Raw genomic sequence first — 135,951 nt, forward strand, 5'->3', positions numbered from 1 at the left:
GTGAAAGATGTGGCTCAGAGTCATGCTGGGCATGTTTTATGGGCAGGAACTGATAGAGAGGAAAGGCTAGGAATGGCTGGGAACCCCTGCCTCTAAGCTGCCACAGAACAAAAGCTTACGGTCTGTCTCCACATGCAAGACATTGTACCGGCTCTAGATTTGCTTCGATGCCCTGATATACTGATCTGGCGAGTGGGTGGCCAGAAGTCTCTAGAAAACTAGAATCTTGGTGCTCAGGAAGGTAGAGGGAAGGCTGTGCTCCTAGTGATGTTGGGGTTCCTTTGAACGTCAAGTATGTGAGGTGAAGTTTGGAGGATGAGTTAAACAGGGTTGTATTTTTAAGATGGTGAGGAGGACGTTCTAGATTGAGGGAAGAGCAAGAACATTAAAGACCCTTGGAGACAGCATGGCTTGTTCCACGTGACTAGAGTTACAAGGAATGAGACGAGAAGCAGATGGAAGCCAGAGCATGGAAGGGTGGGCGTGCCCCTCTAAGGAGCTGGGACCACGATCAGTGAGTGATGTGGACCCCATCGAAGGTTTTAAACAAGCAGTGACATGGCTTAACATGTGCTTTTCTCAAGATGCTGGGAGATGTCTGGGGAATGAACAACTCTTGAAGTGAGGAGACCACTTAGGAATCTGGGACATGAAGCCAAGAGAAACCCAGTGAGGTCTTGAGCGTGCATGGAAGGTGGGGAGAGAGGCACAGGGACTCAGGCCGGAAAGCTTGGGGGAGGGGATTAACAAGGACCAGGCAGGTTGTCAGGGCCCCATCAAAAGGAGATAAGAATTCAAGCAGCGGGCCCAGAGCTGGATCTTACAGACGGGTGAGTGTCTCTTGGCAGGGATTGGGAAGAAAGCAGACAGGATGGGGAGAGTCCAGCTCTGTCAACATGTGGATGGAGGCGGGGGCCTGCCCTGGACGTAATGGAATCCTAACTCAGGGCAGTGTGACATATTTCGGAAGCTGTCTTCTGATGGAGATGCGGTCAGGATGGACCCTGGAGGAGGTGAGTGGAATGAGAACTGCAAGGTGGAGGTCTTTTGATGTATTGCAAGACGGGGCTGGGAAAAGCAGTAACAGGGATAGTCTGAATACACCATAACCCACCTACCTGGCCACCTGCAGGGGTGTGCAATAGGCCAGGTCTCTAGAGCTAAGCAAACCTGAGTCCCAGTCTTTTCTCAGGCACTTCCGGGAAAATTGAGGAACTTATTTAACTTCTCGGCATGTCAGTATGTATGCCCACCTTAAAATAGAGCTCATAGTACCTACTTCACTTGGCTTTTGTGAGGAGTAAGTTAAATGAATACTAAATGTACAGTCATCAGCAGGGATAGGTTCAGTTATTCCACTGATTTTTCATTCACCACGTTCCTGGTACCATGCAAAGAACTAGGGATCCAGTTGAGAACTCGACAAAAGAAGGCTTTTGTTCTTCTGGAGCTTCGTTACCAAATGCCCAGTCACCAAATGTCAGTAGTGCTCGGTTTTCTTCTTTCTCTCCATGTCACTGCATATTCTGGAGCGAACGCCACCATGGGCAAAGTGCTTTCTCGCTCTCCTTGGAGTCAGTCCCTGATGCACCAGTTCCCACGTCTGGTTTCCACCAGCAGCGCCCAGGGAGTTTTCTGAGGGAGCAGATTCCCGGCCCCATCATTTGCACACTGGATCAGAGACTCCGGAGTCTCCGCATTCACGGGGCGCTGCCAGCTGACCTGGTGAGGACCTAGGCCTGGCGATCACAGCCCCAGTTACCAGGGCGAAGAGGACAACACTGGGCTTAGGCTGTGTACATTACAGCAGGACAGAAACCAAGCTGGGCCAATGTCAAGAATCGAAAAGAACGAGAAAAATCTGCTAACTGTGCTTTTGAGTGTACTTGTTTCCTTGAGGGGAATTTCATGGTTATTTAATTAAAGCATTCCACTTTGATCAAAGGTGTTACTTTGACTTCTCAAGTATGAAATACAAGACTTGTGAGAGTCAAACAACTTGTTAAATGCAAACAATTTACCAAGGGCCCTAAACAAGACAAAATATAATAAATAGTAAGTCTCAGAAATTAAGTGTAAACATCTGTGGAGAAACTAATTATTCCTCTTGTTATAAACATGAACTCACATTCAGTTTTGAGCCTATGATATTCTAACGATGTTCACCATCAACCACTTCTGACTACCATGAGAAGAACTGCAGGGGATTCTGGTCATTAACACACACCGGGATCCGCACTGTACTGTCATTGCTTGATTGGAGCGTCACATGCCTCGAGTCTTCACGCTGTGTAAAATGGAGAGAACCAAGAGCCGCCTTTATGCGAGGTAAAATGTTTTGCATTTACGACAGAACTGGAGGGCTAAGATAGCTTACTGAGACGCGTCACACGGCTTTTCCAACCCGAGAGAGGAGTTAAGGAGAGATACAGTGTGAGAGCCGTGCCAGCATCCTGCCCTGTAAGTGAACACCGGGGGTGATGGTCACAGCTGTGCCCGGACGGGCCCAGGAAGAGATGAGCACAAAGACTTTCGGATCCTGTTAGCGCCATACCTGTTCATTCATTTCCTTCCCTCAACCAGAGTTTAGTGAACACCTACTATGTGCCAGGCACTGCTCTGGGCACTTGGGAGTCATTAGTGACTAAAAGAGACCAAGATCCTTGTTCTTATGGAGCCTTCATTCTACCAGAGGGAGACGGACAATAAATCACGATACAGGTGAATTATAAGGAGATTATAAGTGACAAAGAAAAGTTGGAGGAGGGTGAATGGGGTTGGAAACGGCCGTGGTATTCAGAAAGGAGGGGAGGGCAGGCCTTGGGGAGAAGGTGACATGTGAGCAAAGACTTGCAGGAGGTGAAGGGGTCCACTCCATCTGGGAGAGGAGAGGCGGGGCACGAAGCGGGGCTGTGCCGAGGATCAGTGAGGCCCATGGGGCTGGAGCCAGGAGTGCGGCGGACAGAGTGAGACATGGAGCCAGAATTCCCAAGACCTTGTAGACTATTTAGAGACTTTACTTGGGTGAAGAGGCTGCTATGGCTGTGTCCAGAGCACAGCGTGGCATATCCAACTTGGTTTCGGATCCATCTGTGGCTGTAGTGGGGCATGGTGTCCTATGGCAGGAATCCAGAAAATGCGGAAATGCAGCGACGTTGGCCACTCAGACCCAGGTGGTAGCAGTGGAGACAGTGAGCTTCTGGATGAATCGCAGAGGCGGCTCCGACAGGATTTCCTGGTGAGCTGTATGTGGGCTGTGAGAAGAAGGAAAAGCAGAGCTGGATAATTGGAATGATTGAAAAAGAGAATCTACAATAAACTCACGATCCAGCATTGCCCTCAGTGCGGAGGGCCATGGGAGCTGGAGGGCACGCAGGCCGCACGCTCGGGCAGCCCTGGGTAGTTCGCGTGGGTGCCACGGGGCCTGGGGAGAACCTGGGCTTTGGCGTCAGACAGTGTTGGGTTTTAAGTGCATTTACTTGCTCTGTGATTTTGATGAAGTGGTTCGATTTCCCAGAACCTCAGTTTCTTTATCTATAATATGGGGCGATAATGTGATAGTATTTCTCCCATAAGGTTTGTGAAGATTAAATGAGCTAACGCATGTAAAATCCCGAGAAGCCAGCCCTAGAAATCGGTTGTCCCGTCCCCTCCTCTTGAGGGGCTGGATGAATAATCTGACCCTGAGTCGGTGGTGGGAATGAAGAGAGGGCAGAGTCCTCCACCTCCAGATGTCCCCCATCTCTCCCTGAGACAGCCGTGGGATCTGAGGACTCTGGCGGGAGGCCAAGTTTCTATCTGGCAGCTATGACCTTCTGTTGGTGGACCATGGCCAGATAAGTCCAATAAGTGATGGGAGAAAAAAAAGGAAAAGAAAAAGCAACGTGGAGGTCTGTCGCTGTAGCACAGCAGGACCTTGTCTGGGTGGGAGTAGGGAGACTGCAGGGGCAGATGTGGCCCTGCTGCTGGCCTCATGGCTTAAAAGGCAGGGAGCCCGTGCACCGAGCTTCTCGACCTGGTAAGACCCGTGAACGCTGAGAAGTCAGGGAAAGGCCAGAGATCTGCCCCGTCGTGCGTCGTCGAAACTCCGGGGCAGCCTTCGCCCTCAGTGTTTGCTGCTTTGGAACTAACAGGAGTGAAAGCAACTTGGAAAAACTTAGTCCGAGTTGTCGTCTTCACCAATCTTCAGACCTGGCCTAGCTCATCTCATCCCACTCTCATTCATTCCTGCTCCCCCTCTGCTTCAGTCAGCTCGGGCCGCCATGGCAGGATATCGGAGACGGGGATGCTTGAACGACAGAAGTGTACTGCCTCACCGTTCTGGAGGCTAGAGTCCGAGATCGAGATGTGACAGGATTGGCTTCCTCGAAGGCCTCTCTCCCTGACTTACGGATGGCCGCCGTCTTGTTACCTCTTCGCACGCCATCCTTCCGTGCACGCCCACCCCTGGTGTCTTTCCTCTTATGATAAGAACACCAGTCATACCGGATTGGGGCCACCATAATGGCCTCATGTTGATTTGATCACCTCCTTAAAGACCTTATCTGCAAATAGGGGTACAGTACTAGGGGTTGGGACTTCAACACATGAATTTCAGGACGGTGCAGTTCAGACATAACACTCTCTGGCTCCTGGAAATTTTGTTTATTTATTAATTTTTTTTGCCACGGCCTAGACTGGGCTCCAGGCTCTGTGAGTTCCCTGTTTCTGTCTTCATCATCCATTTCCTTGCTTATAACCTGGAATCTGGCTGCTCAGCCCTTCTGCATGTCATGGCGCGGTGGCCACTGTCCTGTGCCTAAAGCCTCGGGTTGTTTCCACAGACCTGAGGCCTTGGGCCGTGCCCTCCTTGGAGAACCTCTCCACCCTCTTTCCTCCAGGAATTCTGACCCAAATTCTGCCTGTCATGTGTCAATCATAAGTTTCAGTATCCACATTAAAATTTTACTTTATTGGCCTCCTACTAGCTTCTAGCCTTTGCACCAGCTGCTTCCACATACATTAACTACTGTAATTGATTCAATTATGATTTAATTTAAGAAGGCTGCTGGGATTCGGGCCTGCACATTTTAAAAATGCAAGCCATGATACAGTCTAAGACGTCTTCCATGGTTCTAATGAAATATACATTAGGAAACAAAACGCCGATATTTACATGTTTTTATTGTCAGTGTGATGGTTACGTTCGCCGGGTTTATGCAGTGGTTGGTTTATCTTTAGTAATCAGGACTGGCTGTAAGGATTCATGAGAAAATGAGGAAGACAGAAACGTCAGATGACCCCAAGGATGCAGAGCCCACAGGCGAACTGCAGGCACACGCGAGTTTCGCCCCCGTGGCAGCCGGGTTTATCACGCAGCCGCAGCAGCGGCCGCAGCGGGCTCTGTGCTCCGGCGTAGCACCTGTGTGCCGCGCAGTTCCGCTGGCCCTGCTTCTGCAGTCTCTGCAGCTGCCAGAGAAAGCCGAGCCTCCTTCTGTATATTCTGGGTTCCAGCTCCTCGAGAGAAGATGCGGTGGGCTCTGCATTAAGGTGGAATCATACCATGCTCTGAGGCGTCTCGGCAGCCAGCAGGATGACTGGCTTGTTGGTGTAACTGACCAGAATAAGCTTGTGGCACAGAGCTGTGGGCAGTGTCCTAGTGGACCTCAGAAGGTCATAGGCTCATTTCAGCATGAGCTCTTTATGTGAAATGCCTTAATTTCTTTATCTCCAAATAGAGGAGTGGGTGGCAATGTCTGACTTCGAGGAGCTACATAATGATGACGTGGAAGGACAGAAAAGCAGCAGGTGTTCTGTAACTGCGGAACAACCCAGGTAGTAGATACCTAGCCAATAGACCTAATCAGTTCAGCAGAAGACACCATTAGCACTTAGCTCCAAGGCTACCAGTGAGAAAACAAGCTGGTAGTTTTTATTGTATTGTGTCTGAACTGTTAATGTTCTTCCTGCTGGTGGAAGCCTGTGCCAGAGTTGTTCAGAAATTGCTTTGTCAAGCTTAGCTCTTTGGGAAATGGGGGAAGGGGGAGGGAACAGATCTGGGGACATTCTGTTCTACGAATAACCATAAAATCTTCCTTGAAAAGCCGTACAAAGTTGCAGCGGAGATAAGGTGGTTGGGAATTGGCTTTGGCTTGCTCAGGAGAAAAAAAAAAAAATGAAGAGAAGGAGGATTCCATCCTAGGAGGCTGAGTAGCAGAAACATCTCTTGAAGAAGGCAAGAGCTATTCCAAGAAGGTACCACCACCCCAGGGGACCCAATGGCCAGGCAGGTAAAAGCAGAGAGTGAGAGCCTGGATGCCCTGCTCAGTGATTCTTGCTGCCCAGGTGAGAGGAGAGGAAGGGGTTTGATGCAGAAATGCAGTTGGGGAACATTCTGCTCCAGATGGCCAAAGCCAAGGGCTTGATTGCTTCAAGAAGACCCAAAGCATGGAACCTGGGGGTCAAGGGCAGAATTCAGTCTCAAGGGGAGGAAACCGACCAGAACAATAAGAGGACTCAAGACTTAAGATATGCAGTCTTAGAAAAATGGGAATTGAGAAGAGATCAACGGCCTCCAAAGTGGTCCATCCCAGGACCTCTTGTCACTCTTGGGAACATGTCACTCTTGGGGGAGAGGGGAGAGGAGGTGGTTCAGAAGGGAGTTTGGCGTGGCTGCAATGAAGGGACTGGCAAGGGCCAGGGGTAGCTGTTTTAGTTGGTCCCTGGGACTTGGGATGAACATTAAAATTAAGTCACCCTTTAAATTTTGGTGACTCAAGGAAGTCAATGACAAGTTCAGGGTTTGGTCTTCTTCCCTGGAAAACAGAGTTAACAATAGAAAGCTCCTTGGGGGAGAAGATGGGGTGGAGGCAGGGAGAGAAAGCGTGTTATGAGAATGACTGGGTGTTTGCGAGCAGCTTGGAGACCCTTGGCCAGAAGGTACCCTGCACGTAGTATTTGGAGTAGAGCTCCTGGAAGCTGTAGAATATGATTGAAACTGTCAGTTCTTTTGATTGGCCCCAAATTGAGAAACAGATCCAAACTGAGCAGTGTAAAGTTATATGAAAGAAGCAGAGCCCTGGGAAATGTTTTCTTTTCTGTCCTTTGTCACTCACTTTTCAAACATCTGTACCTTTATCAATATGGACTTCTCCATGGGCCTGTCACATCTGGGAGAACAGGCTCCCTGACCAAGATAGTCAATTGAAAACCCAGCAGGGCGCTGGGTGCTATCTATCACTCGGGGCTTTCCAGGAAGAGCCTATTCAGAGGCTGGGCTCTTAACAGGCAAGAAACAGTGTTAATAAAAGTTATTTTTACGTGAAAGGGCACATAAAAAAAAAAAACAGTAAAGCCAACCACAGCTCTTTTTTTTTAAAGGTGATAAAACCAACAAAAAAATAAAGAAGTAGTTTATTGTGGTTCTAAAAGAAAGACAGGATTTTTTTTTTTTTTTTTTTTAAAGACAGCATTAATTAACCCACCACCACCAGCCTAAGCTCCGAACGGAATGTTAGCTGGGACTCTGGCGGGGCGCGGGTTAAGTCCTCTGGACTCTGGATAAGCTTTCATTAAAGCAGCAGTGTTTAAAACAGCGAATTTAAATTCATCCACCAGATAGAAGAGGGCACCAGAAGTGGAGAAGAAACCAAAATGCCGAGAGTGCTGTTAAGAAGCACTTCTTGAGAAGAAATGCAATTCTTTAAGCCCCGCTTAGGGACAAGATGGAATTAATATTAAAACGACCATAGTGGTATCACGATGACCTTGGTTCCTCCTGCCTCTGCCTTTCTCAGCTCCTCACAGCTAAATCCATGGGGGAAATCTACACCCCCAGGCTCGGGCTTATTTTACTTCCTGAGCGAGCACCGCAAAGGAGGCTGTCGCTCCTCACTGTCCAACAAGTGAAGTCCAGGAACCAGCTAGGACAGCTGCTCCTGATCCCCCCAGAGTGACATGTCTCCTAGATCCTGGCGTGGACCACTTTGGAGGCTCTCGATATCTTCTCTGTCTCTGTTCTTCTAGGACGACATACTGAAGGCCTTGATACCTTCCATCCTCTGGCCAGTTTCCTCCCCCAGGGACTGAATTCCGCCCTTCACCCCCAGGCTAGGTCCTATCAAATGATGCGGATAGATTTTGCGGAAGCAGGGCCACAGCCTCGCACTCGATGGACATCTGAATTTCTTGCTGCTGTGTCCAGCTCCTGTTCAGATGCCTGTGAGAGCCCAGAGTGCTGTGCCACCTTAAATGCTTGTTCTGTCGACTTAGCCACACCCTCGCTTATCCGGGTCTGGCTTCCTCCTGGGCCTCCTTGCCCTGGGTTGTTTATTAGAGTCTAGCATGCTTCCCATCTATTTGAACAGCACCCTAGAGTAAATCATTGAACCCCTCGGAAGATCTGGATGGAAGAGAACAAATGCTTTGCAAACACAATGGATTTAGGTAAGTTTAGGATTAGTTAAGTTCATTCAATGATTCATTCATTTATTCATTCATTCAGTGGAAAAAAAAAGTTATTGAGATTGCATTATGTACTAGGCCTTGTTCTAGGTGCTAGGAATGCAGCAGTGAGCACACAAATACTTGTCCTGAGCAAAGTTATGATCTAGTAGGGGAGATAGACAATAAACGAGATAAGTTAAAACATATATAAATGCCATGGAGAGAAATAAAGCAGGAAATACGACAGGCAAAATGGGGTAATTGTGATTTGATAGAGTTAGGGAAGACCTTACTGAGATGGTGAGATTGAGTAAAGACCTGAGGGATGTTAAGGAGCAAGCCAGGCCACGTGGGTGCCTGGAAGAGAGCATTCTAGATAAGGGAACAGCCAATGCAAAGGTGCTGAGCTAAGAGTATGACTTGTGGCCAGTGGGTTGGAACAGAGAAAATGAGACAGAGTGGGAAGGTCATTCAGAGCCTGCAGGTAGATGCTGGCCTGTCAAATGAGTGTCTTAGTCAGCTCAGGCTGCTATAACAGAATACCACAGACTGGGTGGCTATAAACAACAGACATTTAATTCTCACCGTTCTGGAGGCTGGAAGTCTTGAGATCAGGATGCCAGCCTGGTCAGATTTTGTTGAGAGCACTCTTCCTGGCTTACAGATGGCTGCCTTCTCGCTGTATCCTCACATGGCAGAGAGAGAAAGCTTTGGTGTCTCTTCTAATAAAGGCACCAATCTCATCACAGGGCTCTATCCTCATGACCTCATCTAGCCCTCATTACCTCATCGAGGCCCCACCTCCACATGCCACCACATTGGGGGGTAGGGCTTCCACATATGGATTTGGGGGAGGACGGAAGCATTCTGCCCATAACAAGGAGTTACTGCAGGGTTTCAAGCACTAAGAAAATTAATGCCAAAGTATGTCACCCACCCTTCAGTCAACATTTGACTGTCTCATTTTTTCCAAATCCCATCCTGGACACTTTCCACAGAAACTCTTCAGGGACTCAGAATGAGGCTTGCTTAAGAAAACTAGGGGATCCTCTGGATGCTGCTTTGGCAGTTCATGCAAATCTTTGTTTCCTCCATTCAGCAGAGATAGGTGCTTTTCAGCTTAAGAAGTTCAACGACTTCAGCTGTAAAGTTTTCCTTTGGTCGTACTTCTGCGATTTTTAAAAAAGTTAGCAGTAGTCCACATGAAAAGACGTCTGGTTATCCCTTTGACTATAGATTAGACCAAGAGGCTCCAGCCTCAGACAATGTTAATCTTAACCTAGGCTGGATTTATTAGGCTGCCTGGCATCTGAGATCGCAGATAAGCACATTTTCCACTCCAGCCTTTGCTGTATTAAGCCTCCCAGGGAAAATTTCTAAAGGTTCAGAAAAGAAACACTCTTAACTGTAAACCGCATAAGCCTTTCTTTTCAATCTTTTTTTTTTTTCCCCACCTTTTTTTTTTTTTTTTTTTTTGTAAAGTACAACCATGAAACCACCTTCAATGCCCAAGTGATTCATCTGGAAGCCTGATCAGCGAACTGAATTGCCTTGACTTTTTAAAAAAAGCAAGATGAACTCTTTGTCCAGAACGAGACACTGCACTGCGATGACTCAGTGGAATGCACAGAGAGGCCGTGGTCACGCGGCGACCCAGCTGTGCGGGGAGGTGGGCACTGTGGTGCAGGGAGGGGAGGCACACAGCTCGAGCTGCCACGGCCACAGCCCCAGGACCCCAGCTCCAGGATTTCTGTGATTCTGGACCAGTCAGTGGTGCCCACTTCCGGGTGGGGCTCGTCAGACCTGAGCTCGCTCCAGTTGATCTCTGCGTGGCCTGGATCCAGGCCCCAGCCCTGAGTCAGCTGCAGCATTGGCCTGGTCCCAAGGTCATCTCACCTGGGGCTCACGTTCATTCATTCAACAAATATTTGTTGTGCGTTTGTGTGACAGCATTGTTCCAGGCACTGGGGCTCCAGGAGGGAATTAACAAACAAAATCCCTGCATGCGTGGAGCTGATATTCTAGCAAGGTAACAGAAAGACCCAAGCTTTCGTCCTGGCCTGAAGTTCCAGGGTGGCTGTGGATCAGAGAGAAGAGCTGGTTCTCTTTCCAGATCTGCCTCCTGAGGACGAAGCTGGACAACACCAGGCTCTGGGGCCTGAGGATGGGGCCTGAGAACGGAGCCAGAACTCCTTATGTGGTCTCCAGATAGCTTTGCTTCCACGAGTCCTCTGGCCAGGGCTGCGTTTTTGAAGCAATCCTTCCTGGTTATAGCCAGTCCTCCATCCTGCAAAGCCGAAAATATTGTTTACTTGTGAATTCAGGATAAAAACAGCCCATATTGCTTTGATAGTTGCAGAATAAAAGACTGAGGTAGAGGAAGTTGCGGAATAAGTCTGGGGAGAGGAGGTTGAGGGAAGGCAGCAGCAGAAGGCTATGAAACACGGAGCCCAGAGATACCGGCTTTGGGTGAAAACACCCGTTGAGAATCTGCTTTCTTAGCTCCCGAGAGCTGCACCCAGCACTAACACAGCTCCCACAGTATATACACATTAAACAAAACTCGGAATGCGGAAGAAAATAAACTAGCTATTTTATTTGTGACATGGATTGTTTTATTTCCCCAAATCATGACTTGTTATTACCCCAAAGCTATTAGGAGAATAAAAGCAATGAAGCTCAAAGCCCAGCAACTGTTTCAAACCCATTAACTGGACTTGCTTTTGGCCACGCAGCTTCTTTCTGATTAAGACAGCGGGCATGTGCATGTGTGTCTGATGCCTCTGTGATTGTAAATACTTGTGAAAAAAGTGGGGGAGCTTGAAGGGCAGAATAGTATGTACAATTCTGCACTCAATTCCAACGTGTGGGCTTTTTTTTTTCCTGCACCACCAAGCAATTCTCTGACACCCACTGGGTGTCCTACAATCTACCTCAATTCTGACACTGTGCAGATAGTGGTAGATCCCACAGGTTAAGGGCTCCACAAGGCTGCCAGCATTTCAGAAGCCAGTCACAAGTCCAGGTTGTTCCCTGAGCTTCTGACCCGTGGCTGTAGATCAGAGGTTCCCACGACCCCTTTCTGGGGTTCAATGAATTTGTTAGGGTGGCTCACAGAATTCAGGGAAACGTTTTGCTTACTAGATTCCTGGTTTATTATAAAAGGCTGTAACTGAGGAACTTCCACATGGAGGAGGTGTGCACAGCAAGGTGTGCAGACAGGTGCGAGGCTTCCAAGCCCTCTCCAAGGGCGCCCTCTCCTCACATCTCCATGTGTTCAGCGACAGGGAGCTTCTCTGAACCCTGGCCTTCTCGGTTTTTATGCATACTTCATTACGAAGGCACGTCAATTACATCATTAGTCATTAGCCGGCAGTTCAACCTCCAGCGCCCATCTCCCTGGAGGTCAGAGGGGAGGGACTAACCGTTCCAGCCCTCCAATCATAAGGTTGCTTCCTCTGGTACCCAGCCCCATCCTTAGGTGCTTTCTAAAAGTCACTTATCAACATAAACCCAGATGTGGTTGAAAGGGGTTTGTTACGAATATCAAGGCGCCTTTATCGCTCTGAGCGCTTATGCAATTCCAAAGGTGTTTAGGAGCTCGGTGCCAGAAATAGCAAGAAGAGCAAATATATATTTCTTATTATAAGTCATGGCGTCACGGTGTGTTAGCCTCAGATCCGCATTGTCAGGGGGGGCGAGGGGGCATCTGTGGTGGGGAGCAGAAGGGAAGGCCAGGGATAGTGAGAGTTCCGCAGAGTATAACAGGGTTATGTTGGGAACCAAGGAGGATTTTCTCGTCACTTGAGAATTTCATCTCAAGCCTAAGAATGGGAATAAAGGTCTCTAAATCAGTGACAATCTGTGTTCAGGAAGGCACCTCCGATTGCGGCTGGTCACAGTCCACCCCTCAGGTGAGGGACGCGGAGGACTCGGGCAGGAGAGGGAAGTGCAGTGTTTGTGAGAGGAGAGGATGACTCCCTACATGTTCCCTCCTCAGGACTGGGCTGGCCACACCGTCCCTGCTCCACCGAGCTGTTTGCAAATTGCTGGGCCTCCAGAAAGGCAGAATTCCTGGCACTGCTGGGCGGGGGGAGGAGCCAGCCCCCCGGCCAGGAGGAGAGGGGAGCGGGGGCCTTCTGTGAGTTCAGCTCTGTTTGAGGGGAAAAATCCCGGTTCGTGATATTAATGGGAAGAAATAATAATACATTACTCTATATAATTTATTACTATATTGTTAATTGCTATATATAATTATATTGAATGTTACTAGATTATTATATAATATTATATATGAACATAATATGTAATATAGCACATTTATATATATATTATACATAGAATATGTAATATATTGCTATATATAATTTTATATTAACTAATATTTCAAACTTCTTATGATCAGATTTTCTTTACCTATGAGAAATTTTCTGCAATGAAGAGAATTTTTCTTGCAGAAACATAGCACCAGTGAAAAATCTAACAATTTTATTTAAAGCAAAGTTTGGCAAACCACAGCCTGTAGGCCAGATCTGTACGGCTGCCAGTTTTTCTAAGGCCGGTGAGCTAAGAATGGTTCTTGTTTTAGAATGGTTACATTTTACATGGTTATATAAGGGCCTATTTTTCCTCTCGGCCTGCAAAAGCTAAAATATTTACTATCTAGCCCTTTAAGAAAACTTTTGTTGACCCTTGACTTAAGACCTTTTGAGACTCATTTTCCAAATTCTGTTCTAGACTATGTAGCCAAAACTGAGACCAACCTCTGGCCAAACATATCCCAACAAGAACATAAAGGCCATTTAATAATGAGACAAGGCTGGTCACCACATGCAGCTTTCACTTGGTGGGCCAGCATTAGCATCACACACACACACACACACACACACACACACACACCCCTCCCATGCTGGAAATGGGGAAAATATTGCTCTCGGTTGGATTTTTCTATCCCTTTTGGTATACAAAGCCCTAAAACAACAAGATATAGCTGTCTCATTCCAGCTGCCAGACACATTAGGCCTAGCACACATAGCTCAGTATGTCACCGCTTCATGATTGTGGCCCTTAAATACAGAAAAGGTGACACATGCCAGCCCACTGCAGTAGGGTTCTGTGGCTTTGAAGAAACCTCTGCATTGTATGTGCATCTAAGTAATTGGAACTTGGACTCCTCACATCTTTTTTAGCAATGACATTGTAACAGCATAGACCCATCCATCATCATGTCATCCTTATGAAAATGGCTTCCAGTGGTCAACCTGTCGTAGTTAATTAGTCTTCCAATATATGAATTCTCAGAAGCAAAGAGACTTTGAGAGCCAGGTTTTCAGATATCTTTGGCAGTGAACTCTAGAGGTATGTGATCTTTTCTGCTTTTAGTTAGAGCCCTTTCATCTGAGAGGGAGTGTGTCCTTGTGGTTAAGAGGTATAGCTAGCCTGGCTCTGCCTTCTGTTCTCAGTTCTAGGGCTGACTCATAGCAACCACAAGGAAGCCAGTGACTCTCTGAGGCCTTAAATATGTGAAATCCAGGAAGCTGTAGAGAAGAATGTGGTCAGGTGATGGCTGTTCAAATGAAGATATCATTGAAGTTTTAGTGTGAAATGTAGTATATCAGTTAGATATTGCTCTGAGACACTAAAACTTAGTAGTTTAAAAAAGAAAAGCAACTATTTGTTTAGCTCGAGGTTCTGTAAGTCATCAATTTAGTCTGGGTTCAGGGAGTCCTTCTGGTATCCACAGTCAGTTGTGTGTTTGTATATTTGGTAGGTGGTTTTGGTGATCTCAGTTGGGCTCGCTCATATGTCTTAAGATTTGACTGGGACAATGGGGCTACTCACTTCTGGTCCATGTGGGTTTTTTATCTTCCAGCAGGCTGGCTCAGACTCGCCACATGGCAGGGACGTGGGTTTCTGAAGAGATAGTGGATGCGTGCAAGGCCAGGCTTGGAACTGGCAACCTGTCATTTCTATCGCATTCTAGTGGTCAAAGCAAGTCACGAGGCAAGTCAGGAGGACAGCCCAGATCCAAGGGATGGAGAAATTCTATCCGTTGATGGATAAAGCTTCAAAGTCATATCGCAGCGGCATGGATACAGCAAGGGGAAGAACTGTGGTCATTTTTTGCAATCTACTACTGAGAGCTAAGTTGCTAAGGAGCACGTGGAAGTTGTGCAGCAGCCGCTGCTCCCGGAGCCGGTGAGGTGGGAAGAGGCCATTACCCTGAGGTCCGGGTGCCAAGCCCATAAGCGAGGGACCGGGATTGTGATACTCTGGTTGTCCCTGGCCTCCTTCCTGACAGAGGAGAGTGAGGGAACCCCCAAGGGGGAAGTCAGACCTGCAGCAGATGGGAAATGGGTGAGCAGTGTCCATCTGGGTTTTGGGGGTCAATTTAGAAAAGAAAAGGAAGAGGGTATTTTCCCATGTATGTTGAAACCCGAGAGTGAGTACAGGCCCTGGCTTTGATAGCCTAGCAGAGAGGAAAGCTTCTGCACCTAGGGAAGAAAGGCCCTAACCAAGAGCCTGTGCATCAGTGCGGTTTGATGCTTAGAGCACAGCCGGTGAGGGCAGCCATAACCAATTGTGGTTTAAAACCTCACTCACTGACTTTGGGAAAATCACTTAACTTCTTTAAGGCTCAGTTTCCTCTCCTGTAAAATGAGGATAGTATGCGCCTCACAGGGTTGTAGGAGCAATTAAAGAGCTAACACATGTCAAATGCCTAAGGCGATCCCTGAGTAACGATTGCTCTCCAGCTGTGCTCTCTGTTACTATCCTAACCTTTATGGCTATTGATTCTTCATGGATGATCCGCAGGTCTTTCTATTTTTACAGCCCCGGCCACCTTGATGAGCTCCCCTTCTGGTATGTCAGTCCCACTGTTAACTCAAACTCAACGTGCATATAAAAGTGAAACAAATCTCTTCCCCCTTCAAACCATTCTCCCAACTTTGCATATCTCTTCATTCGGAGCCATCATTTATTTAGCCACTTGGATTAGTCACCGTGAGGTGATCTTTGATTCCTTTATTCCATTTAGACCTCTTACACAGTTATTCAACAACGCGAAAAGTCCCTCACCCTGTTCTTTTTAACTCCATTTCTTCTACTAACTGCAGAATCCAAGTTCTTCTCTTGCTGTTGGGCGTGCGTGATAGAATTCCTGCACATTTCCCTGTGTCCAGGCTCTCTATACATCATCCCGTTCTGCACAGTGCTGCAAAGTTGATCTTCCAAATGACAGACCCTTCCTCAAAACCATCAAAGGCGCTTCACTACTTACAGGGTGACATCCAGACGCTAAGCTTGGCATTCAAAGCCCTCTAAATCTGACCTAGTTCCCTTTACCAAACGTATCTTCCAAAACGCCTGGAAAATTCATCTTGCATTGTAGTTATTTGTATAGTTACCTCATATTCCCAATAAAAATATAAGTCTCTAGAGCAGGGTCAGTAAATCACTGCCCTCAGGTCAATTCCCTGTGGCCCATGACGTCTAAAATATTGGCTGTATGGCCCTTTACAGTTTGCTAGTCCGTGCTCTATAGGGTGAAGCATGTTTGTCCCACACAATTGTGTACTTTTCAATAAACATTAACTGAATGAATGTTCCACATACTGACCCCTAAGCACACCTATCCTTTCTTGTTCCTGTAAATTTTTTCCCTGTAATAGAGGGCCTTCCCCTCTCTTGTCTACCTGGATAAACCTTTCCAATGACTTCTGCTGAATGCTGAACTCCAGTAACACTAATCTGTCTCCTTGACACTTAATCTTCTGCTTCCAGTTGGTTCTTAGCATCAGAGAGGGTCATGAACCTGACCAATGCCCATTCCTTCCTCATGGCTCACTATCTTCTGCCCTTCAGAACTCAGCAGATGTTGCCTGGCCCGGGAACTTTCCTCTGACTCCTCCCTTCCTCTCTCCACCCAATTAAGTTAGAGGCCACGTTTTTGGTGGTCCCACAGCTCCCTGAACTATCCCATCACGGCACTTATCTTTGTGTGTTGTAATCATTGACCTACGTCTCGGATTCTCCAGCTGTACCGAGCGCTCCTTGAGGACAGGCTCGGCGTCTTATTCATTGACATATTCCCAGTTCCTGGAATGGTGCGTGGATCACGGAGACACCAATGAATGCTTTGGAACAAATGTTTGCTCAGTCAATGGTTGTCAGTTGATCACATGGCTGAACAGCATATCTGGCACTATTCCTTGTGCTCCCCTATTTACATACTTTAGTTCTCTCACTTCTCTATTGTATACAGTCATCTCTCTTAGGTGGATATCTATGGGTGGTTTGTATCTCTGGGTTTCAGTAAATATCAATTTTATGTGACTGAGGTTATCAGGCCAAAATTGGAGCACCTGGGAGACACCACGCTGGGAGAGCCCCAGGTCTCTGGTGGGAATGCCAAGCGCCTTTGTTTCAACTCACATACGTGGGCTCCTAAAACCGACAGCAGCTCTTCCTCTTTATGAATTAAGCATTCCGAAGGCAGCCTGACTGCTGAATAAAAAAGATCCACGACCGAATTCCAGCACACTCATAGCCAGCTTTGCGAATCCAGTCTGAGCTCTACGTTCACCTAGCGTAAAATAATACCAAATGCTTGAACTCGGAAACCATTTGCCAAATGTGAGGATAATATAACAAAGCATACGCAGTATCAGAAATGGAACAGGGCGCCCTGGAGATGGGGCAGCCCACCGAAATGAGAAGTGAAACCCTCGTCCCGCTCTTGCGTTTCCCCTGGAGCTGTGTGCTGCGGGGGGGCCCCTCTCCCTGCCCCTCCCAGTTAGTCCTCAGAGCATGTCACGCTGAAGTCCCACGTTGCTACACTGCCCACGATCCATTTTTTAAATGCAGATAAATTAAAGACAGGTTGTAAATGATCAGTCACAGCAGCCCAGCTCTTCCTGCAGTAAAACACACGCATAATGGCCAGGTTTCCATTATCTGCGTGCGCTGGGGGCTTCCACAGGAGCCCGCCCCGTGGAGTTAAAGTGGAAAGGAAGTGCGGAAGCTCACGTGACCACACGGAGAACCGACATTTGGCATTTTAAAAATGCCTTTTAAATGTCTAGATAGATGGTAGCCTTTTCAAAATCTGTGAGCTACGCCATGAATGCTGTTGCCTAAAAGCGACCAGCCCTGGAAAACCCCGGAACATGCCTGAGTGAGAAAGGCAGCAAAGCTGACAGCCTGAGAAGGAAAATGCCTCCACTTGCTGCAGGAAACGTCTGTTTCTGCGAGAGCCATGGGATGAGAAGAGCGAGCAGGATGTTTTGCTCGTTATTTTGATTTTATCAGCTACATACGAGACAATGCAGTTTGGCCACTTCGTGTGCAGGGTGAGATGATTCCTGCGTTGAGGACAGGGAAGAAGAGGCACGAGTTTCTTCAGAACAACATAAAAAGTCTCTCGCTGCCTCGATCGAGTGGTCAGGATTGCATGTTAAATGCGGTTATTGTCCTATAGAACCAGATGGTCCGAAGACAGTCCCCAAGTCTTTCCTCAACTGCCACACGCCCCTACAACCCTCCAGGGACCAAGCAAAGCAGGAGATCAGATGTCTTGTGTTGGTTGGAGCTTGAGCCCCTAACTCCAGAAGAGAGCAGTCCTGAGTCATGTGCTGGTTCGGCCAAAAGGAGTCTAAAAAGCTTGATTCTGCTTTTCCTTCCCGAAGTTCATCCCCAAGCCACACATGTTACCACTGTCTCGTGAGGAAAGGCCAGGCCAGAGGCCACAAGCCATTGACAGGAGCCAGAGAAAAAAGAGAATGTGCCCCCAATAACTTGAGTAAAGATGGCCTCTATGGTGGCGTCAAACTGGCAGCCATGAAGGTATTCTCAAGAGCTGTAGGCCTGCCTAACCCCACCAGCAGGGGAGAGCGAGAGCTAAGACAGGACAGCCCCTAGGGCCTCGCTGGCATCCTGGACCTTAGGCAGAGGGTAGAAGCCACACATAGTCCTTATTTGCACTTGGGGAAAAGAGCAGAGGGAGAGCCAGAGAAGTCCTTCGCTGCTGAAGGCCAGCGAGGACCATTCAGTAGACAAAAGGAAGCAAAGCAATAGCTAAGCAGAGTGTGAAGGGAGAAGAATCGATTTCTGGGGCGCCCCTGGCAGGCTGAGGTGCCGCCTTGCCCAGAGAAAGCCTGGAAGGTGATACCAGGTGGGTGAGGGCGGCTGCAGGGGACACTGAAGGACACCATAAGTCCCAGACTACTGGCCTTTTTCCGAACGGTCCTCCTCAGTAGTTAACTGGGACGTCCTTAGCTTCAGCAGCAGAGCTGGCTTCAGAAGAGGGGATCAGACTGAACGACTGATGCTGGGGAGAACAGGAAGCGGGCACCGTGGAATTTACCTGCGGACACCTCTGCCATCCTCTCTAAACCTCTGTCTCCTTGATCAATAGTGTTAGGAAATGTTCAATCATTGATTTTGAGAGCTTCTTGTCCTGCTGTCTTCAGAATGCTCTGGGCTCATCCTGCACATGCACGTGCCCTCCCTCCCTGCCTCCTTCCCTCCCTCCTTCCCTCCTTCCCTTCCTCCCTCCCTCCCTCCCTCCTTTTCTCTCTTCATTTCCCAGGCAGTGGTGCCTCCATGCTCCTCAGAACACAGTTCCCCAGGCTCCAAGCTGCCCCGGGAATCCTGTTTTGAGGCTTCCTGCTCATCCACTTCAACTGGCTGCTCTGCAAAAAGAGGAGAAAGGGACAGGTTGTACCGCTCATGCATGTCCAGTTGCAGAGCAGTTTCACTGGCCTGTGGCGTAGCACAGCTATTCCCAAGGTTGGTCGCGTGGCAGAGCAAAAGCGGGCGAGAGACCAAGGGGGAGCTTCCCCCCCCCCACTTCCATTCTCTTTTTCAGAGAAATGGCCATTTATGCACTAGAAAGAGCAGGTAAATTTCTAGGCTGTTTGCTTCTCTTAGTGAAATGATTTAAAGTCATGTGTAAATAGCACATAAATTTATTATGACTTGGGTCCAAACTGGGGATGTGTCTCTATATACACATATGCAATCACCTTTCAGCATCTAACCATGAAAAATGGTCCAACCTCGTAAAAAACAAAGCCACCTTCTTCCCAACTCCTGACAGCCAAAATGCCCTTAAAATAAATGGGAGAGTTTCACTCTACACACCTGAGTGGTGAAGTTTTTATGAATCAGGCAAATCTTGAGTCTCTCAGGTAACATCAGACCTGAGAGTAACGCTCACGCCCTGGTATTCTCGAGCCTGACTGCTTCTTGGTGATTTACCCAGGCGGCTCTCCAGGGACAAGGGTGTGGAACCTCTATTTATTCACTCCAGAGAAGCAAGCAAACAAAAAGTTAGTCCTGACACCAAGTTAATCAAAAACTGTTTAATAGATCACTTGAAAGACCTGAGGCAAGTGCTCAAAGCCATAAGCAGGTGGCATCAGTCATTTTCGGCCTTGTTAGAGGACACAGAGCTCGGGCTGCGGGAGACTGTTTCCTGCATAATTAATCTGCATGTTGTCACCCTGGTGTTCCTTCATTGCGGGGCATGGAATCTCATCTGTAAGGCCAGTTGTTAGAAAGGGCGAAAGAAGACTCCCTTCCTTCTTTATTTATAAGGGGAGAGCAGAGCAGAGCGAGCCCTTGTGGTGATATTTCAGGGCAAAGCAAATCAAATTCTCCTCTAGGCCTTTAGTATTTGCAAGAAACCAAATGGCTAATGCTGGAGGGTCTGTTACTTTCATATTCATGTGGGAAAGTGTGTGTGTGTGTGTGTGTGTGTGTGTGTGTGTGTGTGTGTGTTGTGGCAACATCTTATTGGGCGGAGCTTCCAGGTCATGAAGCTACTCTCTAAGTGTGAAATGAGATGTTGGGAAGCATTGGTTCATTCGGCCAAGCAGGTAGTGCTTCGCTAATCCACACAGTGCCTCGTGAGAATTAGAAAAAGGTGCCCTTGCTCAAGACGTCTTACTATCGTCTGCTGGGAACTGTCATAGAGCACTGGGTATGTTACAATAAGACGCTTTACTGCCGCCTGCCAGAAAATGGTCATAATAAAAATGCAAATCTACACTTTCTTTGGCGCGAAGGCCGCCTCTTAGGACGTGTTGTTCTTAGGTGTCACATGATGTGAGCAGGTGAGCAGGGGAACGTGCCGGCACCACCATCGAAGCCACGTTTAGCGAGCCACCGAGGAAAGCTGCCTGGCGAGGCAGAATAAGTGATCAGACAGAACCACCTTACGGCGCACACGGAGATAATTCCCAAGTGGTTTAAATGGGTGAATTTAAAAAAGAGCAATGCAAAATTGATTAATTATTCACATAGAAAGGGATTTTAAGCATAAATAGTTTTTAAAATTAAGAGAAATAAATAGTTTTGACTCAAAAGTTTAAAACTTCAGTAAGTATATATATATATAAAAAAAATAACACCGTGAATCAAATTTAAAACAGGCAACAGAAAAAAAATGTTAATCTAATGTTACCTGAGAGACTCAAAGGATTAATATTCTTAATAAGCTGATGTACTTTGATTAGGAAAACATAAGATCTCAAAACAACAAGAAAATTTTGAGAATTGTTTATTTACTGAAGAGGCAATAAAATAATAAAATGTTTAGCTTTATTAGCCATCAATGAAGTAAAAATTAAATATCTATTAAATATTCCTTTTCATTTATCAAATTAAAAATTTTTTAACTGTTCAACTCATTACCTTTTGATTTCTAGGCCTCTTCCAACAATTTCACGTATATTTATCCCCCTAGATGTGGGCAATATGTTTCAGGATATTCTAAGTCGGTTTTTATAGGTGCTCCTTATCAAGTTAAGAAAAGTATTTTCCATTTGTATCTGGTGAACAGTTTTTGCTACAAATGACACTTTAATTTTATACTTTTAAAAACATTAGAAGATTTATTAGATGACTTGTCCTTCATCTCAAGTTCTAGTCAGCATTATTCTATGGGTCTTACCCAACAGAGAGAGAAGAGAATGTGGAAATCACGGGTAAATGTATTAAAAGGAAGAAAGCAACTGTCATCATTCACAAATAATATGCTTTTGGATCTAGAAAATCCACGAAAATCTTCACTTGAGCTAAAATAATTAGTAGAGATTTCAGCAAATATGCTAAATACGACCACCATACAAATTCAAAGTAAAGTGTCATCTTTAATACTGCCTGTGTCCAAAGGGACATATCCATGTCACACTGTTAGAGTGGACCTAGAAATAAAATGTGGTAGATATAATATTTACTAGTATTTACATGTTAACATGGACATCTTCTTAAACCAAAGCCCTTCTGGGAAAGAAAAAAAAATTAAGGCGTATATAATTTCTAAAGGCTGACTGGGAACATTCCAAAGTGTCAGAGTGGCTGACTTTGGAGAGGAGAATTTTTTTGCATGGCGTTTAATTTTCATCTCTGTAATTATCTGCTTTACAAAATGTCTACAACAAGCAGTACTATTTTATAATCTGGAGGGGGGAATATTTTGTTTTTAAATAAAGAAAAGGCACTGGACAAAAACCCACGCGGCACCTACACTTCCCCTTGCCACCTCCCTGAGGAGGCGTCGGACCAGCCAGAGAGGTCTCGCCGGTTCACACTGCTTCCGGCCTCATTTGTTCTATCTTACTTTAATCTTTATTTGAAAATAATTTTTTTCTTCATCCCTTGGCAGTATATGCTTTAATTTCTCCTACTCTGCTTTATAAAACTGCATCATCCAATCACGTGATATCCTTTGGCGCCAAAAAGCCTAGATTATAATAATACCTTTACCTAAAAACAGTATGTCACACTTCCACAGCCCTTGCTGAATAGCACGGCAGAAAAGTTGCGAGCAGCCCTGCCTTTAACACACAGCGTAGGCAATAGCCGGGGTAGGAAGGTGTCACAGTGCCTAAAATTCTACCACTAACACCTTTAGGTTTTCATTGCCCTATTTGGGGTCCTTTTTAAAAATTTAATCCTGCTGGAAGGGACATTAAATAGTTCTCTTGTTTAAAATCTCCCTCATAAGAGGGAGTAGAGGAGGTAGACAAAAACAAAGCAAAAAAAACACCCCCTCCCCCAGAAAAAAAAGTTTTTTCGGAATTTGGACTAGGACCACCGGAGAGTGAGCTCCTACCCTCTGTGGCAAGAGAGAATCTTGAGAAGATCGGGAAGGAGACTGGCTCGCTCGCTCAAGATGACCTGTCATGATATGCTCATGCACTTTCTCCTAAGAAGGTCCGTCTCAGATTATTCTGCCAGGATCTGCCCTGTAGAAACTATAATGACCCAATTTTTCAGAATTCGGACAAATCCTCTCAGTCTCACATCATGTACGTGGCCCATAAAAGTGAGAAAACCCCTCAGAGAAAACCCTCTTTTGCTAGGTAGAAGTTGTTAGGTTAGGGAAGCTTCCTGTGTACCCCTCACCTCAGAGCAAGGGGCCCACACCGAGGGGAGCTGGAGGACCAGTCCAGCACCCTCTGCCCAACCGACACCCCTGGAGGAGTCTGGGCTGTGCTCAGGGCAGCTGATTGACATGTTTTCAGCTCTCACTTCTCACTTAAACCCTCTGCAGCCTCATCCAACTTGGTTACTTACCTCCTTGACCTGTTCAGGTTGGTATTTAGTTTTCTTCACTTAGGAATTCCAATTAACAGGCATAGAGAAGTCTGAGAAACTCAGAAATCTGAGTAAAACCTGGGCATCTTAAGTGATTTGATTTTTTTTTTAAGCTCCACAGGAAGTTTAAAACAATTGGAGACTTAGTCACATAGCCATTCAATCAGCAAACGGCAATGGAGCATCTTCCCACGTGAGGCCCCTGCCCAGGCTTTGGGAGTTGGGGGTGGATACAGCATTTTCCTATTAAAAGACCTTAAATGGCTAGAAGGCAGAGATGACAGTAGGCAAATAACCATGAACCAAAGCAGCAAAGTTACCACGAGAGAGTCCCAAAGTAACTTTGTGCCCAAGCTCTAGGATTAGGCATTTGAGTTGGAATCCCAGATCCAACACTTCCTACCTGCGTGACTTTGGGCAGTAATTCAACAGCCCACATTTACTGGGCATGTTTTACATGCCAGACATTGTACAACACACTCTAATGTGTTATTTCACTTAACCTTATTTATAATAACCAATCTTATTAATAGAAAGGCTGTTGCCTTTTTATAAAATTGGAAACAGATTAGAAACACACTCTGAGGTGGAGTTTGGGGTGCAAGGTGTTAATTAGGGATCAGCACCTGTGAAAGGAGAGGGAAGAAGCATGATTGGGCAGGCATGCCAGTCCCTCATTGGGCTGAAAAGGTGGCATTATCCACTCATCTCAGTCCCGAGATGCAGGCTGCCCCAGGAAGGACATAACCACCAGTGGGGCGGCTCTCCGATGCTGAGAAACCCCAAAGGAGCCCATGGCTAGCGGCTGTGTGTTGACTGTCTTTCCACAGCTGGCCAGTGAGTCCAGAGTAGCGTCTCTCTGCGTCTATCCCAAGTACCTGCCCTGCCAAACTATTATAAAGATTAGAAATAACACGCGAAGTACTTGGCTCAATAAATTGTGGCTTTTGTTATTTGACACAGAGCCTGGGTAGGAAAAATATCCTAACTGCTAGAAGATATTCAAGGAAAATGTCGTCCACATTGATTAGACCTAAAAACTCTGTTTCTTCCCTTGCTTCTTTGTGGCCAACTGATGCTGAGGCTCACCCCAGCTACGGAGGCTACAGAGTACAGTGTAGTGGTGGAGTGATGGGGACAAAGAAACTCCACTCCAGGTGTAGGTGGCGCTGTGAGAAGAAGGTAGGTCTCGTTTGTTAGATTTCCTTAAGGTAATCTCAGATGGAATTTGTTTCGAGCATTTAGTAGAAGTATTTTGTAGGATGGTGTTCGGGGAACAAGTGCCTCAGGTGGGTGGCAGGTCACCAGGCGGATGGGACGTGGAGATGAGTTGATTGCAGCATTTGGGGATCTTCATGGAAGCCAAGCTCTGTAGGAGCCAAGGCAGAGTCTGTGGGGATGATGTGGTCAGAACTTCCACGGTCTGATTTCAAGCACTCACACCTCTGGCTTTCAATCCCTGTTTTATTTATGTCGCCTAGGAGTTCCCTTCATCCTTTACTCCTTTCCCTCCTTCCTCCCTCTCGCCCTCCTTCACTAGCTTCCTCTCTTCCTCCCCTTTTAATTTCTATTGTATTTAATTCCGTTGTATTTAAATTTATTTTTAAAATTAACACTTATATTTTCATAATGGAAAGAGGCTGTGTTAGTCCAGTTTACTTTTTATCAGAAACTGAAGACCCAGACTCAATTGTGCTTGCTGTTTTTTTTTAAAGCTTATATTAAAAGCAAAGAAGCTTTTCATTTTATCACAAACTCCTTGTAAACATAGTTTTTAATTTCACGAATATACCATAATTTATTTAATTATTCCTTTAACTGAATATTTATATTTCTTCACTTTTAAAAATTAACTGTGAATGTTGAGATTGACACAGTAAATATTTTTTCCATATTTTGGGTTATTTTAATATATTTAATTATTACTACCCTGCATCTTTCATAGTGAAATTGGGTAGATATGAATTTATATACAATTCAAAAAAATTGATTGAGTGGGAGTAAAAGAAACTATTGACAGGAAAACAATAAAACAGGGTATCAGTTTAACGCAGAAAATTTAATTCTGCCTTTTCATTGAGGTAAGCTGTGAGCCTAAGGTGCCTAAGGGGAGAGGGAAACAGGCTTAAATGTGTGTTTCACATTTTCCATAGACTAAAATCAAATGAGTTGTTCAGGAGAAGCATGTTTTTTTTTTCACTAATGCTTTTGGGCAAAGAAGAGACCCAGAGCTTAATACTGACGTGCAATTCAGTAACAGAGGTTCTCAGAGAGGTCGACACGATGATTTCATATATACAACTTTCTGGAAGTCCGGCTTCATCCATGGGTAACATTTAAAATATCTGTCTACCAAAGGGGTCTTAATCTGGGGACCGTGAAACCTCTAAACTTGTCTGCCAAGTTCATGTGTTGCATTTTGAGACTTAGACGTGAAGCTGTTGATGTTAGTCTTGTCTTTCTGGAATGATGGCTTTGTACGGGCAGCTACTCCATCCTCCGCTCCAAGAGAGGCTCTTACTGGCACTACCCCCGGCGACTGCAGTGGCCCGCAGGTGGGCACGAGACCTGATTTGGCTATAATGAGAAGAAGCTTATTTTTTCCTTGTTTCTTGGTAGATGTGAACAGAAAGCGCAGAGCTCTGGCTGCTGCTGGAAGCCACGAGCCCGCCTGAGAATGAGGCTGATGCTGCGATGCCAGAAGGGAGCAACAGAGAGAAATAGGTTGGTGATGACGTCATTCACTGCCGATGACATCGTTCACATTGCACTGCGCCTGGAATCTGCTTCCCTCTCGATTCCAGCTATTTTTAGACATTTTCTTCTAGTTTAAGGCAGTTCGAGTTATAGTTTTATTACTTGCTTCTGGAAGCATCTATACCAATAAAGAGTTGCATAACCATCATCAAAAAAATCTATGATCAAAAAGATGTGAAAATCATCGAGCTATAGATACAGGTGATAATTATAAGATCTTTCACATATATGTCTCAGGCACTGTTCTCAGCATTCTACATGCATTGATTTTTTTTTTTTTTTTATCTTTACAAGAACTCAGTGAGATTGGTTTCATCATCATTGGCCCCATTTTACAGAAATAGAAACTGAATCATGAAAGTTAAGTAACTTGGCCAAGGTCACTCAGCTGCTCAACCCAGGCAGCTTCCAGGGCTCGGTCATGTAGCCGCTATACTACACTGCCTCTCAGTAAATGCATGTACCTCACACATAGATAACATTTCTCCAGCCTGGGGTTTGTGTAAAGGTTGGCCAGCATAAAGGCCGTGCTATTAATCCTTGGCAAGAATCTGGAGGACAGCTATTCTGTGCTGCCAAATGGTTGGCAGATGTACAACTCTGATAGTCCCTGGGGCAGGGAGGTCAGCATAATGGCTAAGGGCAGGAACTGGTATGCGGCTAACCCGAGATGAATCCTAGATTTGCCACTTACTAGCTCAGTGTTCCAATCTGCAGGAGCCTCATTTTACTCAGCTACGTAATGGAGATGGTAACATATATATGTGTAGCCTGCAAGGTTGTATAAGGATTAAATAAGATTGTGGTCAGAGAATAAGATCTTCCTATTGAAAGACCACAATTTAATAAGGACGGCCTCTGGCCGGTGTATGAGGGGGTGGCGGGAGAGGCCCAATGTCTGATTTAGGATGTAGATTAAAGTGAAGGGGCTTGATTTAGATGAGGTACCTAGAATAGGCAAGTCATAAGGACAGAGAGTAGAATAGGGGTTACCAGGGCTCGAGGGGAGGGAGGAGAAAGGGATTGGCATTTAATTATTGTCTAAGGTGTTGAAAAAGTTCTGGAAATAAATATTGGTAGTGTGTAACAACATTGTGAATATACTTAATGCCACTGAATTGTGCACTTAAAAATGGTTAAACTGGTAAATTTTGTATGTTTGATCACAATTTAAAAATGTGGGAAAAAAGCAAGAGCTCGTGATAGTTAAGGGAGAGCAGAGGTGACAGCTGGGTATGAACGCCACGAGCAGAAACTATGGCATGAAAATTTAAAACCTATAAAAATAATGAGATTATATTTTTAGAGCAATTTTTATACATAATATCTATTTGATCATAATCGTTAGCTGCATAATAAAAAAGTCAAAAGAATCATGAGGGAGAAAGGATATCAAAAGGTAATTTTTTTCATTGCCTTGCTGTTTGGAAAAGCTAACCACGGGCTTGTTATGCGGTGGAAGGGTCGTGACCTGCGCTTATTATGGAGAGGCCCGAAGCTCACAAAGTCAAGTCCCCCTTACAGGTCAAGCTTTCCTCTGAGGCCCCACTCACTTCTCACTGTCCTTACTGCGCATGTGGTTAAATTTCAGCCTTAACACTAAAAAGTGTCTTAACAAAAAAAAAAAAAAAAAAAAAAAAGCATATGACCTCCTGTGACTAAAAGGTGAAAAAAATGTAGCTCCAAACTTTTAAAAGAAAGTACATCTTTATAATAACAATAAAATCCTTCCAATCAAGCCTTTAAGAGGCAGACTGCATCCTTGTCTTTGCCTAGGGCCCATAACTATGCTTAGTTAATCTGTCTCTGACAGATAAAGAGCTGCTATTTCGGGTCTTATAGCTCAATTTTAAACTTTATTCAGAGAAGTGGGGAGAAGGAGCTCTGGATGGGAATGAAGAATGAGTATTTGAGACTGGGAGAGAGGAAGAGAAAGATGGGATCACTGACTTACAGAATAGATGCTTCGAGAAAAACAAAACAAAACAAAACGTAAGCTCCACAGTTCTCAGATTTGTTCAGGGCTAGTTTAGACAAACCTCTGAGACTGCGGGTCACCTCCAGACCAGCCATCTCCATCCACTCCAGACCTGCTTTACTTGAGCTGTACCATCCTGGGGAGTTATTCTGAGGGGTACAATTACGTGACCAGCTGGGCCCCTTCTTAATGAGTTGAAAACAGGTGGCTTTTTTACTTGCTATGGTAAGCACAGAGGTGAAAAACCAGGAGAGCAAGGCCCAGAGGCTGGACACGTAACTCATGCTTGCATCTCACTGACGAGAACTTAATCACATAGCCACATATTTATGCACAGACAGCTGGAAAATGTACTTTTAAATTGGGCTACGACTCAAGTCCAGTTTAAACATGGGGCATGATATCTGTGTCTGCACAAGATGGTTAGATGACAATTTTTAGGACGGAAAAGAAGGGGAGAATGAGGTACGGAGGAGAGCCGGTTGCCTCTTCTGTAGCTCTAACGGCTCCCCCCGGGTGCAGAACGAAACCCCAGTCCTTTACCATGACTCCGAGGCGGCTGGCCCCCTCTCCCTCCCCTGCCACTCTCCCCCGTGTTCACTTGGCTGCAGCAGGACCTCGCTCGCTGCTCCTGGAACGTGTCAAGCATGTTTTTGCCCAAGGGTATTGACACTTGCTGTTCCTTCTGGCTAGAAAGCTCTGAAGTCGGATCTTCCCAGGTCCCTCAGCTGCTCGTTCTTTGGGTTTCAGCTCAAACGTTACCTCCTTCCAGAGCCTTCATCGTTCACCTCATCCGACGGCCCGAACTCTCAGGGGCCGACCTTTCCCTGGGCACTTTCCATCACTGGTCTCGGTTTTGTTGAGTATCAGTTTTCACCTCTCTGAATTCATCTTATCTCTGTTTGCTTTCTCGTTTGCGTATTTATCCTCTGTCTCGTCCTGTGCCACACCCTAGAATTGAGCTCCCAGAGAGCGGGGACCTTGCCTGTCTGCCCTCTTTTCCACCGAGACCAGCACAGAGGACAATTCCTGGCACATGGTAGACTCAGGAGATTTGCTGAGCGAATCAGTGGTCAGCCTCGTCTCTGGTACGAGCATTCCTAAACAGAAGCACTTTTCTTAAACTTTGGGACTCCACTGTCCCCTGGGGGTGTCCTGTCTGGTCAGAGTCGTGGCCTTTCTGTGATGGGTCCTGGTTTCTTACTCTGCGGCAGGTCTGTTTTATTTGTCCTGTAACCGCATCTCCCACTGGGCCCGGACAATCTGTTTTTCATTTCCGAGATGAGTATAAAACCTGCTTTTTTTTATATCCCTGGAGATTTGGAGAATGAATGAATTACCTGGAATAGGGAATGATTTGTTATAGCTTATTTGATCATGTGCAGGATGACTTTCAAACTGACTTCAATTAATGGATCTTCCAAACGACACCCTCTTCCAGCCCCCACGCCGCCCTTCGGCACCTCATCCCCTGTGCACTGGGGGGAAGGTGAAGGGTATATGGTATTTATAACGAGCAAGTCTAAGCATTAGAATTCCCAGAGAGTTGCATAGGATGAGAACCTAGCCCAATAATAATAATAATCCTAAATGTTATTTATATGCGGTTTCTCTGCCAAAGACATCTAGGTGGCTCCCAAAAGGACCATGCAGAGAAAATTCCACTGTCAGCATGTGCCAGAAGTCTTAATAAGTAAGGTTCAGGGGGTTTTAATTAAAAAGAGCTCATTTAGTGGCCTTTCTTCAGCTGGGATAAGGTCTTTTCCAGAGCCGTGAGCTGTAGCAGTCGAGATCACTCTGCGAGGCCCATTTATCTGAGGAGGGCAGACTCCTGTGCCCATCTGAGTGTTTCTCTGCCCCGAATGGAATTCCATCATTAAGAGCCGCCTTGGCTAAAACATTGTCAGCTCCTGTGCAGGCAGGTCAGCGGACGCCCCGAACACTGGGGAATGCCACGCAAGGCATGTTACTTTTCAAACAGTGCTTAATGCAGTATTAAGCAAAGAAGATTTCTCTGGATCATGGATAAGTGTGGCTGTCAGTGTAACTGTCACTACTGAGTGAATTGGAACATCAGAAAGAGCATTTTTAAAACCCAGTAATCATTTTTATCCATTACTTTACAAATACATTTCTACTTACTGATTCCTATGGGAATAAAAATGCCATAAGGAAAAAAAAGAAAAAAAAAAGCACTTCTTTCAAGTCATGCTGGAGAATGAGCTTGCCAGAACGCCCAGGAGAAATACTCAGGTTTCCAGCTCCATCTTCAGTTTTGCAGTCTTGTGCCTGATGGGGCCTGGGCCTCATCGGTAAGACACTGCGGGTACTTTTCAGCCAGCCCCCTGAGTTGAAGAGGAACCTTACGTGTTACCTGCCAGTTCTGGTGGACCAGACCACTGGCGTTCGTGGATTCTGCATGTTAAGCTGTTGACCTGACGACCTGCAGAGTTCCAGGGAGTCCGTTTCCGCTCAAAGAAAACAGTTCTGATTGGCAATAGCAGCTAATGAATTCTTACTTGGAGGCAAACATTGACTTCACCTTTGAGCCTTAAAGAGCCTTGGGAAAGCTCAGACTACTCAGAGCTTTTTGAGGAATTTCACCTTAGAGCTGAGGATTTGGGCAAGATCTTGTCAGTGGAAGAGGAGAGGTCAGTGTCCTGCAGGCAGGGGACTTCACAGGTGGTGGGGCCCAGCCGCCTGCCCCCACCCCAAGCAGGTCAGCGCCTGAACCAGCTGCTAAACTGTTTAAAGGAAATTCTAGTACTGAGGGTTCACGTGACCTTACAGGGCACTTGGTGTTAGAGTCAGGAAGTGGGTAGCTTGTGACCATCTTCCCTCCTTTTATAGAGGAGGAGGTCAAGGATCAGGCTGGTGCCAAGGTCACCGAGCTCATTAACAGCACAGCTCCACTGTTTCCCAGAAAGAAATTTCAAGGACCAGCTTTGGTGATGTGACAGATAAATATAGCCTAACATTTTGTCATGAAAGTGGTTGGGAGCTCTGAAAACCAGGAGCAGATGCGGCTCCACAAGAAACATGGTGAGAATGTCCCTGCACGCCTGCTGTGGAATGCAAGGGCGGGAGCATCCCTCAGCTCCCACGGGGAGCACCTGCCCCGGGACCGGTGTCCTCTTGGCCACCGTGTCTCGGCCTGGACTTCCAAGCACTGAAAGGAAGGCTGATGACCCCAAAGGAATGAAGGGGGATGCCAGTGGTAGATACCACGCCGATTAATTCGGACAGAGCTGCCACTGTTCCAGAGCCGCTGCAACCAGATGTTGAGAAGTAGAAAATCTGACTCGGCCACAGTGGTGGGGGCTACGTCCAGAGAGGCTTGCTCAGAACGCTAGCCTTTGTCACTTGTTAGGCTTATCGTCCTTTATTGACGAAGGTTTGTATCACGTGTGCATACATTTCTGGTTAATACGTTGATCGAGCAAGCATTTCCTGGGGATCAGCTCTGTCCAAGGCATTGGGCTAGACCAATGGATAAGACACAGTTCCAACCTGGGAAACTCAGTGTCCAGTGGAGGAAGCCAAAACCAATGAGGCAGTGCCATGCAAAACGTGCCGTAGTGGGCTTGAGATGATGTGGCGGGAGCACCTGAGCCTCATTGCAAGAACTGAAGAGTACTTTAAAGAAAAGGTCACATGTGTACTGAGTCTTCTGGCTCGTAGGGATCAGGGATGGAGCACGTGTGTTCTAAGCCAGGGTTCTGCAGGCAAACCTTCTCTGTAAAGAACAGTAAATAGTTCAGGCCGTGTGCGGCTGTGAGACCCCTTTTTTAATTTCTCCACTCTGCCGCTCCACTGCCACAGCCGCTAGAGGCAATACGTACGTGAATGGGCGTGGCTTATCTCCGATAAAGCTTCATTTACAAAAGCAGGAATCAGGTCAGATCCATCACGGGCCACAGTTTGTCAACCCTGTTCTAACCCCTTGATAGATGGGAAGCCATTTCATGCTCCCAAGCTACCCTCTGCAATAGGTCAGTGACAGAATTTAGGCAGTTAGCCCCGAGTAATAAAGCCAGGGAGGGGAGGAGCAGGATTTGAACTCAGGCTGTCTGCCTTCAGCGTCGAAGCCCTCAACCACTCATGCTTCACTTATCCTTAAGATGCGCCTGTAAATCACATCCTCGCTCCTTTCTTCCCTATCCTCTCCGTCCCTTATTCCTGTGTTTTTTTGTCCTGAACTTTTGTTTTTGTACATCCATAATAGACACAGCACAGTTCCAGGCACATTGGAGAATACATCAAAAGATGACAACACAGAACCCCTGTGTTCCATTGGTCTCTGATTCCCTCAGGGAGACAGGAAGACTTCCTTCCTGTTCCGGAGGGCTTGTCTCGCTGGAAGAGAGTGCGTCTGAGTAACACTGCCGGCCTCTGCCCACCCGGCCCTCCCAGCCCAGGAGGGACGACATATTCTAAGTATTCTAATCTGAGAGCTACGAAGGAGAAGCTGGGCACAGAGCCAAGCTCCGGTTTCCCCCTGTTCCCCTTGGGAGCCAGGCTGCCCACAGGAGGCGCCTGCTTTGCTCTCTTCCTTGGATATGGTCTGTGGGAGGGACGGCTCTGCTCTGTGGAGCAGCACCTTGCCCAGGCCACCTGGATGGGACTGTGCTGGGCATTCTGCTTGTCTCATGGCGAACTGATTAGCAGTGAAGGTGCTGTTGGGGTCTTTTGTCTGGTTTCTCAATTAGTTTGTAACGTGGTGGGTATGGAAGGCGTTATTAATTGGATCTGTGGAATCCCCCAACAGACAATGCGAGACAGGAGAAGTACCCTCTGCTTCCCCTTCCCCTTACAAAAGGACTGAGATTTCTGATGCTACAGACAGTTTCCGGAGGAACAAACGGAGGCGGCAGGGACTTCGCAGGAGGGCGGCTGGGGTGGACCTCTTCACAGTGGAGACGGGCAGGTTTTCCGGGATGAATATGGATCAGCTCTTTACACTCTTTTGTTGTTCATTTGAGTCAGGACCTTGGGGCTCCCACACTTTGAGTATTTTTTTCCCCAGGGCCCCTTGTCTAGGAGGTCTGACCCAGAAGCCTCGCGTAGGACACAGGATAATTTCAAATGTCCAGGGTGTTCCTTGAATGATAGAAACTTAGAATTAGAAGGAAGTGTAGAGATAATTGAGTCCCGTTCTATAGCAGTAAATTCCAAACACAGGCTTCCTTAGAATCACTTGGAGAATGAAAATAAATTACAGATGCCCGTTTGCCAACCCTGAGAGATTCTGATTCAATAGTTCTGGGGCAGAGGTAGGAGCCGGGGGAGTATTTTAACAAGCAGCCAAGTTTGGTGCATCTGACATGCAGATCACCCAACGTTCATTTCAACACTGCGAGTGACGGGAGGCTCACCACCTCCTAAGACAGCCAGTCCCGATGTCACATTTGAATACGGTGGCAGGCAAATTCCATCACCTAGCGCTGAACGAAATCCCTTTTAAGTGTTGGGGTCACGGAGTAACCTGCAAGGAAGCAGCACCGAGCTGTTGCAGAGACTCGTCTTACTCGCCGGCAACGTGCCCCTCAGTTCTCGGCCTCACATCGGAACACTCCGGCCACGTCTGCACTTGGGCTTTGGCGTTAAGCTCCGGTCTCACACTGGAACTGCCCACTGCCTTCCAGGCTCCCAACGCAGTGCTAGCTACCTTGACAATAGCTTGACCATTTTCTTCTTCCTTTCCTCTTCTCTCCTCTCTTATCCTCTCCTCTCCACTTTTACCCGAGGTATAAGTGATGTACAATAAAGTTAATGTGAGTAAAATGTACAATTTGATGAGTCTTGACATACGTACATGTCCATGAAAATGTCACCACAATCTAGATGAACGTATCTATCACTCCCCAGTGTTCCTGTGCCCGTACTCATCCTTCCCCTCTGCCTCCCATCCCCAGGAGACTGCTGAGCTTTCTGCTTGGCTGTTTTCTGACCAGGAGCTCTCACTTGGTCTCGGCCCGGCCCAGCTAGTCACCCTCCTGATCCCACCTGCCAGTGCCCCAGGGCTCCGGCCTCTGCAGCCCTCACACGAGCTGTATGAGAGAGGTCCTCATGTGTCCATTTTGCCTGTGAGGGGGTACCATGTCTGACTTAGTCAAATGCGGTGCTGAAACTGAGCTTTATCTGTAGAGTTTCTGTTACAACAATTTGGAATCCTAGCCATAACAGATTTTTTTTTCTCCTGAAATGCACAAATTCCCTCATTAGAAAGTTTCCTGGTGTAAGCGGACTATACCCAAGATAAAATAAAGGGTTCTCTAGATTCAGAGTCATTCACAACTTACTATTATTCCGTATCGGTCTTATTTCTAGTAGACGAGTAATTTTCGACATTTCACAGGCAGTCTGTATCCCCATAAATATTGCTTGACTGCTGTAAGAGACTGTTGGCATGGCTGACTTCCAAACTGATCGGAAACATGCCCGTCTGCCCAGGCAGGGGTGGAAAGGCAGGATAGCCCCTCACAATCCCACGATGACGGTGTGTGAAGCAAATTCTCCCATTTGGAATTTATTTGCATCAGCCTTGACTCTGTGGAACATTTGATATGATGTTAACATTTTCTTCTCATGAAAGGTAATTTTCTGGGTCAAATGTAACTAGAACATTACAGAACTACTAGGACCTTTTTTTTAAAACAAACAAACAAACAAACAAACAAACAAAACAGCAGCAAAGATGTTCTCCACAGTCCTAGTACACTTTACCCCCAAATGTAAAACAGTACAAATTATGTCGACATTAAAGATTTGGAAAATATCAACAATGACAACAGCAAGACACATTTCTTTCAAGATACATGGAGTGAGTTTGGTCAGATTCGTAGGCATAACCCACGAATGAATCTCGCGTCATTTCGCTGCAGGGCCCCCCACACTCGTCTCGCCCAGGGGGGCATGAAATGACTGGCCTGTCATCGAGCTCCAAGCCGTCCCCGCTGCTGCTCTTGCATGGCGCGGGCCGGTTCTGCCCTACCTTTAGGAAGCTGCTCCCCTGTCCGCGGCACGTATAAATTTGGTTTTCCGTAGGTTTTATTTATTTATTTCAGATAATGCTCTTTTCCATATTCATTAATTCAGTAAGTATTTATTGAGCCCTTACTATATTTTAGATGCTTGCTCTGCCACAGTAAAAAACAAAAGAAAAACATGGCGATTATACTCTAGCAAGGAGACAGTAAATGAAATAAATCAGTAAACACACATGGTACTGTAAATGGTCCTAAGTGCTGAGATGGGAGGGAAAGCCGGGAAGGGGACGGGAAGGGCGTGTGTGCGCATGCGTGCGTGCGTTGGCAGGAGGCTTACAATTTTAGAACGTGAGTTTCAAGTAACACTGTGTTTGAAACTCAAGCTTATGCGCTTTTACTTTATTGGTGAGAAAATTCCAGGGAAGCAAGAGTGAGGGACAGGAGTAGTGAGGCGGGAAAGGCGTGAGAATCGGTGCGAGGATGTGTTCCACGCAGTCACTGCTGGGTGCCAGATGCGAACGATCGCTGCATCTCAAGGCTGACTTCCGAGGAGCCCTAACAACCGAGGGGCGCTAACAACCGTTACGTCTCAGGGCATCGGTCTGAAGGCAGGAAGGAAAAAGACATAGGCCATGGGCTCCCGTATCCCTTTGGGATGTTAACTTCGCCACAGTTCTGGTGCATGTGTGTGGGCAGCAACCGGGTCCTGTGTGGCATCTGCCACCTTGCACAGGTGGGCAAGCTCTGAAGTGTGACGTTGGGAGCATACAGTGTGGGCATGAGGGGGGGTGTTGCTGGGTTGTGCCCGCACTACACTGGTGGGAGCCCCCCCCCCCCCCAGTCGGTGCTGCAGTGGCAGCTGGAGCAGAACTAGTGGCCAAGAGCCCTGGAAACAGGAGAAACCAAGAGTATCTGAGGCACTGCATAGGAGGTACCTGATGCAGAGTGGCCAGGGGTGGGAGGCCCGCCAGGAAGGAGACATTTGCATAAAGTCTGGAAGCTATGCCATTATTGGGAGAAGAGCGTTTTAGGCAGAGCGTTTTGGGTGGGGAAACCTGGCCTTTCCACGGGCCCAAGGAGGCCGAGGCAGCTGCAGTGGCACCAGGGGGCAGGAGGTGGGAGGGGAGGTTGCGGGTTGTAGCTCGGGCAGGGCTCTCAGTCTTAGAAGGATTTGGGTTTTACTCCGAGTAAAACCACTGGGCGGGAAGCACTGGGTGGGGAGGTTCCTGCAGAGTTCTGGCATGATCTGACGCACACTGGAAAAGTCTTCTGCACTGCTCTGGGCAGAGCAGACTGAGGAGGCCGGGGCAGAAGCAAGGCGAGTGCTCAGGAGGCAGAGGTGACGGGGACCAAAGTGCAGCAGTGCGGTGCTGAGAGGGGGCTGGATACTGGGGACACTCTGGGGGACTCCTGGTGGGCTAGATACATACGCAGGACGTGAGAGAAAGAGAAGAGTCGAAGAACACGGCTTCCAACGTTTGCGTTTTCAGCAATTAGAAGAATGAACTCACCACGTCTTGAAATGAAGAAGATGGTGAAAGGAAATAGGGTCCGCGCATAAGAGCAGGAGCTCAGCTTCGGACACTTAAGGTTTGAGAGAGAGAGTAGGCGGCTGGACAGTGGAGAGATTTGGACTAGAGACGTGACTTTGGCTGATGGATCATCTTGAAAGCCATCAATCCGGATGAGATTGTCCAGAGGATGAGTGGAAGCAGGAAAACAGACAGGTCTAAGCCCCGAGCTCAGAGGAGTTTAGAGGTTGGGAGGATGAGAAAAAAAAAAACAGCAAGAAGATTAAGGCGGAGTGGCTAGAGGGACAGAGGGAGAACCACGGGGTGCAGGAGCCTGGGAGCCAAGTAAGGGCAAGGCTTCAGATGTTTGTGAGTTGCAGAATAACAATCTGGGAGGGGCCGCCCCCTTTATCTGTGGGCGCCTCTGAAAGTCAGAGCCACCCCGAGGTTCCTCTTCATTTCCTTATCGGTAAAATGGTAACATCTCTTAAAATGCTGTTGCTAGAAGATTTCACAGAAAGCCTCATAAACTATTATGTATTACACACAGAGCAGGCTTCGGATCCCATGCTAGTTACATCGGTCATGCCTGTTCGGCCTGAATCTGGTTCTCTCTCTCTCTCTCTCTCTCCCTCTCTCTCTTCTCTTCTCTTTTTTTCATTTTCTCTCTTTCCTTATTTCTGTCTTTCTCATTCTTTTTGTCCCTCCCTCCCTTCTTCCTTTTACCCTTCCTTCATGTCTTTTTTTTTGGTGGAGGAAGAACCCAGAAGAGAGAATTATGCTTTAGAGAGTATTACCTCTAGGATGTATCGCAGGATGTTAAATGTGGCTTTTGATGTTTTTTCTGAGTTTTCGGTTTTGGTCAAGGCCTACAAAGGCTAATAGCAATAGATAATCAAATCACCCACAGAAGGAATGCTATGAGATTGTGAAGTAGATTTTGTGACCTTTAGCTCATGGCCCATCTTGAGGTACATTAGACATCCTTAAAAGAGGCAAAAATCAGAGGAAGAGAATTTCTTTGAAGAGAGTTGTCAGGGTGTTGGGAGTTTCCCTCACATGAAGCCAAGCGAGCCAAGGATACCTTTCAGGGGGCTCGAAATGTGTCCCTGGACATTTGGGGACTCCAGAGTCTGGTTTCCCTTGCAGGTCTGAAAACCTAAAGGCTAGAGACTGTCTGAGCAGCTGGTCAGCAGCAGAGCGGAAAGGCAAGACTGCTCAGTGAAGAGATGGACATCCAGAATAGTGCTCCCTGAGGACTAATGTCGACTGCACTGGAGAAATCCTTCTGAAAGTCACCTAGAAAGGGACCCCAGCAGAGGGGACCACCGGACGTGGCAGCACTACCCCAGCAGGGGGCATGCGGCGTGAGGGCAGGGGACTATCTGATCCCAGGGGAGGTTATAAGGGGCAACACAAGGCATTACTCAAGTCACTGGACTCCAGAGCTGGATCGCCCATGTTCGAGTCCATGCTTTGCCATTTTTAAACTGTGGGCAAGAAATGGACCATCTTCGTGCTTTAATTTCCCCACTGTACTATAATGAGTCTAATCCCAGGGAGCACGGGAAGTACCAATACTCAGTGACACACATGCAGGTCCTTCAAACTCTTTCCTCTAATCCTTCCTGCCCTGAGCTCAAGGCTGAGGGTCTTGAACCACAGACACAGTGAGTTGGAATCGAAGTTAAGAAGAAAAAGAGGACTTCCTCCCTTCTGACGAAGATGTTCAAGGCTCTTCCTCTTCCCCTCTCACCCCAATAAATTTCCCAACCTAAGTCAGGCCCAAATGAGGGAAAAGTGAGGAACTCTAAATAAACACAAGAAAAATAAAAAATAAAAATATGGGTAAGAGATTGCAATGGTCTGGCCTGAAGCTGTATCTGGGAGTGACTGGAAAAGCTATAGGATGAGCTTGAGACATTACTCAGGGTGGGGGAGGCCAAGGCCCCAGGGGGCTAAGAGGGGCACCCTTGTAGGAAGGAATCCAGTTACTTTCTGCTTGTAGCCAGTCATGCCTGATAAACTCATTCAATAAATTCAAATTTAGGGGTTGTTTTGAAACGGGCTTTTCCAGCAGTTACTGCCAGTTCTGCCCGTTGGCTTGGAGCAGAGAAATCTCTCAGCCCCCTCACTCTGGGAGTTGGGTAGACAGTGGTGTTATTTCTGGGCTAGTCACTTCCCTCCCATGATATCCAAGTACTGTTTGAAATTCTGGAGCTTCAGATTTCTCTAGAAGAAACTGGGGCATATTCTGAGATGAGGAAAGGTGGGACCTGTCAGCGTTACTGCAGATCGTCCATGGAGAAGACCTGAGGAAGCTTTTTAGGAGTTTTGACTCCCAGCAAAACCCTTTGCCGAGTTATTCCCCAAGGTATAGGGATCTTTCTCAGTTTTTCTTAAGTGTCTTAGAAATTCCTTATCCTTGAGCAGTTTTCTAATTTTATTATTATTATTATTTGGTTGTTGCTATTCATATTTTTCCCTGTGGCTTGAAACTTCTAGATAGTGTTTAAAGTTCCTCCTGAATCATGTACTTTCCTTACCTTACTGTTCAGGTATCTCCCATTTTGGCAAATAACAGTTACCAGCTGTGATTAAAATATGGTGCCAATGCTTCAGGACTGATACAGAAGATGGTCTTCCTGCGGGACAGATGGCACCTCCGGCATTACTCAGACCAGCCATATAAGCCCATGTGGCTTTGGACGTGTGCCTGAGGTCAAGGGTCAAACCAACTTGTAAGTGGGCCCCGTGCCAGCTTAACAGATGGGGGAGGATGGAGAAGGCCAGCAGACCACATGAGCCCCGAAGAGAGTCTGTGCACAGGGAGAGACTGTAGCATTTTATGATCTCCTCGAAAAGGCCCTGGGACTTAAACACAATAAGTATGGTTTACCACAGGAACCAGGCCTTTACAGAGAGATTTCTATAGTCTCCAGTCAAAGCCTTCAGGCATGGAATCCAGTGGGAGAACCCTGAACCCTAGCCTTTATCTGAATTGACCAAAATAGCTCCTCTGGGGCAGAAAACTGGGACTTTCTATACTGATAATTTTCTGTCCTTTGACAAATCCTGAGGATAGAGTGAGCTGTCTTGGTCCACATGGTCCTGCATGATCTGGACACTAGAGGGAGGGCCCCTGATGACCGGGGCAGGGGGTGGGTGGGCAGAATGGGGCACTGAGGCAGCTCAGACCTGCAGAAGAAATGGGTTTCAGGGCTTTCTCTCTTTCTCTTCTGTGACCTTTTCCTCCTATGGCTTTCTTCTGCAGAGCATTTGTGCCATAAATAATATATTGTACAGATGACGTTCTGGAGTTGTCTCTAACTGTGGCAGTTGGCTGGCTCTGGGTCCTACCAGGTAAGTGTCATGGGTGCCCTGAGAGAGGACAGGGCTGGGACAGTGAAGAACATCACGTGCCAGTCTGTATCTAAACTTACGTTTGTTCAACAGGCAACATACTTACCTGGCCAGGAAGGTTGGAAATGGCTTCCATGGTATTAGGAGACTCATGAGTGAATTTCTAGGGGAAGCTGGAGGCAGTTTAACTAGGTAGAGCAGCTAGAAGTACTGTAGATGGAGAGGAAGAGAGCACATGCTCCTCCTCATTCCAGACGACAGAAAAGACCAACAAGAGGGAGAGCTGAGTGCACTGGTGGCTAAGCTTTATGGACTCGGTTCCACCTTAGGCTGCACATCTGAATCTGAAAGACACCACCAGAGAAGCTGTCTCACAACGGTGTGCTGCATTCAGTAGGATCGTCGAAGAGCCATCTAACAGAACACTTGGGAAAGTAGATGGGTCCCTAGCTGGCCGTCACCTTTATAAAATTGTGTGTGTGTCAAAAGGTACTTAGGCCATGTTCAGTAATGCTCAGAGCCTTGGTTCTTTATCTCTATTCAGAATTTATTTAACACGTCTTACTGTTTTGCAGACATTATCTTCTGCACTTTGCAACTGCCATGTCTTCTGTTCTCATAGCAACCTTATGACATAAGCACTCATCATTTGTGTTTTATAGATATGAGATTAAGTAGCTTCTGCAAGGTCACACAGCTAGTGTGATGGAGACTAGGATTCAGACCCTGACCGCAGCGTTCAGCTTTGTTTTGTACCCCATAACTATAGCTAATTAGCAATATGCATGTCTTTAGAGATGGGGAGCCACCTATGGACAAGAGCCAGATATAGTTTACTTTTGATTTTCCCCTGCAAATAAGGCAGGACCTGGTACCGAGCTGGCACTCAGGGAGTGTACTGTTAAACCACAACTCTTGGCACCAACAGCCATGCCATTATCTCCTCCATGGCACAAAACTGTAGAATAAACAGCTTTCATTTTTATTTTGTGCCCTGGCTGCCACTCAGGCTGTTTGCCACATTCCTCCTGGGGCTGTGTGCCCTTGACTCTTCCTGAATGTTTATTATTACAGGAAGCAACTCGGGACGAACAGCCGGTTGCCAACTAGGTATGACCAGCCTCTCAGGTCTGTTTGTTCCGGCCACAGATAGCCACCCACGGCACAAAGCAGCACTTTTGAAAGAGCCTCCTCCCTCAAGATTTCTTTCCTCTGCCCTGGGAAGTTGCCTAGCAACCTCCCTTCTCCCCTCTCCGCCTCACATGGACTGCCATTCTTATTCATCGCCCACCACCAAGCCCCCAAACTCTCTTCTGTGCTGTTAACCCCTTGCATCTCTCTACCTCATTATCCCACGGTCAGACAGACTTTACACGGACTCCGTTTCCGAACCAAGCAGCCTGCCTGGGACGGCATCCCTCATTTCTCATCCGTTACATCTTTCTAACATCCCATTAATCTTAACCTCGAGGTCAAACTACCAAAGAAAGAGAGAAAAACCCCAAACCAAATCAAAATGAAAAAACCTATGGACTGGAATTTCCCAAGAGCTTTAGTCAAGCTTCAAATAACCTTTTTTTCTCCACTTAAAAAATCAGATCATACCATATACCCATCACCTCTGGCACCATCATAGAGATGAGATGGGATGTAATATATGAAAATCGCATGCAACATTTTCACTTATTCTGGCACCATAAGATATTTTTCCTCTATCGTCCCATTCAGAGCCTAGAAGAAAACTCCCAACTCTCTCTCAAAGGCCATTGACAAGAATGGCATGGCGGTCGCGGGTGCCATTTGCTGCTCTTTTGCCTGCTGGAGACAGGCAACAGATGTCGCATTCCCAACCCCTCTTCCTCTAAAGAGAAAGGTGGGTTCCCTACAAACCATAGGGAGAGCCATTGCTTCTTAATATCGGGCATTTACTTGGCCCCAGCCCTGCGTTTTCATAAACACATGTGCATCGCTCGGTTCCTAACTCTAGGCTATTGCATTTACTACTCCAGCCTGTCACCACAGCCTGGTTGCCCGCATGCAGATGATGAGCTGGTTGGCTTTACTTCTCCAAGAACACACAGCCGGTAACCCTCTGCCTTTGATAGCACGTAACCAGCAATCCCCAAAGTGACGAGTTGCTAACAAGATAACAGGATTCAAAAGAACAGAAACACTATGATGCTGCCTAATCTTTAGAACAATCCTTGAACACGGATTTCCAACCGTGTGAGGCCTCACGCCGTCCTCTGCAATCTGATCAGAGCAACCTGGAAGAGGCTGAGAGCTTCAAGGACAGCCCAGCTGGCTGTGCCTTTGGCATTTGCAGAAATGGAGGGGGCGTCAGTCTCTTCCAGGGTCACTGGGTACAGTTATTTAGGTTGCATACCACGCGGCCCGCACAACCATGTGGGGCAGCTCTAGACCTTTCAAAGCTCATCGTTACTCAGTGGTAGGGAGTGTCCTTTACTCCTCCACCTTCATCCTCCCATTTTTTTCTGTCCTGCATACCTGTTCTGCCTAAACGAGTCGTCATTTTCGTAACTACATTTACATCGTATTGGACTTTAAAATCCATTCAAAAAAAATTCCAATCTGTATCTCTTCATTTTACCGTGGACTGGTTTTCCATAAAGAAGGATGGAAGCTGGGGTGCCGTCAGGCCCAAGCCCAGCCTCCCCTGAATTCTCTTTCCTCTTTGGGTGCCCGCCCTGGGCCCGAACCTGGATCTGACAGCAGAAACGTAGGAGTGGGCAGGTAAGAGATGCTTGGTCCCAGGTCCGCAGGGAGTCGCATGATTTAATAATAAACTCCATGTGCTCATGGTAGTTTCACTAAACTAGATATTTCTTCTTTATCTCTCAGGCTCAGAAGACTGCGTTCTGTTAAAATTACTGCCCCAGTCCACGGCAGGAACGCCGGAGGACAGACACATCGTGAAGGGAGCGTGAGCGTACACAAATTTATGTCACCGAATTAATTCTCTACGATTTTTCATTCCTGCAGAATGTCTTTCAAGGTGTTCCTTGCTGAACTTTGGGGAAAATTTTTCTAAATGGAACAAGACTGGAGGAGAAATGTCTTATCATCCTTGGGAAAGGTAGGCATAATATTAGTTTTATATAACCGTTACCTTGATAATAATCACGACTATTTACTGTGTCCTTGCTCAGGGCCAGGCACTTAGATAAATGCTTGATGTTAATTTTCTCACTAGGTTCTCTCGACAGCCCTGTGAAGTAGGTACTATCACTTTCCCCATCACACAGATGATCAAACTGTGGCTCAGAGTGGCTTAGTAACTCCTGGCGGCTGGTGCCCCGGATGTCAGAGCCCAATGCCTCCTTCCATATGAGCTCAAGTTAACTTTAATCATTCATTCTGCTCTGAAGCAATTCCTTTCCTAAAGCAGAAAAACCTACATCCAATAACAGAAACAAAAACCAATCAAGAAGCACTGTTAATTACTAACTAGGAAGCAGCAGCTGGGGATTATTCCGCCCTGGGCCCTGCAAGCCCTCTGGTGACTATGTTCCTTTTATTAAACACACACTCTCTGCTCTCTTCTCAGCTTCTCCAAAAGCCTCGGAGCACAAAGAGCTGATTCGTTTAAAGGCTCCACCCAACCTGTGTTCCCTGTCTTTTTCTAGTTTGCAGAATGAAGGAGAAATGATATCTCCACGTCAAGAGACCTGGTTAAGGGGTGGTTCGGCTACATTTGCTGCTGCCTCTGCTGCTCCCACCTCTGTCAACGGGTCCCTCAGATGCTTCCTTCTGCACTTGCCTGCAGTTTGCAATCTCTGAGCCCCTTCAGCTCTGGGAGAACTAAAAGGAACTACGCGGTCTGGGTAGCTACTCCTGAGGACTTAGAGCTCACAGTCAAAGGAATGGGAGCTAGGAGAAGCAATAAGGCAGTCTTCTCTTGACTCATCTGTAAGCAGGTTTTGATCAAAATAGGGAGATGTACAGCTACCAAACTCCCTCAAAAAAAAACAAAGAGTCCTCTGGGCGCCAAGATCAGCAGTATGGACCCATCATGACAATTTGGATCAGACTCCCTGACAATCTGATGTCCCTCCCAGGGTGGCCTCACACAGCTGTGGAGGTTGAACACCAAACACCCTAGGGAGCTCCGCTGGGAACTTCATAGATGTAGAAGGCTTGCATATTTATTGCAACACATTTCTAGCAGGTAGTAGCAAAGTATCTTGATGAAGGGCTGCCTTGTGGTAATTCACACAAAGGTACCATATGGGCTGGGGGTGACTCTGTTACTCCTCCTGGTGAAGAAGGCAGATGGCTCAGGGGCAGGGAGACTCTGAAGTGGCAAGCACAGTGGACAGGACATCTACATGGAGAAGTGAAAGAGCACCTGGATTTGGAGCTGGCTGTGCCAGTTACCAACTTTGCATAAATTCCTCAGAGTCTCAGTTCTTATCAGTTCTTATCTTTATCATGGGCATAATGATAGTTGTACCAATGCTGCAGGGTCTTTGTTCAGGTTAAGAATATACATGTATGACAGAAAAACATCAAGAAATGAAATAAAATAAAAACAATCTGTAATCCCTCCACCATGCACACACAAACTGAATATACATGTATGTATATGCATATGTGCCTGCATGTTTGTGTGTGTGTGTGTGTGTGTGTGTGTATGCCTGGCTGGCTGGTTGGCTATCGATCAATCGATCGATCGATCATCTATCATCTGTCCATCTATCACCTGGCCTATGTTAGGCACTTGAAAAATTATAGCTCTTATTATAAACCAAAAGAATCTAAGTTGAAACCTAGATTCTTCATTGGGAACACGCCACAGCAGTTCTGCTCATGTTTCCCAGCTAGCCCCAAATAGAAAGATGGTTTTCAGGTAATGAAACTGGTCCAGAAATCCAATGTAATGTCAAGTTTATCTATGATCAATACCTGGAACATCAACAGTAAAGTTTTTAGAGCGTTTACTGCTTCCTCTAGTGAAGCTATGCTGCGTTGCAAGGAGAAAATGAATGAAAGATGATAGCATTCTGAACTGGACAAATATTCACTTACTCATTCTTTGACCAATTGCTTATTTTGTGCTGAGCACTGGGCTAGGGGCCTTGGAAGCAGAAGAGGAGTTGGTACAGGTTAGGTGATGGTAACAAATGGAAATACGAAATGCCGCAAGACCATGGAAAATTGTACCTTTCTCATGTAAGCGTTCTGACAAGGTGCTAAGGTTGAGGGAACAACTCTCCTCCCATCTGTGATTCCTTTCATCCATCGCTTCTTCGTGTCTGAAGATCTCATTATCATCCGTAACCTGCCAAGTTATGGGGAGAGAGCACAGGGGAGTAAGTATGGAGACTTTTTATGGGACAAGCAGGAAGTGGCCCATGTCATTTCTTCTCACATTCCCCTAGAGAGAACTGAGCCATGTGGCTGTTCCTAAGCGCAAAGGAGGCTGGGAAATGTCCTGAAGCTTTGTTCCCGTGATGGAGAAAACAAATGCTGCTGAGGAGCTTGTGCCGACTTTCCCAGGAGGATGACCCCAGGCAATGGCCACGCCATAAGACAACAGAATTGTCGGACATGAAAAACAAACCTCTGAACAAACTATGACTGGAAATGGGTGTGACGGAGGCAGGGCCATGTTCCGAAGAGACACTGGGAAGCCTGGGACGTGATGAAGCCAAGGATGCCAGCTTCCACAAAGGGAGCTGGCAGCTGCAAGCGAACAGGCCTATCTTTATCTGTGACAAGGGGAAAAGATACTGTCAGCTGCCCGGGGAGAGTGCCACCATCACTGGTGCTGTTTTCTGCTACTAAGGATGCTGTCCCGATCTACATCAGGCTAATCCCAGTCAAGGTCTATCTTGGTCTTGCTGGATATATTTCAAGTACATCCTCTATGGGAGTAGAGGAACTCATGACTTTGAAGAGGGGCTCTACAGAGTAAAGGACGGTATATAGGAGCTGAAGGCCCCTGATAACTCATCTCTTCAGCCCAAATAGAAAACTGATGGATCATCTAAATCTGAATTCTGATCCCTATAATAGATCTGTAGAGAGCAGAACTCTAAGATGGCCCCCAAATTTCTCCTCCCTGGTGTCCATACCCTGTATAATCCCCTCGACTGTGTATGGAACCTGCAAATGTGAAGGGATAGTGGCTTTCTTGAAAATTTTTTATTAAATAGCAAGGGTGCTGGGATAGCCACTCTCATTATATATTATATAAGACTCCATTGCATATAACTGGAAAGAGATTCCTCTGCTGGGTTTGAAGAAACAAGGTGCCATATTGTGAGAGGGCCACGTGACTAGGAACCAAGGAAGGCCTCTAGGAGCTGAGACTGACCTCTGGTTAAGAGCCAACAAGAAAATAAGAACCTCAGCCTAACAACTGCAAGAGACTGAATTCTGGCAATCACATGAACTCGGAAGAGAACCCCAAGCCTCAGGAGATTGCGGCCTCTGCCAACACCTTGATTTCAGAAGAGAATCCAGACATCCTGTGCCTGGAACCTTGATGCACAGACACTTTCATATAATAAATCTGTGGTGTTTTAAGCTGCTAAATTTGTGGTAATTTGTTACACAGCAACAGGAAATAGAGGATACTTGAGTAAGTCACTTAACTTTCCTGAGCCACCAGTTTTTGTGTGTTTTTTTTTTCTTGTTAATCTCTAAAACGGGCGTTCCTTTTAGACTTAATGTAAGAATCACGTGAGATTACATATCTAAGAGCATTTTATAAATCATCAAGTTACCAACACTGGTGAAAAGGATTTATTAATAACAAGCTGTAATGCCATAAACTAAAATTGAAAGGAAAAATAAGGAACTAAGCATTTCTCTTTAAAAAGTAGATCTAATTAGTTTTTATTTTTAGAAGTCATTCTGGTCTTCCCTGCTATTTATGATCTATTTTTTTCCTCCGTGGCAATCAGAGTTAGCAAGGCCTTCTGGCATGAGACTCAGTGTGATTCTGGGGAGGCAAACCAGAGCGTCTCCAGGATGGACTGCGCCGTGTAGGTTATTCCTATTTAAGAAGCTGCAAGAAAGTTCTGAACATTCTGCCCTCCAGCCAACTCGAGTTCCAAATCTTGCTGGAGTTGTGAAAATAAGTGAAAATAAGAACAGGCCTAAAGACTTTAGGACAAGACAAAATCAACAAAATCTATCAGTGTCAGAGGCACATGTTATCGAATGGCTTTTTAATTTGTAAAATCCTCCAAGGTTATGTCTGTTTGGCTGGACTTGAGGATCCCCAGGGGCCGGCAGACTCCACTTAGGATCTCCAGAGAACTGCCGCCACACGGAAACCCATGCCATAACAGAGAATCAAGCAGGAGTGGGCTGGAACCTTTTTGACCGTGAGATATCACAGAGGCACCTCCCGACAGCAAGCACAGTCTTGGAATAGATGGGGCCTTTCAGGGAGCCTGCTGAGGTCAACACTATTTTCATAATAATAGTAAGATATTTGCCTTTGTCTCATCTTGACATCTGCCCTGATGCTACAAAGACAAGAGTAGGTAAGACAGCTGGCTCCTTAGCACCAGTCAAGGCAGTGGTACCAAACTGTCAGACACTTGCAGTAAAGTAAACCACATTAAAAACCACTATACAACCAAGCCATGTCCGTTTAAGAATGTTCTTGATTAAAAAAAAAAAAATACAAGTGAATTTTATTCTTAACTCTTGAGTACATGCCTTTTTAATATTCTGAGTGATAAATGGGAAGTAGGCGTACAGCCCTTATGTTACATACCAATTATGATTATCAGAAGGAAAAACACTTGTGATTGTTTGAGTTGTAAGCTAATTAGACACCTTTTTCCCCGTGGAGCATCATTTTTATTTGAAAGCAGAGCTGACTAAGTATGGCTATGCAGACTGAGGTATTAAGCAGATATTTTCTCAAAAATGAACCAAGTGAGCCTTTCATTTCAAGGAAAACAATTGATAGTATTTGCTGCCAAAGACAACATTTGACTTTTCCAGCAAAAATTAGAAAAGTTAGAATTTCAAAAACCTAGTTGAGAGCTTCCCAATTCAGAAAGACTTTTCTGAGAAACTCATGGCGATATTAATGACCACGATTTTAAAATATTGTGTAATGAAATGTGTCAATATGAGGAAGATCTGCATAACTTAGTAAACTTGTATTTTCTAATGGCTGGTGTTATAATACAGTTTTATAAATCATTCATGGATAAAAGAACCATGCAAAATGGATCCAAAGTTGACTATTGGGTTTACTATAACAAAGTAAGAAAAGGTCATGGATTTGTTTTCAGGTTACGTATTTCAACTAACCTTTAAGAAATTATCACTTGTTGAGTTTTAGCGTAGTATCAAAGGAGAATATCCACAATTATATGAAAAGGCTGTTAAAATATACTTCAACCAAAAAATATCACAACTGATATGAGAATCCAACTGTCTTTTATTAATCTGGATGTTAAAGAGATCTGTAAAAATGCACATAATGCCACTCTTCTTACTGTCTTTTGTTTTGTTTTGGAAAATAAAATTGTTTTTTATTAAAATATATATTTATGTTAACCTGTAATGAGTTTGTTATTTTTTTAGTGAATTAATAAATAAATCCTGTTTGAATTTCTCAGTTTTAATTCTTAATATGGAAGACAGCGATAGATATAAAGCACGTAAGCAAAATCTCTTCGAGGTCTGTGGTAGGCTGCACGGTGGCTCCCTGAAGTTGTACATAGCCGACTCTCCAGAACCTGTGAACGTCATTTTATATGGCAAATTGGGCTCTACAGCTGTGGTTAAGGACCTTGAGATGGGAGATTATCCTGGATTATCTGGATGGGGCTGACGTAATCACTCGGGTCCTTATAAGAGGAAGGAAGGTGATCAGCGGGAGCATCGGAGATGTGATGGCAGAAGCAGAGATTAGAGTGATGGGAGGAAGGGACCATGGGCCCAGGAATACAGGTGGCCTCCATAGGCTGCAAAAGCCAAGGGAAGACTCTCCCCTCAGAGCCTCCAGAAGAGACCGGCCCTTCTGACACCTTAGCTAAATTTAGCTCAGTGAGACTGATTTTAGACTTCTGACCTTCAAAATTGTAAGGTAATAAAATTTCATTGTTTTATGCCACTATGTTTGTGGTAATTTGTCACTGTAGAAACAAGAAAACTAATACTGTCCTCGGTAATTTTTATGAGTATAATGGGGTCCTGAGACCAAGAAGTTTGGCATCTGCTACTTATGGTAACCCAATTTCAATGGAATTGGACCTTGGCAGAGTGGAATAACCCAAATACTTCCTCATGGCCCAGAGGGGTCATTGTTTCCTCAAGTCCCAGGGTAATTCCAGGCTCTGGGACATAGAATGTGCCCCACAATTATGTATTAAATAAAGGAAATAATGAATAAATGGGCCTCCTTCTCTTTGTTACTTAAACAGGACACTCAAGACATTAATATATTTTATGGAGCTCTGACTCAATGTCAGACACTGGTAGGCCATTTAACTCTATTACTTTTATTGCATACAACACTGCGAAGGACATCCAGAAAGGCCGAGGGACTTACCTACATCACACAGCTAGTGTTAGAGCCACATTTCAAATGTGTCTGCCTGGCCCTCAAACCCATGTTCTTTCCTCCACAGTCTTCGTGGACTTGTATGAATTTACCCAAGGTCACACAGGCAGTAAGCTACAGGTGGTGTTTATGGATTACATCACATTAATTTTTCCTGGCAAGAAAGTAAGGATAAGTCTATCACAAAGACAAGACCGCATGGGGATGAGTAGATAGGGTGTGTGGGGAATTAACATTTCTTGAGAGCCTCCTATTATCATCAGCTACTCTTCTTTCACCGGGCATCACGCCTTCTGTGTTGGCAAAAACTCTGAGGCAATTTATCCAAAAAGCGACTTGTTTTCGTGTTGACAAGTTCTTCCACTCAGATTTTAAATGAAAGGAATAGATAAGTTCATAGTAAGGAAACAATGGTTCAGTTGCTTGTAGCTCTGTGACAAGCATTATCTAATACAATTTACAGAAATTGTTATCATTATCACTTGTCTTCCGGCCATAGCACAGCACTCAGAATGGAGCGTTACCATGGTGCCTCTGATCTTTAGCAATTTTCCCTTTTGTTCTGTTTCATTGGTAAATATTGTCTTGCTTTGCCCTTAACCTAAAGTGAAACAGCAGAGGACTGACCAGTCCCTAAGTGACCTTTAGCAGTTTCTCCACTGTTGGATGGCTAATAAGTTAATTAAACTTCCTGATAATTAACTTTAATAATTAGCTTTGATATGGTCCCACCAAATGGTTATTACCTTGGCTACAGACTGTTAACTCAGTCTGTCAATCAGGATGTGTGCCCACAGCGCCAAGGGGCAGCCTGACCCTGCTGGGCAAGAAGAAATAGAGAACTTCACCCAATGCCTTTGTCTTTGGGAGAGCAGAGCTCCAGAAATGGAAGAACAATCTGTATCTAACCTCTTCATGTCCAAACTTCTGGCCTTCTTAAGGTATCTTTATTTTAACGAGGCATTGGCAGAGTGAGTCATCTTGTCTTAATTTAAATCTAATTCCAAAAGACAGATCTGGTTTAAAAAAAAATTGACAGATTTCAGAGGGTTTTTTTTTTTTAAGGAAGCTTTCCTCTTTTAGAAAGACTGCCTTACAGGAAGCCATCAATGGTAAATCAGTGTCTGCACTAGAATTCCCTTTCGAGTAAAGTACGTTCAACCCCACACTCACTTGACTTGTTCATGCCTAGCGCCTGTAACTTCCCCGTAAGGTCACAGGCAGAACCAGCCAATGAATAATGAACGTGGGTGAGAGGGTAGCACGCGGCTCTCTCTGACCACAATACCTTGCTAATAACTTTCAGAACTGCTTTCTGTCAGGCTGCACATGGAGTAGAGATGATACTTGTCAGCTAATTTGGCTTTTAATACTCCGCACATCCTGCCTGTGCTGAGGTTTTTCCGCAGCCAAATTGTCTTGCCTGTTAAATTTGTAACGCATTTAGGGAACTTCATTTCACATGTTTAGAAAAATGGCCTTGGAGACTTCTTGGGTGCTTTGGCAGGAAAACCAGGGGCCTCCTGGAGCTGGGTGCTGACACGGAGGCAGAGCGCCGGCGATGGGCTGGGAGCCAGACTGCCGCCCTCGAAGCGCTCACTTCGTTTCTGTTCAGGGTTCCAGAAGAAAAAAAAAAAAGTCCAAATGCTGATATTTTTAGTTTCCACTCACTCCTCGACTATGAATAGGAATATGATTGAAATTTCCACCAGTCATCCAAGCAGACTTACCTTTAAAGCAAATGCCAAGGGTTTGAAAACTCATTCTAAATGAAATAATGTTCCCCTAAACAGAAGGCATTAAGAAAAGGAACAAAAAAAAAAACAAACGCCCTAGAGGTTTCAGCAGGGTCAGTTTAAGGTCCCATCCCCCACCCTGTGACCTCGCATGAGGAAGAACAGCAATAGCTTCTGGCCTGAAAGGGATCGTCCCGTCCAGTGTGACAGCAGAGAGGACCAGACTGGAGCTGCCTCAGTTCTCTGCAGGGTCAGTGGAGCACTTGCAAAAACAGAGCAGCACTCACGGAAATGCCCGACGGGGACAAGCTTGCATGGATGTCAATAGTTTGTCATCTTACAGCACCAGGGATAGAGAAGGAGGGGGGAGGGGGGACTGGGAGGGGAGAAATGCAGAAAATAAAAAAATAAAACATGGCTGAGGAGCAAACACACGCTAATGGGGTAGAGAAGAGACTGCTCAAAGCCCTTCTGGCCTTTACATATCTGTCATGCCCAGGACAGCTGAGTGGCAACGGGAGGAAGCCAAATCAGGCTGGGCCTTGTAAACGTTCATTACCTCAGCCCTTCTGAGGACATCACCCAGGAGCTCCTGCAGCTGCCTTTAAAGCCTGCTGGGAACTTCAGGCCAATGCCATTCAAAACAAACAAACAAACAAACCATTTTTAGTCATAAGTATTTAACAGCACCAACGTCAGATACATGACCTTTCTTTTTTCAAGTCATGGACAGAAGGAATCACCATATTACATGTATTAATTTAAGAATCCGGAACATATGAAAAGGTTCCAAAACTCATCTGAAGCCTATCATATAACCGAATATATGGCCTGGTGCTTTTCATGCCCTTAGCATAGCTCCAATTCCATTGTTCCCTTGTTCCCTTGTGCAGGTCCCTGACCTACCCAACAAAATCCTAAGCTTGGAGCAGATCTGTGTCGACATTAATCATTCCTGCATCCAGTCTGTAGAAACCGTCAACATCATGCAGCCTGGAGCCCAAGTAATATGTAAATCACAGCCTCTCACTTCAGCTGGGCCCTCACTGCCTCTTCTCATCCCCTTTCCGAGGCCTCTGGCGTCCAAACACTCCCAGCATCCTCCATGACTACTGGAACCATCTCCGCCATGACTGCAACCCCTGCCACGTCCGTCCCCCTCCTCCTCTGTCCCTGTCTTACCCTCTGCCCAAGCAGGCATCTCGTCCTCATCTCTTCATCCCCGCTAGTCTGGCCGGTCTCCCAGTGCTCTCTCTAAAGTGGCTCTCATCGGCTCCCTTCTCTCTGCCCCCACGGACACGAGACATTCGGGATCCGACCAACTTTTACTAGATTGCTGGCTTCCAAATTGTTATCCTTTCCTCCTGTCTGGTCACTCTATGCCTCTCGTGCCTTGCCACACACACCTTTGTCCTCCTTTGAAATGAGCCACTGCTATAGCAATCGGCTTCTCAACAGCGCTTCACCTCGGCTGCCCAAACTGTTCAGTGTGTTCGGCGTCTGCTAGGGAGCCCTGCACGGGAGCACATCCTACGGGCCCTGTAAGAGTGAGGAATCGACTGCAATGCTTGGCCAGTGAGGGGTGGGACCGCCTGAGAAACGCACTGTGTATTGTTTTCCCCTCCTGCTCTCTATCTCCCTCCCCATGGCTCATCCCTATTCCTAGGATCCCTTCCCAGAGCAGAGCCTCTACATCAGCACCCATCTCAGGCTCACCCAAAAGTAAATAAACCTAAATCCCTTCCCTCTAGGGCTCACATCTGAAGTAAGAAATGGGCCCGTTGTCAGGCAAACGTGAAACAACCTGGCCTGGGCATTTATTTATTACGCACAGGGCTCCTATGGACACCAGCCACCGTGCATCAGAAAAGTGTCCTCTGCCGATTCAGAGATGGATGTCGGGTGGGACGGCGGGCCAGGGGGAGGGGTAGATGTGCAGTTAAATACTGTTGATTGAACAAATTTAATGTTTTCAGGCACCTGGATTTCTTAATAAAAAAAAAAAAGCTCTAAGCTGCACACTTTATTTCATAATGTACTCTCTGGCTCGCTCATATTTTAGGCTAGTTAATTCCCACATGACAAAAACGTTACACACCTCACAGAGCTGGTTACTTAGTTGGTGCGTATTAGAGTATTTTATGGCAATTTTGCAAGAGCAAAGATGACTCCGTGGAGAAGAAAAACCTAGCTATCTTGCGAATCAAGCAAGCTCTGCACTGGGGTGTTCGCCATCGAAGGTAAGCATATTAAGACGAATCAGAAAGCTTCCCTACGTCCCTGATGCCTTTTTCACTATGAGGGGGTTGATCTCTAGATTAACAAGAAGCCAAGTGTGCTTGCCACATGGACCCAGAGCAGCAGGCGGATATGCCAGGCCCTCGGCCTCTGGCTAACTGCAGCTGCAAGACTCCTCCTGGCAGCATCGGTCTTCGACGACTCCAGCTGTGACGACACCTCCCCGCTCCCACTCACCGGCACCCCTCATCGCCTGCGGAGATGAATTCGGCTCTTATCTCCAATCCCGCTTTCGCTTTTGGAGTCGCCCCTCGTTTTTCTCACCTGGGGTCTGACTAAAAGCCTTGACAAAAGATGTGAGTAATTTGTAGCTACATTAGACCTCGCCGCCTCGGTTCTAGTCTTCCATTCTGGTCTCAAGTGGGGCTGACTTTGAAGACCAGCTAGAAACATAGTTCCCTCTCTTTCCTTTTGAAATGTTTACCCTTCTCTCTCTTATCCCTTCTCCATTCGGGGTGATGTCCTCTCTCCCACACATGCCCGTGGCTGGACCTACACGGAGCCACGCCGCTGCAGCATGCCTGCTGGCCGTGCAGCGCCTGAGGAAAAGCGTCTTCTTTCTCGGCCTTTTTTTTCTGTCCTAGTTTGCATCTAGGTAAAGGCATGTTGAAAATGAAGCTGTGCCTCGTCTACATGTACTCTAAAAAAAGATGAAAGCAGTTTCATATTCTGAGTACTGCTTTAAAAATATATCCCCCATTTTTTTTTGATACTCTTCTCGTCAAAGGGTGGAGCTTAGGTCCCCTGCCCTGGAGCGTGGTCTGTACTTAGTGACTCGCTTCTAATGAACGAATGTGGTGAAGTGACGTGTGGCTCCCAAAACTAGGTCATAAAGGGCACCATGGCTCAGCCCTTGCTCTCTCTCGGATCACTTGCCAGCGTCGGAGTTTGGGGGTTGGGGGAGCCTCCCTAGAAGCCAACCCTCTGGCCTCACTCATACCTTCAGACGACTGTGACCCTGAGCACAATCTTGGCTGAAATCTCATGATAGACTAATCCAGAACCACCCAGCTTAGCTGCTTCCGCATTTCTGACTCACAGGCACTGAGAGCTAATAAATATTTGCTGTTTTAAGTGGCTAAGCATTTTTAAATGTAACAATAGGTAAATAACATACTTTGCATTCAAGTCATTTCTTGTGGGGCAATGTGACAATATCCCTCTGTCATATCAGAGTGGGCAAGGCTGTTAAAGCAATGACCAAGGACAGGGGTTATTTAGGAATTCTTGGTTTGAGAAGCTTGATCCAAAGACAGATAATAGAACTTTTTTTTTTTTTTTTAGTACTCTCTTTCCCCAAAGCAAGCATAGAAGTTTACAACAACAACAACAACAAAAATATGTGCGAGGAAGCCATAAGTAGGAAATAGAAAAGCAGGACCAAACAAAGGGAGAAGTAATTACAAGCATAAGGGCCAACATAATCGCAATAGTTGAAACTTAACCCTAACTATGAGCCTCCTGGCAGCCATGGCGAAAGGGGAAATTAATAAAGTTCTCTAACTCTTATTTCTGGAAAAGAAAGAAAGCTGTGCCTAGCACTGAATTTTAAAACTAAGTTCTCTTGTAGACTTTAATGTGTGCCTGTCGGTCATACTTTCAGTGATATTGTGTTAGGAAAATTCATTTAGCTTTTACTTGTGCTCATTAGTAAGGGAAGGAGGAAAGAGATGGAAGTAAGCATGATGGTGAACTCTAGAAAATAAATAAAAGGAGTTCCTTTAACCTAGATGCTGCTAGGCCTTCTGAGAGCAGCATGTAAATGTCTATTAAAATATTTTTGACCTGAGCTGAGGCACCTGCTTTTCTTTCTCTTTTCCTGTTGGGGTGTGTGTATATGTGTGTGTGCGTGTGTATGTGTGTGTGTGTCTTGTGTGTAAATATAGCACGAAAGCACTTCTTGGGCAGCAATTTAAAATAGCCCCGTTCATCTCTCTGCTTATATTCCGGGTCTTGGTTTTGGTCTATAAATTCTTTCTGCTATCTTGGACTTTGCCTGAGAATGTGAATCCTCCAGCACATCCCATCGCATTCCACCGATTCCTGACCCCCTGTTACCCTCAGCAGCCCCCCTGGGTTTCATTCAAAGTCCTGCAGGCGGGCCGCACAGGCGATGGGAGGCACAGGCCCTGGTGGCTGGATGCACGGCCCGTCCGCCAGACTGATTGGCTGTGGGGAGCTTTCCGAGAGCGCTGCTCGCACAGCTACCCAGCCGCGAGATAAGGAAAACGAGTGCTGGTGAGGCTGCGGGGCCCGGGGTGGCGTGAGGCACCCGGGAAGACCGAAGGAGGCACAGCTTTCGGGGCTGGGCAGGGGCGCCCCTCCCCCCGCCCCTCCCCCACCGCCCTCTGCAGCAGTGTCCGTTAGGGGTTGAAAATCCGAGCTGAATGTGAACATGCTTAGCACGTTGCCTCGCGTGCAGCAGATTTCAGCGAATTAGCTTTCTCCTTCCTTTCATCTTCTCTCCTTCCCCCATCGCTCCTTCTTCCATTCCGTAAGCATCGGAGGAGCAGAGCTGCTGTGTGTCCTTTTTTTTTTTTTTTTTTTAAATCTTTGCCCTGCATTTCCTCTACCTGGTTTCCTAGCCCTTCTCTTTGCTTAGTTAACTCCACCCTATACATCTCAGAAGGCTCAAAGCTCTGCCAACTCCCCTTACTAGGTCAACTTCCCCTGCTAACTGTTTCATTTGCCCCGTATAACTCTTTTAAATTCTTACTGCATTAGTTATTTTAATTTTATTAGTATGATTATTTGATTAATAGATTTTCCTTTATTTGTATGATGACTTTCCTGAGGCTATAGCATGATTCTGGTCACCTTCACATTCTCTGGACTCAGGACAGTGCTTGGGGCATAGCACACAGGCATCAATAATCATTGGTTGAATGAACCAGTAAATCGGTGAATGCAAAGGTCTAGTTAGTTCCATGAGTTGCGCCGGGACAGGCCAGTCAATCACAGTTCCTGTAGGATGAGGGTGGATATTTCTATCTACGAGGGCGTACTCAGCACCAAGGGGACCATGGGCGTTGCAGACTGCGGGATACCAGATGCCCAGGGCGCTACAGATGCTGCTCCCTCTCACTGAACGCAGGGGAGACGGCGGGGCCAGACCGAGTGGCCTCACGAATGAAGCAGAGTTACCAGATCTTCAGATCTTTCCTCGGCACCCACTACATCCCCGTATAAGCTTCTTCGGGCTGCCATGACAAGGCACCCCAGACTGCGTGGCTCAAATGATAGAATCGTCTCACAGTTCTGAAGGCTGGAAGTCTGAGATCAGGGTGCTGGCAGAGTCGATTTCTTCTGAGGCCTCTCTCCTTGCCTTGTACATGGCTGCCCTTTCGCTGTATCTTCACACGGCCTTCCTTCTGCACGGGTATCCATCTACATGTCCTTTGTTTTAATAAAGACATCAGTCGCGTTGGATTAGGATCCACTCTAATGACCTCATGTAACTTGATGAGCTCTTTAAAGTCCCTGTCTCCAACACAGTCCCAGTCTGAGGTCCTGGGGGTTAGGACTTCAACATGAATTTGGGGGGCCACGGTTCGGCGCATGACGATTACGCTAAAGCTAAACTGCTGCTGTCTTGCTGAGCGACCGCGGGCAAGGCGTTTCACCTCTCAGAGTCTCCGTTTCCTCGTCTGGAGGGAGCAGAAGCGCCACCTCAGAGAGCGGAGTGAGCGTCAGAGGAGTGAACGCCCGTGAAGTGCTGGGGACCATGGCACGTGGTGAGTGCTCAGGAAGCGTTATCTGTCATTATTACTACTCAGCCCTAAGAAAACTATTGTAGGCAATTTTGAGTATAAAAATTGTTTTTTTCCCTCAACATGTTTACAGGCCCCTTAGATTGAAGAGAAGACAAAAAATTAAAAACAACATGAGGTATTTTCCTTAAACGGTACATTCAGAGCTACCACTCAGGGAGGGACGGTTAGGAGGAAGGAACCATGGCAACCAGACTTGGGTCTCGGCGGAGCCCCTTCAACCACGCCAGGCTCCTGGCTTCCTCTGGGTGCAGCCTGAGAGGGACGGCAGTCCTCCTTGAGGCACTCAGCACTCACAGTCCTCGTGGTCACGGCCGGCGGCTTCCTGAGGAAGGATGGATGGCCCCTACCCAAGGGTCAGAGTCACTTCGCGGGCTTCCCCCAGCTCTGCCCTACGCTTCCAGTATACTATATAATCCACTTATGTGTCTATTTTCTCCATTAGAATGCAAGCTTTATTGGGACAGGCATTTTTGTCAGCTTCGTTCATTGCTCTAGATCCAGCTCCTAGATATATACTCAGTACTTACTAGGCACTCAGTAAATAATCCTTCAGTGAACGAATGAAGGCGTGAATGAATGAAGTTGTGAATGAATGAATGAATGAACTCTAGCACTGTGAGCTCTTGGCACCTAGGAACAGACTGAAGCTCAGGGACAGTGAGTCTCCCTGCCGTGCACGGGCTCCCTCTGCAGCGGCCAAGCACAAGCAGGCCACACGGTGCTTTGCACTCTGCTTCCATCAGTCAGGAAACAGGGGGCCCTCCCCCCAGGTTAATGGCACTTGTCGGTCCACCCAGCCGCAAGGGTAGTAGCAGCAATAACTGACATTTATGCTATTAAGACCGTTTATAATTATAATCAACTCATCTCAAAAACCCTATAAGGTGCATATTATTATTATCCCCAGAAGCGAAGCATGAAGAGGTGAACCCCGCCCCAAAGGGCACAGCTAGTAAGTACCAGGTTGAGAGACTGAATTCGGATCTGACTCCCAAGTCCTTGCTTCTACTTTGAGCTCGGGTCTCTTTTGTTTTTGTAGGTATTTTAAACTGTGTCAGAGGCTGCTCACCAGATGGCTTTTTAATCTCTCTCCTGTTGCTACATTATTAATCTCTAAATTGCTTAGTGGAGAGTAGAGCTGGTACGGAAAGGAGGCATCTACATGGAAGAGGCTTTCCTGGAAGAGCTGCTGACGTTTCGCGCGGGCCTTGGAGGGTGGGCCGGGTCTGGGGAGAGGAAGGAGAGATGGACGTGTACCAGAGCTGGGGGAATGACAGGAGCCCATCTGAATGGCAGCTTTTGGTCTGAGGATCAAACAGACAAACACCGTGTCACTAGCAAAATGAAGCTGCGAACCTGATTTAGTCAAATAGTTAACGGGTGGTCGCTTCCCGCTTTTGTCGCATCAGAAAGGGATAAAGAACTCCTTGCAATCTTCCATTGTCTGGAAATCCAAAAAGATCTTTGGTACTCTTTCTGGAAAACGGTTGATGGTTCAGGCGGAGTTGTGCAAGTAGCAAAGTCCCACAGCCTGGAAGCTTTCCCTGGGCATGTCATCCTTAGAATGTGTCATGCTAAGCCTGGGACAGACAGCTGCCACATGCCCTTTGAGTAGGTGGTGTGTAGGAGGCGGATACGGTTTGATGTAGCTCCTGTGGGAGCTGAGATCCACGAACCTCTCCGATCCTTGCATCTCCACAGGATGGAACGGAAGGTACCCTCAGATAAGTAAAGTAGATGGAGGCTGGAGATTTACAAAGCTAATTTATTCTGCCAAGTATAAAGCGTTTTGAACTTGCTCCACCTTCCTATTTTCCATCTGTCTTATTATTCATCGCAGTAATATTTGGGCACTTTGAAAAGGGTGATTTTTTAACATGAAGCTATTCCAAGGACAAGGAAAAATATTCTCATTTGGCATAAACCAGTCATGCAAATTAGCTTAAATAAAAATAAGACTAAAGGCAACTTAGAATATTAGTGTATTTTCCCAGGCTCCTGCTAGTCACTGCTGTCAGCTGCAGTATCTCCATCCTGGTGACTGTTTGAGGAGCGGGGCTTGCATTTCTGGAGAAGTTGGTGCTCAATAACCCACTCCAAAGCACTGGATAGCAAAGATTCAGCACCCGGGCAGTGCTGGAACCCGCCCTTGAAGTCTACACCAGGCGCCCCTGATGGGGCTGCCTAGAAGAACCCATGAGGTTCTGTCTGGCTTATCACAGAGCAGTCCATCAAGGCCTCTGACATTTGGTCTGTTTTGTTCCTGACAGACTATTTAAGGTGTGTGTGTGTGTGTGCGCGCGCGCGCGTGTGTGTGTGTGTGTGTGTGTGTGTGTGTGTGTGTTAAGGGCCAATGTTATGTAAGCTGGCAAAAAACAAAAAAAAAAAACAAAAAAACTCCAGACATTATTTTCTTCTGGAGGAGAAAAGGGTGCAATATTTCAAGAGCCCTGGCACAGATAGCTTTTAGAAAACGGTTAGCAAATCATTATTCTCATGCCACCGTTTCTCTACGTTCTCTCCATTTTCACCTTTCTTTTCTCTCCCAGGCTCTTCTCCAACTCTTTTTCTCCTTCTTGCCTTCTCTCTTCCCTTCTCTTCTGGTGTGAATATGTTTGCTCTGGGCCCCAGGGTCACCCTACTTTTAAGCAATACACAAGTCCAGAATTGAGGGCACATTCCATGGCCACCCGAGTCAACAGATGATCATTTTTTATTATTAATCTCCTCAAGTCGTGCTCGAAATAGCAGAATTGGGTCCATCCTCGAAATCCCTCCCTCAGCCTCGCTGCATTGCGAGCCATTCTGAAAGGAGAATCTCGGCCTGCTACATTTATTCCGACATTCTATTCCGATAGAACATTAAGACAACTGGGACGATACCCTTACCAATCTTATCACAAAGGAGACAAACATGTCACTATTGTCACTTCACATCGCTAATTTCAAAGGTCATAAGGATGGGTTTTGTTACATACCCTGCTGCAGCTTTGACCTGTTGGAGGGAATTTGCAAAGCCACGTGAAATTGACAATGCTGACTGTCAAACTTCCTTTTTAAATTTTTTTGTTTTCATTATTGAGAGCATGATTTTGCAATCTGTTTTTTGGTCTAAGAAATATTTTACTAAGGAAACATGCCAAGAAGTATATGGAGATGTGCTGTGGTGTTCCATCTATAAAATTAGTTTTCTAGTTAAGTAAGGAAGATCAAAAAGATTTCTGAAGTATCATATAGACCTCATTCCTCTAGATGTTTTTGTTCACAAATAAGCTTCTAACTTCTTATTCGTTTACCTGAGTGTTTTAAAGTTTCCCTTACTGATGATACTCTTCATATCACTCTCAAACAGGTTTTTCCTCAATATCTTTCCTCTTACTTCAAATTCTCAATCCTTCTAGCAGATCAGATTCCAGCCCTAAGTCAAGTGGCTGATTTGTCACGAAATTTTCCCTGTTTTGCATGTTCTTTGATCTAATAATTCCGCTCAGAGTTATTTCTTTATATTGGTGTGTGCAAATATTTAGGCAGAAACGTGGCCATTGGAGCATCGGTAATGAAATGAAAATTGGAAACAAAGACATTTGTTGAATAAATTATGAACATAGATGAAATGGAATATTATGCAGTCATTTCAAATGATGTGAAAGATTAATGATATCATAATAGCCCTAATGTATTATTTAGAAGAAATAAAAAGTTATAGATAGTATCATGCCATTTTATTAAAAATATGTACATAGTCTTTTCCCCAAAGACTACTAGTATATACACCAAAATGTAAATAAGATTAGAGGCGATTTTTATCTTTTTAACTTTAATATGTTTTTGCTTATCTATTTTGTGATTTCTGTTTTTTGCTTGTATGTAGCCTCTCATATATATACATGAATATAGTATAATTTAAATTTTATTTAAAAATAAACTCTCCTCTTATTAAAGTATATAATCGGCCATTCTTCAAGAAGTGAGGACTTTATAAACTAAGGAAAGAATCTAAGAATTTGCGGAGAGTTCGAAGGTTAGTCCCCAGAATGGTCTGGGCATGATGGGCGAGAAGTGGCGTTGGGAAGAAGAGAAGGAGAAAAAAGGACATGTTCAGCGGCTGTGTTAGTCAGTCTATCAAGAAGGCTGAGGAGATGTCTGGCCAGTCTTTGGGTCTATAAAGGCTCTCTCACAAAGCAAGGGGGTTTGTCTTTGTACAGTGACACAAAGAAAGAAGTGACTTCGAAGTCTGGGCTAAGGAATGCGGGAAAGTTTCCTTCGGGAAGTACTAGGAGGGGGTACTAAAAGTCCTGTAAGGCAGGGGTTTCTGTGTGTCTGTGATGGTTTGCTCCTTTGTCAATAGAACACAACCGTGATAAGAGCCAGATTTCTGAAGGGACAAGAGGTCTGGACAATAGGAAATCATGACCATTGCCGGGAAATTAGGGGTAAACAAAACGATCCGGGGAAAACACATCGAAGCTGCGTTACAAGCCCTCTTTTCAGGCTGTAGAAGTCAGTGTACTGACCAATTTGTAAGCATGACAGACCCTGGATCAGAAGGTCCCCAGGCCACCAAAACACCAAAGGTGGCAGATCAGTGGCCATCTTTTTTTTTTTTTTTTTTTAGATTATGATAGGTTTGGAGGAATTCGTCAGTCCAACTGGAAATATTACCAGGGAACTTGGATTATACAGAAAGTTTAAGAGAGAAGTACAATTATTTCACCAAAAGAAATTATATTTAAAAGAAGAAATATGAAAATACTACCTAACCCCTGCAAGGATGATATAAGAAAGCAAAATAGTCTTTGAATGGCAGTAGAAAAAAGAAAGTCCAGTGACTTAATTTAATGAAGATAGTTAAATAATTTGGGGAAATTGGAAAAGCACCAGAAAGTCAAAATACGACAGTGGCAAGAGAAAACAATTTTTTTTTTTTTAAATGAAGAAGTAAAATCTCTACTCACTAGAATCTAACAAGTCTATTTCTAAATTAATCGGAGAGTTACTTAAGGAAAAATGCAGAACATTTAGTTCTAGTAGAGAATACTTGGCAAGCTAAACTACCAGTCTGATCTGGTATGGCAATTCCCACATGTTTATTTATTTGTGTTTAAAAACTTTGAGTGTCTTGAAAGTCAGCTCTGTTGCCTACACCTACAGTTTAAAATGACAGCCCTGAATGTTGCTAGATTCTCAGTCATCAAAGAAATATTCCCTCATGCTTAGTATAATCCTCTTAGAACGGTGGAAACTTCCAATGTTATACTTTAGGACGAACTTTCAATCATGGGGACAGAAGATCAAAGAGGCTTGCTGTAATTGTTTTTCTTTCAGGATAAAACTTCCTTTGACAAGAAAATTATATAAACCAGAACATACTCTATTCGTTAATTTATTCATGTGTTCAATCACTCAAAAAAAAAAAAAGAAAAAAAAGAAAAAAAAGAAAGGTTTTTGAATACATTATGTGTCAGACAGAACAGTGCTAGTTGTTAAGGATAAAGAATAAAGAACAGTTCCTGCCCTCAGGAAGTTCACAGTCTAACCAAAGATACTTGCTGATCGGATGTTTTTATGAAATATACCACCAATATTAAATATGGTGAAGAGTCACATGGACCTGATCTCATCAATTCTGAGTGAATCTTTTTATTCCTTTTGCAATATCTTCTAGGTATCGTTAATATGAACTAGTTTCCCAGTGATGGTGTGCTGGCTCTCTTCGACGTGCCTCTCCAGGTCCTCTCTCTACCCTTTTCCACCCCACCCAGCCCTGGAAGTGGCCTGCATATGTACCCTCTGGCTTTTGGGTGGGCTCAGCCGGTGAGGGGTATGACAGGAGATCAGTGGGTGAGCCAAGGTAAGGCTGGGGTGTGAATTTCTCCAGCTCCCTCTCTGCCATGCCTTCTACAAAGACCAGTAGGGGACCCTCTTCAAGCGCTGCCCTTCTGCCTGAGGGCGGAATGGCTCCCCACTACTGACAGTCTGGGGCAACTGCACTATTCCTTTGGGTTTCCTAAATCCAGCGCATACCTTTGTAAACAGCAACTTTATTAAACTCTCTCGGAATTACCTAGCTCCAGGGTGCCATCTGTTTTGCACCTTCCTGACACACACTAGAGGGGTAAAGGACTTCTTCCTTAAAGGAAAAAAACAAGGTATCTATTCTAGATTATCACTGGGACCAGTGTTAATGGAATGCTCTGAGGAAGCCTTAATTCAAATAATCCTTCGTTCATAATCGTTGCTTTTATGATATGTAACTCACCTTATGAGAGGTGAGTGAATCACAGATCGTAAAGCCGTTCTTTTCGGTTTCTTTCACCACCTAGGAAGCTGTAATCAAGCCAAGTCCATGGCACCGCCAAGTTTTCAGCCTTAACGCAACCGCTCGCCCCGCAGCTAGGAACTGTGGTCTTCATCTTCAGGTTCGACCCGACCTGAGTTCCCACAGCAAACCCCGACCTCAAGCTCCAGGAACTGGCACCAGGGCTTGCAGGTTTCCAGGCTGATTATGACCTTGTGCTCCTCTCCTTACTCTAGTACCTCTCCATCCTTTTTCGCTGGGTCTCAAAGTCCTACTTTAACCAATTCCCCTCCCAGGAATCCTGCAGCCTGTGGGTAGGTGGCTGCCCCCCGCTGAAGTATAGCAACTGGGGCCTGGCTCTCTGCTAACCACCCACCAGTGCTAGCTGCCAACGGGACTGGGTTTCGGAATAGGGCCTGGTCCTTACGGCCAGATCCTGCTTTCGGAATGGACCACGCCCACCCTTATAAGGAGATAAGACACTTTTGTAAATACCAGCTCACTCATTACCTAAGCAGCTACTCTTCTACGTACTGGAGAGACTGGTTTCATATTATATTAAGAGAATAGAAATAAATGGGTGAATTCTACTTTCGGTAGCAAAAGAAAGGGGCGGGGAGGTTAAATTATATACTTAAGCCTTAGCTTCGCCATGTTGGTTTATTCTCTTCTCTTGAACACACACCTACCACATCCCTTAACTTCTTTGAAAGGTAGTTTGCTTTCCCTTGATAAATAAAGCAATTATATTTTTAAATGATGGTATCCAAGGATCTGATTCTACTCTAATTCTAGAACTTAGTGTTTACTTTCAAAGACCATAGGCCTTAAATCATGACAACTCTACTTTTAAACTCTCACAATGTGGACTGTGAGATATATTCAGTATTTTGCCCACTTCTATATAATGAGGATATTTCTGTCTTTTCACTAACTAGACAAACCGGCCCTGATTTGCCCAGATGGATTTGACAAATTCAGTTGAATAAAATAGCCCTACGACAGCTTTAGCAACAGGCTGCTGTGCACTGAACAGATTTTAAAGTTTTATTTAACAAAGCTGTTTGAGAAAGTTTCAATGCACCGTTTGGGTGCATTTGTTTGTTTGTTTCTTAATTCCATAACTGATGATTTGGCTTTTGTAACCTCTTATTTCATTGTTTAAGATAAAGACAAGTGGTGGGTAGAGAGGGTTTTCTAGCTATTTGTTCACTAGCCGGGGAGGGCAACACAGCCAGATCTTGTCTGAAGAGCTCACAAGGCTATTAAAAATATTAACAAGGTTTCATGGCATCCCCTAGGATGGAAATAATCGCTCTGCAAATGGGAAACTGGCCTTAGAGTGAACATGTCAAGAGCATCTACTCTGAAGCTAGACGAGTCAGAACAGAAAACACGGCTTCTGGTTCATGTTCCATTACTTTAATCACTAAACACCACTCCGTTTAAGCTAAAGAGATATAATGGTGCATTTGACATGTGCCTTCACATCAAGATTAGATAGGAGCCCTGAAAGTCTAACGTTGACTCTCTCTTACCTTCTGCTGAGGATGTCACTCAAAATCCCTTCTCTCGATTCCTCTTCTCCGACTGATCATGAAATTCGAAGCCGTTCCCACTGTGACCCCACAGTTTCCCCAGGTGAACCTTGCTTTACACACAACACCTGTGTGTAAATAACACAGTAATAATTCAAGTTGTATTCTGAATGCACCTTCGGGATCTCACTATTGAAAAAGGAACACTGAAACAAATGCGTTTGTAGGCAGATCACCTCTTTTGTAATGTACACAATATAAACACAGATAAAGCTCCCAGTGTACCTAAGTTTAGATTTTTACATATCGGGTTTCATTAAAGCAGAAAATATCTGTGAGTGAAAATATTTTAAGCCTCAGCCCTTTGCCCATCATAATGGTTTTTAAAAAATCTCATTACAATGAGACCCATTAGTTTGAATAATTAAATGCAAAAAAATGCTTTCTGCAAGCATTAAAATTTCTGATTTTAATAGGGAAAAAAACCACAACTGAATGCCTTGTTTTTAAGCTTCTATTTCAATCTCCGTTTCAAAGTGGCAAACAGTATAATGGTTAGCAGAAAGTACGCTGCAGAGAGCGGGGCGGGGGCAGGGGGGTGTTTGGGGGTGGGGCCGGCGTCTAACTTAAGGACAATGCAGATGTGAAGTTGCGAAGGCTCGGTGTCTCTGGGCTCCAAACCTTGGAGAACAGCCCCGGCTAAGAGGTCACCAATTATTACTTTATTTCACTCTTTACAGCTATGCAGGTGCCATCGTCCTCAGTTCTACAAAGAAATTGAAGCTTCTCTAACGTTATGTAACTTATCTAATGTCACACAGATTCTAAGCAGGGGTCGAAATTCAAACTCGCATCTCTGCGCCTCAAATAAGTGCTCTTAACCTCGCTGCCTCCTATTCGGTTGAAACTGAAATTGTCAATAATCGTACTTTTTTGACTGACAAAGATGGAATTTCATGTGCTTTAGCTACAACCTCTGTACCATACAGAAATCAAAGGAGGAATAGGTAGAGATGACCCCAGGTGACCCGAGTCTGTTTCGTTGGACAGAAAGAACCCAGATCACTAGGTTTCTCACCTCCCACCACTTCTGGATATACTCTGCCCACCCTCTTTTTTATTCAAGAATCTTTATAAGGCACCAGATGTCCACCAGGCCCCGTATGAAGTGCCGGAGATACCTACCTGAATATAAGTTTGTTCTTGACCTTGAGAAGCCTGCAGTCTTATTCTCTTAAGGAAACAAACCAAGGGTATACGAATTGCATGAGCAGAAAATAATCTCAGGGATGGGCCCAACCACTTTGGCATCCGTGGGAATGGCCATGCTAACCTCACACGCTCCCTCAAAGAGGAGGTGAGAAGGGCAGCTGCACCCCAGGTCTCCTCTAGGACCTCCTGATTTTGCAGTCTCTTCACCCTGGTGGCAAAAAAAAAAAAAAAGTCCTGAGTGGCACGTGACATGTGAAAGAAAGAAACCAAAAGCCTAGAATGCAAAAGAGAATGTTTGTTCCTCACCCCTCATCTCATCTGACACTCTTAAAGACCCATCATTTCACAGCTCAAGTGAAGCCACATCTCACTGCAGTTTTTTTTTCCTTGGAGGTTGAAGCCTCAGAGTCTGGCTTCTATCCCATAGACTGTATTTTTTTTTGCAAAATCCCGGCAAATATAAAAATGTGGAAAAAGTTGGAAGTTAATGAGACTTAGCTTACAAATCCATATATTCATGTGTTCACTATGGAGAGTTCACTAAAATGAGCTGATTTTCACGTAGCTTTAAAACAAACTAGCTAACAAACCAACTAACTCAGTTATTTCTCCTAGAATATTGCCTCACGGAACAGTGGGTGGCATATTCCTGCCCAGCGCACATGATTTCACACATGCTTCATAGCCTTGAAATGTTTTTCTTCAGAACATGGTCTTTTCAGATGTTTTAGAGCAGACATTAAATTGAATCAGTTATTGTGTTTCGTTCAGAGCAGAAAACAAACTCACCTTGAACATTCTAAGGTATTTAGTTTTTGTTTAATGGAGACAAATCCTTCCCTTAAGGCTGGCCCTTAGTACTAATAAACAAACCCTCATCTACTGCACACATTGAGGTGGGATGTTATGGAGCTGGTAATCGTTAATGACAACTAATGGCTAGTAGTTATTGATGACATTTGTGAGAGCAAGATTAAAATAATAATTATAATAATGTGAGGTCTCATGAACAAACAGTAATTGCAATAATGATTGCTATTATAATAATGAGTGAGAAAATAATTTTAGGTTATTAAATCAATAAGGATAACGGAAGCCTGCATGTGTGTGTGTGCGCGCGCGTGTGTGTGTGTGTGTGTGTGTACGTGTGTATATAATCATGGAAGGTTGCCAGACAACACTAACCATTGTTTTTGATTGAAGACTCACTATGTGACAGGCACTGCGTCCAGGATACAACATATATTGTCTCCCTTAATTCACAGTGACTCTGAGTGGACATTACTGGTAGCGTGATCATCTTCATTATGTTAATGGGATAACGGAAGTTCAGAGCAGTTACCCAATTTGACAGTGGTAATTTAACAGCTGGTAAATGAAATAAAGGAAATTTAAATCCGGTCTAGCTAACGCCAAAGTCCATGCACTGAACTAGTATTCTATGGTTACTGAAAATAGACAGATATATTGTTATCTAGGACAACCCTGCTGAACTGCCAGTGGCCTCGAGGCTGTCGGTTTGACAAGTCACCTGAGACCCAGGAGTTCCAGCTGCCATTAGGACCTGGCTAAGGACCAACATGGTGAGGACCCCACAGACACCAGCCCGAAGAAACAGTTATTTCTTTGAAGAAGAGGCTCTTGGTTTACTCCTCTGGGTTGGGGATAGAGCCTCATAACAAAGTGCCTCCTTGGGTCTTTCTCAATCAGAGTTGTGACTTATGCCACCTCTTGATTCTCTCCCTATGGGAAAGTGGCAAATTCGCTGCAACCATGATTTGTACACTCAGAAAAGGCTGTGTTTGTACACATTTGTGTCACCTTAAGGATGCGAGTGGGGCTGCGACTTCATCATGAACATATCCATTAAAAACCAAAATTCCGAATCTTTTGGTGATTTGTTTTAATAGTGGCTCTCCTAGCTTCTATATTTGAAAGATGGCAGTTACTTATTTTTTTTCTTATTTGACAATGGGATAATAGGATTGTTTGTTAATGTTTTATCTAACTCAGAGTTATCTATCAACAAAGGTTATTTGTTTTGCAATGGATTGTAACAAACTCACAAACGCTCTATCCTCGGCCCGTGGTGAGCGCAATTTAGTCCTTGAAGGTTCCACAGGAACGGGACCTCACGTGGTCCCCAGAATCATCATTAAGGGCATGACTTGTCATCGTACAGGAAAAATATGGCCATCTGAGCACTATCCATGGGCTTTTGGATAGATGGGCATTCGCTACTGACTTTGAAAATGACACATGGGAACTCATAAGAGCTGGAAATGGTTGAAAATTCACTTTAATGCAGATGAAGTATAAACCTTTTTACTAAGAGCACAATAATGCACCTGTTCCCGTTGTGAAAATACGATTACATCCCACAGCGAATGGGCCTGTGGAGCAGAGACACGTACTTCGGGGTCCACTCCATCATCGGTCGTGCAGCATGTGTGGTCTGGCGGAGTCACGCGGTTCCAGGGTGGGGCTGGAATTCTTTTCCTTGAGAATGCGTTTTCAAACCAAAGCGAGGAGGGTAAGCGAAATGCCTTTTGGCCAGAAGCTGTGGTGAACCGTGAGAGAAGGGGGTGTTCTGGGACTGGGACACACTGCGGAGTGAATTCACTCAGAGCCAAAAGGGAGAAGGTACCTCCCGCCCGAGCAAAGACGAGCACAGCTCTAGGGAAGCGCACGGGCAGGTTCTGAGCAGTCGTGCGGTGCCGAAGTGAACTTTCTGAATTGTAGGCCAACGTGCTTTCGCTGCAAATAGACAGCTTACATAAAAAATTAAACAGCTATGAAAGAGACTGAATGATCAACATTATGAAATTTGCAAATTCCCCACCTCTCTGCATCCTGGGTTAAGTTTTGTAAGTGAATATTTCATGAGTGTAACTTCGGTCAGATTTGCGTACATGTTTAAATAAATCAGTGCCCGTGCGGAACCGTGTCCAGATGCAGCACTCAGGCCTGCGGCCATGACTCACGCAGCAGACTTTCTGTTCTGTGCGGGGAGAGGGTCCCTGCATGCGGTGATACCACCTCCTTGCACACACGTAATGTTTTCTGGTGAAATACCTTTTGTCATTTGCTCGCCACTGCTACCTGTGAGGTAGGCAGGGCAGGGATTATGGTTATGGTAAGAGTATGACGTGATGAAAAGAAAAAGAAGACAGAGTTTCATCAACCCATTAAAGCTTGATTATAACTAGGGTGCCCAAGTCCACAGGGCGAAATCGATAAAATGATAGGCTGCATTTAGATAAAGTAGTCATCAACAAGGCTGCCACCCAAAACATCTTCAGAGATGTTACTATTCCTTCTCTCATTCTTCCCCAGTAGGAACATTTTCATCAAAACTGGGCATTTGGTGCTAAAGAGTTCTCCTGACACTGCATCTGACTCACCGAATAGAGTCATAATCCTCAGTATGTAACTGCGAAATCCTTTACACAATAACCAATTGCTTCCCCAAAGAGGATTGTGACTTCAGATGAAGAATAAGCTGCTGAAGGAAATTAACTCTCGAAAAATGAAAGTCCTGTTTCTGTGCACTTGGAGGCAGGAAAAGAAAAATCCAGAGGCTATCACACAAATGCCAAAGCATCCTTTATTCTGTCTATAGAATGCCAGGACCAGACAGGTTACTTGCAAGGTTGTTCTGCCGTCTTCTTCGAGGCTCGCAGGGGGCGGATGGGTGGGACTCTGCACTCATTCAGCCCCTTCCAGCAAATGTGCCTGACAGGCCATGGTTCTCTGGAACCTCCTAAATGCCCTCACTGAAATGATACCCAAACCATTTCATTTACTTTCCACTTTAGATTTTTACACACCAGCTGAATCCTAAAAGATTTTCTGCTTTTTGCACTTGAAGAAAGGGGGAAAACTCACAGATAAAGGGAAGCCAGCACATATCATTAAGTTTGGAAAAAAGAAAACACTGATACATGTTCTGAAAAGTGGTTTGTGCAGTCTCATGATCGACTGTTTGCCCTCAAGGTCAAATTAGCAACGAGCATGACAGCAAATCCACGAGAGCATTAAAATGCCACAGCGAGTCTAGCAAATCCTTCATCTTGTCCTGTGCTCGGTCTTTCTGGGGGCGCCAATCAACAAGCGTGGGCAGCTCTGCAGAGGCGAAAGAGCTTGGTGACAGGGTCGCAGCTCTGAGTCCTGGCAACACTGATGGATAAGCTGGAGCAAGTCACTTCACCTCTCCGTTTCTGGCCTGGGGGGCGTGGGAGAACACCTGCTCCTTCCTGCCTCAGGGGATGCTTTGAGACCTCAACGAGACAAGGGAGCGTGTACTTTGTAAACAGTATGGTTAACATCCTTGCACAGAATGAGGCATCCAGATACCTGGAGGAGGGGGGCTGTGAAGGGGCTGCCCAGGGCTCCCCGTCTCAGCTCCATGACTTCCAGCCCGGTGCTCCTCCATGGCTTGGCCATCACTATATGGTCCGAGTCCTTTACATCCCCTATTTGATTTGAGATAACCAACCTGGGTGGCGTTCCCAGAAGCAGAGCCTGAAATGGGGTTCTCGTGTAAGTGTTACAGAGGGAGAGATGTACGAGGAAGTGAAGGCCACACACGGCATGAGGCAGGAGAGGCAGTGAGGCAAAGGCCAGACCCCGCATGCTCTGGAGCATGACACACAGCATCAGAGAAGGAGCTGGCCTCCCGTAACAGGTACCGGTCAGTCCTTGGCTGTGGGCCACATGTACCCCTTCCTGCTGCAGAGCGAGGTGGGACGGGGCTACCATAATCTTCCAGGCATTTCCAGGTGAGGTGGCTTTGCTGGCAGAGAACAAATTCTCTGACGGAGCAGCTCTGAGCTCCTGGCAGCTCATGGCGGGTGGGGACGTGCGTAGTGGCCCGGCATGGGCCCCCACCAGCACCTTAGCACAATGGGGAAACTAAGGCTCCGAGGGGTAAGGAAACTGTCGGCCTCAGGGCCTTCACTTTTGCCTGGAACTCTCCTCTCTTCCCTCTTCACTTGCCAATTATTGATCATGTAAATTTCGCTATCACTCCTTCAAGGAAGCCATCCTTCCCCACCCTAGGGTAGTCTGGTCCTTCCAGACGTTCTGTCCTTGGAGGCACTTATCAAAATTATGATTTAAATAATTATTTCTGCAGTCATTTATTTGATATTTGTCTTCCCCACTAGACTGTAAACTCTTTGAGGGCAGGGGCCGCGTAGGTCTCATTTGCTACCAGGCCCTGTTGTAGAGCTCAGGCCTGGCACATAGTAGGTGTTCAATATATAATTGTTGAATGAACAACAGAGCACAGCTAGTAAAAGAGTTTAAAACCAGGTCTCTCTGTCTCAAACCCATATTCTTTTTTTTTTTTCATTCTGACTTTTTACCATGCAAAATCCTTATTTATTTATATTTAATGTCTGTACAAAGTTTTGAAAATCGAGTCTCAGATGTCAGTTTTCTGTCATATTTATATTTACATTTATGCCATACCTCATGCCAATAAAGAACCTGCTATAGAAAGTAGCAGTTTGGTTCTTTGTCTTAAAACTACTTTCAGACTCATGGACATGGACAATAGACTAGAGGTTACCAGAGGGTTGGGGGAGGGGAAAGGAAGAAGGTAGATGGGGGAAAAGAGGTCAAATATGACAGAAGGAAATCTACCTGTGGGAGAGGAACACACAATGTTATATATATATGCCTTACTGTTAAATCGCACACCTGAAACTGACTGGATTTTGTTAACCAATGTCACCAAACACAAATTAATTAAAAATTAAAAAAAAAAAAAAAACAATAAAACTACCTCTTTCAGGTTTCAGGATGTGCCCCTTCATACAGTTTTGCAAGTTTCAGAGAAGCAGAATGTTTCGTCCTCTCCCTCTGTCCCCTTCGTAATATAAACCCTTTGATCGCATCTTGCTCAGCCTTTGTACTTCCAGGCTGAAGAGTTCCAATCCTTTTAGCTTCTCCTCCTACCAAAACCACATCTCCTTGATCATTTTAGTTCTTCTCCTCTGGACATTTTGCAGCTCTTTACAGCTTTCCTGAGGAGAAATCCAACCTTAGCTGGGCTCTGGATAAGCAATCCCTGTTATGATCCCTCATCGATTCTCTAGTTAATACTGGGAGGACACAAACTGTTTCGGACCCTGCAGGCCCCTCCCCCCGCAGCCCCAGGCCCACTCCGCCCCCCAAGCTCAGTGGTTAATCCCTCACCCTGACTCCTCTTGCCAAGCGGCTCGGCTCATCCCGCGGAAGCCTTCGGCCTTTCTTCCACTTCCGAAGGAAGAACTGGCTCTCCTTTCAAAACCTATTCTTTCTCCTACTAATGACACGAGCACAGGTGGAAAATAAGAAGTGGATCTGACCCTTTTATGCTAGATATAAGCTTTCCATCAGCCACATGCGAGGTGTAAAAAAATATCGTAATATAATAAGGCCTGCTAAGAGGCTGACCAAAATATTTTAAAATTATTTAAAATGACATCATCATGTTAGCAAACTATTTTAAAATACCATCTTTTTCATCTTTATCCTATTTTTTTATTTTAATTTTTATGCATGGTTTGTAATGTATCTAACATGCAGCATAGGAGTATATGTACATGATATAATAATAAGTAACAGTAATAAATAATGGCAAAAAAGTTTTGCTGACAAGGGTGTATGATGAAAAACATTTGAAGACCATCGGTCTAGAGACTACCACTGAAACCAACCTAGCTGCAGTACCACGACCCAGGGATTTGGTCTTGGTCCCAATGTTACTCTGAATCCATTAAGTTCAAAATGGAACACTTCCTTCCCCCGCCAAGAGAAAGCACTCTTAGTGGCCCATTCTCCCCCATTGATACCCTCGGATTTCCAAGTTCATGACTTTTAAGAGAGCCGGGACTTTGCCGTCTTCCAGCCCATCCCCACCCCCCCTCCGTATCCACTTATTTTTCAGGCTGCTTCCTCCTTTTTCCCTCTCTGTTCCTTTCCTTTGCCCCTGCCACTCCTTCCCTCCAGCCTTCCATCCATCCTCTCCTCAATTTTCATCATCGTTTCCTGACAGCTCCCCCTCCCTCCAAGCCGCCCATCTCTAATCCTTCCTCACTCTGCTCCCACAGTCACCTTTCCAGACTTCAGGTCTGTGTCCCTCCCCCAACCCTAACTCAAAAAGCAGGAAAGTCATTACCCTTGAATTTGAAGATTCTTGCAAGTCTTGAAGACTTGAAAGGCCTTCTATAATCTGACCCCACCCTTTCATTGATTTACTTAGTCGACAAATATTGATCGAGCATTTCCTTTACTTCAGGCACCCTGTGGGTGAGTAGATGCCCATCAGTGAATAACAGAACAATGACAATTTATGAAGTGCCTACTACGTGACAAACACTGTTGCTGAACAGGATAATCCCTTCTCACAGGGGATTTTAAGGCTACACTATGAGGGCTCACACTTTCTACCAAATTGTATATCTGACCTTTCCCCCATTTAAATCCTCCAGCCAAAATGCCTCACTTCCTACAAACATGCTAGATTCAATCCCTAGTTCTCTCCAGGCTCTACTGCCCGGCCTCCCCCCACCCCCATGCTGATCCGGCGGCCTCTTCCCCTGCCATATCTGCCCATCACTTGCGGAGCTCTGCCTGACTGCTAACCCTTATTCGTTTCTTCCCTCTAAAGTCCTCTACCAGTCATTAGGACCGTGTCACACAGTGTCCCATTCTATTACTTGAGTCATACGCGCATGCGGGGCCCTCCCACTTCGCCCGCGAGCCTCTCGTTTACGCTTTTGTTGCTGTAGTTGTTTGTTCCACCGCACTGCCATCTAGCACTGTAAACCCTCCTTACATATTGTTCGGTTACACGAAGATTGATACAGTGGTCAAGTTAGGGCAGGGGATTTCAGAAGTCATTCTTTTCCAATCTATTTTTTTTTTATATTCTCTTATAATGGGGCTATATTACTTTCATAATGAAAAAATTGCAAATAAAAACAAATAAAATTCTTCTTCAATTCAATTTAATTGAAATCCAGAAATAATTGTTCTCATTAGGTAGCTAGACCTTGGCAGTACTAGAGCTAATTTAGACCAGATTGGAAAACTTCAAAAATGGTTATTAGCGTACACCAGTTCCTCCAAATATAAATTGCTCTTTCTCGACGACAGGCCAGATTTTCTGGGGCACAGCTAATTTTGCCCTAGTTCTGGATTTCCTGGAACACCCTCCAGGGTCAGGCCAGGAGCAGCTGTCAGAAATGCCTAATATCAGGACTTGTTTACAGGCTGTTAAGCTTATAAACACATATATTCATATAGGTTTCTAGCAGTTGCCACATGGATCTTGAAGGATTTTTGCTTTCCGTGTATATCCCACAATGGTAGACTGGGAAAATAAAAAACGCAAATTACCAGCAATCATTGGAGTAGGTGTAATGCTGTTTTTTTTTTTTTTTTTTTCCCTATTGCCATGAAAATAGGCATGATTTGCATAGTATGATGGATATCTTTGGTTTAACTGGGCCAAATTTTAAAGTAACAGAAGGGGTGCAGGGGTAGGTAGGTGGACCTCCTATAAAATCAACAACTAGCCCGAATTCTGCAGCTGAGCCAAGCAGGTTGAGGTGACCCTGAAGTAAACAGGATCCCTGCAGAGCAAAGATACACTTTTCCTCAAGCAACAGTTCCCTTCACCTCTTGCCTCTCCCAGTGACTAATTGAGCAGTGAGTTTTATCGCTTTGATTGTTTATGCCATATCTTTTTATCTCTCTCTTACTTAACTCTCCCTGGTCCGTGAAGGACAGTTTTGAGATCTAGCCCTGTTGAAATTTACTGGACTGGTTCAATGGAACATGTATCTATCTGGTGTATTAAACTGTCAGGGTCTCTCCACACCTTAGTTCTACTGAAAAGAAAAACACACATTCACCCCAATTTTCCGATAAAGAAAGCTCAGAGCTACCAGCTGTCTTTGGATGTAGATAATAAATAGCATAGACAGAGAAGCTTAGAGGACTGAAGTTTCTGCTCAGATGTTCTTTGCTTAAAGATCATATCTTAAGGGTGTGAGGGTTAGGAATTAAAAACTTCTGGATTATACAAAATAAGCGCTCCAAATGTTTTACTTCTCTGAAGAGGTACGACAATCATGTTTGGGAGAGAAGGTATCTTGAATGATAAATGATCCTTCTGTTCTAGCTGCTACCTCTTTCTACTCCTGTAGAAGAGATGTGAGCAATGCTCCAAAGGGCAACTCTATAAACACCTCTATGCAGTCAGTTCCAATTGCAAAATGCACTATGGTTAGAACAAGATAATATGGGGAAATTGGGTGTCCAAGGACTGCAGATTTCAGCATTCTCCTCAGCAGTGTCCGAGAGAAAGGGCTTCCAGGGAGTGGAGAGGCCTCCAGGCGAGAACCCCGACACAGGATAAACAAGGCAAGCTGCCAACGGCCTTCCCTTTCCCCAGCATGGTTACATAAGCACCTTCCCACTTTTTTTCAAAAATTAGAAACTCTATTGATTTAGTGCTCACCATGCCTCTGTGTGATTTATGACCCAGAAGATGTCTGACAGCATTCAGGCTGCTTTATGAGGTTCCAGGCCAAAAACACAATGAAGAAATACAGAAAGAACTTGGTCCACTTGCAGACAAGCCTCTGAAAAATCTCATCCCTGTCTATAAATTCACCTCTACTTTGCTTCTGGCCTCCTTTATATAAATCACAGGAGAAATCAAACTTCAAATTTGACCACTTTCTCTGCAAATGTTTATCTTTTTGGAACTGAAATACCATGACAGCTGTCCTGTTCTGTTTTCTGAAGGTGGCTTCAACTCTTCCCATCCTTCTGGTAGAGATATTTGTTTTTGACGTACTGCCGCTTATTCCAACCTACATTTATTGGGCATCTGTTTTATGCCAGCACCATAATCTATGTAGGAAACTAACAAAGATGAACACGTGAAAACTTGGAGCCCTCCTTTCAAAATGCTGGTAGTATAGAGGGTGTAGGGCAGAAATGGGTAGCTGTCCAACAGACTTCATGCAGCCTTCCACAGAGCAGAATGTCATGGGGAGGTAGGTGGCTGCACATGCAGGGATGGCATGTCCTAACTTCCTTGCACGTGGTCGGAGACACATGACTATTCCTAGTTCTAAATGCGAGGAGAAGTGCTGGATGCCTTCCAGCCCTGGCCCATAAATACCCTTCCCCACCACGCACATGCATATGTTCACTTCTCCATACTCGCTTCCTCTACTGTCTGGGAAGAATAAAGACAGGTTCCAGGGCAACCTGGAAAACCAGGTATTGAAAATGGCAGCGCTTCCATCAGACTGGGCCCTCAAATGACTACATGGAGGAAAGATACTTGCTGGCTTATTAACCTGCCCTGTGTGATTACACCAATAGGAAGTATATTTCTGTGGTATTCAAGCCAGAATGTATTTTCTAGGTCTATTAATTATAATGGCTAACCTACCTTAACTAATTCAAGGGAAGTAATAAACGTATTCCAACAACAATAACACAACACTGAGAACAAAAGAGGAGAGAGGTGAGGCATGGAAAGGTTCAAAACTGGAACGATTTTGCAGTGGAAACCCTGTGCCGAGGGCAGCATCTTAATGTTACAGGGGCGTAATGGGCCAGGACATTGAAATGGGGCAAAGGAATCCTCTTAAGTTCAAAATTGTGTTTCCCAATGCGCTAATGGGTATTAGATGTCAAATAAGTTGGAATAACTGGATTAAACAAAGCTTTACAGATTTCTTCCTCTCAGGAGTTCCCAGACTTTAATATTCCTCTACATACTGGACAAAAGCTGATTAAACCTTCCGATAACTGCCTGTTCTAACCAGAATACAAGCCAAAGTCCTTATCGCGGCCTGTGAGACCGTACATGACCCACCTCTGCCTTTTCTCCGACCTCATCTCACTGCACGATCCATGAGAATTCGGGTACAGAATGACTCGTTCATCACTGTATTCCCAGTACTCAAGAAATCACTTTAAAAAAGCATTTCCTAAACTTGTTTGATCAAGGAATTCTTATTTGAAGAGCATCTAGGGAACCAGTATTCCAGAACACATTCCGGAAAATCGGTTTAAAGAAAGCTCTAAATCTTTTCCTGTAATTGCGTATGGATTTGGAGATACATACAAATACAGAGGAGAATTGCATGCAGCTCATTGTATTAGGCACTGGGGATAAGTGCCGTCCTCTGCTGCTACGCGAAAGACTTTGGGAGCAATCTGACAAAGCGAATGGAAAATGGAAGGCTAGACTTGCCAGGACTCCATTGCTTCTCTTCTCAACTGCCAGGATATTGATAATGAGTGTTTGTACCAGGTCAAAGAATCCCCACTGGGCTTACTGGCCAAGTGTCAATAGCACTTGGCTGATTTAATCCCTAGTAATGCATCAAAGATCTGACCTGACATTTGGTTTTAAACCACTTTAGCTATTATCAGGCTTCGCTGTGGTAAATTGGAGTGTGTTTCACTTTGGTGAACCCTCACATCCCTCTTCTACTTTACACAGCTTCCTCCAGCACTCCAAAGTAGATATGGCTCACCTTCCACGTGTATCGTCCTGCAAGGAGTTCGGCATCTGCTGGGAAGTCAGGTGAGTCTCATCATCATCATTATCATCATCAAGCACGTGCTGCTCACCATCTCTGAGGCTCTGCATGCTGTACATCTCTGCACGGCGAGGCAGGCATCTTAAGGTCAAAGAAATGAGGGAACAAAGCAGTTAATCATGTGCAGCTCCCATCTGTTAATAAACAATGTAAATGGGACAGAATTCATCATTTTCTTTGGGAGACACAAAGGTTAAGTACTTCGTCCCACCCTACAAATCAAGACACTGTCAGAGCCCAGAATAGAATCTGGAGAATTGACAGCTCTTTTCAATTCACCAACACTTTTTCTCTCCATAGAAGTGTTAGCTGACTTCTTCCATGGTGGGAGTCAGCAATGGAAGTTAAGGGAAAACTTAAAACACCTGGAGCAACTGATGGATACTTGAGCTAAGACTATGAGAAGTCCAAGTAGAAACGGACAGATTCCAATCTCGTCCATATTGAAAGGCAAGTTTGATTTGCTAAATTTCATCCCATCCAGACTATAAAATAAATGAGCGCCATTTAAAGAAAGGGTTTCAAAATTCTCCAATCATATCGACTCATTTACTTCTCATTTCCAGGCTTGTTAAATAAGGCAGAATGCCATCTCATCACATCTGAAAGTGATTTGGGCAAGATCTAAAGAAAACTATTTCCTGGACAATATTCTTTACATGACTTTTTCCTAAAGTGCCAAGGGGCAGAGAGAAATATAAAAAACTGAGTGTATTAGTTGGCAGTCGGCCCTCTTTCCCACTCCTAGCTTTTGTCTTATAAGTTTCATACTATATGGTGTAGGGACTTCCCTAAATAAATAGATAGATGGTAGATGACGATAGATGATAGATATGGAGAAGAGAGGGAGAGGGAGAATAGATAGATGATAGGTAGGTAGGTAGGTAGATAGATAGATAGATATAGATATAGATAGGTAGATGATAGACAGACAGACAGGTAGATAGATAATAGATAGTCAGGGTCGATGGGCCATACATGCAGGAACCTCAGGTCTTCGAGATCAGAAAGATACTGACCTACCCTTCCCAGACTTTGGATTTCAAGCTTCTAACTTGGGAACTATGTTTCATTTAATTCCTTTTATCTGATTACACTATTTTTTTCCAAGTCGAAGCTCCTGCTAAAAGCTTGGGTGCAGGAAGCTGAGGACAGGCTTGATCCTCTCAGATGGATACATCATCTTCCCTCTATGTCATGAGCACAGAGCGCATCTTCTTGGAATCCCATTATTTCAGAGAGGATGGAGTGAGCAGGTGCAAGTGGATTAAAAGAAGATAATTTTCTTCCAAGGATGCTTGTTATCTTTAAGGTCAAACCCAAATCCCTTCGTACAGCTGAAAAGATGCACCATAAGCTGTCCTTGGTCAGTATTTCCGGCTTCACTGTCCTCACTCTCACCCGTGAACCTGGGCTCCAGCCTTGCTGAGGGGCTCGCAGCCGCCAGAAAGCTCCCTGACTTTCACACACGATGCTGTAGTCGTTGGGGATTCCGAAGGAAGCACAAGGAGCATCCTGGCCTCCGTGCAGCACGTGCCAGGCAGAGTTCAGGGCTTCCACGCCCATCCATGGTGCTTTGAAGTACACTTCTTTAAAGCATATCTTATTGTATGGAATTTCTGTGTTCCCATGTTTCTCCTCCACTAAATTGGAAGCCGTTGGAGGGAAACTAAGCTTGGCCCAATACAAGTGCTCAACGAATGCTTGCTAAGTAGAGAATCTGGTTATTAGATATATAACCTTAAGTGCATTTCCTGGTGACAGCGGGGTGGAAGTCTTGTCTTTCCTGCATAATTTTACTCATAGGCCTTGGAGGTTCATGCTACAGATCCTTCAACTGTGAGTCTGAGAGTATGCTAATGACTCTCTGGAATGACACAGACATGGTCTTACAAATTTAATAGAGAAAATGTCTGTGGAAAAGTATTTTAAATTACTTTACATTTGCATACAGTATCATATTAGTAAAAAAATCATGCATATCATGCATCATATTAGTGAGATTCCATTCGTTTCAGTCCATCAGTGAGAAGTCCTGGGCAAGAAACTCGCCAAGAGAAGAACGGCAAAGTAATATGACGCTACGACATTTGATTTTTTTCTAAAGCTACAAATATGGAGGAAAGAATGTTCCTAGATGTGCTACTGCATGATTTATAATCCTCTCAGTCCTACGAAGCAAATTAAAGTCTAGCAGATGGTTCTCTGAAGCCCCGTAACGTAGTTTGTCTGTAGCTATAATTACATGTTTTAAGAGTCAGAAACATCTTAGTGAATTGCTGCTGAATTGTAGAGCTTCTCCGAGGTGTGAAAAGGCTTCTCCATCCAGAGGCTGGCCGGAAGAAGATGTGTGGCTCTGAGGCGGCTAACCTCTCTGCCTCATTTTCTGGCAAGTGTTTTTTAACTAGTTGCCCGAGGCTGCCCTTCCCAGGCAGCTCTTGTCTCAAGGAACTAACCACATTCGCAGCCTTGCCCCATCAGCTAGATGTGGAGTAAATGATCCCCCTGGAATGCAAATCCGTGAGGAGAGAGGCTTTTGTAGGTTTTGTTCACCGAAGTGTCCCAGGCCTTGGGATAGCGCTGGCACACGACTGGCATACAATAATGTTTGTTGAATGAATAAAATGAATAAAGGATTCTGATGGGCTGGCCTCTTAGGGTGCTTCTGTGTGAACATCGTGCGCCTGTGTGTTCCCCAAGCCCTGAGAAGTCCTTGTCAGGAGGGATGGGATCATGGAACTGAGTTCTAAAGAGTGTAGGCCTGTTGCTCTCTCCCCACCCACTGTTCCACCTGGTTCCAGCCCCATTTCTCATTCAAATTTCATTTCTCTGCTGGCCATCTGTTCTTTTTAGCCTCCTGAGAAAACTACTTGTTTCTCCTCGGCCTGAGATGGTTGCTGTTTGCTTTGCATACCCATTGAACTTCCATATTACCCAACCTACGCCTCCTTTAGGAGTTGTGATGATTGGCTCTGGTCCTTCTTCTAAGCCCCATCTCCCTGATAGTAAATAACCATCCTTGTCCACTAAGCCCTGAGAAAAGGTAAGTTTTGAGAGAAATTATGAGCCCACTGATGCCTGGAGCTGAAGCAAATGAGGTCATTTGAGAGAATTATGGAAGCATCTGTAATTGGAGACATGAGCCATCTCTTTATATCCATTGGCATATTTTTCTGATTCAGGTCTTCTTGTTTTAGACATAAAATTCCAAACCCCAGAAGACTCAACTTCCCCCTTTCAATGGTGCTTTTCAGACAAGACCCTTTAGAGATTACCAAGGGCCATTTTAATCAAAATGAAAGACATTTCTTATTCTGATGGCTTTGCTGACAAATAATTAAGATGAATTACTAGCATATACTTGTCCCAGCTGCCTCATTGGTGTCCATTTGGAGTAAGGATATGAAGCTCTTAGTTCATGCCTCAGCTCTTTAAAAGCAATTTATAACCTAACTCACCATCCTAACTACCTGAGAAGATTTTAATCCTAAACCTGTCACCACCCATTATTTTCACGGGGTCCTGACAGTTCTACATTAAAACAGTTCATAAGTAAAAGTTAACAAGGCCTAGAGAGAGTGATTTATGTCTCAGCGTATGAAACAGTCAACATACTTTCCCTAGCCAAAGACAGCCCAGAGCGCTCTGTGGACTGAGAGAGGAAAATTATCTCAGAAAGATGAATGGCCGTGCCTTTGGGCGAGTGGCTGATGTGTAGTCCTGGGCCTTAGGTCCAGGTGTCAAGCAAAGCTTATAAATGTAAGGAGCAAAGTGCAGCCCTCCCCGACCCCCCACATTCCTTTCTGACATACACCCCCACCCCCGGGACTACGACACTACGACACTTCTCAGGTATTTGGCAGTATAAAGAAGTGTAAACTTTTGTCTTCATACAATGTTGATGACTCAGAAATTATCTTTGATTCATTAAAGCCAACAGCGAGGTGTCACAAAACGGACGGGTGAGTCAGAAGAGGCAGGAGGGGTATTTACAACATACCACCGCCTCCCCCTAAAAGACAAACCACTTAGGTAAGGAAGGCAGCTGCTGCTGTCTTCGTCTGACCTCCTTCCCCATGCAGTGATTCACACCTTCTGAGAAGCTGTCCTTTTTACAAAAGCACACCCTACTCCCACCCCAGATATATTAGTTTGCTAGAACTGCCATAACGAAATACCAAAGACTGCGTGGCTTACGCAACAGAAGTTACTTTTTTCACAGTTTTAGAGGCTGGAAGTCTAAGATCAAGGTGTTGGCAGGTTTGTTTCCTCTGAGGCCTCTCTCCTTAGGTTGTAAATGGCCACCTTCTGGCTGTGTCCTCAGCTGGTCTCTCCTCCATGCACACACCCCCTGTGTGTTCAAGCCGCCTCTTCACGTAAGGACATGAGTCAGCTTGGATTAGGGCTCACACTAACAGCCTCGCTGTAACCTAACCACTTCTTTAAAGGCCCTATCTCCAAATGAAGCCACATTCTGTGGTCCTGGGAGTTAGGGCTTCAACATGTGAATTTTGGGGGCATACAATTCAGCCAACAAGGCCAGTCAGTTGCGAAAGCACTGCAGCTGGAAATACCTTCAGGGGAAGTACACAGAAGTTTCTCTAACTCTTGATATGGCCAAGATAATCCCATAAAGGACAACCCATATTGCAAAAGGAAGCAGAAATGCCATCTTAAGGAAGCTATCAAAGCACTTACAGATAAGCAAAACTAACTCCTCTCCACGGCATTGTGTTTCCTTCCTTTGATGCATCAAATCTCTTTTTTTTTCTCTTTAAAGAAGGGGGCTTGACCTTTCTTATTTCATTCGAGTGTATCATTAGGGCAACATCCTCTCTTTTCCACAACTGCATTCCATTTTTGGGACCCAACTTTCCAAATGTGAACAGAAACTAATTTTGAGTGCTCAGGCTGAAGCTGGTATGGTAGGTATTTCTCCATCCATTATTTCAAGTTATAATAAGCGGGTGTGACTGGAGCTGCTCCCAAGATAAGCAGGCCATAATATTTTCACCGTCACCATGATCACAGACTAAGATAAGAGGCCAACGTGCTATTTTTACTCCCTATTTTTTACTCCTGGTGTTAAGTACCAGGAGAACAAGTGAAAACCAAACGGCTTCAGCCCCTGCAGCAGAATACAAAACGTCCAACCTCCTTTTTTAATCCAAGCTGGCCGAGATGCTCCTCAAGGATGACATGGATACTGCTGAGGTACTTCGGTGCCGGAGAGATGCCTCTTAATTGTGTTTGCAGCCCAGAGCAGAAAGCATGCCCATTCGGGGTACTTGTTGTATCATTTTTAAATCAAGGCCATCTTTTTCTCAGTGGTAAACGTGAAATGTTTTTAAAGGCCAGACTTAGCATAAAATCTATTGGTTGCCATGGATACCACTTACCACACAGGACTGCGCTCTGTGTTCAACTGTGTGATTTTCTCTATTCAAAGGTTCAGCATTGTCAAAAAACAAATTACTTTTTCTGTTGTTTATCTCAAAGTTCATTATGGGGAAGGCAATAAATAAGAAGATATTCACGTACAGAGGGGAACGACGTGGGGAGTCACTTGGGCGCCATGCCTTAAAATTCCGTATTTTACAATAATTATAGCCAAATTGGCTATTGTTAGGAAATAAAATGCATTTTGATCTTTTTTGTGTATGTGAATATAAAGTAAAGCAGGTACTTGGAAGTCTACTCCCAACAAAATTACATGGTAATAAGGCTTTCCACACCTACACAGCACTTAGTAACGAAGCTCTGAAAGAGAGAGATTTAGCTCTGATAGGCTTGAAACTTCTCGGCTTTCCCCTTTATGAGAGAAAATGTGGGTTCAGGACCTCGTGCTCGCTGAATTATTCATGCCATCTTTCCATCACATATCTTTAGGGTGGAAACCTGTTAGGCGGCTGCTCTGCAAGCACAGGTCCGCCCGCTCCCACACAGCCCACAGCCGGGCCCGCTCTGCCAGCCTGGCCCCGACACTGTGCTAATTAGCTTTAGCTTGGATATCCGCAGCTAACAGCTCCTTCCAAGCCCCACTTCTTCCATCTCACTCCACTCGCCAGGGAAAAGTAGGGGGGCGGGGGGAAGTAAGTAAATAAATAAACCCACTAAGAACTGACAGAACTAGCAAGAGGGAGTTTTTACATTCCTGGAGGGTATTCGAAGATAATTTGGTATTTTGCTATAACCCCAACTAATCGAGGGATACCCTGGACTTTGACTTGTCACTTATTTGAGATGTTTTCTTGTCACCTCTCTAGTACTTTTCAGACTCCCTGACTTGGGCTATTTGCATGACAATGAGGGAAAGGGGGAGACCTTAACAGAGCCATCTGCTTTGACCCTGCTTGTTGGGACCGGGTGCCTGGAGGGAGATGGGATTCTCATTTGGGTTTACCACCAAGCAATACATTGCTGCCCGCGAATATGCAAATGCCAACAACTTGTCACCCAAATTACCTATAACTGGTGGAGTTGTCGGAGCTGCAGAGCAATAGTCAAATCCCTGCCCGGGCATAACCTACTTGCAAGATGCACTGACAATTAATTTACATATTGCAAACATAGAAACAAAGCAAAATAAAAGTGAGAATCCCAAGGAAAGCACGAGTGGCATTGATCATCTCCTCACTGCACACTTGCCCTTATGGGAACCTTGCTGGGTCCGCCCTGGAGTTTCGATGAGGCACACACCAAAAATATCAAGAGGAGGGAGCCCTGAACACCAGGAGTTTTGCTGGCTGGAAATCACAAGGAGTGGCTGTGAAGGAGAGCTCAGTGAGGGCAGGATTGTAATCTGTTTTGTTCATCTATGTACCTTGGTGCTTAGAACATTTTCCGGCACAGAGTAGGTGCACAAGAAATCCTTGTCACTGAGTTAAGCTGTAGGTAGTTACTGAGAAGTAGCTGCATTGGTTGGATCTTTCTTGCAAGCAGTAAACACCAACTCTAGTTAGCTTAAGCAGAGACAATTCTTACAGCCGTGCCAGAGGGAAAGGTGAAAAACCAGACAGGAAATAAGGCAGCTCCAGGAGTCTAGGCAGCAGAGATCGATGGAGGATGTCTTCAGGAAGCTGTTGCTGGCATGAGTCGGCTCCAACCATTTTCAGTCTTTTTGCCATATGCTCAAGATTGAACATTTTAGAGACGGTGTTTGAGAGAGAACGTCCTTAGCTTGGACCATGTGCTCACCTTTTGCTTGAGTATGGCTGGCACACACAGTGCCTGGCTGGAAACTACAAGTCCCAACCTCCCTTGCAGCCAAGCGTAATCAGATGACCAAATTTGCACCAGTGGAATGTAACTTGAAGTGATAAGTAGCTACTTACAGGGCTGGCACTCCTCCATGCTTCCCTTCCTTCCTGCTGGGCAGAAATGGCAAAGACTGGGGTGACCTTGGAAACCACGCATTGAGAATCGCAGGGCTGCCTCACCAGCCTAGGTCCCTGAATAACTGTGTGGAGCAGAGCCTGTCTACAGGCTCTGAATTGTTATATGAGAGAGATATAACCTTCTATTTTGTTTGATACTGTACATTTTGGAGTCTCTTTGTTATGGCTACTAAAGTCTTTACTTTAATATTGGGAGTAGGAAGAGAAATCTCACCCCTTCCGAAGCAATCTTTGGGGTCACTTCCATCAGAAGAAAGAGAAATGGATTGGTAGAAGCGAAACCAACAAATGCCCATTACAATAGCCGCTATAATTGGCAATATGATTATCATGCACAAGCTCCATTCAGCACAAGTATTCGCAGCCCTGGCTTCTGCACCAGACCGTCTGATTTGAAATTCCTAACCAGAAGTGCCCCTTTCTTTGCCCCTTAAACACATGACTTGCCCCAAGTGTTTTGCTCTCCTCCATTTACTGAAATGCCAATCATAGAACCGTTGGTTAAGGGGCTGATGAATTAAATCAAAACCCACCATAAAATGAAAAGAAATGAAGTTTTGCGCTTCCGTCTTGCCCCTGTGGCTGCCACCACTTGAGGTACGGACTAATCTCTAACACTGATTAGCACATGCCCAGCCTCAAGAAGCGCCATTCTGTACTAACGACCCCTAAGGAGAGGCTGTCACCAGCGAAGCACACAGCTCGTTAGTCTGGGGAGAGAACGGGCTGCAGAGGCACTGGTTCCTAATTTGTATTTTTATTTTGTGATTTATTTTCAGTCAATCAACAAGCACTTATTGATTACTTACTATGTACCCACCACCGCTTTCATTTTGAGTAGAATGTTGTATTGTTTTCAACGTAAGTATTGTTGTTAGTGTTTAATAAAAAGAAGTTACTGGATATTTTTTTTACTAGTTAAAATACACAGATATACTTTAACTCTTTTTGCATCGTTATAGGTAACTTTTCAATGTCACACTAAAAGTCAAAAAATAATTCCATTCCAAAATAATTTTTTTTTCTTTTTCTGAAATGTGCTTACTTCATTGGCGAGGCCTTGATTTTTTCCCCCTCTTTCTTCGATTTACTTGTATCCCGTTCTCGGGCGGATCTCTTTGTCCACGTTCTGGCATTTCTCAGACCGCGGGCTGTTTACCCAGTTCGGAGTTCTCTCCAAACGAGCGAGCTGCACTCATCGATGTCTCTGTCCACTTCCATCTCTGTCCGTCTGCAAATCCTCAGACTCGGCCCCTCATGCTTCACCCAAGAACCTGGTTTTGATTAGCCCAGATCTGATCGTGCTTGCACGCAAAATCTTCTAGATTGTTCACCCAAGTCCAGCCCTTAGACTTTTGTTTGCTTCCTCCATGGGGGATAGTTCGCACCCACCTCTCCCAAAGAAAAAGAGAAATGCTTGCGATCCGTCGGCATTCTAGCAGAGAACGCGATTCCGATCAGAAGAGGGAAGGCGGCCCGCGGTGCAGGGAAACCCTTCAACTGACTCTCCTTACAGAGAAATGGCTGGAGCTTCAACCAAGGTGGTGGTTTAGATAGAAAGAAATTGCAGGGTTTTTGGTGCATTATAAGAGAATGGGAATATGGGGGGAGGGGAGTCTGGAACTAGAAGAGGAGTCAGTGTAGAAAGTCTAGATGGAAACTTTCTGCAATGAAACCGTTTCATTTCTCTGCTGTCTGTCACTGCGGCTACTAGCCACGGTGGCTACTGAACACTTTGAAATTTTATTTAATTTTAATTCACTTAAATTTAAATAGCATGCAGAGAACAGAGAACCCTCATACACTGCTGGTGGGACTGCAGATTCGTACAGCCACAATGGAAAACAGTATGGAGGTTCCTCAAGAAACTAAGAATGGATCTACCATATGATCGAGCAATTCCTCGACTGGGTATTTACCCCAAAGACTTGAAAACCCATATCTGAAAAGATATTTGCACATCGATGTTCATAGCAGCATTTTTCACAGTGGCCAGGACGTGGAAGCAACTGAAGTGTCCTATGATTGATGATTGGATAAAGAAGCTGTGGTACATATATACAATGGAATATTACTCAGCCATAAGCAATGAAATACTGCCATTTGCAACAACATGGATGGACTGCGAGATAATCATGCTAAGCGAAATAAGCCAGTCAGAAGAAGCTGAAAATCACATATCACTTATATGTGGGATACAAATCTAAAAGCAACAAATGAACAGAACAAACAAACAGAGATTCATGGACATGGACTACGCACTAGTGGTTACCAGAGGGTAGGTGGGAGGGGGGAGGGAGAAGGTAGACGGGGTAAAGGGGGTCGAATATGTGGTGGCAGAAAGAAATCTAAGTAGGAGGCGAACACACAGTGTAAACATATGTACGCGTTACTGTTAAAGTGTACAGCTGAAACTTATTGGATTTCGTCAACCAATGTCATCATAAAAACAAACAAATAAATAAATAATCAATTAATAATCAATTAATAATAAATTTAAATAGCCACACACATGGCTGGTGACTACCAACTGGATAGCACAAGTTTAATGGAAACGCCTCAGCAAATTCAAATTGAAGTCTTAGGATAAAACGGCCAGTGAGAAATTGCGTGCAGTGAGGACGGCTGGAGGCCTGCAGTTTGCTGTCCTGTGTCACGACAGTCACCACGCAGAGTTGAGAAGGGGAGAGGAAGGTAATGGGTTTATAGGACGATGCATGAGGAAGACAGAGGTTGGTGCTGCACGCGAGAGGGTGAGCAGGGAGACTCAGGCCAGACGCGTCTCCCCGCAGCTAGCACCCTGGTTTTGCCTCATTTCTCCAGGTCCCCCGTGCTTGTGAGGTGCCCGTGACCCTCGGCTGGCCTGAGATCAGGAAGGGCTGGGAAGGGGGCCAGTGTTCTCGGCAGCCCACTGCGCTCACGGAGCAGTGACCAGACAGGGAGAGTCTGACCTGCTTTTTATGCACAGCCCTAGGAGCCCTGCTCCCCACTAGCCCAGTGCTGTCTGGGCACAAGAGATAGCAGAAGACTGCAAACCGGAGAGGAATACTAACTGCACTCGTCTCTTCTTTTTCTTTAGCACATGACCTGAGCAGCCACCAGAGGTGAGACGCTGTGGGTTCCCCTTCCGCCCTTGCCAGTCGTTGACAAAGCCCGTCGGAACGTGAACGCTCACATTCGTGAACTCCCGCATTCCTGGATTCCCACCAGTTCCGAAGGCGCAGTGCATCGAGACGGGTACCTCGGAGGTGGAGAGGGGCTGTAAGAAAAGAGATCTACCTGCGAGCGCAGACGAGGCGACATCTCCCACCCTTCACAACTTCTTGTGGCTAAAGAGTTACTCCGGGCTGGGAGCAACAGATACAGTGGAGGCTGATGAATCCAGAAACAAAGAAATAAGCATATTATATCTCCGCATATTATATATAGCTTTTGTAAGGCAACTATTACAAAAATGAAAATCTTTGCTCTGGGGGCAGGATAGGAAGATGAAGGAGAGAGAACATTCCTTTTCATTTTATATTTCTTTGCATAATTTGAACTTAAATTATTTTTCAAAAACAGCCTGGCCATGTTTACACTAATGTTGATATTGAGACGAGGCAGCACAAGGCAGTAGAGTCTTGAGGTCCTTTTGGGTAAGAATAGATTGTTGGAAGTCTAAGATGGCATTTCTTGGGGGTACATGTCTAATAATAGAGGGAAACAGACCAAATGTTCTAATGAAACTGTGGACCCCAGTATGAGGAAGGCCTGGATGACAGGGGCAGAGTCCGAGCCTGAGCTCCGTGCCAAGAATGTCTGATCTCATTTAAGGACATTCTGTGGACAAGATCCCACAGAGCCACCAAATAGGGTACAAGAGCTAGATCTGAGGTCCTAAGAGAAAGGTCCTTTGAACCTTAGCACTCAAAAGAGTAGGCAATTCAAACAGAGGATGGAGAAAGGGAGAAGCAGGCCCCATAAGGACTCAGAGCATCTGACCTACGGGCTGATGCGGCAAAGCCGGGCATGAGTAACAAGACTGTTTTTTTGTCCGGTTAATGAGGTTTGTAGGACAAAAGCCCTCACTGTTGTTTCACAGCTGAACTTCGGAGGACGTGGTAGGAGAGGAGGGCCTGTCTGACACCCACAAGGCAAAAGCAGCCCCCCAGAATCTACTTTTAGGGCAGAAATATTAATCCCCAAGTGGTGGGAGCTGGACGTCACCCTAGCAAAGCTCAGGAGGCCTTCCCTTCGGAAGGCTGCAAGCTTTGCCATCACCCTGGAGGGCCCTGTCTTCAGGCACCCCGGTCTGCTACACTTCCTCTCCTCCTTGACCGTCCTCCTATTACACCCCGAATTAAAATAATTAAGAGAGGGAATGAGCAGAATCACTTAACACCCACAGGATCAACTTGCAGCTACTGTGGTTGCCTGATGCATTTGGAGGCAAGTCAGTGTGAACATCCACTGATACGAGACCTGGGGCCTGAAGGCGGCACAGAGCACAGCGAGCTCCCCAGGTGCTCCCAACAGTGGGACAACCAAGACATAGTCCCCCCTTAGCCGGACGCCAAGGGCAAAACGAAGGCCTGTGCTCCTCCTCCCGTCCATGAGGAACTATCTTCTCTGGCTCTCAATTCATAAGACACTGGTCCCAAAGTGCTTACACAGCTCCGTTCCTCCCGAACCCCACTGCTGACGGAGAGCTCAGCTCTCCCCGGCTGCCAATTCCAGCCCTCTCCCGAACACTTACATTGGCTTAATTATTTTAATTGAAAAAGTAGGCAACTAATGATTGCAGTTCTCTCAGCCAATATATAATAGGACCCCAAAGCTAAAAGAATGAAGGTCCACTGTGAGTTCTTAAAGGCCCCCTGTCTCAGAACAGCTCTCACACTTGGCTCGGAGCAGGGAGCAGCCAGTCCTTTTGGGAGGGCTCCTCATGAAGTCGGTGTCAATTCATTCCTTCTGCCTTTTGTGGAAAACTCACCCCATAGCTCTGAGTCAAAAGGATTCCGGAGTGCCTATGATTTCTTGCCCAAGAAAAAGAATAGCTTTTTGCATAATTCTGAGAGCAAGCAACATGACTCTCCACCACATCCTGGAAAATTCTGAGGTACACAATGCATAAAATGAATAGCGGCCCCAGCACGCAAGCCGTGATAAGGAGGTGTGTGGCATTCCACAGCCAGTCTCCTGCCTGCGACGCTGCGTAAAAGCCCGGTTAGTGCTGTGTAACAGCTGTATTTTCCTTGTCTACAAATTCCAGTTGTGTGAAAGTGGCACGCAACGAGGAAACACCATGTCTGCCAATAATGGAAATTGTTTGAGATTTCTGAGGAACCGGTGAACAAGAGGGGGTTGCAGAGGTAGCTTTGGGAATTCACGTCTTGCTTGAGATCTGAGACACATGTGTGTTGCTCTTAGCTTAGCAGCCCTGAAGAGGGGTGAGAGGAGTTGGTAAATAGGCGGGACAGAGGGGCGTTTAGGGGCAGGGCATGGACTGCGACAGTCTGCTGAGACCAGAATGGCAACGTGAGGAGAGATGAAGGGGACAGAAGTCACGCCCGACCATGGTTCTCCCCATATCGGGCCAACTGAGGGCCTTAGAAGGGCCAGAGCAGAGACAGACAGGTAAGAACCTTCTGCCTCTGGATCAAAGTGTCCCCCACAAGGAGCCTCTTCATTGTTTTCTCCCCTGTAGCTCTTGCACCTTCCATATCTCGGTTTTGTGGTGAGGGGGGACATGGGGCATGGAGTCTCAGGACCAGCCACAAGGCGCGCATGGGTGGGCATCATTATGTCCAGCTTTACCGACGAAGAAATTAAGGCTTAAAAGGTTTGAGTGCCCATGTCTGTGCAGCTAGCACAGAGTCAGCAGAACCAACCACGATTCAAACTCTTCATTGCCTGCACTGCTTCGTCTGTGGGCATGCTGGTTGCTCTCTGTCGACCGCCCTTTGGCTCCTATCTCTCTTTGCACTTTAATGTATCCATCTGGCCCCTAACGGCCTGCCTGCCTCAGGTCTGCTGGCTGCGCATGCTCCTGTTTCTGCTTACGGGACTGGCTTCAGAGGGCCTGCTAGGTTCCCAGGTTTCCAAACTGCTGACAATCTATCCACCTGCTTTCCGACCCCAAATCCAGCCCACTCCAGGTCTAATGGTCTCAGAGTTTTTCTCTGTCTCCGTGCTTCATTGGTTGTATTTGCTAGAGGGCTATTGATGATGCTGGGCCGTGTTTGTGAGGAGCCGGGCCAGAGAGGAGGTCATTAACCAATGATGGCTCCATTGAGATGCTTGACCAGATGGGAGAGGCCAAGTCAAAACTGGGGAATACAGCCAAAGGGGCATCAGGTGCAGGCACTGGGGAAGAAGGCACCAGAACCTGTGCAGAGGTCAGCAGAGCAGAAGCCAAGGGGATGTGCCAGGCAAAGGCAGACAAAATCGGGGCAGCTCTGCAGTTAACTCCATAAGCACTGGGCATCTACCCATGTGGTCGTTCCCTGAAAGCACATTTTGCTAGTGTTTTAACCATGTTACCTTGAGTGAGATATGGTGAGGACAGAGGCAAGTCAACAGAGAGAAGCTGGAAAGGGTTTTACAGTTTGTTGTACTCATAGTTCTATGTGAAAAATGCAGTGTACCACGCAGACCACCTGGGGAGGCTCCAGGGTCTGCCACGAGGCAGAGAGGGCAATTAGGACAAATATACAGTGGCCTGGAGCGTGAGAGCCCCAAGGAGGAGGTGGTTGGGGTGTAGAATTAACTGGCTGCTCAGGAAGTGGAACTCATCAGCTTCTAGCCAGAGCCCCAAGACTGGGTAAAAACAGCATTTATATAATCTATATTACAAGCGAGTTGGGATGGACCCTTAACTCTTAAGGAGAGTTTTTTTTCTTTTTATCAGTAATTACAAAAGTAGTATATAGAGGTTGAGAAATGCAATAATACACTGAAAACTGATATTAAAGGTGACTGACTCAAACATTGTACATACTCGAATGACTCTTCTGAGGAATAAATTCCTATAAGTGAAATTTCTGGATCAAAAGTTATATGCATTTTAAATTTAATAAGAAGTGTCAAATTTCTCTCTAAAAATATTACACCAGTTTATATTCCCACAACACTTTATGACTAGACATTAGACATTATTGATCTTCATTTTTCCAATCTCATTGGTAAAAAATGTGTTTCTTTGCTTTAGTGTCTATGTATCTGATTACTAGGGAGGTTTGTTCTTAAATATTTATTAGCTGTTTGACTATTCTCATCTACGAATAAACTTTTTAGATCTGTTCCCAATTTTTAAACTTTTTTGAATATTAAAACATTAACTTTTTATTATGTAGATTATGAATATTTTTATGAGTATCATTTGTTTTTAATTTTGTTTATTGTGTTTTTCTGTATAAAAACCTTTCTGTTTGATGTAATAAAATTTGCCCATATTTTCTTTTATGGTATCTGGGTTTTCTGTCTTGCTTAGGAAGGCTTTCTCATTGGGGATAGAATTTTAATATAATAGTGCTGGGCAATATTCCTAGCATTGATATTCTCCTGATGAGGCACTATTTCTGCTTTCCCAAAAGTCCCCTGGTTGCTAGGGAGATGAGGAGGCATGCCAAAAGCACAAGTCACTGATTAAGTGGTTCTTAACTTTTCATGTGGCATATACCTCTTCGAGATTCTGACCAAAGCTATGAACCCCACACAATTTTAACTATTATTTCACAGGTTTTAAGACTACACACAGTCAGTCTATTTATTATGGAGCCTTGTTTCTTCTTCCTCGGGTAAAGGACACTCCCCTACTGCATCGAAAAGTATCTGATTTAGGTAAATGTTTCAAATGATTTCTGCCATTGAATGTATCATCCTGATTGTCTCTGCCTCTAAAATCTGACCTGGGAACTTCTGTATGTAACCCACTTTGTCCACCCTGGATGTCCCGGAAATCCTCACGGCCCCGAATACACAAGCGAGTGTCGCCCCAGCTCAGCACCGGTGTGCCAACGCCGTCTCACGAGGGCGGCCTCTACCACTGCTCGCGCTCCCTCTGGTCACTCGGACTTCATCCCTGAGTTCCGACCCAGGGAGATGACAGCGGGGCCTTTTACACACTACACACTCCGAGGCGGCTAAGGTGGGAGGAGGATTTCCGGGGTGGGGGGGATGCCAATGGCCGCAAGAGAGTCGTCAAGGAGATTAGAATCTACCTGTCTTCAGAAAGCCCTCGATGAAAGACAATGCATTTAGCAACAGAATCTTACAAGGGCTCTGGAGGGAAGACGCAAGGAACTTAGAGGTTCAAGGCCTCTTCTGAGAAAAACCAATAGATCATCGAGGGAAAAGGTTCAAGGACCTCTCCGCGGTGTTAGGCCTCCCCAAGTGCCAGGGAGGAAGGGGAATTCATTAGGACCTCAAGTCCCTGCCATCTCCAGATACTTCAAGACACATGTAAACATCCTCTGCCGTTATCTCTCTCTTTTGATTAAAAAAACAAAAAACAAAAAAACTGGGTAAATCTAAATACTTTGACAGGAGTTCGAAGGGGCGCTCTCGGCTTGACAAATGTCAGCTTTGTATGGTTCTGAGTGCTTTCCACGGGGCTTTGGTTGCAAAAGGGTCAGCTCAGAGCATAGAGATTGGCACTCTCAATACTTAAATTTAGAAATATTATGTACCGCTCCCCCCCACCAAGCGGGAATTCAAATCCCATTGGAAGCAGCTCCCAGCCCTTCGTGGATCTGTGTCTCCTGGACTTCCCTTTCCACCTCGCATTTCCTTTGGGTGTCTACGTGCAATGCATAACATGTTTGTTAGGCTATTTGTGCCTCCAAACATAACTACTCTTGATCATCATTCTCCCAGAGCGACAAGTAGTTAAGATTTAACTCTTAGAGAAATATGGAAAATAAGCCACTGAAACCAGAGGAGTGCAGGTCAGCCCAATGTTAGCCATAGGCTTTCTTTCTCCCAATCGGCTATATTTGTTTAATCCTCCATGTCTCATGAAACATTTCAAGCGGAGAGGAGGAGGATTACTACTACCCGCGATGGAGAGATGGGCAGAGTGGAGACGGGCTGCTCGCGTCCCAGGCACACGCAGGTGGCTGCTGGTGAGAGAGCGTTGTTCTCATACTGACTCCCATCCAGGTGACGTGCTGTACCAGAGAAAAGCCTGAACAGAGCAGAGTCCCTGCCTTCGAGGAACGCTCAGTTTAAGAAGGTGCTCTTACAGGAACCCATGGACGAGCCAGTGGCTGCCGTTCAATGCATTTTTATCAGTTTTTTAGCTAAAACGTTTGCCTCACATACCAGCCTGACATGTCGCAGGCTCCTGTAAAATAAATATGCCCTGCTGGGAACGTGCTGCTTTCTCATTCTCCTGAGCACTAAATCTTGACGGTCACAGTGAGGAGAATGCCTTCATCTGTGTGTTTATAATCGGTGCCAAGTATTTGTTTTTTTTAATCTCGAGATTTTACCCAGAGACAAAAAGACTATCACTGAACCCACATTCTAGAATGAGAACATTCTAGAAATGTCTATTTTACTCCAGTGATTACTCGTATATAACTACTGTATCTTAGAGCTTTGATATCCATTTTCTTTTGCTCCTTCTCGGGGGACACAGGTGAGCCTGTAGTCAGAAAGTCAAGGAGAAGAGTCTCTTATCTGGTCTGATCTTGGCTAAAGTAGGAAGTAAATTTAGTCGTACAGATTCCTAAAGCCCACTCTAGACCTTTGGAGTTAGGATCTTGAGGGTAAATCCCGAGTCCTGCGCCTAGCCAACTTCTTTAGTGATTTGCATAGATTTGGTGCAAGATCTGGGAGAGTTTAAAAGAGCAAAGAGCAAATGCACTGAGGACATTTGTAGACTCAAGCAAAGAGAAGCAGAGAAATCCTCTCATTCATTGATATTGAGACTAATGCATATGAGCGGCTATTTCAGACCTGCTCGAATGAAGAGAGCTCATGGAGGAGTGGGGCGTTCTAGGCAGAAATGAAGCCAAGGAGGGTTCGAAAGTGAGGCTGGAATAGAGGGGAATTCATCCATGTCCTGGGAGGAATAAAGAAGCCAGACCAAACGGCTCCAGGATCTGTGATCCTTCATTCTCCTGGGATTCTCAACCTTTGATGAGGAAGTGCTTTCATCCCCAAAGCCACAAAACTTGACAGAGGGAAGGCTGTGTCCAAGCGATGAAATTCCCCAGCAAATGGGGGGACCCACCGCCTCCCCTCCTACCAGGGAAAATCCATGATGGAGATGCACTTTTTGCCCGAACCACCCACCGCAAGGGTCTCCAAGCCCACCCACCCTTGTTGAGCATTAGAATCACTTGGGAGCCTTTTACACGTACCAACGCCTGGGCCCCTTTCCCCAACATACCGATTTAATTGGTGTGGAGTTGGGCCTCAGCATAGGTATATTTAGGAGTCCTCGGGTCATTCTGTGGGCAGTCAGAGCTGAGATCCATTGAACTGGCCAGCTAGAACCCACCACCTGGGAAGGAAGTTCTTGTTTGACCCTGCGGCTCAATTTCCTCATCTGTCCCAAAGGATATTGCCGAGGTGCTGCGGGCCTTCTGTGCCACTCCACTCTGTCTGCCAGTGCAGGCGCGCTGTCTCCCAGCCGGCTGCCTCCACAGGCTTCCGGTTCCCTCTGCAGGTCTCCGTGCTGCTCCCCGGGGCACCTCCCTCCCACTTTTCCTTTGTATCTTATCTGTTATGCTTTGGTTCCTCCGAGCCCCTGATCTCTGCTAAGTGACAAAGACTGCTAATTGCTTAATCAGATGAACTAATTGCTGTTAACACTACCTGGCTAAAGTGTTCTTCAAGCCAGTTACAACTGTTCCCCGAGGAGCAATCCCTACAAAGGGAATTTCAGGCAGGGCGAGCAGAAGACAACAGGGCTCAGAAGGCAACAGGGCTCCTCCGTCCCTCTGTCCTACTCTACGGGGGCCGCATCTGTGGGGAGAGGAAAGAGCAGAGCTCTGTCCTTTCTGGCTGTGTGAAACTGGGCCATTATCTGGTCTCTCTGAGATTCGGTGGACGGCGACACTTACCTTCTGGAATCAGAAGGGCCCGTTAAAGGGTGTGGCATATTGCAGGTGTTCTGTAAATACTACCTTCGCTTTCCTATCAAAGGTCAGATCCAATTATATCTTTCAATAACCACATCTCGCTTTTAACACGCAGAGATTAAATCTGTAACTAAGCCACACTGCTTTTTCATCCTGCACTTGAGCAGTTCATTTTTTCAATCTAAATATAGATATATTTTTCCTGTTAATTTTTTTCTGGTTATTTTCTGCCGAGCACCTTGGCCTTCCCAGAGCTTCCAGATCCTGATTCTGGATCTGACCTGATGGCTAACCTTCCCAGTTTGGGCCAACCCTGGGGAAAGGCAGAGGGCTCTCAGTGTCTCCCCCTGAATCAGTGGTGACATTGCCGAGAAGAACGGGGCAAAAGATAAAGCCTTTTTTTATACCTCAAGCTCTTAGCACGATGCTGACAAGTCAACCGGATCTCTTCAGTTTTAATATTAGTTTTAAGCCAACCAAACTGCACTGTCTGTCATTCGTTTTACCTGTCCACATTCTTCCACTGTTACCTTTTGAGGCAGAAACTCGTTTCCTGTCCCAATATCCACTCTTTTCTTCCCCTTTAGGAACAAAACCCTATATTTAGCTGTACTGATAACAACCTTTCTTGCAGCCAGAAACAGCTATGTGCTTCTGTTTTGGCCAAAGAGTTGTAAGGACAATTGTTCTGTGGGACTTTATGCAATTATCCCTGAAAGTGACTGACTCAACTGGCAGGTGCTAGCTAGCCCGTCCCGCTTCCTGGTGGCTGAATGTGGATGTGATGGCTGAATCTCCAGCAGCCACCTCGCATCATGAGATGACCCTGAGGATGTAAGACGTAAGGAGTTTGGTCCTTACAGAACATGGAATCACCACAGCAGCCCATGACCGCCGAAAGATTTTCTTATAGGTGAGATAAACTTTCATTTTGTTTAAACTTTTGAACCTAATCCTAATGACTATGCCTTGGTAAAATCCAAATACTCCGTGTCCTTCTCAGGAAGAAGAAAATAGGGAGACAGAAGGAAAGGAGAAAGAGATCTTGACTCTTCTAATGGAAATCTGGGATTTCTCTCATATCCGGACTAGTCTCATACATTCACAGCCTTTCCAAGCTTTGAAAAATAAAAGGAGAAAAACAAAAAGAAAATGTTGTCAGCATGCATTCGAGTAGGTCTCCTAATGTTAGGAGCTAGAAAAGCCTTTCTTTGGAGACTTAGGCCATTTCTAACAGTTTTCTTTGAAATCGCTAATTATGCCCTAAAAGGGAAGGCATCGTTGAAGCCAGAACCAGCAGCCAATTACCCACAAGAAATCACTCACTGTGTGGGCTGCCTTCTCTCTCTGTTCGCATAATTTCAAAATGTAATTTCTAGAATCATGCTAAATACTTGTAAACAGAGATTGGTTTAATTGCAAGGGAGAACAATTTCGGAGGATAAAAATGAGATTTGTTTCTCATTCGGTCAATAACAGAACAGTCCTTTTTGGGTCCGACTTGCAGTTCCCAGCCATCTTCTCCCGCCTCGGTCAGGTTCCTCTGTAAATCCAATGAGAGGTGCTGACCTTAGCAGGAGGTGCAGGTTGCTATGGGGCGGTGGAAAGAGGAGCGACAGCACCCGCAGTCAGAAGACAGGAGCTCGAGTCCCGGCTCTGACACTTACTAGGTTATCGTCATTAGCCTCAGTTTCCTCATCTCAGAACCGGGACCGACACACAGGGTTGAACGGGTAACGTAGGTGCGCAAAGCGCAAACTGTGCAGTGCTCGCCTGGAACGTAAGCTCCGAGAGAGCCAGCTGCGGCTCAGCTTCTCTCCCTGCCGCCCTCCCCGGCGTTCCCACCGCGCCCGGAAGATCGCAGCGGTGCGCATCCGTTACTATTGCCACGTGACTGTGGCATAACACCAACTGTAAAATGGCATTGGCTTGCCACCGGCAACATTTGCTTTTGACAGGTCTGTGGGGACTAGCTGCTCTAGGCGGGGCCCTGCTGACCCCACTGGGCTGGCTCTGCCCCTGCAGTTTGGCTGGGGCAGCTCTGCCCCATAGGTTTCTTACAACGCGGATTAGAAGGACAACACAAAGTTCTGGGGCAAAGGGCATAAACAGAAGAAAGGGTGAGGAACTGGGCCATTAACGCAATCTCCCACAAGATGCAATGGACTATTTATTTCCGGCATGAATATACATGTTTTTTGAATGAAGACAAATGTGAGAATCCTGAGGCTCTTCAATCAAGCCCTCACCTTGCCCATCAAGCCTTTCTTCTTCCCCTGCCTAAAATCCTGTAACTAACAGGGAGGAGGGGGTGGGCGTGGGGGTGGGGAACAGTTCATGACCTGACAGAGCCACTCAGGAAAAGAAGTTTGTCTACAACTCCTTCCCTCATCCTCCTTGGAGCTTCACCCTTCCTTTCTAGCCTTCTCTGTTACCCCTCCGAGCACCTAACCTAACTATTTGAGCTCACTCTTAACTAATTGTTGCTAAGATGGCAATTGACCTAAGCTGTTACCTAAGGATGTTGAGCCAGTTTAAGAAGTGGAAGAATAACCAAGGTGGAGACACACATTTTTATCCGCTCTTGTCATAGGGAATCGTTACGATAGCTTCTTGAATGGAAATGAAGAATACATTTTTAAAAATAATAAAACAATAATAACTATCAAAAGAAAAGAACTGGAAGCTGAAACTGTTCACGGTGGCTCCCTCTGAGGAGTTAGACTAAGGAGAAGGCAGATGAAGACATTTCCTTAATATTTTATATGTTCCTGTGCGATTGGGGAAAAAATGTTTAACCATATGCATGTTATTTTTATAATGTATTTTTGAAAAGGTTTAAGGATGCAGTCTGTGAAACTCCCTTCTTGAACGTGTGCTTTCAAGCCCCCCGGGGGAGAAGCTATGAAGGTGAGATGACAGGCCTCGGCTGCGGGCGGAAAATCCTGCCCCTGAGGGAGGCGGCTCGCCTACCTACTCACGAGGCCACCATTTTGAAAAGGAAAAAGAAAGCAAGTCATCCTTCCTGATAAGAACACACAAAGAAGGCATGAACGAAATTAGCATTCGTCTGCTGACCGAGAATAAGATGTCACTGAGTGAGTGAGAATGCGGCTACTTCCAAGGCTGAATGAGCAAACTATTTAGGCAGATGGGGAAGTCCTGTGTACTGGTGATTTGGGGCTTATTTCCCTCATCTTCCCATTTCTTCCTGCCTCCTCCAGGCTTCCTGTTTGCATAAAGAGTGTGTTTCGGGGAGCATATCCTGGGAAGACACTGGTCTCGTTTTAGAATTTGCAATTTGGTTTTTAAATGTTGCTGTACAGCAGGAAAGCACAGTAGGAAAAGGCATATGAGATGATAGAATTTTTGGAAAATGCTCTTCACAGCTCTCATCTGGGTAAGGCTTGGATGGCTCCGTTCTCAAGGTTTATTTCTACTGTAGAATACAGGTGGAGAACAACCTGTCCAGAGCTTTACATAGTGTAATGGCTGGGTAGGATCTTCCAGCTACCAAGTCCATCCCTGGCATCACAGCTAATCAGAAATCTGCTCACTTGCTTTTGGAAAGAGACCTGGCCCAACCTCCCTCGAAACGAGGAGAGGGGAACAGAGTCTCATTTATTCCTGAATTTCCTAATTTATGGCCAAGACAAAATGTTGATGTGTATGGATGCACTTGTGTGTATATGTGTGTGTGTGTGTGTGTGTGTGTGTGCGTGTGTGTGTGCACAAACTTGTGGGTATGTGCTGGGGTGGTGGCACTTGGGAGAAAAAAAATCTTGGAGCAAAATGACCTTTCCAAAGAAGAGGATTATCTGCGCTGTTCTCCTGTCATTCAGGCTATGGAGAATAGAACACACCATAAAAACGAAAGCTCCAGACCCTGATAAAACTAAGACGAATGACCGTAGGCCTCCAAGTCACTTCAACCTTGAGGCTGGTAAGATGGGCCTGGACCTTGAAACTCACGAGCTTGGCAAAAATGTTTCAGTAACAGAGAGCCACAAGTCATCTGGGCCTGGGCCGATTTCAAGGCGTGAGGACTTGCCTTCCCAGACTCTGTGTGGAAATAAGAGGGCTTGCTTCAGCCCAGGTCCCAGCCCCTGCTTCCCCCTGCTCTCTCTCTCTCCCCCTGCTTCCCGCTGCTCTCTCTCTCTCTGCAGAGATTTTCAGTCTATTGCAGCATCTCTCCATTAGAGTAAATAGTGCCTTCCCGAGGGCACATCTTCTATATTTCTGAAATTGTGCCATAGCCCACTAATGTGTAATGCTGTAGTTTAACAGTCTATTAAAACCCAGCACTGCACATTAAAATCTCTACTGTATCACTGCAGATCTACTTACAGAGGCGAGGTCCCCAGAAAGCACTACGCACTTGCTGAGAGTTGCTGCAACAGAACAGAGGAAGTCTCTCATGGCAGAAGAATGTACAGGGGAAACGGAACGGTGAAGGGGTCAGTAAATACCTCCCCCCTGGGCCCCTCCCTCACTAGGGCAGCCCCTCTGCCTGTCTGGAAGAAGCAAGATCTGCCAGTGCTGTGGACTGCACCTGGAAATTCTTGGAGTTCAATAACAAATCCCTTCAGATCAAATCTCATTACCGAGGTCTTTATTTGGAAGCACTCCAGTTTCCTTTTTCTCCCTCTCAGAGAGAAAGAGGGCTCAGGTAAGCTGCCCCGGCCAGGAGAGTACCACCGGCTCCTCCCTCCAGACAACTGCCAGTCGGAGGAATTCTTCAAACAGCTCTAAATCCTCCCAACAACGTCTCCTTCCTTTAGAAACTGCAGTATATCCCCACATCAAAGTCTCCCATCAGCTGCCAAGATAAAGGATCAATAGTTGAACAGAAAGGAAGCAGAGAATGTGGGGTGTGCGGCGTAAACACCTACATTGCAAATAACCTCAGTATCGTCTTAGAAACAGGGGGGAATCCGGGTCCTGGTGCTGTGGCCTCTGAGGAGCCCCTCGCCTGTGTTCTTGCAAGTGAGCGGTCAGAATACCAACAAACAGTAGCTTTGTGGCAGTCGGGTCAGACAGGGGAAGAAGGGGACACGGCAGGACAGGACGGGAGGCCGAGGGTGGGGCAGCCTGGGCCCCCGGCCTGAGCAGAGAAAGACGGTGGAGAGATGGGGATGAAGCGCACACACCGGAATGGGCGCTGGGAGCGTGGCCAGTCCCCGCGATGGCTCCAGCCAGGAACCCTGGCATCCGTACCCGTACGAGGAGGACAGTGAAGGCGACCAGAAAGCGTCACCCCGAAATACGCCCCTTTAACATAAAAATTATTTGGAGCTGAGGGCAACTTAGAAGCAGTAAATGCAGGGGGGAAAAAAAAACAAACAAAAAAAACAAAACAAAAAGAAAACCACTTTTTCTTCTTATAGGCAAGAAATAAATTCTCCTTTTACTAGAGACTCTTATCAGCCCAGAGAAGGCACCAGAAGAATCTGCAAACAAACCTTGTTAAACTCACTCTTATCTTCCCAGCGAAGGAAGACGAAGACGACGTAGCCCTAGCCGGACTATCCCCGAACCCCATTTGTCTTGTCAATTCTGCACAAACGTACTCTTTCTTGGTCTAAAAGGTATAAAAGCGTCCTGCTCTGGTCACTTCTGCCGGTCTCTGTTCTCTCGTGGGGGCTCCCACGTACATGTACGAATTCAATAAAACGCGTGCGCTTTTCCTCCATCGATCTGTCTCTGTCGGTTTAAGTGTTAGACCCGAGCCTCCGAGAGGGTGCAGGAATCTTCCTCCCCCGTGACACGCACTCCCAGGGCTTCCCTCCAGCTCTTCCAGTCCATGGACTCCAGGTGAACCTACACGGTGTGCGTGCGTGTGTGTGTGTGTGTGTGTGAGAGAGAGAGAGAGAGAGAGAGGGAGTGTGTGTGCGCGTGTGCGTGGGGTAGAAACGAGGTGAACCTTTTACTTGAAGTTTAAATGAAACAAGATGAATAACAACAGGGAAAAGGCCGAGTGTGGAGTCCGCAGTGTGTATGGCGGCGTGTTTACAAAAGGAGAAATGAAGGGCCGTGAGGACAAAGTGATTCTGAAGGGAGGGGTGATGTTTTCCGCTGGTGTTCGGTTCAGCGTGAAGGCGCTGAGAACTTCTCGGAGGGCTGAGTCAGAGAGGGGCCTTACATGTCACCGAGGGCTCCAGTGGGCTGGTGCTTCTCCCACGCATTATCCCATTGAGGCTTTAGAGCGACTCTTCCACCCCGGAATTGTTCACGCTTTATAGATGGAGACGCTGAGGCACAGGGGGGTTTAACAACGGGCCCAAGGATATATATACACTGGCAAGGGGCAAACATTAGTATGTCTGTCCAGTTCCTCCGATCATCTCCTTATGGGGCCACTTAGCTCAGTAAAAACATTGGGCTATAAAAATAATGATTAAACCAGTGTCTTCTCCCTCGAGCCATGTGAAATCTGGGAGACGGAGAAAGAAAATCCAGGAATGCCTACCGTGTAAATAGAAGGAACAAGAAAGGACAAAACAAGTGTTTCGAGGAAGATGGCGACCTGTAACTGGTCTAAGGGACCCCTGAGGGAAGGGGGGCGGGGGTCAGGAAGAAGGCCCTGTTCCCTGCTCCCACCACAGCCTTCTGTCCGAGAATGGCCCAGATCTCCGGCAGGGTTTCCCTGTGTCGCAGGAATCCCCCAGAGTTCCCCGCCGGCCGTTCCTGCCCTCAGCTGAACCAGGCCAGGGCAGAGGACAGCCTGGACGGCAGATCAGGGCACAGAGAGGAGGAGGGCGCGGAAGAGACCCCTGCGCTAAAGAGATGCACAGTCAGGCTGGGAGCGAGAGCCCGTTTCTGCCCTCTCTCCACGCTAGAGACGGATAATGCACGTGACTGTCTTCGTGTGAAGGCTTCCCAAACAAAGTGAGTCACACCCACGAACGCAGGGAGGAACCGCTGCACCCTCATCTGCCCCCGGCTGCAGGGCTCATTGATGCTATTGGGACGCCCAGGGACCGTGTGTGTGTGTGTGTGTGTGTGTGTGTGTGTGTGTGTGTGTGTGTGTGTGTGTGTTGGGGGAGGATGTGTAGGGATGAAAAAGGAGAGAGAGACGGAGACAGAGAGACAGAGGGAGAGCGGCCTGGGAAATGCCTGTCGTTTTCCTTCTCAAAACAGTCCAGGTGGGAAGGGGCATAACTGAGGAATGAAGGCGCGCGGCGGGGAGGAGTCCGTGCTGTTGCCCGCGAGAGGGCGGGGTCGGTGCTGTCTGAAGACCAAGGCCTGACGGACCCTTAGTTGCTACCTCAGATGCAAGAAGTTAGAACCATATATCTAAATTAGAATACTCAAATAAATATCAACGTCTCATCCCTCAGGCTTCTCTTCAGGTTTCTAACACAGAGCTGGAGAAAAATTGAGGAATAAAAGATCTGGGCTCAAGTCTTCATAAGCGATGTGACCTTGAGAACTCCTTACAATGACCTCTTTAGTCTAGATTGTTCATCATCGCCTTCACGGTATCATTACTAAACAAACGAGAGAGAGTGAAGGTGAAGGCACTTTGCATGCTGTGAGATGCTCTAAGGCTATTGCTTATTTTTGACAGCCAAGGTTTGTTCTTGAGAGGCCCAGAGTACCGAAGGGCAGTTTAAATGGATACTGCCATCTTGCCCAAGCCACTCTGGCTCCCCTCCGTCTGACTCCACAGGGGTCAGGCACATGGTCCATGTGTCCTTAGATGCCCTCACCTCAGCAGCTATGGGGGGGGCTCTGCCAGGGGAAAGGCAATGAATACACTCCCGAGAGATCTACATGCAGCCAGGAAAGGGACCCTGGAAACCCTGCCCCACAACAAGTGCTTTGTCGCTGTGTCCCACTCATGGGAGAAACACAGGGCCGTGTTATTGGTCCTTCGGCCAGGCAAGGTGGAGGCACCAGGGGGCAGTTTTAAAGGAGACTCTGGTTCTCCCTCTGCCAAGGAGAGGGGCCTGGCTCTGCCCTTGTCCCAGGAAACGGGGTGTTCAGCTTGACATCTTCCCCTCCCCTCACCTCGAAGGTGCACACACCATCCGTCCTTTGGACTAGCTAGAGAGAGACATCATCAGGTGTCCCCTCTGGACCCCCTCAGGCCTTTCCGGCAGGTAGGTTGGGTGCACGCCAGCATTCCTCATCACCAACCACGGTTACAGAGGCACTGTTCTCTACGAGCGAGCACCTGTCTGCCTCCCGAGGACATCCTGGCCACCCCCCACCCCCACATCCACCCCCGGCTCCCTTCTGCCCCGCGGTTCCTGAGACACAAAATGCACAGCCACCTTTCCATCCTCTCTTTCCGGGAACACCAGTGCGCCCTTTAGACCTTGTTCCACACCCGCATGCCCCCCACCTTTGTGTTTTTCCTCACTCTTCCGCTTGAACCTATTCCATAGAAAGAAAAGTCTGTGTCTAGGACACAGACTTCATGTTCCCCCCCCCCGATTTCCTCACCTCCCCTTGATTTGCACCGCCTGCCTGCACCTCTCGCTTATTCACCCCCCATCTTTGCTTTCCCAGACGCCCAGGGCCAGGACACCCATTTTATTTTGTTGCGAGATCAAGGCTCACTTGTTTACCTTTCCTCAGAGGGATGGACGCCATTTCTAATTGTGACCTTTATATTTGTTATTCACTAGAGAAGGGATGTGCAGGAGGGAAGCAGCTCTGCGGCAGGGGAGGAGGCGAGTCGGAGGTTCCCACTTGTATGTCTTCTTTCACCCGAGGGGCATTTGCTGTTCATCTACATACAAAGCCCCAAGCCTTTTAGAAGCAGACAAGCCTAGCGCCCAGAAGTCCTCACGAGCTGGAATTTAGAGAGAACAGTTTTGCAAGACTTCTCTAGGCTGGGAGGAGCCCGAAAAAGGCTCTTTTCCATCTCTGACTAAAAGCTTGCCCAGAAAGCAGACATCATAGCAGGCACAGCTCGGCCACTGTGAAGAACTTCTGTTTCTCTCTGTTTCTCTCTCTCTCTCTCTCGACAATATAATGAAAGGACTTAGACAAAATGAACTGTGGCGTGCATAGGGAATCTTGAGTTGGACTTTTTATCTGTATCACTTCTCTCACGGTAGTTTATTTGTATTTGCCTTTTGAAAGATGCAGCTGTGTCAACAGCAGCCAGTCACCCCATTGGTCAGGCTGGCGGGCAAACGCAGGTGGTGCCCAAGCGAGGCCAGCTTTTCTCCTCTCCCGCGTTAGACTCTGGAATTCCACACGGGCCGCTGGGAAGCAGAGGTCAGCTCAGCCGCCGGTGTCTGGTGAGTAATATCTCCGATGTGCAAACTGCAGACACTGGCTTCTCCCTCTGCTCTTCTGCCAGGAAATGAAGACGCCACAGAGGAGAAGCCCTGAACGTGTGAGGAACGTCTGTCTCCATTTCGCTGTCTGCAGGTGTCGTGTTTGTGGATTCAGGGACGGCAGCGGGAAGGGCCAGACTAGAAATGGGCTAGGTGTGGACTTGGCCCAGCCACACGGGCTGGGAGGCCACACGGACTTGAAGCGTCTCCATGCTCATGTGGACGTAAACCCCGGCCTGCCCCAAACTGTGCTCATCGTCTTCGCTCCGAAGCCTGTTCCCCCTCCGGCGGTCCTTCTCGCAACCCGCGGCACAGCCATCCACCCCGTCAGGAGCGGGGCCGCCCTGACCCCCTCTGCTCTACCCTTACGTCCCATCGCCAAATCGCATCGATTTTATGTTGTGAGATTAGAGCATCCCTGGGATCATCTATCCCCCATCTTCCCTTCCCCGCCACAGTCTAAGAGCCCATCGCCTCGCACCTGGACGGCTGCAGTGGCCTCTTTGTTGCTCTCCTCCTACCCGTTCCTGACCCGGTAGCAAATTGCAGTTAAAAAAGACGTACAAATCACATTGTTATCCCTCCTGCTGAAAAGCCCTTAGACGTCTTGCCACTGCCCTTTAAGTTTGAGTTCAAGGCCCGAGGTCCTCAACCGAAGCGTCTTAGGTCTTTCTCAGCACGATGCTGCCTGCCTTACCTGCCCATCCCCGCTCCCTGCTCCTGGGCCTTCTTGGCCTTTCACTTGCTCCATGTAAGCCTTTGAAATGCTGGTCCCTCGGCCCGGGAAAGCCTTTCTCAGTGCCGCTGCCCTTCGTAGCACTCCTCAAATTCAGTGTTATTTACTTATTTATTCAAATTTTGTATTCCTTATTCGACTCTCAGCTCCACGGAAGAAGGTGCTCTGTCTGTTCTAGTAACTTCTATACCCTTAGCACCCAGTGCACTGCTCAGAACCTAGTAGATGCTCAAAAAGGAACTGTATGCATGTGTGTGTACATATATATGCAAATATGTACACACATATGTATACACATATACACACATATTATAGGTACATGCACATACACACACAAATACAGCTGACCCCTGAACAATGCGGGATTAGGGGTGCCCATCTGCTGTGCAGACGAAAATCCACATGTAATACTTGGCCCTCTGCAACCTCAGATTGAAAGTACAGCTGACCCTTGAACAACATGAGTTTGAATGGCAAGGATCCACAAATATGCGAATCTGTGCATAAGTGGACCTGCCCAACTCAAACCCGGGTTGTTCAAGGGTCGACCGTATATTGAATTGAGGCGATCTTGGTAAAACTGCTTTGGAACTGTAAAGGCTATATGATACTGGCAATCTTTAGTCCTGCTTCTTAGCTCAGAACAAGCAGGACGAAATATTCTATTATCATTTGGACTTGAGTGGAACTTATTTATCTATCTGTGTTAAGGCTTCCAGGCACTTGCATCTTAAGCTTTGTATTTATACCTGCAGAATGAAGGAAAGTGTATGTCCTTAAAGAACCTCAGGCAGCAGCCAGCAGGTGGGTTCATTAAGGAGGCAACAGAACACTCTCATTCTTATTTTTATTTCTTTTTTATAGTTCAGAAACCGAAAAATAAAGACACAAGCTGCCGAGGCCAAAGAAAGAAAGCAAAGAATTACACTCTGGCTTTGGGGCTCTTACCTCACCCGCTTTAAAAGGATGAACCCCAGGTTCCCCAGCTCGGGGGGGATGCTGGCTATTAGCGAGCTGGGAGGCAGCTTTGTGGAGTAGGATGTGCTAGGCTACCTCCACACACCCTGAGTTCAAAGCTTCTATTAACCTTGGGACTTTGAATAGCCACTTAATTTTTGCCTCAGTTTCCCCATTTGTAAACCAGAGATAAAAATCCCTGCTCTCTCTGGATTAGTGTGAGAATTAAAGGTGATAATCTATCAGAAAACACGTCATGAGATGCAAATATAAATTGAAGGTAATCTGATGATACCATTAAACCAAACTTCCCAAGTACAAAAATGAGGTCTGTTATTGCTTTACCCTGAGCTGTAGGCCCGAGCACACGATCATGGTGCAGCAGCTTCAAGACCAATGCTGAGTATTTGTCTCTCTCCCTTCTCCAGTGGTCTGCAAACTCATCTCACATACCTAGTAACTGGCAGAGTCAGATACCCAGTATGCTTTGAATAAATGTTTGTCGAATGAATATAGGATGGGAAGAAAAGAGGAGGTAGGTCTAAGGAAAAGGTCAGTAAGGGAGGAGTGGCTAGACTTGAGAGAAATTTACATTTTCTTAGAAGTCTGGGAAAAGGACTATAAAGGCTCCACATTAACCGGGGTGCCTCCTCCTATCTCCCTCGGCTCAAACGCCACTTCCTAGGATTCTCCTGGACTGGGGCCAGCACTTCAGAGACGGGGAGGGAGTGACCATTTGTCTAGTCTTCATTCAGCTGCAGTGGCCTCGCTGTGGGGGGCCCTGCCGGGCTGCTGGGGGCAATGGTATAAGAAGAATGCCCGGATTTTTAGATTTGGGAGCCTTTCAAGAGACACACACCCTGGTCTCGCCCTCCGAACAAAGCTCATAGTGCCAAAATACAAAGAAACATTTCTTCCCCGTCCCCAAAACACACTAAACATCTAGCCATCCATGAAATATCTCTTAAGTTTCTTCTGGGGTCTCTGTACTAGGTGCTGGCGTGACTGGAAATGAATCGCTCTTTGCTGGTCTCAGGCAGAGGGTGCACGACTTCTTTTCCAGGGGGAAAAGCCACAGGAGAAGGGACGATAACGCAGGTCCCGGCAGGGGGCAAACACAGCCCCTGCCGCCTGCTGGGCACCCCCCCTGCCGTCTCCACTGCCTTCATGTCACCCTTGGCCTGTGGATGCCAAAGGGGCATCGTGCCGGGAGCCCAGGGGACTGCCCCGAATGCTCTCCCTTGCTGGGAAATTGCAAATCACTGAACATGCTGTCGGCCATGCTGCAGACTTTTGGAACAACTCGATAGCTTTCTGCAGCAATCCTTTCTGGAGCCGACGAGTAACGACATCATTACTTTAAGATCAAAAAGATTTTTTTTTTAAAGGAAAATGTCCCTCTATTGTGAACCGAAACTAGGTCTCCCTCCCCTCAGCCGGAATGGAGCTCGTTTGTCGGTGCTACCAGAGACCCAAGGACTGAGGATCTGGATATTTTTCTAGGGTCAGGGAAGAGTGGTCTGAGGGCCCATCTTCCCCTGAGACCGCCTCTCACTAACGTGGCATCCGAGTCTCAGCTGGTGCAGGCGGAGCCAGGGCGAGCACGGCCCTGAACTGGATGGCTGAGTGTCCTTCAGCTGATAGGAGGTCACTTCAGTGCAGATGGAGCAGCCACAGAAGACGGCAATTACTCAACGGGTCCCGTGTCCCATATTGAATCTATCCTGCTCTTCAGTCTTTCCACACACAAAGTAAGAGGCTCTTTGTCATCTGAAAAGATTGAGCCAGAGCAGCAGTGTTGACTGAGCCTCCTCTGTCGGGGCCGCTTTTTCAAGACATTAATAAGCAGGGGCTGCCGAAGGCGCCGGGCCAGCTGCACGCGATTCTGGCCAAGCCCCTTTAAGCTCTATTTCTGGACATGCTACAGCCAAATAGCTTTGTGCGAGGAACCCCTCCACTCCCAAAGCTGGCTGGTCAGGCGGCTTGACTGCCAGGCCTTTCTTCCCAGGCCCCGAGGAAAAGAATCAGAGGAAGCTGCCTCTGCTTACATGCGTGGCACTTCTGAACAAAGGGGCCTGTGTGAGCTGCAAAGACGTGGCTCTGGATCCGACTGTGGGCACTGCTTGGCACGTCGGGCCAGGGGGCCAGCAGCGTGGCCGAGGGCGTGCTTTGGAACACAGACCGCTACTGAGTCTTTGGGGCAGTGCCCATCATGTGGCTGGGCCTGGCGCTGGCAGCCTGACTTTCAGCTGTCAACAGCTTGTGGGCCTGTTTGCTTCATGGCCAACATCCTGTGTGGTGATTTGACAAGAGTCCCAGGCTTTCTTTGTACATCTGAACTCTGGTCTCGGTGCTCCAGGTGTGGGATGATTGCATCTGGACCACTGAGATGCTCCCTGCCATTGTTCAGCCACTTAGCGAGCTCAAAAAGTGCGGCTGGAAACTTCTTTAGAGCCCTCCGCTTATTGCCCTTTATGCAGACTCTCTCTGCAAAGTAGGGCTTCATTATCCATGGAAAGATGCATTTAAAGGTCTTGAAAAAAGACTGAAGGAATTCACCAGATTCTGAAAACATAAGAAAAACAGATGGCTTCCTCCTTTATTTTCCATACAACACCTGCCCCATAATAATAATTAATGGCATCGCTGTGCAACCCAATCTAAAGGGCACTGTCCAGGTGAGCTGAGATACATCTTATACATCTCCCCCTTTAATTCAGAAGCGACATTTTGGTGAAAGCAATTTGCAGAGGAACACAGACTTGGCAGTATTGGGGTCCGCTGGTCACTTGGATCTCATACTCAGTAATATCGTAAGCAAGGTGAGTTCGTCCCTCTTTGGTCACGTCTGTGTATCCTTCCAGCTTTCTTGTGTCCTCTGATGCCTCCATCTTCTCCGTTCACCAGGCTTCTCCTGCCCTCTCTTCCTTCCCTCTACCCCAGTGCCTTTGCCTTTGCCTGTGCAGCATCTTTGGGACTGAGCATTTCCTGGGGAAATTCTGTATGGGCTGGGCCTCTGCAAGTTCATGGCCCCAACCTCCACTGGGCCCTCCATGCTCCTGCCCGTCTCACCTTTACCTGTTCTCAGAGATCGCCCTCCTCTAAAGCCCTAGGCGACCACACCAGGTGTTCCAATACTCTCCTTCTCAACCTTTAGTGTCTCATAAGAGACCCCACAAGGCTCACTCTCCTTCCACTTCCCGCTCCTTCTTATAAACCCCTCCTCCTCCACGCCCACTCTCACCTTCTGCCTCAGAGGGGCGTCCCTCTTTCTGTGCCCTTTACTCTCTCCCTTGGTGCCCACTGACAGACTTTGATAGTCATCCTCTACTTGATTTTTATAAAATTTCTTCCATCTCCTGTTCATCTTCTAAACACAGGAGGAAGAAGAAGAGTTTCAGCATCCCCACAGCTTCCTGGAGGCATGAGGCATCTAACGAGGTAGGGAAGGTGGGAAAGAGGTGGTTTAATGGGGAAGTCGCCGCCGGTTGTCATCCTGGGAGAGGGCATAGTAAGCTCTTGGGCTTAGTGATGGGGATACATCCCGATAAACTCATCTTAAATTGAAAATGTCGCAAGTCTGGAATGCATGTAACACTACCCTGCAGATCGTCGGTCGTTCACCCCGGGCCACTGCCCGGCATCACGAGAGTTTCATACCACATCTCACTAGCTCAGGAAAAGACCAAAATTCCAGGTATGGTTTCCACTGAATGGGTATCGCTTTCTCACCATCGTAAAGGCAGAAAATGGTTACGTAAGGGACCGTCTGTCTATTCGAGCGTCACCCCCAGGCCTTCCTCTAGTTACTCCCCACGTCCCTTCTCTTCCCAGCTTCTTGCTGTCCACACCACCTTTCCTTCTCAGCTCTCTGTGCTCTGGCTGCTGTCACTGAGGTGGCCGACAGCTTCCCTGATAACAAATTAAACTGACCAATTTTAGTTCTTCCCTAATTAGTGCTTTCTGCAGCATTTGAAATTACGGGTTACCCTTCTTGAAACTTCCTAATCCTTTAGCTTCCCTGTGCTGCATCCTTCATTTCCCACTGTCCCTCTGACAGGGCCTCTTCCTCTGCCTGTCCCAGGCACGCTGGTGCTCCTCAGAATCTCTGCTGCTCTTGCTCTGCCACACGTGCTCCCTGGTCAAGTTCATCTTCTCCGGTGGAACATGCAAATAATTCCCAAATCTCTCTCTCTAACGGAGACCTAGACTCCTACCGTCTTCTATAGGCCATTAACCCAGCATTTCCAGAACGGCAACCGGGGGGACAAGTTCCGCCCTAAACCACCTCTTCCCCACCCTCCCCACCTTGCTGAATGCATTGCCCCCGTCCGAAGGGGTGCGGCTCTAGCCACTCTGCTCCTTCCCCCTCTCCGCACTCACCCACACCCATCGCCCAGTCCTCCCGATTATCTCTGAAACGTATCCCTTCTCCCCCTACTTTGCGTACTCCCGCTCTCTCATCTGGCCCTACACAGCAGACTCCCAGGTGTTTGCCCTGTTCGCAGCCCTTACCATCTGCCACTTAGCTGCCAGAATGACCCCCTTTGAAATGCAGAACCAGACTCCTCGAGCCTTTGCTTAAAGTCCTTCCATCACGTCTCTGTGGGCTGAACTCTCACGGACTGTACGAGGCCCTCTAACCAGAGCGCCTGTCCTTCTCCACGGCCTCACGTTTTCCGCCCAGTAGCGCCAAATCACCAGTTCTTTCTCTTGTTTTCCCCTTGTCTCGGAGTGCCCTGTCCCCATCCCCCTCTGCTCACTCGTCTCCTCACTTGGCAGACTCTTATTCGCCCTGTAAGACCAAGTGATGGTCGCCCTCTCTCTGTTCTTCCTCCACAACTGTCTTGCGTGTGCTCCTATCATGCCCTGAGCCTGTCCCCATCAGTACGGTGCGCTGAATTTTGTCCCCAAACTTGATAGTTGAAGTCCTAACCCCCAGAACCTTAGGATGAGATCTTATTTGGAAACAGAGTCATTTGAGAAGTGATTAGTTAGGATGAGGTCACACTGGAGTAAAGTGAGCCCCTAATCCAATGTAACTCGTGTCCTTATAAAAACCAGAAATCAGGTCACAGACGCACACGCATGGGGAGAACGCCAAGTGTGGATGAAGGCAGAGATTGGGATGATGTTTCTACAGAACAAGGAACGCCAAAGATTGACAGCAAACTACCAGAAGCTAGGGGAGAGACCTGAAACAGGCTGCTCCTTACAGCCCTCGGGAGGAACGAACCCTGCCAACACCTGGATCTCACACTTTTAACCCCCGGAACTCTGAGACGATGACAGATTTCTGTTGTTCAAGCCATCCGATTGGTGGTCCTTTGTTACAGAAAATTGTGTCAGCCCTAGGAAACTAACACTTCCACCACTGCATTATTATATTACATTGTCAGTACCTGCCTTTGTCCTCCACTCTCCACTGTGAACTTCCTAAGGGCAGGAAATGTGTCCTACTCATCCTTGTCTCCCTAGTGCCAAAAACAGAGTCTATAATATAAAATACTCAAATATTTGATGAAGGCACTAATGAAAGGATAACATCCCCCTAAAGTCAGATAAGCCTCAGACTAAGAAACGTAACTGATTTACTACTGGCCCTCACACAGCTCCCTAAATTTCATTTTTTCCTATGGATTATTTCTGAATCCGTCCATGTTTTCCTGTTGGCCTTCCAGAGGACTGTTCTACTCTTTTCTGCTCATTTCATGACTATGGCTACAGGTCCTGTTCTGCAACCTTCTTGCATGGTTACAGCTCTCACCGGGGTCTGGTCACCCTGCACTGTCCCCTGGTCCCTGGATGGGTAGGACGTCTCTCTGTAGCTCATATCAGGACTTTATTCTTTATAGTCCCCTTAATTCTGTCCTCTGCTCTGTAAATAATGTCTTCGTTCAACACTGGCAAGCCATGTGCTTCCTGCTGGGACCCTGAGGCAAACAGTTAGTAGGCAGGTGGGTGGAGACTGAGATGATAACTACGGTGCAAAAATAATCACTCATTTTTTTTTTTTTAAATAATCTTTTAAATCCCATTGCTTAATTTCCTCCAAATTTTGTTTTCAAAGCACCACATTTCTACCGTTTTTACACAAAGCCTGATAGTTAACTTTATTTATGCATTTGGCTAAATATAGAAAATGTTTAGTTGAATCTGACATTTTATTGAATATCCACAATTTGCCAGGCACATTGATGGGTACTGAGAATCCAAAAAGAAGACTGTTCCTGCTTGCGAACGCCCAGTTTAGTTGGGGTGACAGAAACGTTGCTGATGGAGCACAGGGCTTCGGAGCGCCAAGGAGGGCATTAAGCCTGGCCTCATGTCGGGTCCCACGACTGCAGAAACGCTGAAATGCGTTTCTCCCCAATATAGACATTTAGAGCCACACTGGTCTCTCGACCTCAGTTCTTTTTTCAAAGAATCATCTTCAGATATATATATTTTTTTCATCAGAGAGATGCCTTCTGATAGCCAAATACACACGAAATGCTCATTTAACATAATTTGGGGTCAAACCTCCACCTTATATTTTTTCTTTTCCTAACATTATAGGTCCCTTGAGTTGGCAAGGACTTTAAATAATCATCTCCCCCCAGCAATTCTGAAGAATCGTGAGAGCGCCTCCTTAAAAAGAGAGGTTCCTAAGCCTCACATTAACTGAACCAAAACCTGAGGGGGATGGGAGGGGGGCCGGAGAACCTGAAGATCAAGCGTTTTGCTTTTCGAAATCCTGCAATAATTCCGATGTTCAGTCTGGTTGGAAACCACTGTTCTGGATTAGTTCTTATTTACGGCAACCGTAATATAGATCAAAGTTTTTCCAGACGTGGTTCCTCAGCCATCTAAGAGTGTCATACTGCCATAAGGATAGACATGCAGATCAACAGGATATAACTGAGAGTGCAGTGTGACCCTTTACATTTATGGTGAATTGATTTTCTACAAGGGTGTCCAGAACATTCAACGGGTGAAACAATAACTCTTCCAATAAATGGTTCTGGAACAACTGGATAGTCACGTGCGGAAAAATGAGGTTGGACCCTTACCTCACACCGTATACAAAAGTTAATTCGAAAACGGATCAATGACCAAAATGTAAAAGCTAAAATTGTAAAACTCAGAAAAAAACAAAGGCATAAATTTTCATGACCTTGAATTAGACAACAGTTTCTTAAAGATGACACCAAATGCTCAAGAAACAAAAGAAAAATAGATTTCATCAAAAATTCATCAAAATTACTTAATCAAAATTAAAAACTCTGTGCATCAAAACACCATCAAGGGAATGAAAAGATAACTCACAGAATGGTAGAAAATATTTGCAAATCATATATTTGATAAGAGATTAATATGCAGAATATATAAAGAACTGCTATTCAACAACAATAAATAACCAAATGACCCAATTAAAAAATGGGCACAGTATCTGAATAGACTTTCCCTTAAAGAAGAAATACGAATGTTCGATAAGCCTATGAAAAGATGTTCAGCATCACTAGTCATTAGGGAAATGCAAATGCAGAGAGCACGATCACTTCGCACCCACTAGGATAGCTAGAATAGAAAAAAGATGGACAATAACACCGGCGAGCGAGGATATGGGGAAACCGGAATGCTCAGACATTGCTGGTGGATATGTAAAATGGTTCAGCTGCTGTGGAAAATAGTTTCGGCAGTTCCTCGTGACCTAGTAATTCCACTCTCTTGGGTATATATACCCACGAGAATTAGAAATAGACGTCCACACAAAAACTTGCACACAAACGTTCACGTCAGCATTATTCTTAATAGCCAAAAAGTGGAAACAATCCAAATGACCATCACTGATGGCTGGATAAATGAAATGCGCTATATATCCATATAATGAATATTATTCAGCCATTAAAAGGAACCAACTACTGATACTGACACATGCTACAATTACGGATGGACTTTGAAAACATTATGCTGAATGAAAGAAGTCACAAATCACATACTGTATGACCTATTAATAGGAAATATTCAAAACAGGCAACTCCATAGAGACCAAAAAGCAGCTTAGTGTTTACTAGGGGCTGAGGGTAGGAGTGAATGGGAGGTGACTGCGAATGAGCAGGGGTTTCTTCTGGGGATGATAAAATCTTCTGATTTAGATAGGAGTAATGACTGCACAGCTTTGTGAATATACTAAAAATCACTAACTTCTACTGTTTAATAGGGTAAGTTTAGGATATATGAATTATATCTCAGTTTACAAAAATTAACTTTAAAAATTACCTGATTACTTGTATCCTGGGAATCTACATTTGAAACAAGCCCCCAAGGTGATTCTTTGGCCCGCTGAGATTTGAGAAACACTATGTCTCATCTGTATCACTATCGCCTAAAAATGTGAAGAATTTAAAATCTCTTAAAAAACAAAACAAACAAAAAGCAACAATCAGACCACCTAGGGCATCGTGATCATTCATTAAACAAATATTTAGCTGTTACCTGCTATGTAGCAGGGAGCATGCTGAGCCGATGGGCTGGCCAGTCACAAACCCTGCCATATAAGAGTTTAGAGTCTGGCAGGTTCAAGATCTAGGCACCTAGAAAGGTGCGAGAGTGTGAAAGAGGTACAGGAGGGCTCCCCAGGAGGAAGAGCAGAGTATACAAAGGCACAGAGGTGTAGGAGAGCTTGGTGTATTAAAGCGACTGTAGCAGGCTAAAGCGACTGGCCATGGGAGGAGCAGCAGAAGAGGAAGCAGAAAGTTACAGCTTACTGCGCAGGGAGGAGCCACCAGAGAATTCAGAAAAACAGGACAGCAGTCCTGATTTGATGGCAGAGTGAGAGACTGGGGCAAAGGAAACAGGGGGTTGGGGGGCTGGTAAGAAAAAGGCTTTGCCTGAAATGCTGAAGGTTCAAACTAGGGCAGTAGAAGGAAAAGGAGGAGAGAGATTCATTTTATACTTGTTTAGGAAGCAATGCACACACACACACACACACACACACACACACACACACACACACACTTCTCAAGGACTATATTACATGGTACTTGAGGACCGATGGACTGCACCGTAGGAGGTTTAGTACCTTCCTCGCCTCTACTCACTAGATGCTAGTAGCATCCCTTCAGTTGTGAAAAACAAATATCTCCAGAAGGCCTGGAAAATAAAATCTGGGGGGCAAAATCTGCTCCAGTTGAGAACAACTGGTCTAGGTTAACTGAATCCTGCAATGGGATGGGGTCACATCTCTCTCAAGACGAACCTTTTATGAAGGTGCTTTTGAGAGCCAGATGATGGGGAGCTGCAGCTCCACTGAGCTTACAGGTCTGGTCGTGTGACCATCTGGGGGCTTGTTTGCTAATAAATGTTTGTGTGTGAGGCAGAATCTGGCCTGAGATCTTCTCTGAGGTTGTTAGGCAGGAGACCTGTAACCCTGCCTTCCTCTAACAGCTGGAAGGTACCAAAATAGATTGTCGTTGTGAACAACCAACCTGACTTAGGTCAGTTTGCAACCGAGTTGTGAACGGTGATGTGCTGTTTTCTGGCTGGAAGAGTGATGACGTTCCCTGACACAGAGGGTCCCCAGGAGAGAGTTGTGCCCCGGGACAAGAGAGAGATACAGCAGTGCTAGACCAGGAACTTTTAGAATGTGCAGAATGGATTTCTTCTGGGTCTCTCGAGTGACTGGTTCATAGGAATCCTCACCCCAAACTCACGGGGCTGTGGTTACCGCAGCACGGCCCACGCACCGCTCTGCCCAGTTTTGAGGCCAAGCACATCTCCTTAACAAAGAGCTCCACTCTGATGGCTATGGCACCCAGGTAGGAGTCACAGAACGTCTGAGAGTGGAACGGACCTTAGCGAGATCTCACCCGGCATCATTCACAGCAGTTCTGTGCCCCACAGTAGAGCTAGGTCTGAGATCCATCCACACCGCTCTGCCCTCTACCAGCAGCCTGGCCCAGGCCACCACGTCTTCCACCGGGACGGCTGTGACCGCCCCCTAATTCGGGCTCTAGATTCTTTTTCCTTACCCTATCCGCTATTCCCCATAGAGCCTCTAGAATGATTATTCGTAAGTAAATCTATCTTGTCATCTCCTAACGAAATCTCTCCAGTGGCCTCCCAGTGCGTTTAGAATAATTCCGCAGTCCTTACTCCTTTTACACAGTTCTGCGACCTCTGCCTCTCAGCTCAGCGAGTCCTTGCCTCTCCATTGAACTCCAGCCATGCCGGCCTTCTCCAGGTTTCTGGAACGTAAACATTTAGCTCTCTCCCATCTAGGGGCCTTGGGCTCTGGCGGCCCCTTTTCCAGGAGTGCCTTTCTCCAGGTCTTTGCACGGCTGCCTCCCTTCTCGTCCATCGGGCCCAGCTCAGAGAGCTCTCGCGCGCCTTCCTTATCCGGGGAAGGTCCTGGCATCTCCACCCTGTCACATCCCGTTCTTACTCCTTCGTTGCCGCTTCCGCTGTAGTAAATTACATTGTTGTTTGTTGATTGACTGCTTGTTCCTCCTTCTAAAATGCAAGATCCTTGAGAGCAAGGCGTTGCCTACAACTTGGCTGGCATTTTATCTCAGGTGCTCGTCCCTGGTGCTCAACTGGTATTTGGCGAAGAGATGAGTGAACTTTAGGGTTTGTGTCAGAGTAAACTCATTGGACGTGTCATACACACGGGCATGGCCGAGGCAAGATCTCTCTGCATCTTTGCCTTCACTGGAAATTAAGAACTTTCTCTTTACTGACTATTGCAGGTTTCTAATCATTTTGGAGCCTCCTGCCTATCCCCCTGTTCCACAAAAGAGCGGACGTGACCTTGTTTAAAGTAGACTCTGGGTCTTTCAGCGAGACTTCTCAAAAGTTTTGCTCCTATTACTGTGGTTCTCTTCTAGCCTTCCCTCCCTCCCTCCCTCTTGTTCCTGAAAAGTCTGTGTTAATTGAATAGCTTATCATTGACTCCTTCCTGTGAACTTGCAGAGCAGCTTCAGAAGCCTGGTGATTCGGCTCCAAAGGCTCTGATTGGCTGCGTGTTAGCTTTTGGCCTCTTTGTAAAATGATTAATGATCTGTAAACAAACACTTACATAGAATGGTTAAAGCACCCGCTATTTAGAGGCCCCTTGTGGTGAATCCTTTTTGTAAATGGAAGAACTGTCTGGTTTATCTCCTCTGTAAATATGGATTTTCCTATTTTGGAAGCTGTGTTGGTTATACCTGCTCCATTTATATGAATCCAAAACATGCTGCTACCATCCCTCTCTCTTTTTGCCTGATCATTTCCATCTAGTCTTTCGACATAACTTTATTGAGCATCTACAACTTGCCACGGATATAAAAGGGGCAGCTCCTGTCCCTGGTGATGCCCTATCTGGCAGTGGAAATGGACAAGATAATGATCACAGTATGGTCTGATTTGAGGAGAGCTCCAAGCTAAGCCGCAGCAGATCAGGGTATAATTTCATGATTATCCCTGAGCTGTCGGGGGAAGGTGAGTGGCAGGAAGCCAAGGAGATGGAAGGTGAGGGGCCATGCAGGGCAAAGGACCACCATGTTCAAAGGGCGCACTGTGAGACGGTGGCTTTTCAGAATGACTCCAGCGCTGCAGAGCTGAGGCCCGACCACCAAGCAGCACCACGTGACCACGCAGAGGGCTCGGGTGTTTAGTTTTAAGGTGATGGAGGATCACAGACAGCTGCTACAAGGGACACATAAAAGGCCATAGACAAACCTGCCATGTTAAAACACTACTTAGGCAGCCTTTGTGGGAAATGTATTGAAAGAGGGGCAGGATCGGTGGCAGGCAGACCTGTCAAAGGACACTGTCTTGGTCCGCGTGGGCTGCTATAACAGAATACCACAAGTGGGGGCTTTTAGAAATAGCAAACATTTGTTTCTCACAGCTCTGGAAGCTGGGATATTCAGGATCGAGATGCCGGCAGGCCTGGAGTCTGACGAGGGCCCGCTTCCTCACTGCCGACTGTCTTCTCAGTGTAATCTGCTTGCAGGTGTCTAATCATTTTGGAGCCCCCACGCAACTCTGCCTCCCAGCAGAGTGGGCATGCCCTTGTTTAAAGGCAGATCCTGGGTCTTTTAGCCAGACTTCTCGAAGCGCCCTGCCCTGGGCCGTGGTCCTCTTCTTTTTCTCCCTTTCTCCCTCCCTCTTTTTCTCTCTCTAGCTTGTTCCTGAAAAGTTATGTGTGTCCCATGGAGGAAGGGACAAACTAGCTTTCTGGGATCTCTTTTGTAAGGGCACTAAGTCTAGTCACCTCGGAGGCCCACCTCCTAGTAACCATCACATTGGGGGGCTAGGATACCAATATATGCATTTTGGGGGGATGCAAACATCAGGACCATAACAGATACCTAAAGTCATCCAGGTGAGAAATAAGGAGGCTCCGAACCAGAAAGTTTTATCCTTAGACACAGAGGCACTTGGGAAGGGGGTCCTCACTGGGCCTTCGAGAATCTAGAAACCCTTTGGAACAAAACAAAACAAAACAAAACAAACAAAAAAAAACCATGCTATTTGCATGCACACTTCCCTGAGAAGAGGACCCACAGCTTTTATCAAATTTGCAAAGGGATCCACGACACTGAACCAAGGCCATGGCAGTGAGGATGGAGAAATGAAATGCAATAGAAGAGACATTGAGAGAGAGTCACTGAAAGGTGTGGTAGGTGGGATGCGAGTAGGGAGGATGGGAGAGGATGAGGACAAAGGCCAGGCGTCCGCTCGGGCCACGATGGGAGAAACTGAGCACCTTGTACCTAGACTCCCTGGGGAAAGCACGGTTTAAGGCAGGGTGCGGGAGAGGGGGAGGAAATAAATTATTCATTCACTTATCAATTATTTATTGAGTTCTTACTCTGTCTCAAGTACTGTTCTAGGTGCTGAGGATTCAGCTAAATAAAGAAACATTCTGGTGAGAGTAAAACAGACAACAAACACATTCATGCCAGGTGGCGATAACTGCCTCGAATTAAAAATAAAGCAGGGTAAGGGGATAGAGAGTGATAGGCTGGTCAGAGAGGCTTCTGTGAGCGGCTGATATTTCAGCGAAAACCTGAGTGAGGCGAGGGAGGGAGGTCTGGGGCTATGTGATCTCGGGCAACAGAGTTTCAGACAGAGGGAATGATGAGGGCAGCGCCCTGTGATAAGCACCTCCCTGGCTTGCTGGAGGAACAGCGAGGGAGCCAGCTCGGCTCGAGCAGAGCGAGTCAAAAGCAGTCGAGATGATGAGGAGGAGGGAAGGAGCTACAGGTTAGATCATTTAGGACCCAGGACCTGAAAGACCACAGTAATAATTACAGATTTTTTTTTTTCCCCCTAAATGCAATGGGAAACCACTGGCGAGCACTAAGTAGGGAGAAGAACCCAATTTCAGTTTGGGACATGCTGAGTTTGAAAGGGTATGTGAAGCACACAGGTGGAAGGGTGCAGCAGGCACTGGACATGAACCCACAAAGGGCTGAGGATTTAGGGTGTATTTGCGAGAATCATCGTCATATAGCTTGCAGTGGAAACATGGGTGTGGATGGACAGGTCCGCCTTAGAATGTTATAGAGTCCGTTGAGAAGGGGGAGAACCTGAGGTCACCAGCAGTTAAAGAGTGGAGAGAAGAGAAGGAATTTATGAAGAAGCCTGAAAAACGGGCAAGAGAGGGAGAGAACTAGGAAAGAGGGAGTCATCAAGGTAACGGGCAAGAATTTTGAAGGCTGATCAGTTTCAGATGCTGTAGAGAAAGTAAAATAATGTCCCAAAGAATATGCTTTGGCATAGAGATTGGAAGCGGGAGGATTGCAGTGAGCAAAGTAATAAGTGAGCCGTGGGGACTCAGACATCGTCCCTAATTTATAGGCCTGGCCCAGACACTTTCATGTCCGCACTTTCTGGGCCATGCCCACTGAGCTGACGGCCAAGCTCCAGGCTTGGTTATCGGGAGGACAGAACCAAAATATCTCATGCCCAGTGGTGGACAGATCAGGAAGCTGTGGTCATGGGGTCTGTACAGATTGCAGAGGAAGCAAAACTGGGAAGATTCTGATAAAGGTGCCAATGGAAGAATAAGGGTCCGAAGCGCCTGATAAGCCTGAATTATAGGTAAAAATGGGCGTAACAGGATGGGGACTAGAAGATGAGGGTCTGTGGTCCAAGAAGATACTGGAGTTTCAGGTCTGAAAGGTGAAGTAGAAAAATGCTGAGGGTGTGGTTTTAGGAGAAAATGGGTAAAATGGAGCAGAAGTGAAGTTTGCTGGTCTCGAGGAGAGAAATAAAAAATCATTCTGTTAATTAGGCTAGTGACTGAGGGGGCCAGTAGGTTACAACCATGACAACCTATGAAAGATGGTTTGCCTAAACAATTTAGTGGGTGCTAAGCAGTATTTAAAAAAAAAAAATGGAATGTAATAGAAGTAAACAGAAATACCAGGGCGCATTGTTCTTAATAATAAAGAATGTTTTAAAAAACGTTTGTTCTAATTGTGTGTGTGTGTGTGTGTGTGCGCGCGCGCATGCATGCATGTACGTGTGTGTGTATTGGGTCAAAGCGTAAAATGTATTTCTTATTGTGAGCCATGATAAAAAAAAAAAAATTGAAGCTGAGATGACATGAGTTTCAAAGCAGAGATTTTGCAGGAAGGTGGAAGGATGTGGAAGGCGAGACAGGAAGCTTCGGCCTGAGCCGGAGCCCCATGGAGTGGGCAGCAGTCCCGCGGTAGACCAGTGAGAGTAGCGGGTACTTGGTGTAGACGTGCCAATGAAAAAAGCCGTTCCTCTGAGGTCTAGAAGCTCTCAGAACTGAGCTCTCCCAGAACAAGGTTGCGATGATTACAAATGGTACTACTCGTGGATGTAGGATTGAGTCACAATATCCAGAAATCATAACACCAAAACAATCAATTCGACACTTTCATTCTGAGAAAGAAGCAAGGTTTGGCTTAAATTTAGTTCTGCAGAGACACGGCAAAATTTACCAACTGAGCACTGCTTACGCCGCCTTGGTTTCTCAGAGGCTTCATCCGCAGGCTCTTGTGTAAGCAAAGAGGATAAATGTTAAGTTTTCCCTCTTAGGGAAAATTTCATTTGACTTTTCACTTTCAGAATTCTTATTATCTTTCCCCCTTCTCCCTTTTTCCCTCCTGTCTATTTTGTTACTGTGCCGTGTTGAAATCTGCCTGTAATACTGTGAAACTGGGGACTAAATACTTGAGTTGAGAGACGAGAATGAAGACAAGGACGAACAGGTCTTTGATTTTCCAAACACAGCAGAGAGTGTCCCTAGAGTTGGCACGTGGCCCGTTTGTCAGAGGCTGACTGCTGTTCTGAATCAGCAGAAATTTCCATTTCCTCTTGAGCAGAGAGATCATTTTCCCAGTCTCCTTTGCAATTAGATGTGACCATGTGACTAAATGTTAACCAATGGCGTGTGGAACTGGGTATCCATGTTCATTTATAGTTTGCTTCTGGAGCCAAAACAAATTGGTGATTTCATTTCCCCCTTCCACAGAGACTTAGCCTAGTGTTTTGAAAATAAGCTTTCTTCGTTGTTTTCATTTTAATTTGCATTTTTATCTTCCCAACATCATTGAAAAAGCAAGTGGCGGCATGCTCCCAGCTTTCCCATCCCCACTGAGGTCCAGATTGATGATGTTTGCTCGGCAGGTACTCGGTAAAGGTTGCTCAGCTGACTGTTAATTTTGTTTCAAGAAATTATTTTTCCTCACTTTTGGAAGTCCTCAACCTAATTCACAATTGAGAGAAGCCAAGTGTTGCGGAAATCCCCGGCGAATGTAAAAGATGACAGCTCCCAAGCACTGAACGTTGTAAGATGCCGGGCACTGTGCTAGACATTTTACATACATTGTTAATAATCTAATAATCCCACAAGGTAGGAATCAGTACATTAGTTCAGTGAGTTTGAAACAGAACCTGAGAATAGGCACGGGGCTTATCAAGGTCGCACAGCTAGTGATTGGTTGGAGCCAAGATTTTAACTCAGATGTGACTGGCTCTAAAGCCCATTCTTGATACATTCGCTTCCCAAATGTGCGCTTTTCAGCTGCTCACTTAATATCTGCTCATTTCTTTCTTCTACTTACCTTTGGCACCGATTTTCCTGGCTCTGCTCACTGACTGGTGAGTGGCAGTATACCCTGAATTCAGCTAAGGCCACTTAATTTTAACAGAGGAAATAGAACTCTGGCCATTCAGTGTAGGAAGCGTCAGGCCTACCTTGATGGGTATTAAGATATATAAATATTCGCATAAACCTTCTGGCAAACATGTGAGTATCCACTGCTCACTATTAAAGAGCAACGGCAAAAGGCATCACCTGTCTGGCTACTTTCAATCGTCTGGTTCAAAGTGAAAGAGGTCTGATGGGCTTCGAAATTACTGAAGTCAGATACGGTATTTAAAAAAATCACTGCACCCCCATTCTCACCTCATACCTTGCTCAGGTCTGAAACTTGTAATGTGTTTGTTGAATGAATGTTGAATGAGTTGTCAAGTTTATATTTGTACACTTTTTATTAAGAACGGGTGCCTGTGCTAAGTAAGGGCAAGGTGACCAGGAGATACCTAGGCACGCTTGTGTGTGGAGAGGAGGAAAGGAAGGATTGACTGCTGATTGCTTTATGTGTGGTCATTTCAAGGCTTACTGGATTGCTACAAAATGGTGTTGGCCATGCGTCAGGACTAAAGACATTGGTCATTCAGTCTAGTTCACCTTCTTACCTTGGGGAAAGTTTCTAAACTTCCCGGGAATAAAAACTTGCCCAAGGTCATGAGCTGGCACTGAGTACCTTCCAATGCTATGTTACAGGAGGTAAGAGGCTTGGCTCTGAAATCGTACAGTCCAGGTTAAAATCTTGGCCAAGTCACCAGCTAACTACGGAACTTGGGGCATGTGGCTCGGCCTTCCTGAATCTCATTTTTCTCAGCATAGAAATAAAGTTGATGCTATTACCTCCACCACAGGATTATCTTAGGGGCTAAATGGCCCCTGAAAAGCATTTAGCATAGTGCTTGGCACAGGGAAAGTGCTCGGCAAATGTGAGCTGCAGCTAGCGCTGATTTTATCGAACGTTTCCTCTCATGGAAGTTTTAACTCATCTAGCAAGGGAAGAATTTTGTACTGAGTGCTGGGATTCGCACAGAAACCAAAGGGCCTTGCCCTGGGGGAGCTTAGAGTTTATATTCAGGACGTAAGCAGTCAAGATTCACAAGGCTTTCAGCAAATGACTTTACCTCTCTGTTCCTGAGCTTCCGCGTGTGGAAGTTGTGAGCAGCAGGGAACCTTCCAACTCAGTGTGTCCATGAGCCTTTGCGTTGGCTGGAACTCAGTTGCAGACAGAAGGAAAGAATGATTAGTCACTACCCCAGCAAATAGAGGAAGGTCATCATCTTTTTATTAATAGACCTGGCTACGTAAACCCATAAAAATAGGGTAGGTTCAACATTTAAGTTCTTCGAATTTTAGTTTTTGTTGCATATGATGAAATGTGAAAAGCGAATTGTGTTATGTATGGACTTTGCATAATGGTCTTCTATCTCATGCTGCAAATCAATTACTTATTAGCTTTTATTGCCAAGGAAAGGAAAATATATTACTATTCATTTTAGCCTTTTCCTTATCGATTCTAAGAGCATAGTACTTGTTCTTAAAGAGAAATGAGTCTGTTCATTCTTGCATTCCAAAAGACCTATGTCACATTACATAAAATTAAAACGGAAAAAAAAAGCAGAAAAAAAAAATCAGCTTATCATACTCCTCAGCCACCGTTTGTGTTCAGGCATTCTATTTCCATTTTCCTTCGTATTTTTACACTGAGGACTGCAGTTTTCACTAAATACTATGTAATGAGCATATACTGCATAGAGTTCATAATCATTTTTAATTGTAAGATCATATCCCAGGTAGACGCTGGTTTACCATTTACCATTGCCTTCCGTATCAGAAGGCAGCAGAGCGGGGCCACAAGATTTGGCGCCAGGGCTGGGTCACGGTGTGGTTCTGCCACTTCCTAGCAGTGTGACCTTGGGCAAGCCGCTTAATCTTTCCAGGCCTCAATGTCCTCAGCTGTGAAAATACGGGCTGTCCTAGTACCAATCTTGTTGGTCATTGTGAAGACTAATAGAGATCATGTTCGCAGAAGCCTCAGCGGGCTCTGGAACGCGGCGGGGTTCGCCGATGTCAGTGGCTGCTGCTCGGTATGCTTCGTTCCAATCTGATGAGCGATTCGATTTTTATAAACATCCCACAAGAAAACGCACATCGAATTTCAGGCCGTGTCACTCCATTCCTCTAGGCCTGGTTCCTTGTTTGCCAAGTGAGGTGGTCACACTATAAAGTGTGACCTCGAAGGCCCCTTCCCCGACAGACACCCCGTGGTTCTCTAGCATTACTCAGAACAGCTGGAACCACTGCCCGGGGTGACCTGCAGAAACGTCCAGCCCTTCTTGCGAGGAAGAAAGCACCCTACAAGGGCCTGAGGGCCTACGCACATCAGTTCCTCTTTTATCCAGATAAACAGCTGACATCCGTTGGGTGGCCTTCCTTCCAAAGGCCTCCCCTAGTTCAGTGTGTGTGCTCCTCAGATCTCCATTTTTCAGATGGGCTCAGCAGCCAGCATGCTCACCGAAGGTTTTATTTATCCATTTCACATTTCTAATGTCACTTCGCTGCTGTGATCATTTTCCTATGTGGTCATTTAAGGAAGATAAATTGGACTGCAAATCTCAGGAGAACAGGCATTGCTCTTAGCCAGTCCCTAAGGGACGAAGAAGATTTTTTTTCCTACTCTTAACACCAGCTGCTTGTGCTCTCCCTGTAACCTCTCGAGGAGAGTTTTTAATTAAAAAAAAAAAAAAAAATTCTGACACCAGAGTAGTTGGACGGTACATGCACGGTTACCCCTCACATTCAGAGCTCTCAGATTCCAAAAGCGAGTGCCAAAAGGAAGGGAACTAATGGTCACGTTAGGACCAGAGCTGCCACTGCAAGGAAACGAACAGGTGAGGCCGGCCATTAGCACAGAACTGCCACCTGCCGCCTCTAACATCTCGTTCCCAGGAAATTGCAGTGGAGCTGGCCTTCCGACCCGCTCACCCCGCTCTCCCACAGTGCCTCCCTGGTCACTCTGTGCATTAGAAAGGAAGCACCTGATGGAGAGGAGGCCTGGCCCGCATGACCCCGCTCCCCTGGGAGGAGTATAGTCAGGCTCTGGCTCTACTGCCTGTCCTTACTGTGTGAGCTTAGGTTACTGAACCTCTCTGTGCCTCAATTTCCAAAATGAGAATGATAGAAGAGTGCCTCGTAAAGTATAGAGAACTAGAGGAGTTAATGCATGTAAAAAATGTAGATTGTGTCAGGCACACGTTCGGTAACTAACAGCTTGGACTGTGGGTGAACAAGGACTCTGTGCTGAATGAATGAATCCAACTGTCACTTTAAGGGATGGTGAGTAGTCCTAGAAAGTAGCAGGAAGAGTAGGGGAAGGGCTTGAGACACCGCGTTCGAACCCGACCTCCGATTTATGTTTAGCTTTCAGTAAATTGCTGGACTTTCTCACACCCTCGGTGCCCCCATCTGTTAAATGGGAATACTTTACCTCGGAGGCTGTGAGGACCAAACGGGCGGATATGTTACACGTTTAACGCAGTTCCTGGCACGTAACTGCTCTCGATAATGTGAGCTCCTGACGTGGCCAGCCTGAAGGCAGCCAGCCCCTCACCGGGATTGGCAGAGGCAAGCACCATTTTACTTGTTCCCGGTGTTTGCTCCACGGCTGCCAGCCTAGGCTTGGCATTCCCTGGGGCCTGGGTCATCCAAGCCGTTTTGAAAGCCTCCATTTTCCTATAGCATCTCCCTCCTGGTGGAGGGGTGTCTGTCACCATCTAGGTAGCCTATATGTTTTGGGGTGCACTGCAGCTTTCCAGTGCCTTAGCTACTTTGTTCTTTTACAAACTAACCAAGAGCCCTTTTGCACATGGCCCTCCGCATTCTGGCTCCTCACACCCCCGCACCACCCTGACACAAAATGGTTCCCTTAGGGTCCTGTTCTTTTGCCCCTTTCTGCCCGCTTCTGTGGGGGGCGGGGACCGGGAACCACCACTCCTTCCCGGGACTGTTTCCTCAGGTTGCTTCTGCTCACACTGCTACTTTTTGCCTCCTCTTTGTTGCCATCCCCCCCCGACCCTGGAACAGCCTCCCTGCGCACCCGGCCCACTCCCACCTCCACAGGCGAGCCTTCCGGGCCCAGCTAAAGTCCCACGTTTCTCACAAAGACTTCGGACCTCTCCAGGTTCCATCCAGAGAGCTCTCTCCTCTGGACTTCCTTGGAAGGATGGGTGCTGTGTGAGTTTCCCTGTGTGTGGGGTTTTTCTATTCCTCTGGTTTGCAAGCTCCTTGAGGGCAGACACAGAACCTTCTGTACGAGAGAGGGGCTCTGTCATTACGGATCTGGGCTGATGTACTATGAACAGCTCCCATTTGTTGAGTGAAGTCAGGGTATGTTTGTATGTATATCTATCTATCTATCTATCTATCTATCTATCTATCATCTATCTCTATATCTATCATCTCTCTGCCTGCCTGTCTGTCTGTCTATCTATCTATCTATCTATCTATCTATCTATCTATCTATCTAATTTGGTCATCACAGTATCTCCTGAAGTTATTTATTATACTCATTTTGCACTTGAAGAAATTGAGGTTCAAAGAGAAAAAAGAACTTGACCAAGGCCAAATGGCTAGAAAGGAACAGGTCCCAAGATCACAATTCAAGTACATTTCCCAGGTTTATGTACTAAACAAGTAGTCTCTAAACTTTCTGTATTGGGCATCCCTTTCAGGAAATATGTGTACCTTTGTTTGGTACTTCTAAATTATATATATCTACGACAGTATCAATACATTATTTATATTATAAAACATATCGCAAACTTTTAAACAAAAGGATAATTTAACCCTAAGTATAGACTTTGGTTTCTAAATACCATTTCCTACTAAAAGGAACCAGCTCCTTGGAGAAGTCTAAGATATGAGCTTAAAAGATCTTGTCATACCAGAAAGCAAGGAAGCTATCAATTATTATTGGAGTCATGTCAAAAGGACTCAGGAGCCAACATGAATAGGTTTCCTTTGGCCAAGAATGGGATACTTTGAGCAACTTCAATAGGTTGAATCACATTATATATATTAAAATTCAAATGCTTACAGTAATACTAAAAAATATCCTAGGGAATCGCTTTTGGAAAATACTAGGTGATCAACTTATTATTTTGAAACCTGGTAAAGAAAAATAACTTTTCCTGTCTTTCATAAAAGAACTGTGCCTCCGGGTTAGCAAACTGCCAAGGTTCTCTTTACAGAAGCGTTCCGACTAATTAATGAAGACAGATAGATAGATTTAGAACACCACACTTCATGACCACTAGTGAATTAAAGGTTTTGGCAATGATCATCGAAGACTGCTGATATCACCAAAAAAAGGGGAAAACCACATATTATGTTCTCCCCACAGATGTCCATAACACCATCTACAAAGCGTTCTGGCCAAAAATGTTTAATTTGAACCTGATGGAGTCTCTTGATTTTTTCATTTACAGGAAATACAAGGGACGGAGGCACATGATAAATGATACCACGGGAATATAATCAGCAAAATCCAGGCTGTAGAAGATTAGCCAGGAAGAACAATCTAAATTCTTCAACAAAAATTTTGCAAAAACAGAAAAGATCGAGAAGGGGACCAAGAAATTAAAAGGGACTTAACAGCATATTTATTTATCCCAAATGCAGGACATCGTTTCGGTCCCAGTTCAAAGAGTAAAAAAAGTTTATAGGACAATTTAGGAAATGAGAATACTGATTCGATATTCAATTACATTAAGGAATTATTGTTGATGCTATGAGTATAATGATGGTATTGTGGTTATGCTTTTAAAGAGTGAGAACTTGTTTTTTAGATCTGTATACCGAGATATTTATAGCTATAATGACAGGGCGTCCAGCAGAACACGGAGCATCGGTTATCAATTCCAGGGGAGGACTCCAAACACTTCTGCCCATTGCATCATGGTGTCAGAGTCGCCAAGGAAAATACTGGGTGGAACAATACTTTACTTACATAGAAAAGAAACAGTGATATCAGCTTCAATAGTAAGTGCCGGTCCCCCATGGCCTCTCCCATCAGCCAACGAGGGGCAAGGGTAGGGGAAGAGGGGGACGTGCCAGAGGTCCCCTGATGCACATGCTTAAGCAGAACAAAGAAACAGTCGTGGAGCCCGAAACAGGGAAAAATATTCTCACACAGAGCAATAAGCGATAAGCCCAGCATAGGCTGTGTGGGCTTCTGGGCTCTTTATCTCTTGGTATAGAGCGCTCCAGGCAGAAGGCTCACTCATATGTATGCGGCCAAGTGGGGATCAAAAAACTGCGTGCACGAGACTGCCTTCTTCAATACATAGTGTCTGAGATTTGCTTCAAATAATGTGGTGGGGGCGGGGGATGGGTAGTATGTGGATGAATAGCGGAAACAAGACTAGGCACAAACTGAGAATTTTTGAAGTTGGAGGATGGTTATATGAGTATTTGGGAAGTTAGTTTCATCATTCCATTTCATACGTAGTTGAACTTCTAATAGGAAAAAAAGGCTTTGTAATGGTAACATAAAAAGAACTATAAAACGTTCTAATACTTCCTTCACTTCCAGTGGATTGTTTGCGGACAGCAACCTTTGGGTGTGACACCCCATTTTGGAGATCTCTGCTCTAGTCTGCTCTGCAGCATCACTTCTCAACCCAGGGCACACAGGAGTCATGACCATTAGAGGGGTCTTTCCCACCCAGGGACTAAGGTGTGCATCGCATCCCATCTGAAGGCCTTCAGAGAAAGAGAGGTGACCCCTACCTTGCCAGATCAACAGCACTTAAAAAGTTTGTCATTGGGAATTCCTTCCTTCTGTGAAACCCATGTCCCTGTTCCAATAATGTAAGGAATCTGCTTTTCAAGATCCCTTCGGAAGGAAAGATCTGCATTGTTTAAAGAAAAAAAAAATCCGGTGTTTAATAAAAAAGGAAAAGACAAAGTTCCCCTTCAAGAAGTAACAAGCCTGCCAGCTTACTCTCCAGGTAAAAAATAATGCTACTGGCAATGAGATTGGGGTGTTCTATCACTGTCTTGATAAACTTTCTCTCCCTTGGGTAGTATTTTACATTTACTGCCTCTATGCCCCATTGCACAGGCATAATTTATTATTTGTTTACATGTTTCACTTACTCTGCTAAGGCAGAAGCCCAGTGATGCATTATTGCTGAAAGCACCCGCGTGTATGTGTGTGTATGTGAGCGGGCCATGCACGCACACACTCTGAAAGACTCAAGGAGATCCGATGGATTCTGAATCTTCGACTTTTCATAGCACAAGTGGACCTCCCAGGACTACAGGAGTCTCCTTGGGCTGTTAAATCAAACGTGTCCTATGTCTCCACACACAGTCCCTTCTCTTTCTCTGAGAAGGAGCAGAATGATCCCAGGAAGACACAGGCTCCCTGTGACAGCTCACGTTCCATATTCCCTCCTTTGACTTACTTTCCTGCATGAAGACTAAATTAATCCCACTTCTGGGCAGAATGTCAGTTTGCACAGCACCTTCCTCAAGACAATCATGGGAAGGAATTAAAGCAGGTGTTATTATCTGCGCTTTAACTCCATATGAGACCCAGTGAGGTCAAGGATGTGGCAAGTTCAAATAGCAAGAGAAGAATCCAGCCCAAGCTAGCTCTGATGGGACGGAAATGGCCCTGCATAGCTAAGTCACTTACCAGCTCTCTGACCTGGGGCAAGTCTCACTAAATGCTCACATTCTTTTTTATTGCTAAAAGAAAAAAAATGGCGCTTCCTGTACAGGGCTGTTTCTGAAATGAGAGATTATTTAAAACTCTCGGCAGATGACTAGCATGTCACAAATGTGCAATAAATGTTACCAACACTAGCGGTCTCTTCACAGCATTGTGTCTGGAAAGCTCTGGGACCCTGTGACGATGACAACGACAACGGGTAACTCTTCTGTAACGATGATGATGATGATGGTGATGATGATGATGATGATGATGGTGATGATGATGATGATGACGACAACGACCAGAATAGGTGACTTATACGTACCAGGCACCATCTGAAGCCCCTTTTGTGAATCAACCCATTTAGCTATCACAACAGACCAATTATAATTATTATTGCCACGTGTTATTATTACCCCCATATCACAGATGAGGAACACCTAGAGCTGCTAGGGTTCAGTAACCTGACAATTTCTTTGCCTCTTAAAAGACCTGGCCCACACTAAAGTGTTTCCTTGCTCTGGCATCTTCTCCATCATCATTCAAGGCACACGGACCTGCGACGGCCACCGGAATCTCCGAAGTCCCACCTGCGGAGGGCTCACTCCTTCTGCAGCTCTGGCTCCCTGACTTGGCCCTCTGATAGTGATATTCACCATTTTAAAGTGCCAGGGGTTCTTTTGGGGAGGAAATCAAGGCCCAGGGGGAGCAGCGGCTTGCTCAGATCCAGGTGGTGAACGCTGAGGGTCAAGTCTGTGATCTTACCCCGCCCCCAAACCCTACCAACGTCTCTGGTCTATAAGGGTGGGAAGGGCCCAGCTGCCTGCAGCCCCAGGAGCCTGGACTATTGCACTGAACTGCTACAGGCTTTGGGGCCAGAGGGACAAAAATATCCAGTAGGGGGCACCCGAGAGCCCAGATGGCCACTGAGCCCGGGGCGGAGTTGCTGCTCTCCTTCCTCAGGGCTTGGCCAACAGGGAAGGGCTTGGAATTTAATCCTCCGCATTCCACTCAGGGTTCCTGTGACATAATAAAGCCCAAGGAGGGATCTCGAGTGACTTGTCAGCAGAACCCCCAGAGAGATTTTCTATAGATAGCCAGGGTGTGTCTCTAGCTCTGTCCCTCTCTGCAGGAGGAAAGTTCTTTTATGCCTGGGCTGGGCAAGGCCACGTCCAGCAGGTGGGTGGGGTGGGGGACCCATCAGGCACTGGGCCCAGAAGACTTTGTAAGGCCAAAAGATATGCGGCAGCAACGGGGGTGTGGGGTGCCAGGGAACCTGGGACAGGAGCGGGAATTCCAACTATGGCGTTTTGGAGAAAACTCTTTAGTTATTTGCCCTCGCTGACCTCACCCCATGTTGGGACTTCGGCAGCAATGAGATGGCCCAAATACCGAGCCCCGCGCAGCCTTTGATGCTGGCTCGGCACAGATTCCGCGGCCTGAGCCAGGCTCTCTTTGGGGAGAGAGGCCCGTCCGGAATGCCGGTGGGCCAGTGCTGCGGGTGGAGTTTGGGGTTTCAGAGTTCCTTAGTTTGCATGGCCGTGCACCAGGTTCTTCCTTCCCACAATAGGGAACTGGAATTTGAAACTCTGTTCACCTTCCAGACTCCAAACAAGCAACATTCCTATCAATAATGTCACATAAATACCGGCATGATAGCACAGAATCCTATCATCGCTAATATTTTTTTCAACCTGTCTGCTGGAGGAGAGGAAATCTCAGAAGCCACGCATATATTTTACATAAAATAATAGCTAAGCTGCCAAGAGCTTTAACGATATAATTTCATCATGGGATTCTGGGTTATTTGGAGTATGCTGCCATCAGAACCCCAAGACGGAATTAATTCATGTAACTGGGACAGGCCCAAGTGCTGTTTTTCCATTCCCCTTATAAATGAACTAAACTATTTTAATTGCCCAAATATTTGGTGGGTTGGGTATGAGGTGGAGAAAAGTCCGTGTGATATATTCATTAGCTTCAGAATAAATTCATGAGAGGAAATACACTGTTGTTATTAAAAACATAAACATTTGGGTCGAAGAGCCTGGGTCTGAATCCTGACTTGTCCTTAAAGCTGTGACTGATGATCTCTAGGCTCCGTTTGCTCATCTGTAATATGTGGTTGCTAATACCTACCTCTTAGGGTGGTTGAGAGGATTAAATACCACCAGAACTAACAGAATGGATGAATATAATACTTGCAAAAGGGCCTTCGTACAGTGCCTGGAGCACAGTGTGCAAAAGCAAAACTTCCCTGAAACGTCCCTGATGCCACAGAGGTCCGAGAATCTTAGCCACGTCCATCCAGGAGCTTCTCTTTTTAGCCCCTAAATTCCCCAGATGCTCCACATTTGTGAATTGCAGTATTCCCAGCCCTAGAGAGCAGGGCGGCGGCCCCTGCCCTGTCTGGAATCCCAGAGCACCTCTGAGATTCTGACCTAGCACAGCCGCCTGTTGCAAATAATTTAGGAAACACGAAACAGCACGTACTGCAGCTCCACAGAAAGGTCTGCAGGGCGAACCCAAGTGTCTGTCACCTAGGGTTCTGCTGTCTCCTGCAGAGGAACAAAAGCCAGGCTCTGCCCAGGATACAGCCCTCCTGCCCCACCGGGTGAGAAGCAGAAGCCCCTCAAATACAAAAGACGGGGTCCGTGAGGATCCGTTTCCCCCTAAAGCCTGTAACAACGCTACCTTCCACGGGGTCTAGGGCTTCTCAGTGTAAACTCAGTTCCTGCCTGTAAGTGGACCTTAGCTTTGTGGTACAGAACCGTGGCTTCAAATCTTGCCTCCACTACGTATCAGCTGTGTGACCTTGGGCGAGGAACCTAATGTTTCTGTACCTGTTTATTCTTAAAATCTGTAAGATGGAGAGAATGGTAAGCCCCTCACTGGGCAATAGGGTAGATTAAAGGGCCGATTGCATGTAAAATGCCCAGTACGGCTCCTGACACATGGAAGACATCCCGGAACCTTGTTTCCCTGCCAAACAACCGAGAAGACCAAAACAGACGATGACCACTCAGCTCCCTCCTTCCTGTTCCGAGAGAAAAAAGGAAGGCGACCACAGAGCAGAGGGAGATAAGGTTGAACGCTGCTTCAGAGAGAAAGGGATGGCGATGTGCCGCCTGCCAGGGGCCTCGGGTGGTGGGGCTGTCAAGGGTCGCTGAAATGCACTGTCTTACAACCCCAACCCAAGTAAGCTGCAGGACCCAGCCCCGTTATTAATCCCACTCTCTTTCCCGAGAACCTCTCTGAGTTCGCCAACCTATCTGACCTGGGAGAAGAAGGTATTTTAGGGAACCAGATATTACTGTTAACTATCAAAGTGAAAGAAAATTTTATCTCAATTTTTTTTTTTTTTTTTGCTTGAAATCTGGTCACCCTATTTCTTAGCTGTGACCTCCACAACCAGGAGTCCCACATCATCGGGAGTGGAGTTTGAGTCCCACCCGCTCTCCCTGCCAAGCACAGCAGCAGATCACGGTTACGTGTAGAAGGGGAGTGCCATGCCCCACAGGCTACTGGGAGTCCCCCATGCAGGATGCATGTTGCCATTTTTCTTCATAACCGAAGTGACTGCCGCCGCCTAGGAGCTAAGAATTTGTGTTGGATTTATGCAGTCTAAAGCCTTCCCTACTTATTTTATACGACTTTTTACAAACCTCTGCTCTCTCTGAAAATATTTTCTTCTCACCTCTGGAAGTAAACTGGTCACAATCACTTTTAGGAACTGTGAACATAGTTGAATTTCTTCGCAGGTCAACTTTGCAGCTGCCAAGTGCCCAGAACAGATCTTTGGAGAGAGAGAGAGAAAAAAAAAAAAAAAAACCCTAGCTACAAAGGAAAATTTATGTAGACTTGCTTGTTTTCACCTCTAAAGCGGTACTGCGCCTGTTAGGTCCTGTGTATTTCCCCACAGCACCTAGAATAGTTCTTGCTAGTGGCTGGCATTCCATAAATAAGACCGTCTAATTTCAGGTTCCAAAGGGACTCCGAGGTAAATGGAGTGGGGAGGGGGAGACAGAAAATGGAGTCCCCTCTTCTTAATGACCCATTATTCCGTGATTAATACTGTTTATTCACAGAGGGCTAAGGATATAGTTTACGGGAAATCATTCTGAGAAAACGTCTTTTAGACTGTAATCACAGGAGAGGTTGAGCCTCCGCTTCGTCTGCTGTGTATCATGTTCGGCACCGTGTTCCTCAAAACAGGCTCAAAAAATAAGTGCTATCAGAAATTGAAATTGACGCTGGGGAAACCCTGGGCTGGATCGCCTCCACATTTGCAATGAACCAACACATCTCTTTGGTAAGTTTCTTGGCTCTGCTGGGTCTTGATTATATTTGGAAAACGATTGGCTCATTGCTTCCCAAATTTTAACCACAGAAAAATTTCTTGGACAAACTCCTCCAGCCCCAATGCCTCACTCATTTGTTTAACAAATATTTACTGAGCACTTGCTATGTGCCAGGCACTCTGCTAGGGGTGGGAAATGATTTGTGAGAAAAAACAGATGCAGTCCTTGCCCTCATGAAGCTCATAGTCTAGTGGAAGAGACGGACGCAAAACGAATGGCCATGTAAATAGAAATGCAATTCAAAATGTATTCAGTGCTCTGAAGGAAAACAGAGCTCTGTGAGTGTGACATGGAAACCTAATTAGGAAGTGGAGAAGCACAGAAAAGGCCTGAAGTCACGTTTTTAATGGCCTTTGAGAAACCGCATAATGATAAGCTATTGCCAATTGAATAAAGCTTTAAAATTATTTGTATTAATCACGACAGCACCTATACACACGCAAAAAGGGCAGTTTGTATGTGTAACACAGCTGCGATCCACGGATGCTTTGTGAATCGATGTACACATGGCAACCTGGCATCGTGCAAATCCCGCAGCCCCCCGGGGGACTGGGGACCACGTAACTAGAATATCCTTCGTCTCCCAGTGGTTCTAAAGACAGCTCGCAAGTCTCCTCAGGAGAGATCTTAAAACAAA

At 46.1% G+C, this 135,951-nt stretch overlaps 2 long non-coding RNA genes across 2 annotated transcripts; both read right to left on the minus strand.

Moving 5' to 3' along the window:
* Positions 1 to 2,149: 2,149 nt before the first annotated feature.
* On the minus strand, positions 2,150 to 9,606 carry LOC118612427. The gene is made up of 3 exons (XR_004954874.1): positions 9,010 to 9,606; positions 3,021 to 3,243; positions 2,150 to 2,287 (listed from the first exon to the last, which is right to left on the minus strand). It is a non-coding gene; the product is annotated as an uncharacterized LOC118612427 (long non-coding RNA).
* An 18,804-nt stretch (positions 9,607 to 28,410) lies between these two features.
* Positions 28,411 to 66,243, minus strand: LOC107510749. Its single transcript, XR_004954873.1, has 4 exons — positions 66,020 to 66,243; positions 64,835 to 64,962; positions 44,814 to 44,931; positions 28,411 to 34,316 (listed from the first exon to the last, which is right to left on the minus strand). It is a non-coding gene; the product is annotated as an uncharacterized LOC107510749 (long non-coding RNA).
* Positions 66,244 to 135,951: the final 69,708 nt, after the last annotated feature.

This window comes from Rousettus aegyptiacus, unplaced genomic scaffold, assembly GCF_014176215.1.
Source record: "Rousettus aegyptiacus isolate mRouAeg1 unplaced genomic scaffold, mRouAeg1.p scaffold_m13_p_16, whole genome shotgun sequence".
Lineage (NCBI taxonomy): Eukaryota > Metazoa > Chordata > Mammalia > Chiroptera > Pteropodidae > Rousettus > Rousettus aegyptiacus.